At 42.3% G+C, this 141,006-nt stretch overlaps 1 protein-coding gene across 3 annotated transcripts; it reads left to right on the top strand.

Moving 5' to 3' along the window:
* Positions 1-36,512: 36,512 nt before the first annotated feature.
* SH3TC2 (SH3 domain and tetratricopeptide repeats 2) lies at positions 36,513-104,053 on the top strand. 3 transcript variants are annotated; one of them, XM_037801659.1, is made up of 17 exons: positions 36,513-36,768; positions 51,586-51,621; positions 55,667-55,794; positions 59,034-59,139; positions 60,788-60,931; positions 62,011-62,212; positions 62,945-63,018; positions 65,140-65,335; positions 72,756-72,889; positions 75,575-75,616; positions 75,742-77,439; positions 77,547-77,727; positions 93,889-94,039; positions 96,210-96,332; positions 97,563-97,713; positions 99,466-99,662; positions 101,272-104,053. In XM_037801659.1, the coding sequence occupies exons 1-17, from the start codon at positions 36,717-36,719 to the stop codon at positions 101,461-101,463; spliced, it is 3,807 nt and encodes a 1,268-aa protein (XP_037657587.1). In that variant the 5' UTR covers positions 36,513-36,716; the 3' UTR covers positions 101,464-104,053. The 3 variants fall into 3 exon arrangements, with proteins under 3 accessions (XP_037657587.1, XP_037657586.1, XP_037657588.1); XM_037801658.1 differs by having other exon boundaries at positions 51,586-51,684; XM_037801660.1 differs by lacking the exon at positions 101,272-104,053 and having other exon boundaries at positions 51,586-51,684; positions 98,464-99,609.
* Positions 104,054-141,006: the final 36,953 nt, after the last annotated feature.

Below are 141,006 nucleotides of genomic sequence, written 5' to 3'. Positions count from 1 at the left end.
GTGGCCATGGCCACACTCCTCACAGGCTGTCCTCACCATACTGTAACAAAGTACCTCTAATGGGCAGTTTACAGCAGAAATTTATCTTCTCACAGTTCTGGAGGCTTGAGTTCTGAAATCAAGGTGTTGGCCAGGGCCTTTGCTCCTTCCCAAGACCCTAGGGGAGAATCCTTCCTGGCCTCTTCATAGCTCCTGGCAGCCCCAGGTGTCCCCTGGCTTGTGACAGCATCATTCCAATCCCTGCCTCTGCTCTCAAATGTCCTTCTTCTTTCTGTGCTTCTCTCTGTGTAAATCTCCCTTTCCCTTCTCTTATAAAGACACCAGTCGTATTAGATTTAGGGCCCACCCTAATCCAGTGTGACCTCATCGTAACTAATTACGTCTGTAAAGACCCAATTTCCAAAGATCACATTCTGAGGTTCTGGATGGATGTGAATTGGGGAGGGGGCATTAATCACCCGAATGCACTATAATTCTCTTCTCAATGAAGAGCTCTCATCTTCCCTGACTTGCTGTCACTGACTGGGGTCTAGCTCTCCTCCCTACGTTCTGCCCCACTCCTCACTATTGGTGGCTGACACAGCTCTAGGCCCCCAGTTTTCTTTCCAGAGCCTTCCTCTCATTCCCATCCAGTTCCATCCTCTCCTTCCCTCCACCACATCAGCCTTCCTCTCTCCTCCCCACTCCTGTGCTGCCCCTGTTCATTCATGAATGAGCTCTCAGCCATCCTCATCCTTCTAGCCTACGAGGTGTGGGAATGGTGAGAAAGTGGTCATGATCTGTTGGTTTCTGCTTGCTATTCCAATACTATTAGATTATCTCACCAAGAGTGAGTACCTTTATTTTTATTTTTTGAAAAATAATATGGTTAACAACACAAGACAGATCTGTAATATGTGAGAGATGTTGGCAGACATTTATTTGAACAACTAAAGGATTTCTTCATTTTTTAGTTCATTCATTTGTTCATTTATTTAACAACTTCTAATTGAATGCCTACTCTGTGCTAGGTACTGAGCCTGTAGAAACATGGGGGAGACAACAAATAAATAAACAAACACGTAGACTTAGGATGACAAACTGTAAAGTAAGTGAACAAGTGGCTGCAGTAGGCACTAAAAGGGGTGCTTCTTTCTGAAGAGATGGCTTTTGAGCTGAGGCTGAAGAAGAAGGAGGCAGAAGGAGAAGAGAGGGTGCAGAGCTAAAAGGACTAAGGAGAGAGGCACAGGCCCAGTGGGGGCAGGAGAGGATGCCAATGACAGGGCTATGTCCTCAGGATTAATGGGCCTGGGATTGAAGTGGCTCTACTGGCTGGGAGATCAAGATGTTGGTTGCAGTTCTGCTGTGGCAGGTTGCAAAGTGTTTAAGTCTGAGGCATTGGCATAACATGATTACAGTCTTGACTCTACTGTTTACTGCTGTGTGATCTTAGGAAGTGACTTAACCTCTCTGAGCCATAGGCTCCTCATGTGTATAATAGGGTTAATAACAATACTTATTTCATGGTGAGGCTCAATAGTGATATGGGCTTAAAGGGCTTAGTGTTATATCAGGCATCTAGTGAGTGCTCAATATGATAGCTATTTGGCCTTGGAACATCCATTACCCTGTTAGGTGATTTTCTCTAGGCCCAAGTTTCCACATTTGTAAATGGAGGATTGGACTAGATGATTTCTGAGGTTCCTTTTATTCTAATATTCTTGGTTCTGACCATTGTCCCCCCAGGTGTACTACTGGTTTGTGCTGAGATCCAGGCCTTGAGCCAAGAGTGAACTTCCCACCAGGAGATGGTGCTTTGCGGGGACTCACTAACTAACAGGGGTCTGCTCCTCTCTTCCTCCCTGGAGGAGCTCCTTAAACCTTTTTGGAATTGACAGGGCTCAGACCTGTTTTTCTGGCTGAAACAGCTTTGTTATGGGGCCATGCTTTTCCTCTGGTTCCTCATATTGTTTTCTGGAGAAATATTAAAAAGAATAAAAAAATCAAAGTGGTTCCTGAGGTCTTCAGGAAGCTTCTGCAGCAGGGAACAAAGGGACTGGCTTTGAGATCACAGCATTGGGGGCTACAGAATGGCTGTGGGGAGCTTGAAGCAGACCGTCCCCTCCAGGGTTCTGCTAGAGCCTCGTGCTCATATCCAAACACTGGTTGGAGGGCCTTTCCTGGCCTGGGAAGGAGCTGGGGTGGAGCCAGCTCTGGAGAGGACTTTGGGAGAGCTGAATACTGACCTCAGCTCTGTCCGTCCCTTGGCCATCTCTCCCTGGGCTCAGTTCCTCAGTGGTACAATCTACCCGAAAGTGTGTCAGTGAGCATACTGTCCTATTCCACCATTTCACAGATTAAGAGGTTGAGCCTTACTCATTAGTCACCAATAATTTCTCCTCTCCCTGCAATTCTCCTGCCTATAGCGTCTTCCTCATCTATGCTTTGCTGGAATGAAGCTGGTTGTTTCCTTAAGTCCCATATTCCCTCAAGGACATCCTCTGATCTCCTCTAGCATGGATTGCCCAAGTTGGTCCTTTGGGGTGCCTGCTTCTTATCTTATGCCCCCTTGACCTCTTGCTCCCTGCGCAGGGAGATATGCTGGCCTTCCAGTGAGTTTGCACACCATGGGAACTTTGCACTTGCTGTTCCTACACCCAGTTTGCTCTTTTCCTGTTTCCTTGCAAGGTTGGGACCTCATTCTCTAGGTCTCTACTTAAATGCCACCTCCCTAGAGAGGCCTTCCGTGGCCAGTCCAGCTAAAGTAGGCCGGGCAGTATCTTTAATCCATGGAGTAAAATCTCTCAGACAACATGGATTTATCAATCTTTTCTTAGAATTCAGCTAACAAATTAGTTCCCATGTCTTCTTCCCCCGAGTTTGGCTCTCTCTCCTCTGCTTCCCTTGGCCCTTTGTGACCTAAATGCTATCTCTGAATATGGTCTTCCACTAAGTCCTACAGGCTGCTGAAGATGAATGCCTCTCCTAGTTATTCAGGATTACAAATCAGTCCTCAGAGCCACACAGCTGGGAAGTCCAATGCAAGAGAATAGGATTAGGAATCAGGAGACCTGGGGCCCAGGCTTGCCCTCCTTTCCTAGCTATGTGACCTTGGGCAACCAATTAATGTCTTTTCATTTCAACTTACTCAGCTGTAATGAATGACAGTGTTCACTGCATATTATTATAATATTTATTATAATTATCCCCTCTCCTGTGTACATCTCAGAATTGATCCAGGAATGGAATGAGAAACTGTGTGCTTTGTTAAATAAAGTTTATGCAAAGTAGATGGTGATTGCTGTTCCCTCTTCTCATTAGACATTAGTGGATTCAAGCTCAGGCATTTATACAAAATTTGCAGAAGGTGACATCACATCCCCGATATCCAGGAAGGGCATGAAAAAGGGCAAGCAGAAGTCAGGGGCTCCATGCGTTGTAGTCGTTTTCCCAGGAGCACTGTTAAATGTGTCCCACTGCTTGGAGTGACACACTGTGATCTTAGAGGCTGTGATCCAAAGGCCTCCCACAAATGCCCTGTAACTTCTGAAAGGGGATGAAACCTCTATCATGAGAGAATCTTACAAACCTAGCGTCAGAGTTGTAGGATGCTAGAACAGTTTGAGTTCTTAAGAGTTCATCAATGCTAAGTTCCTCCTTCCACAGAGCCCCAAAGGGATTGGGAATTGGATGAAGTCAGGCAGTGAGTTAATGGTGAAGTCAGTCTTGAGTAAGGACAGGTTTTGTGGGTATAGACAGCCCCTGGGTGCTTAGAAATTGCCACAATTGATTCTGCTTCCATTTGCGGATTGCATCTAAGAGTCAAGTCCTCCACCTACCATAGAAGAGCACTCACAGAAGTGTACACAGAGGGAATTTCTTTGTGGTTTTGTTTAATATGTAAAAAGACTTGGAAACAGTGAACTTACTACTAATAGGGAGATAAACTGGCATATCATACTAAGGAATACTACATAGTAATGAACAAAATGATATGGGTGTTCATGTAATAATCCAGGTAGATACTCAAGCCCTTTCATTTAGTGGGGGCAAATACAAGTTGTAGACTGCTCTAATAAAAAAAGATATATGATAGAGAGATATAGATAGAGATTGATAGGTAGGTAGGTAGGTAGATAGACAGATAGAAAGGAAGAAAGATTGAAGCAAAGGTGGCAAAATCTTAACATTTGGGGAGTCTGACTGAAGGGTAAAAGGGAGTTCTTTGTACTAAATTTGCAAGTTTTCTGTAAGTTTGAAATTATTGCAAGATTGTAAATTAAATTTTTAAATAAATATGTGGCTACTATACAATTCTAAATAAAAACAAGAATAAGTTGTAGAGTCATTACATACAGTATGCTGCAGTTCATTAAAACAAGCCCATGAAAATCACACTGTATTTTCTCAGGGCACATGCATATGCATTTTGAGGCACGAGAAGTGGTCTGGGAGGATCTTCACCTGGCTGATAGTAACAGTATTTAGCTCTAAGTGGGGTAGAGGTGGGAGAGCGAGAAGCGGCCAGGATTGGAAGAGTGGGGTCTACCTGGGCATTAGCCTTTAGGACCATGTTTATTTTATTATTTCAGTTTTTAATAAGAAAAATGTATTCATTAGTTCTGTAGAGTTACAAATTAATAATAATCTTCAAAGATTAGCCTCAGCCTCTCTCCAGCCCTTCCTCTCGGTGGGCTGTGCTGATTCATGATGGACTTCGAGTGAGTTACGGTGACTAAAGGGAAGGGAGGGGTCCACTCTCCTTATCAATGCCGTCTGTAATGCCGTCTGGTCGCTCTGCTCCTGGGGGCTTGTTCTGATCACCTTCCATGCACCCTGACAGTGAAGGAGGGACCTCCTACCCTAAATAATAGAAGATGGCCAAGCATGTGACACCTGACAATGGAGAGATGAGATTGACAGCAGTTCATTAGTCATGTGTACTAACAGTCTGGGGGAGGAGGGCACTGGAAGCCAGCAAGGCCACTCAGGGACCCAGGAAGAGAGAGAACCAGCAGGGGAAGTGGGCGTCAGGCTCTGCAGCACGGTGTGATTGGCTTGTTTGAATAATTCCATGGGCTGGCAGGGAAGTGAAACCCATAGGTTTGAGGACTGGGTGGAGTGCAGCTGGTTGGGTTGATAAGGAAACTAGCCAGCTGGGAAGGCTTTCCTGCTGGGTGGGGTGGGAGGGACATATCTCCAGGGAGCAAATATGTCAGGGTTGCACTTGAAATTACAGATTTTATAATACAGGGCTCTTGGTCTTTGGAGCTCTGTCCCCTGCTAGGTCTCAAGGTGAGCACAGTGTGGCCATTGTCCAGTGGCTCCTCCCATAACTGACGTGCTGACTCAGCATAAGCTGAGGAAGGACTTGCACAGCAGAGTCAACACAGAGCCATCAAAACTATGAGCCTGAGGCTCCAGTTCTCATCCAAATTCTGCTTCTACCTTTCAGGGGAGCCCCCATCCCCAGCATCCTGTCCCTGCCCACTGCTCTCACCTCCTTTCCTACCACTCACCCCATTGCTCCATTCAGGCTTCCTTTTTATTCATTCTGCATATCATTCTTGCCTCTGGCTTTTGTAGTTGCTTGTCTCTCCTCCCTGAGCCCTCTTTTATTTGAATTTCACAGGACTGACTCCTTCTCATTGTTCAGGTCTCATTTCCAGTGAACATTGCCTCCTCAGAGAAGCCTCCCAAGACCACCCAATCTCAAGTAGCCCTTCCCTCTTCTGTCCCTCTTAGACCTCATAACACCGCCTGAAGTTATATTGCACCATCTATTTGTGCACTTATTTACTGACTGCGTCATTCATTTGCATGTAAGCACAATGGGCAGGACTGATGCCTGCCCTCTGCAGCTCAAGTACCAAAAATGATGAATGATGTCTGGTGCATAGTATGTCCTCAGCAAATATTACTTGAATAGGTGAGTGTGAACTTCAGAAATCCAGTGAGAAGAATGGACTAGATGACCTCCTCATCTCCATCCAGCCCTGACCATCAAGGATGTTTATCCTTGAGTCAGGCTGGAGTCAGGCTGGATTGGATGGCTCCTCTTCCCAAGTTGGCCTCTCCAAGGCTGAAGGTGTGCAGTCTATATTTAATACCCAGATGCTTTAATTTGCTCATCTGGAAGAAGGTATTGCACTAGATGCATTTTTTTCAGCTCCATGCTTTTACTATGCTATGAAATATAAATGGTTTGCTCAAATTAATATATATGCTTGAACTCACTTTCTTGAATAAGCCCCTAACAACAGTTTGAGTTTTTTTTTCTACTTCCCTCTTTCTCATAAAAATTGAAATGCAGAGTGTATGGCGATATGGTCTCTGGTGCACCATAACGTGGAGCCCCTTATGCAAAATTCACTACTGAATCAAAGGCTGCAGTTTTCTCTCCTCATTTGTTTCTTTGCTCTCCAAACAATTTTCAGCTTTAGCACCTTTATTAATGTCCTTTGGCCTTACAGCAGAATGAAAATGCTGCATATCTAATCGTTGGGGCTGTATTCTGAGTGCGATTAAGTGGGCATGCAGACATGTACAGAATATTTGGTCCAAAATACCTCATTCAGGCTTGTGAGCTGAGGGTGGGAAGGTAAGCTCCTGACATGGTCAGGAGCCAGTTCAGCATGGTCTCGGGGGGAAGTTTCTGATTTCAGTACTGTGACTCTACCTCTCTTTTGAGTGGTAACTGATCAGGTGCCCTCGATTTGAGGGCTGGAGGCCAAAAACCTAATAAAGCCTCCTTTTATCAAGAGTTCGCTGTGTGCCAGGCACTGCACTAAGGGCTTTGCATACATTATCTCATTTAAATTTTCTGGTTTTGCTTTGTTTTTTAATTTTTATTTATTTTCACAGAATATGTTCCTTTATTTTCATCATTAATAATCGATTACAAATAATCAGTGATATATCAATTATCTCACTTAATTTTAATTCTTCCAAGAATCCTAATTTTATCCCCATATTTCAAATGAAGGAACTGAGGCTTAGAGAAGTTAAATTAAATGTCTAAACTCACATAGTGGTAGAGCCAAGATTTGAACTTAGGCTCTTATGCTAGAGTAGGTGGTTTTTTTTCCCACTACCATATACTATTTCCGGAGCACAAATATGGATTTGCCAGGATAAGGTGAAGCCAATAATAGTAATTCCTAATATACAAGTCTCTAATCAAGATTTAAAAAGTAGTATTCAAAATCATATTTTAAAAATAATTATTTTACATTCATTCCTTTGATAAATACACAAGCACCTGCTATCTGCCAGGAGAATGTATATATTTTGTTGCCCAAAATATAGACAGTTCCTGCCCTCATGGTGCTTATAGTCATTTTATGTCTTAGGAAATTAATGTTGAGAGATTTCGAGTAACCTGTCTAATTTCATCCAGCGTGTTAGTGGCAGACCGTCTGTCATTCAAACCCAATCACTGGACTTCTCAGCCACTACACTTTCCTGCTCAGTGGAAACCTCTGTGAACAAGTTCCATTTTGAATGGTTGCCTATAATCTTTTTCTTACCCCTGATCTGTGGAAACACTCAAATAATCATTCAGTAAGTTGCTAAAGATATGGATCAATATGAGTGACTAGAATAGAGCAGGGTTTCTCAGCAGTGGTACTGCTGACATTTTAGGCTGGATAATTCTTTCTCATAGGAGGCCGGTCTATACCCACTAGAAGCTAGTAGCACCCCCTCCTGCCTCCAGTTGTGACAACCAAAAATGTCTCCAGATATTGCCAAATGTCCCCCAGGAGGCAAAATCACCCCTGCTTGAGAACCACTGGGGTCGAGTGAAAAAAATTAAAACAAAACAAAACACAAACAAATCCTCCTCTGCTCCAAGCTAATGATAGTGTTGAATACATGGTATTCACTTCATATTGGAGGTTAGGACCTCAAAATCTCATTTAGTTAACATAATCCTTGGAGTAACTTAGAAGCCTGAGAACCCCAGTTTTCTCTCCAGCTATGGAATGAAAACAGTTTTTTTCAGGCGAGCGTGAGGTTAAGAGATGGGCTTGGTTTAGGGGCCATGTATGAACAATGTGTGTTTGTAAACACTAGAGTTATTCTCAGTGGGGAGAGATGCTCATGCAGTAAAAGGCAGGGAACTAAAGGGGTCAGCAGCTCTGTTGGTGCCATTTCATGCTAACTCAGGGCCTCCATCCATGGAGAGCAATGGCAGTGGGTAAAATAGACCTTTCTACTCAAAGTGTGGTCCATGGACCAGCAGCCCTCAGTAACTTCTGGAAGCTGGTTAGAAAATGCGGAAACTCAGGCCCTGAGTCAGAATCTGTGTTTAATTAAAATTAAGATTCACAGGTAATTTGTTTGCATTTTAAGGTTTGAAAAGTAATAGTCTCTGGTATTCAAATGCACTTTAAGAGTTGACAAGCACTAGTCTATGGTATTTAAATGATTCTCTCTTACTCTCATTTCTGCTGACTGTGCATGTATGGTTGGAAACTTGTCAGTTAGTGGATGATACGTTTGCTTTACTTGTTTCCTTAACCTCTATATGACTGTGGTTCTGTGTAGGTTAAAATATCTTAGAATTTGTTATTAGGCAGATATTGCCAAAAGTGGAGGTGCGATTTGGGAGTAAAGGCTGTGCTGTGTGGTGGATTTTTGTGTGTGTGTGTATGTGTGTGTGTGTTTCAGGTTCATGTCCTCTTCTAAGTTTTAAGTGGTGGAAGTTACCGTATACGAGCCTACTGTATCCCTCTCTATGTGTGGGAAAATCCCTCTCTGCCAATTGCTAGCAATAAGACCTTGGAGAAGTCACCTGACCTCTCTTAGACATGTTCCTCACCTACTTCACAGGTATGATACAAGGGTGTAATGAAACGATGACTGGAGGAGATTTATCAGCAGGGAACTCCTAAACAATTACAGGTTCCTGTGATCACGCCTGTGAGGAATCAGAGGGGTCGCCACAGATCTCTGCAGCTCAAATGCCCTGCACGTGCTGCCTCCTGCTGGTTAAGGCTTTTAACTAACCGATGTTGATCAGACTCATGAAAGGAAACCTGGGCGTTCAGTCTCCTGAATTCCATACACTGTCCCTCATCCCTGTGAAAGAAATCACTGATGCACATTTTTGCCAAAATTTCAGGATAATCAGAATCACTTAGGAAGTACATAATAAAATTTCCAGGGGCTTCACCTCCAGAGATTCTAATTCACTGGGAGGGGCAAGTGCTGGGAATCTGACCAAGTTTGGTAAGTCTGTCCAAGTGAGTCAGAGGTGCAGCGGGGTCTCAGAACCACTGGTCTAGGTCCTGTTTCTCCAAGTGTGGTCTGGGACCATATCCTGAGTCACTGGCTGATGTGAATTGGGGCTACGATAGCAGAAGTACAGTGGGGGAAATGGGAAGGGGCCAGGGCCTCCAAGCTGTGTCTTAGATATGACACGCCAGGACTATTGGGTGCAGTTCTGGGCACGTGGCTGCAGAGGAACTTGGCTGAAGTCTTTAAAAGAGCAAGACCTGAATGGTATGGGGTCTCAAAGCCACAAGGAAGAGGGAAAAATCTGAAGCTGAAAATGTTTGATTTGCTCACGGTCACCCACTAAAATCTATTAGTAAAAACACCTAGAGAAAGAGACAGAGGTACCTGTATGTTCCCTATCATTAAAGGAGATTTGTTAGACACGAAGCCAAATCTCATGATAAAAATCATTGAGCATGTAGCATCAGTTTGTGTTCCTACATAAGGAGCTTTCAAAACTCAAGTCCGTTGAAAATGCTGGCCAGTTGAGGGGCAAGAGGAGAGCAACACAGCTGGGTTGACCTTGGTACCAGGTAACTGAAAGGAAACTTTTTGATTATCTCTGAGGACAAGCAGATCAAATTTTATTTGGCTATATTTCTAAGTGGACTTTCAGTTGGAACTGAGATTTGATTTCTGTTCTGGCTGCCAGATGCACTCTGCTCACCTGGATGTATCTTCCTCTTCTCAGCCCGGCAAATTCTGGACATATGAACAGAGCATAACGCTGTCAGAACAGGGCCAGGGCACAGTCATGCACACAAGGAAAAGAAACCAAACACCTAAAAACAACTCTTTCAATCCTCACAGGTATTCTGTAAGACAGGCCCTTCAGCTATCTCTATTAATAATAATTTTTTTTTTACATAGGAGAAATATGCCTAAGAGAATATAGCTTGAAACAGAGTCAGAATTTGAACTGAGGGCCTCTGACTCCAAATTTAATGATCCAATTTATTATTGAGAGTTAAGAACACATCAAACTAGGGGCAAGATATTTGATACCCTAATGGCCAATACCTTAACTTGTTGATTTTTCTGTGCAGATCAGATGACAAGTCCAAGGGCAAGATGGGGGTCAGTTTGGGAGGGTGTGTCCCTCTGTGTAATCTGTGTTACTTGCTGTAACCTGCTCTTTGCTGCTGTTGTTGTTGTTTAAATTTAATTTTATTGAGATTGTTCACATACCGTAAAATTTTCCAAAGGTCCAAAGCACACAATCAATTGCCTACAGTACCATCATACAGCTGTGCAACCATCACCACAATTAATTTTTATTTTTTTATTTTTTTGGACATTTTCATTACTCCAAAAAAGAAATAAAGACAGAAACAGGAACTCAAATCCTCCCATACCCCTAACCACCTCCCCTCCATTATTGACTCATAGTATTGGTATAGTACATTTGTTATTGTTGATGAAAGAATGTTAAAATACTACTAACTGTAATACAGTTTGCAATAGGTATATTTTTTCCCTATATACCCCTCTATTATTAACTTCTAGTTATAGTGTCATACATTTGTTCTAGTCCATAAAAGAGATTTCTAATACTTGTACAGTTAATCATGGAGATTGTCTACCACAAGATTTACTGTTTTATACATTCCCATCTTTTAACCTCTAACTTTCCTTCTGGTGACATATGTGACTCTAAGCTTCCCCTTTCCACCACATTCACACATCATTCAGCACTGTTAGTTATTCTCACAATAACATGCTACTCTCACCTCTGTCTGTTTCCAAATACTTAAGTTCAACCTAGTTGAACATTCTGCTCATAATAAGCAATTGATCCCCATTCTTTAGCCTCATTCTATATCCTGGTGACTTGTATTTCATGTATATGAGTTTACACATTATAATTAGTTCATATCAGTGAGACCATGCAATATTTGTCCTTATGTGTCTGACTTATTTCACTCAATGTAGTGCCCTCAAGGTTTTTTCATCAACTTGCTTTTTTTTTAAGACAGTTTTGTTCATCCACCGTACTTTCTGTCCTGAGTAAACAATTGATGGTTCCCTGTATAGTCATATATATACGTATTCACCACCATCACTACTATCTATATGAGGACATCTCCATTTCTTCCACAAAGAAGGAGGAAGAGTCAAAGAAGGTAGAGAGACAAAAGAAAAAGAAAGAAAGAAAAAGAAAGAAAGAAAGAAAGAAAGAAAGAAAGAAAGAAAGAAAAAAACCCCCACGATATCTAAAAAGCAACAAAAGGAAAGACAGAATTAACCTACAGTAGAATGAGTCAGACAGCATCACCAATGCCAAGAGTCCCATATCCCTCCCTTATGTCCCCCTTTTATAGGCATTTAGCTTTGGTATATTGCCTTTGTTACATTAAAGGAAGCATAATACAATATCACTATTAACTACAGTCTCTGGTTTGCTTGCTTGTATTTTTTCCCCCAAACCACCCTATTTTTAACACCTTGCAAGGTTGACATTCATTTGTTTTCCCTCATGTAAAAACATATTTGTACATTTTATCACAATTGTTGAGCACTCTAGGTTTCACTGAGTTATACAGTCTCAGTCTTTATCTTTTCTCTTTCCTTCTGGTGTCCCACATGCTCCTAACCTTCCTCTTTCAACCATACTCACAGTCATCTTTGTTCAGTGTGCTTATATTGTTGTGCTACCATCACCCAAAATTGTGTTCCAAACCTCTCACTCATGTCTTTTCCTGCCTGTCTGTAGTGCTCCCTTTAGTATTTCCTGTAGCACAGGTATCTTGTTCACAAACTCTCTCATTGTCTGTTTGTCAGAGAATGTTTTAAACTCTCCCTCATATTTGAAGGACAGTTTTGCCAGATATAGTATTCTTGGTTGGCAGTTTTTCTCTTTCAATATTTTAAATATATCACACCACTCCCTTCTTGCCTCCATGGTTTCTACTGAGAAACCTGCACATAGTCTTAGAAAGCTTCCTTTGTATGTGATGGATTGCTTTTCTCTTGCTGCTTTCAGGGTTCTTTCTTTGTCTTTGACATTTGTTAATCTGATTATCAAGTGCCTTGGCGTAGGTCTATTCAGATCTATTCTGTTTGGGGTACACTGAACTTCTTGGATCTGTAATTTTATGTCTTTCATAAGAGATGGGAAATTTTCATTGATTATTTCCTCTATTATTGCTTCTGCCCCTTTTCCCTTCTGTTCTCCTTCTGGGACACCAATGACATGTACATTATGTGCTTCATGTTGTCATTCAATTCCCTGAGATGTTGCTCATATTTTTCCATTCTTTTCCCTATCTGTTCTTTTGTGTGTAGGATTTCAGGTGTCTTGTTCTCCAGTTCCTGAGTGTTTTCTTCTGCCTCTTGAGATCTGCTGTTGTATGTTTCCATTGTGTTTTTCATCTCTTGTGTTGTGCCTTTCATTTCCACAGATTCTGCCAGTTTTTTTTCAAACTTTCGATTTCTACCTTATGTTCACCCAGTGTTTTCTTTATAGCTGTCATCTCTTTTGGCATATCGTCCCTGAACTCATTGATTTGGTTTTTGATTTGATTTAGCATATTTCTTTGAAAATCTTTAATAGATTGTTTCATTAATGTGAAACAATATCTCAACTGTATCTTGATTGAGGTGTGTTCTAGTTTGCTAATGCTGCTGGAATGCAAAACACTAGAGATGGATTGGCTTTTATAAAAGGGGGTTTATTTGGTTACACAGTTACAGTCTTAAGGCCATAAAGTGTCCAAGGTAACACATCAGCAATCGGGTACCTTCACTGGAAGATGGCCAGTGGCGTCCGGAAAACCTCTGTTAACTGGGAAGGCATGTGGCTGGCGTCTACTCCAAAGTTCTGGTTTCAAAATGGCTTTCTCCCAGGACGTTCCTCTATAGGCAGCAGTTTCCTCAAAAATGTCACTCTTAGTTGCCCTTGGGGTATTTGTCCTCTCTTAGCTCCTCCAGAGCAAGAGTCTGCTTTCAATGGCCATTTTCAAACTCTTATCTGCAGCTCCTGTGCTTTCTTGTGTCCCTCTTGGCTGTAGCTCCTCTTCAAAATGTCACTCACAGCTGCACTGATTTCCTTGTGTTTGTCAGCTCATTTATATGGCTCCACTGACTCAACTTAGACCCACCCTGAATGGGTGGAGCAACATCTCCAAGGAAATTATCCAATCAGAGTCATCACCCACAGCCGGGTGGGGCACATCTCCAAAGAAACACTCAAAGAAATCTAATCAACACTGATAATGTCTGCCCACACAAAATTACATCAAAGATAATGGCATTTGGGGGACACAATACATTCAAACTGGCACAAGGTGCAAGTTTGTTCCTTTGACTAGGCCATATCTTTGTTTTTCCTAGTGTAGATTATGGTTTTCTGTTTTCTATGCATCTTTCCTTGGTTATCTCAATCAGATTTTCCCAGACCAGAACAGGTTCTGATTTCAGAGTAGGGTTAAATTCAGTTTCGAATCTCCCTGTGGGTGTGTGTCTTTGAGATTGACAGACTTCCCAGTGAGGTCTCTAACTGCTGTGCTTTTCCTAACCTGAACAACAGGTGGCACTGATCAACCTGTCACTGCCGACTGGTGTAAGGAGTTGTGGCCCTTTTAGTTTCTGTTTTGGCTGTTTTCCCCCAGGCTCTGGGGTCTGGTTCTGAAGGGATAGCTGGCCTCACCTCCTTAATCTTAGGGAATATACACCCCCTAGGGAGTTAACATCTGCATTTGAATTGTTGTCTCTCTGACTCTGTTATCTCCACCCCTGTCTGTGTCAGAGCGCTATGAACTGAAAATGGCTGAGGCTTTCTCTGCTGAGCCCCTCAGGTTGAGAGAAAGAAAAAGGGACAGAAAGCCCCTTTTAGAGCCACTACATGGCCCCCCAGTTTCAACTCATCAACCAGACGTAACACTTAGTCTTCTGGGTTCCCCCTCCTGGGACAGATGAGTCTTCTGGTCTTTAAGGTCAGTCGTCACTAAAAGCCTCTGTCTGCTTGTTGGGGGTTTGTAGCTTTATCCAATTTGTTAATTAAAACCCCAGTCGGAGCTCGGTTGAGCTATATTTGCTTGCTTAGAGAGTGCTGCTTTCTACCACAGCGAGGTTTTGCAGCCCAGGCTGCCATGGGGGGGCGGGGGGCTCCTGGCATGGTTCTGCAGTTTTTATTTACAGATTTCATGCTGCAATCTCAGGTATTCCTCCCAATCCAGGTTGGTGTATGATGTGTGGACAGTCACGGTTGTCCCCCAGCAGTTATTCCAAATTATTTACTAGTTGTTCCTGATTGTTTATTAGTTGTTCCAGGGGACTAACTAAATTCCACTCTGCTCTATGCTGCCATCTTGCCCCCTCCCTCGGTAACCTGCTCTTGATTAGTCTGCAGCTTCAAGAAGGGAAGAGGCCCCCTCTGCTATTACCTGGGACAACCATTGAAAATGGGGAGGAGGGGTGGTCTCTGTACAGGTGGTATAGGCCAGAACAAGGTATGTGATCAGGGAGAGGACAGTGTAGAGACCATGTGTGGTGGACTGAATTGTGCCCCAGTTTGGACATGTTCTTGATCTTGGTCTGCATTCTGGTGGATGTGGACCCATTGTAAATAAGATCTCTTCAAGATGTTACTTCAGTTAAGGTGTGGCCCAACTGAATCAGGTTGGGCTTTAATCTAGATTACTGGAGTCCTTCATAAGCATAGTGAAAGTCAAAGTGAGAGAGAAGCCACAGGGAGTGACTAGAAGCTAGAAGTCAGCGGAATCTGGAAGAGAAAGGAAAAGACATTGCCATATGCATTGCCTGTGCCAAGGAACCCAAACGATTGCCGACCAGCCGGAAGATATGGGACCTGGGAGGAAGCAAGCCTTCTGTGAAGCCATGAGCCAATAAATTCCTGTTGTCAAGCCAACCCACCATATAGTAATTGTTTTAGTAGCCAGGACACTAAAACCCCATGTCTTCAGGGTGATGACATGGAAGACAGTGCAGCCAGTTTCATGCAATCAGCCCACAGAGTCCCTCCAGGGGGTTGTAACCAGCCATAGGCAGTGTTCTATCTAAGGCGTCAGAAACCATAGGGAGTATGGAATCTTCAGTTACTAGAATATGCCCATTGCAGAAAATATAATATTAAATGATTTCCTTCCCCTGCCTTTCATTCTTGGGACCAGGAATTGGTACTGGCTCATTGTAATGTAAGAGTCTAGGAGATAACCCAGGCATCCCTTCCACAGCACACCTGACACCCCATACAGGTATATGTCCTCCTCCTCCTTCTCTTCTTCCTCCACTTTCTTCTTTTGTTGATTTACGTATTTATGACACAACCATGAATAAATTTTTGTTGTAAAAACTTACAATAACACAGAAGCACTTAAAAAAAAAGTGGTAGTGCTCTTCTCCCCTCATCACCCCACACCTCCCCCTTATCTAGACATGAGAGGGTGGGGATGTTTGCCTGCTTTGTTCACTGCTGGATCCCCCTCCCTGAGCACAGAGCATTCAACACATTTGTGGAACATATAAGTGAGTTCCCTTCAGCGGGCTAGTTGACCCTGATTCTACACTTTCAAAGTCATATATGTAGTTCACCTTTATACATAAAGGGGATTATACTGTGTGACTTATACTGCTTGTTTCTTTTGTTTTTGCTTAATAATACATCTTAGAGAGCTTTCCTTGATTCTATATCTAGAACTGCTGACTAAATGCACCATCATTTTTAAACTCCTCCCATGTGGATGGGTGTGGACATTCCTTGCATTTCTCACGATTTCAAGCAATGCTGCATCTGGTGCCCAGGTGCAAGTGCTTCTCCAGGAAAGACATTGGACTTGCTGGGTGGATGGGCTCCTCCTTCCTATCCCATAGCTGGGAAGGCTGGAAGCCTGGATTTCCCTGAGATAAGGTGAACTGGGGAGAAATTCCTTTCCCTGAGAGTGGTAGGGAGCGTCAGTGCCAGGCTCTAATGGAGTACTTGGCAAACATGCGCACGCGCGCGCACACACACACACACACACACACACACACACAGGATCTTATCCCAGCCTACTCACTAGGGAGCATACTTTTAAAACATGAACTGATCAGAGGTAGGATGTTTTGTGGGAAACATACTGGACTGAGAGTCCTCAGATTTGAGTTCTAATGTACGCTTCACCATAAATACACCAAGAAAATGTAGAATAAGGGACTTAGCCTCCATGGTCTTCAGTTTCCTCATCCTTAAAATGGGTTTGGAGGAGAGCAAAGAGTAGAAGAGTAGACCCATTACTCTTTAAAGACACTCTCAATGCTAACCTCCCAGGATAAGGCTTAGGTTGCTGCCCTTGGCCCCAAATTTGCCATGGGAGCCAGGGAATGGGGAACTGATGTTTTGGACTGTGCAGTCAGCTTTCCTGGGGGAGGTGAGAGCCAGCAGCTTGGTGACCTCTGCCCAGTTCCCAGCTCCCTCCTCTCCTGGAGCTGCTGCTGCTGCCAGTTCCTCAGCTGACCCTCAGCAAGGGCATGCTTCACATCCCTACAGAGGTAAGTTGGGAGAAAACCATCACCCATGGCTTGTTAATCTGCACTTCCTGATGGCTGCCAGGTTGCACCACCACAGACACCTGGTTCAGTGTTTCTGACAGAGCGTCAGGCAGGAAAGCAGAACAGCAGGGACAAAGGCCTGGGGTCACATTGCCTGGGTTCAAATCCCCACTCTACTGTAATCTGTCAGCTGCCAGCCGGGGCAAAGCACTCACACTCTTAGTTTCCTTGCCTGGGGAGAGATAATGTCAGCATATTTCTTATAGACTGTGGGAAGGACTAATTGAGGTTTCTTTTACCATTAAGCAAATAGTGCTCAAGAAGTGTTTTTATTAAAAATGTTCAAAGCAGAGCATAACCCTTAGACCAAGTAGTTGGTCAATAAGTGTTTGGTGAGTAAATGATAAATGCATGAATGAACTGGCAGTCAGGAAGCAGGTTTTAATTCCATTTCTGCCTCTGCATTCCCTTAACTCCAATCCTCTAGCTCTTTCCTCCTCTACTAACCTTCCCTAACATGCCTCCAATGTCCTATCCTACTACTTTCACTAGTGGCTTTTCCTTCATATGGAAGGCTCTTCTCACTTATTTCTGATTAAATATTTCAAGAAACTAGGAAGAATAGAGAGCTCCCTTAACCTAATAAAGGTCAGCTATGGAGAATATATAGCTAACTTCATACTCAGTGTTGCAAGACTGATTTCTTTACCCTTAACATCAAGAACAAGGCAAGGATATCTGCTCTCACTGCCCCTATTCAAAACCATACTGGAGATCCTAGCCAATTCAACAGGAAAAGAACAAGAAATGGCATACAGATTGGAAAGGAAGAAAAAAAATTGCATTTATTCTCAGATGATATGGTTATCTACATAGAAAATCCTAGAGAATCTACCAAAAATACCATTTACAGTAACACCAAAAAACATGGGTAAATGGGATGTCTAACAAAAAATGTGCAAGATTTATATGTCAACATCTAGAAAACATTGATGAGAGAAATAAGATTAGTCCTATATAAATGGAGAGACATATCATGGGATTAAAAGACTCAGTGTTGTCAAAATATCCGTTCTCCCCACATTGATCTGCAGATTCAATGCAATCCCAAATAAAGTTTTGGTGCCTGGGCATGAGCTGGTGTTGGCTGTGTACAGTCCTGACCTCTAGTGTGGTTGACCTCCAGGCTGTCCTCCACACTGGAGTGTTCTTCTCAGACTATAACCTGAATCAGGCTGCTGCCCTCCTTAAAATGCTTCTGAGGCTTTTACTTTGCTTTGAGGGTCAAGTTCTGTCTCCAAGCAGGCAGAAGTGCAGGCCAATCACGACCTGGCTTTGCCTTCTCCCTCCCTTCATCTCCTTAACTCTCCCTCAAAGAAGGCTCCAGGCATGCAGCAGGCTTCTATTTTGGGACAGGTTTGATATAGAAAACTCTGTGACCAAGTGGAAGCCTTTGCTCCAGTATCCCGCCCCCCAGATGAGGCTCCCAGAGACCGCTGAAGTGCCCTGAGAGCCTTTGAGCATTTAAATATGGCTACTCTATTACCTCCGAGTTTTTCACTTCTGCTGAATGTCCTCTGTTAACTTAGGTATTCCCCAAATGTACTGGCTCGCTTTACTGTGGTATTGGTTGCCCTGTTCTGGGTGAATTCACTGATAAAGGCCCATTTTTATACCATGCACCCAGAGGTGAATGCATGGTCCATCAGCCAGCCCAGAGTATAGCAGGATTTGCAATTTTATTTTCTTATGCAATAAGTCTCAGCATAGGCCAAATTGCATTAATGTTTTGATCTACTAATAATTGACATTTGATGCATGATGTCTAAAACACTGAAGCATTTCTTATATGTGTTGTTTTTAGCCAGTTCTCCCACCTGTACTTTTGTCATTGTAAGTTTAAATGTATTTTGAGTTGAGTTTATTTCATTTACTTTTTAATCTTACTTTGATATTTCCTTCAAAAGTTTTGAGATAATGGTTAATTCAGATTCTGTTTTCCAATGCCTCTCTGTCCCTCCTCATCAATGACTTTGATTAGTGCCCAGAAGTCCCTCATTAAGTCCCCTAAACATCTCTCCGTTCTTCTCACTGCACTATCTGCACTACCATAACTTAGTTTGAGCTGCCTTTATCCAGATGTGAAATTGCCATTTTAGCTGGTCCTACTCCTGCCCCTCCAGTCTTTTACCACACTGAAGCCAGATTGAGGTCTACAAAACAGACATATGTTCACAACATCCCATTTCCTAAAACCCTATAAAAGTGTCTATTGCTCATAGAGCCTGCGTATTCCATCACCTTCGTGCATATGGTATCCATTCGATAAATAATCATGAGTGCCACCTATGTCCTAGATATAGTTCCAGGCATTGGAGATATAGCTGTGAGCAAAATACTAAAAATCCCCTGCCATCATGGAACTTACATGATTTCTACGTGTGGCTCCCTGCACCCTATGCTCGTTGGCCTTATATCCCCTTACTCTAGTCATTTTCCTCCTGGCTCAGGGCACCTGCATGTGCTGGTTTTCTTTGGAGTTCTTTCCCTCCCTTCTTTGCCTATGTAACTGTTATCCTTCAGAGATGGAGAAGCACTGCTGTAGGGAAGACTTCCTTGATTTCCCAGGTAGGTGAAACTCCCCTTTTAGGTGCTTTTATAGCAGTATCGTCCTCTCTGCACAGCCTTACTGCACAGCCATTTGTGTGACTATTTGATTCATCTCTAAGTCCCCAGTGAATTGTAGGTTCTGTGAGGGCAGGGGCTCTGTTTTCATTCAAGATGTCTGTGCCTAGCACAGAGTAGGCACTTATTCAATATTATTTAAAGGAGTGAATTTATGACTTCATGCAAGATTTTATTAAATTTTGGCCTGTAATGGGATGAAAGCTGAGATGAAGAACTTGCTCAAAAGTAGTATCCATAGAAGCATTATGTAATGAATTAGTGATCTTTAAATCAGTCATCAATCTGTCTTACCTCATTGGCAGTCAGCCATATTTTCTCCATCTCATTTGCAAGATCTCATGGGAGGCTTTTCTAAAGTTTAACTCACAATGTCAACTGCATTCCCTTGTTCTACTGCCTATCCAAAAAGGAAATGAGGTTACTCTTATATATTTTGTGATCCTTGTTGCCTGACCCTATTTGGTCCTCCGCTTCTCTCACCTGTAAAATACCTGGGCTACATCTGGAATTCCCAGAGTCCTTCTGACCAACCAAGACTTCGGGAGCCCGTGGCTGAGGGCTGGCATGTTGATCAGTGAGCAGCTGGGTCATTGAAGCTGCTGGGCTGGAGGGGAGACGCTGTGCCCACAGCTCCAGCTTCATCCAGAAACCCAAGGCTGCGTGGGGGTCGCTTTGCATGCGAGGGCAGGCGAGTCAGTCATGGAGGATGGTGGGAGCAGGAACAGCAGCCTTGATTCCTGGGATGCTCTCTGCCCTCCACCCCGCCCCGGCCACCCCCACAAGAAGCAAACTGTGTATCTCAATCCTAGAATGCGAGGAATGTGCCGCAGCCTGATAGGCACGAAGCGATCGCAGAAAGGCAGAGAGCAGCGCTGCTCCCCAGTCAGGCTCCTGAAGTTGCAAGAACTTGGGGCTGTGGGCTGGGCCGCCTCTCCCCTCCTCCCTGGGCCTCCCGCTGCAGCCCGGATATCAAAGGCTGCGTTGCGCCTGCAGCCGGGCTTGGTCCCTCGTGTGCCCGGAGGAAGCAGAGATGAGACACGCACCCTTGAGAGGCCGTCCCCTCCCAGCGCTCTTCTGGCTGATGTTTCTTGGTCTCTCAGCCCCAGCAGGATGGTGCACACATAAGTGGCTGCTTCTGCATCCTGGGAGCAGAGTGTGTCCTGGGGCCCAGATGAGCTTTACTGATCTTTTCAAAGACACAGTGATTTGGTTTCATTGATGTTGTCTGTTATTTCTTCAGTTACTATTTGATTTCTGCTCTTATCTTTATTATTTTCTTTCTTTCTTCTCCTTATTTTGGATTGTGGAAGCTTAGATTGTTGATTTGAGACATATCGTCTTTTCTAATACAAGCATTTACTATATGAAGTTCTCTTTCAATACTCCTTTTCCTGCCATCACCCAAATTTTGATATGTTGTGTTTGATTTCACTGTGTTCAAACTATTTTATAGTTTCCCTTGTGATTTCTTCCTTGTCTCCTTAAGAGTGTTGCCTATATTTGGGGATTTTCCATATATATATTTCTGTTTTTGATTTCTAGGTTAATTCCTTTGTGGTCAGAGAAACTACTTTGCTTATTTCAATCCTTGTAAATTTTTTTTTTTTTTTTTTTTTTGTCCCAGAATGTGTTCTATATTGGAAAATGTTCCATATGTACTCTGCTGTTTTTTAGTGGAGTGTTAAATAAATGTCAGTTAGGACAGATTGGTTAAAAGTGTTGTTCAAGTCTCTATATTCTTATGGTTATTTTTTTCTTGACTGCATGGCCTATTAATTACTGAGAGAGAAGTGTTGAAATGTCCAACTAAAGAGTGGATTTTTCCAGCTCTCCTTTCAGTTCTATAACTTTTTGCTTCATGCATTTTAAGCTGTTTTGTTACAAGCATACACTTTTAAGATCGTTATGTTGTTTTGGTGAATTAACCCCTTTGATATTATGTAAATCCTTATTTATCCCTGGCAATATATCTTGTTCTGAAGTTTAGTTTAACTAATAGCGATATAGCCATTCCAGCTTTCTTTTGATTAGTATATGCATGGTATTTTCTCCCCTATCATTTTATTTATTATTATGATAAAATACACCTAACATAAAAATTACCAGTTTTATGTACAATTCAGTGGCATTAAGTACATTCACAATGTTGTATAACCAATACCACTACTGAGTTCCAGAACTTTTTCATCACCCTGAAAGGAAAACCCTGGACCCATTAAGCAGTCACTCCCTATTCTCTCCTCTCTCCAGCCCATGGAAACCGCTAATCTGCTTTCTGTCTCTTAAGAATTTGCCTAGTTTAGACATTTTATATAAATGGAATCATACAACATGTGTGGCCTTTTGTGTCTGGCTTATTTCACTAAGCATAATGTCTTCAAGATTAATCTATGTTATAACATGGATCAGTACTTTATTCCTTTCCATTGCTGAATAACATTACATTGTATGGATGTATCATATTTTGTTTAGTCATTCATCCATTGATGAAATGGTTGTTTCCACCTTTTGACTACTATGAATAGAGCTACTATGAACATTGTGTACAAGTTTTTGTTTGAATACTTGTTTGCAATTGTAGTGGGACTATACCTAGGAGTGGAATTGCTGGGTCATGTAGTAATTTTGTGTTTAGCTTCATAAAGATCCTCCAAACTGTTTTCCATAGCAGCTGCACCATTTTTCATTCCCACCAGCAACATTTGAGGGTTTCAACTTCTCCACATCATTGCCAACACTTGTTATTTTCCTTTCAATTATGAAAATCCTGGTGGGTGTGGAGTGTTATTTCACTGTGGTTTTAATTTGCATTTCCCTAACAACTAATGGTGTTGACCATCTTTTCATGTGTTTATTGACCATTTGTGTATCTTGTTTAGAGGAAGTCTATTCAAGTCCGTTGCTTGTTTTTAAAATTGGATTGTTTGTTTATTTGTTGTTGACTTGTGTTTTTCATGTATTCTAGATACTATACTCTGTCCAGCTGTATCATTTGCAAATATTTTCTCTTATTCCATGGGTAGTCTTTTCACTCTGTTAATAGTGTCCTTTGGAGCACAAAATTTTTTTATTTTGATGAAGTCCAATTTATCTATTTTTTCTTCATTGCTTGTGCTTTTGGTGCAAAGTCTAAGAAACCATTGTCTAACACAAGGTCCTGAAGATATTTCTCTATGGTTTCTTCTAGGAATTTTATAGTTTTGGTTCTTATATTTAGGTCTTTGATTCATTTTGAGTTACTTTTTTGTTTATTGTTTAAGAGACTTAAAGTCACTTGATAGTCTTGTCAAAAATCAACTGGCCATAGATGAGATGGTATATAATTGATTTTTGCATGTTCATCTTGTATTCTGCTGAACACATTTTAAAAGTTTTAATAGTTTTTAGTGGTTGCCCTAGGATTTTCTATATATGAGATCATGCATTCTGCAAATAGAGTTTTAATTCTTTTGTTCCAATAGGGGTACTTTTAATTTCATTTTTGCTTGGGTTGCCTATAAATCTTCGTACTTCACACATCACCTGGGGGGTGAAAAGGCAGTCCCTATACTCAGATGCTCTCTCTCCCGCTGCTGTCCTCTCTCAATCTAGGCTGTAGCCACTGGCCTTGAAGGCGAGTCGACTAATAAGGCGCAGATGAGAGCAGGAGGAGGAGGAGGCGGGAAGGACACGGACGTCATGGTCCTCTTCTTCCTCGGACCCTAACCCCGGGGAGAAGCGGGGCTAGCAGCGCCCGCGCCCTCCGCAGACCAAGCCTCTCGGGTTTACAAAGCGGGTGGAGACCGCGGGGAGAAGGGCCACCGGCTCCTGCATCCTGGTCCTCGTCTAGGGTCTCGAATTCCCAGGCGAGCAGAGCAAAATAGGAGAGCTCGACATCCATGATGTCGGCTGGTAGTTTGGCGGGGGAAGGAGGGAGCCCTGGAGGAAGGTGTTGGGGAGGGGGCGCGCCCGCTCGGGGCTGCCGCCTGCTGGACGCGCTGGCGCGTCTCTGAGGTGCTGCCCCTCCTGGGCTTCTCTCTGGGCACTGGGGGTGCAGGGGGGATGCACGGAGCCAACCAGGGCTGCTTGAGAGCCTGTTCTTCCCCCATCGGCACTGGGGTCCGATGGAAAATAAGGTCATAATTGGGAGCGATTGCGAAGAGAGGACTGGTTTTGCAGGAAGACAGTTTCCATGCCAGCTCTGCTGCTAACAAGATTGTCCAGTAATGAACAGGTCACTGCGGTCTCTTCCTTCTTCATTGGTCTTCTTCAACGGTAGAGAGTGGCGGCTGGACCAGTGGATAAGACATTAGAGGTTTCTCAAGCCTGCTATCTTATGTCCCTGCATTCCCCATCACATTACCCTCTCCCCACCTTTATTTACCCCATGGCTGACTTAATTTGTTGCTATTTTTTATCCTCTCTTTCCTCTACAATGAAACAATACGTTTTGTCTGCTGGGTGTGCTACTGCACTCCTTTCCCCCTCCTAGTGTCTGGCACATAGTTGGTGCTTAATAAATATTTGTTGAGTGAATGCCCCAGGTCATCTTTAGGATTTCTTCCACTCTCCATTCTCCAGGCTTCTATAGATGTAGACTGCATCATTCTTCTCCAAAAGCAGTAACTAGAGAAATTTGATTGTGCCATGCCCAAGAGCCCAGGCTCTGGGTTCTGCCTGCCTGGTTCTGAATCCTGGCTCCATCACTTGTTAGCTGTGTGATGTGACTAATTTACTCAGCCTCCAAGAGCCTCAGATTCTTCATCTGTAGTATGGGGATGACAGTATCTACCTCATGGATTGTTGTGTGTGTTAAATGAGTAAATCTAATAAAAATTTCTTGGTGTAGTGCATCTGTATGAAGCCCTCAATGTACATCAATTATTATCATTGTTTACTTACCCCTGCCCTGTGTGACAAGCTCATCAGCTCTCTCTCTACTCTTGGAAATTGTGTTCAAACATTAGCTTACTATTTTGTAGAATGAATACTTATGAAGCTGACATAAGACCATTTCAGAAGAACTGAACAGGTTCCTTGACCTTTTGCTTGCTTTTCTAAACATTGTGAATAATACATATTTCTTTCTAAATTATTCTTGAGTATACAAATGTCAATGGTATGAAACACTGCTGTACTGGAAGAATTAATTTATTACTTTAGTAATGTACCTGAGCTAAATGACTGAAGCTTTAGGGGGTACATAGAAACCAACATAATTTGTATGACATTTTGAAGTGAATTAAATATTTTTGAACATGTTTCTTCGACAGCCAGTGTTATATTTTTCAGATCAACACAAAACACGATGATTACTCTAAACTCAGTATTTTCAAATTCACATACTTAAAGTCATGCAAGCTGCAACTTCCCTGTCAAGATTACTGGCTGCCAAATTTATACCTGTTTCTTCAGCTGTACCTTTTGATATTTAGAATTTTTAAATTTCTGTAAAGTGATTTTGTAAAATGTAATGTGTTCAGTGCCTTTGTGAAGCAGTATATAATTATGTAATTTCTATGTATAAACTGAATGCTTGGGCTTTCAATACACTATTCATATAAAGCAATAAATATTAATGTAAAAAAATAGAAAGGACACAGTTCATGTCTTTCTCAGCATTTCTCTGCCTGGGAATAGTGTGTGGTGAGCTCTGTTGCCATGGGGATCTCGGGCTTGGTCCTTCCTCTAGGTCAAGTAGAATGATGCTAACTAAGGCTGTCCTGGGCCCCTGACATTCACTTTCTGAGAAGTACTCAGGAAGATGGACCACATGGGGCCCCAGGTGAAGGAGCACAGACTCTGGTTGCTTCCCTTCTCCATGAGAATGGGATAAGCCCCTAACACCGTCTCTTTACTTCACAGGGTTACAAGGACCTGAATGAAAGTTCCTCCCAAGCAGTATTAATTAGTATAGAAGCTTGACATGGTCTGGTGCCCTTTCCTTTATTCCAGGCTGCGGATTCATTTCCCTCTCTTTGACCAAACATTTCCCCCAGTTGTGTGATAATTTAATGAAACATGTCCCAGTGCTTCCAAGCACCTCACAATCAACAAAATATTTCCAGGCTTATGATCTAACTTTCTCCTCACAGCAACTCTGCAAGTCAACAGGGCAGGGATTACATCTCCATTTTACAGATGACAGCTCCTGCCTTGGACAAGCTCCTCTCAACGGGCCCCACACTGAGGTAGCAGCAGCCAGAGGATATAATGTGGGTCCCTCATCTCTCTTTGCCTAGGATTTTTTCACCTCATTCATCTGGATGCTGATGAATTCAGCCCTTAAGAGACGCTCAGAGCACTCCATTCCACCTTAGTGCACTCTAAAGACGCAAGTAACTTCTATCAGGGAAACCAGTTTCTTTTCCCTGCATAATTATAAGGTCATGACGAAAGGGCCCAAAGGAGCAAAATGCTACACCCATGGGGATGTCCACAGCAACCGGTGGCCACCGGGGAGATGTGAGAGGAAGCATGGGGTGGGATTCTCTGCGGGGCCCGGTCATGACAGTCATCAGGGGAAGAGAATCTTGGCCCAATTCCTCTCAAGAGAATGGGGTTGAGAACCAGGGAGCAGAGGATCCTTTTGTTTAGAAGTTTGTTTTGAACTTTGTTTAAGATTCCAGGAAGGAAGATAAACAACTCCCATCTGGAAATAGGAAAATATTCCTGGACATTGGGAAATCATGTGGTAAAACTATTGGGACATGATCTTTCTGCCTTTATCGAGGGGAAGGAGGAAGGCTTTCTGGGCCAGCCTCACCAGTGGCCGTCGCTTCATCCCTCACCGGCTGCCTGGGCTACCACACTAAGATGCTCTTCTCCACAGAAAGCACACATCTCTCTGTTTTCCAATACTCAACACCAACTCCAATGAAGCAGGTCAAGTCAGAGTTGCCTCCTTCACAATGCAAGATAATTCCAGTGCCAAGAGTGGAGCAGTGAGCAAATTTTTTTTGTGTGTGTGAGACAGAGAGGATCCTATTTATTCCTAAATAGGCTCATATATGTGTGTGTTTCTGTGTCTGAATAGTCAGTGTGTGCATATATATAATATGTATATATATAATATATACACAGAGATACACTTTATCTCTGAATTTTCCCTCTGCACCCTCCACCTTTGCTGTTCTCCCACCTCCTGACTCCTCCCGCCTCTGCTGTCTTTTGACATTCTTATGTTGACCAGGTGTCATGATCCACCCCTGTTCTCCCAGCCCTTTGCACCCCACTTGGCTTCCCCATCCAGCCTGACTCTGAGGTCACCCATTTCAGTGACTCTCTCACCCCACACCCCCAGATTCTCTCACCCCACTGTCTTCCTGTGACACCTGCTTTGCCAGCTCCCAGCCAGCATGGTGTCAGTTGCATTAAAAAGTTGCCTCCACCAAGGGGGTGTAAGAGCTACAGGCAGTGCACGATGTGGGGCACCAAGAAACTGTGGGGAGTTGTGGAACCTTCAGTTCCGGGAATATGACTACTGCAGAAAATGTTTTAGATTTTGCTTCTTCTTCCTTCCAAGATCCTGTGGACACTATGTTTGGCATTGGGGAAATGGATTGGCATTCTGTGATGCTCGGTACAGGGGACCATCCCTCAAGTCAGGTCAACTCTGTAACAGCCCAGGGGATAACCCAGGCCTCCCTTCTATGAGCACCCCTGACACCCCACATTTACATATGCACTTCTCCTCCTCCTCTTCCTTCACCTTCTTCTTATCTTTGTTTATACATTTTTATCTTGGTAACGACACTACCATGAAACATTCTGGTTAAAACACTTCGGATAGCACAGAAGTTCATAAAATAATAAGAGATAGTCCTCCCCACCCCCACTCCATCCCCTCACTGCCACCCTACAAGAGGACAGAGATATTTGCCTGCTTTGTTCGCTGCTGGATCCCCCTCTCCGAATGCAGAGTTGGCACATAGAGGACACTAAGTGCACATTTGTGGAATGAATAAATGAATTGCCCTCAGCAGTTTGGTGTGATCTTTTTTCTACACACACACACACATACACGCACAGGATCCTATCCCAGCCTACTCACTAGGGAGCATACTTCTAAAACATGACCTGATCAGAGGTAGGATGTTTTGTGGGAAACACACTGGACTGAGAGTCCTGAGATTTGAGTTCTAATATAGGCTTCACCATAAATACACCAAGAAAATGTAGAACAAAAGACTTAGCCTTCATGGTCTTCAGTTCCTTATCCTTAAAATGGGTTTGGTGGAGAACAAAGAGTAGAAGAGTAGACCCATTACTCTTTAAAGACATTCTCAATGCTAACCTCCCAGGATAAGGCTTAGGTTGCTGCCCTTGGCCCCAAATTTGCCATGGGAGCCAGGGAATGGGGAACTGATGTTTTGGACTGTGCAGTCAGCTTTCCTGGGGGAGGTGAGAGCCAGCAGCTTGGTGACCCCTGCCCAGTTCCCAGCCTCCCTCCTCTCCTGGAGCTGCTGCTGCTGCCAGTTCCTCAGCTGACCCTCAGCAAGGGCATGCTTCACATCCCTACAGAGGTAAGTTGGGAGAAAACCATCACCCATGGCTTGTTAATCTGCACTTCCTGATGGCTGCCAGGTTGCACCACCACAGACACCTGGTTCAGTGTTTCTGACAGAGTGTCAGGCAGGAAAGCAGAACAGCAGAGACAAAGGCCTGGGGTCACATTGCCTGGGTTCAGATCCCACTCTACTCTAATCTGTCAGCTGCCAGCTGGGGCAAAGCACTCACACTCTTAGTTTTCCTGTCCGTAAATAGGTAGGTGAGTATTCAACGGGGACTCTTCACATTAGCATGTAACAAGAGCGCAGTAAGCATGTCCACTGTAATGTGCGTGTGAACTGGGAGTCAAGACACTTATGTTCTGGTCCCCTTTCTGCTGCTGACTCCCGCCAGTATTAGTTTTACAGTTCATTCAAACTGAACAATGAAAAATTTTTCCAAAAACTTGTCCGTAGTACCAATCCTAGCACTTTTGTTAATGGCTTTTCTTGAATCTGGGATCCTCTTCCCACATATATCAGCTCATCAGAGTTTCATCTTTCAAGTCTCAATCACATGCCCCTTCCTCCATGAAGACTTCTTTGTTTTTCTCATTGGGAAGTGCTAACTTCCTCCTCATACTTCAATATACCTCCATATACTGATGGTTCCAAGTTTATACTCCCAGTATAAGCTTTTCCCCTGTAGTTCAGGTTTGTGTGTTATACTTCCTATTCGACATCTTCAGTTAGGTATTAAATTGACTTCTCAAACTCAACATGTTCACCTACTATCCACTCAGCTAAGCCTGCTCCTCCTGCAGTCCTTCTCTGGTCTTGGCAACCCCACCCTTCTAGGTGCTCAGGCCACAAAATGTAGAGTCTCCTGCATGTGTCTTTTTCTCTCATGCTCCACTTCTCATCCATCAGGCAAATCTGCTGTCTCTAGCTTCACACTACAGCCAGACTCCATCCACTGCTCCCTACCTCCACTGCTATGTCCTGAGCCAAGCCACAGTATTCTCTTGCTTGTATTACTGAGATAGCCCTCTACTGGTCTCCCTGCTTCAGCCCTGTCCTACCCCACTTAGTCTATTCTCAACATAGCTGTCTTAGTTGCTGTGATAAATACCACACAATGGGTAGCTCGAACAATGGGAATTCATTGTCTGGTGGTTTCAGAAGTCTAAATCAAGTGCAATGGCTTGCTAACAATCCTTGGGGTTCCTTGGCTTTCTCATCACGTGGAAAATCCTCTCCTTGCTCTTCTGGGTTCCTAATGACTTCCAGCTTCTGGCTTCTAACTGTGGCTTTTCAGTCCAGACCTCTGCTTCCATGGTTCTGCTCTTAAAGTCATTCTTCCTTCGATTTGTTCTTTCCCTAAACTTTTCAGTCCAGGCTGGCAGTGCTTCTATTCATACAGAACTCTAAAAATCCTTACTGGCATTTCCCATAGTTGAAGGGGGTCCAGACCATCATATGAAAGGATTTTGCACGGATCCTTCATGGATAACTGAATTTCCAATCCTGACTGACTCTGAGACGGCCGACAGATCCATGTTCAGCCAATTCTCTTTAGCAAAGGGTTGTTCAGTCATACCCTTGCAAAGAACCGTTCTCTGGAAATTCACCTCCTGGGAGCTCAGGTAGGTTGCTGATAGAGCCATTTCTGGTCCTGGTCTCAGTGCATGTTATCTGCTTCAGCTGAGAATTTTCCAAATCATCAACTGCTGGTTTCTTTGTGCTTAACAGTGTAATTCTCAGTTTATCTCTTCCCTCTCATTTCACTATAAGCTTCAAGAAGAAACCAGGATGCACCTTCTACACTTAGCTTGGAAATCCCCTCAGCTAAATATTCAACTTCATCACTTTCAAATTCTGCTTTCTATCTGATATCAGAACTGTATTTCATCAAATTCTCTGCTACTTTATAACATGGATAATTTTTCCTCCAGCTTCCAGTAACATTTTTTTTTTTTTTGCTTTTTTTTTATTAAATTCAGTTTTATTGAAATACATTCACACACCATACAATCATCCATGATATACAATCCACTGTCCACAGTATGATAACATAGTTATGCGTTCATCACCACAATCTATCTCTGAACATTTTCCTTACATCAGAAAGAACCAGAGCAAGAATAAAAAATAAAAGTGAAAAAAAACACCCAAATCATCCCCCCATCCCACCCCATTTGTCCTTTAGTTTTTTTTTTTTTTTTTTAATCATCATTTTATTGAGATATATTCACATACCACACAGTCATACAAAACAAATTGTACTTTCGATTGTTTACAGTACCATTACATAGTTATACATTCATCACCTAAATCAATCCCTGACACCTTCATTAGCACACACACAAAAATAACAAGAATAATAATTAGAGTGAAAAAGAGCAATTGAAGTAAAAAAGAACACTGGGTACCTTTGTCTGTTTGTTTGCTTCCCCTACTTTTCTACACATCCATCCATAAACTAGACAAAGTGGAGTTTGGTCCTTATGGCATTCCCAATCCCACTGTCACCCCTCATAAGCTACATTTTTATACAACTGTCTTCGAGATTCATGGGTTCTGGGTTGTAGTTTAATAGTTTCAGGTATCCACCACCAGCTACCCCAATTCTTTAGAACCTAAAAAAGGTTGTCTAAAGTGTGCGTAAGAGTGCCCACCAGAGTGATCTCTCGGCTCGGTTTGGAATCTCTCTGCCACTGAAGCTTATTTCATTTCCTTTCACATCCCCCTTTTGGTCAAGAAGATGTTCTCCATCCCACGATGCCGGGTCTACATTCCTCCCCGGGAGTCATATTCCATGTTGCCAGGGAGATTCACTTCCCTGGGTGTCTGATCCCACGTAGGGGGGAGGGCAGTGATTTCACCTTTCAAGTTGGCTTAGCCAGAGAGAGAGGGCCACATATGAGCAACAAAGAGGCATTCAGGAGGAGACTCTTAGGCACAAATACAGGGAGGCCTAGCCTCTCCTTTGCAGCAACCGTCTTCCCAAGGGTAAAACTTATGGTAGAGGGCTCAACCCATCAAACCACCAGTCCCCTATGTCTGTGGTCATGTTAGCAACCATGGAGGTGGGGTAGGCGAATACCCCTGCATTCTCCACAGGCTCCTCAAGGGGGCACTACATCTTTTTTTTTTTTTCCTTGTTTGTCTTTTTTCTTTTTTTTTTTTTTTTTTTAACTTTCCCTTCTTTTTTAAATCAACTGTATGAAAAAAAGTTAAAAAGAAAACAAACATGCAATAAAAGAACATTTCAAAGAGACCATAACAAGGGAGTAAGAAAAAGACAACTAACCTAAGATAACTGCTTAACTTCCAACATGTTCCTACTTTACCCCAAGAAAGTTACATAATATAGCAACATTTCAGTGAACTTGTTCCTACTACATCCATCAGAAATTAACAGACCATAGTCATTTCTGGGCATCCCCAGAACGTTAAATAGCTTATCTGTTCTTCTTGGATTATTGTTCCCCCTTCCTTAATTGCTCTCTACTGCTAGTTCCCCTACATTCTACATTATAAACCATTTGTTTTACATTTTTCAAAGTTCACATTAGTGGTAGCATATAATATTTCTCTTTTTGTGCCTGGCTTATTTCGCTCAGCATTATGTCTTCAAGGTTCATCCATGTTGTCATATGTTTCACCAGATCGTTCCTTCTTACTGCCGCGTAGTATTCCATTCCCAGTAACATTTTAATTCTTCTAAGTCTTCACTGGAAGTACCTTTTATTTCCATATTTCTACCAACAGTCTCTTCACAATCTAGGATTTTTCCACCAAGTACCTTAAATTCTTCTAGCTTCTATCCATTACCCAATTCCAAATCCAGTTCTACATTTTTAGGTGTTTGTAATAGCAGCACCCCACTCCTGGTACCAAAAAGTTGTCTTATTTTGCCTGCCTGCTATGACAAATACCACACAGTGGATTGGCTTAAACAGTGAGAATTTATTGTCTCATAGTTTCAGAGGCCAGAAGTCCAAATCAGGGTGTGTTGGCAAGACCATGCTTTCTCCTGGGGTTAGTAGTGGTCTGGTGCTGGCTTGCCAGCATCCTTGGGTTCCTTGGCTTTCCAATCACATGATAATATCCTCTCCTCTCTCTTCTGTGTTTCCTTTGACTTCCAGCTCATAGCTCCTTCCTGTGACTTTCTTTTTAGAAGGTTTCCAGTAATCTGGTTTAAGACCTACCCTGGTTCAGTTTGCCACACCTTCACTATAAATAACACCTTCCTAAAGTTCTATTTACAATGGAGTCACACCCACAGGAATGTGGATCAAAATTAAGAACATGTGTAAATTGCATTGCATAATTCAATCTGCCACCACAACAGCCAGAGTGATTCTTTCAAAATATAAGTCATATCATATTGCTCTTCTGCTAAGCACCCTCCAGTGGCTGCTATTTCACTAAAAGTGAGAGTCAATGTCCTTAAATTGGCCTCTACATTCTCAGACCTCCATTACCTTCCTGACTTTATCTACTACTCTCCCTTTAACGGATGATCTTCATTTATGTTTTGAAATTCACTGTCCACCCTTTTCTCTCCTGCTCAGTGCCCTAGGATGTGCTGGCCTCTAAGGACTTCCTCAAAAAGTCTTCCTTATGCTTTGGCTTCCAGTTGTATTCAGTCAATGGGAGGCACTGGTAGGGATGGGAAGATGGAAAGTGAGAGGATGGAATATTTTTTCTTCTTTCCCCTTTCCATTCATAGACTCAGCTAGACCTTGGCTGTGTTCCTCTATCAAAAAATGTGGCTCCTGTCCAACAGCCTTTGCCTACAGCCAATTCTTGATGGACTCCAATAAGAGGATTAAGACCCACCACACCTTAACTGAAGTAACCTTAAAAAAAAAGGTCCTACTTACAGTAGGTTTTCACCCACTTGAATGGATTAGCTTTAAGAACATGGTTTCTGGGGTACATATAGTTTCAAACCACCACACCCTCCTTGCTAGTTCATCACAACTCTGCCCACACTTTTGTAAATAGTCCCTTCATTAAACACTTCAATTCCTCCTTTGAGGGTGCCCTCTGCTTCTTTTCCATCCCTGTCTAATCGACTCCTCCTGGCTCACTCTGCTCAAGCAACACTCTCCCCAGTCTTCCTCTAGCATGCTAGGCACACTCCTGCCCCCAGGGCCTTTGCACTGGCTCTTTCCTTTTCCCAACATGCTCTTCCTTTGGATGTCTCTGGATCTCTCCCTCATGTCCTTTCAGTCTTTACTCAGTTGTCACCTTCTCAGTGACAACATCTCTCTCTCCAGTCTTTAAAATGTTGCAGCTCCTTCTCCTGGCAGTCCCATTCTTCTTCTTTTCTTCCATAAGATTTTCCACTATCTATCACATTACATAATTTACTTATTTATTATGTTTCTTGTCTTTCCCTTCTCACTGGAATGTAAGCTACATGAGGGAGATGTTTTTGTCTGTTTTTTTCACTACTGTATCCTCGCAACTTAGAGCAATGCCTAGATGTAGTACGTGCTCAATAAATACTTATTCACTGATAGTGTGATTGAATAAATAACATATTGTTCTTATCTCTCAATTTCCCTTGGAATTGTAGTACTCAAGTACGTATCTTATTACCCCAACTAGATTGTAAAATTTCCAATAAACAAAATTCAATTTTTATACTTGAGCTTGCAAATTGGTAGGCCTTGGCCTGGATTTGGTCTGCTGGTACATTTTTTTCTTTCTTTGCCCTGAAATACTGGCCACTCCATGCTTTGAAACATTTTTTTGAATTAGCTTTTGCACATTTAAAAGTTGGGAAACTTCACCTGAAAATCAGGATTTCTAGTTTCCATGACAAATCCGAAGGTTTGATCACACAAGGCCTGTATTGTACTGTGTTCCCCATTGGCTGGAGTCTTGTAGGGGCTTCTCCTTGCACTAGACAGTGGCTTTCTGTGCACTGCAGTTATACCTCTCCTTGTTATTGCCCCAGCCATGAAGACTCAGATGTCCTTGAAATCTAGCCAGCTTCACTCATTCGTATTACCTGTCCAGCTCTTGTAGACTTAGGAACAACCAAATATTAAGAGAAAAAAAAAATAATATGATGATGATGGTTTGAGATGTGGGTGGGATTCCCACTTTTTCTTTTATGATACATTATTGAAACTTCTCCAATCAAGTTTTTATCTACACTGCTCCCTCAAGATGTCCAGTTCTGTACACTCTTACTTATTAGCAATCTTTGACACAGTTGATTACCTCTTGTTCCTGAAATTCTTCCTTCACTTGAATTCTGTGCCACCAGAATTCTCCTCCTTTCACTGGCCACTCCTTCTCAATCTCTTTTGATGTTTTTTCCTCTTCTTTTCTTCCTATAAAAATTTGGTGTGCTCTCAGGGTTCAGTCCTGATACATCCTCTATACTCTCCATGACTCACTCCATAGCATATCTCATTCAGTCTATGACTTTGAATACCTTCCTCACACTGACAATTCCCAGATATTTATCTCCAGTTTGTAAGCTCTCCCAAGCTCTCCCAAACTCCAGACTCCTGTACCTTTCTCGGCATGGATGTGTTAAAGGACTCTTAAACTTAGCATATGCAAAGTCAAGCTCCTGGTTTTAAAACACAAAGCTTCTCCTTTCTCAGTGTTCAACATTTAAATCAATAGCTAATACATTATTCCAGTTTTTCAGGTCAAAGAACTTAGAATCATCCTTGATTCAACTTTTTTCTTTTGTATATTCAAACCATCAATTTGTCCTGGTCAAAGAACTTAGAATCATCCTTGATTCAACTTTTTTTCTTTTGTATATTCAAACCATCAATTTGTCCTCATTGCTCTTGTTTCAAAATATGTCCAGGGCCTAAGTCCTTCTTACCAACTCCACCGATTCAAGTCATCATCATCTCTCTTCTGGATATTACAATTGACTCATACCTGGAAATCCAGCTACAGCTGGACTCGATTATGTCACTCCTTATTTTGTTTCTTCTATTGTCTGCTATCTCACTTAGAGTAAAAGCTGAAGTCTTTACATTAGTCTTCAAGGTCTTACACAATCTGGCCTTCTGCTGCTTTCTTTGACCTCGTCTCTATACTCTCCCGGCTCATTAGGCTCCAGCCATACATGCTCTTCCTTTAAAACACCAAGCAAGTTTCAGCCTCAGGGTCTTTGCACTTCCTGCTCTCTCTCTGCCTGAAAAGCTCTTCATTCTGCATATATTCATTTGAGCTACCCACATGCAGAACAGCACCAGTTTATTGCATCTCAAGAGAAGCTGTATCCAGCACTCCTCCCCTGGACCTTCCATAAGTGGTCACCTAGTCCCAGAGGTTTTGGTGTTAAATCGCCTAACCCTTCCTTATCGGATGTCCTAGTAGTGGTGGAAAGAGCCTGTCTATGAGAAAGGCAACACTCATGTGTGGTGGAATCGAGTAGACCTGAATCTCAAGTCCTGAATCTGACATTTATAAACAGTGTGGACAAGTTACATGACCCTGTTCATCAGTTTCCTCACTTATAAAATAGGAATAATACACCTACATCATAGAGCTTTTATGAGGTTTAAATAAATGAATAAATAATGGATGCCTGACCCATAGTAAACATTCTGTTACTACAACTCAAGAGCAGCCAGCATTCAAACTGCAGCCAGAATTCAGAAATGTGGTTCACATCCCCGTCACCAGGGTCAAAGTGGTGTGTGCAGTGGACTCTCGTGACCACTCCACTGACACTGACCCCTGGGCCATGTGCCACACTGTCACTCCAGTGTCCTGCAGAACACAAACCCTCCCTAAAATGCTTGTGAGTTGACTGCAAGTTCAGTGTCCAGGCAGCCTGCAACACAAGCCTGTCACCACCTTGCCTTCTCTGCCCTCATGCCCTCCCCCTCCTTATGCTTCAACCATCCAAGGAAGCATTAAGTAATTAACTAGGATCCTTGAGCTTGGTTGTTAGATCAGTCATGCCTCCGTCTACCCTCATCGGCATTCAGCCATATTTTCTCCATCTCCCATGCAAGATCTCATGGAGATTTTCTGAACTTCAGCTACACTGTGTCAACTGCATTCGCCTGCTTCACTGTCTATCCAAGTCAGAAAAGAGCTTAGTCTGGGGTGACCATGTTTTGGGCATACTTTTTGCCTGACCCTATTTGGTCCTCCAGCCTCTCTCACCTGTAAAATACCTGGGCTACATCTGGAATTCCCGGAGTCCTTCTGACCAACCAAGACTTTGGGAGCCCGTGGCTGAGGGCTGGCATGTTGATCAGTGAGCAGCTGGGTCATTGAAGCTGCTGGGCTGGAGGGGAGACGCTGTGCTCACAGCTCCAGCTTCATCCAGAAACCCAAGGCTGCGTGGGGGTCGCTTTGCATGCGAGGGCAGGCAAGTCAGTCATGGAGGATGGAGGGGGCAAGAACAGCAGCCTTGATTCCTGGGATGCTCTCTGCCCTCCACCCCACCCCGGCCACCCCCACAAGAAGCAAACTGTGTATCTCAATCCTAGAATGCGAGGAATGTGCCGCAGCCTGATAGGCATGAAGCGATCGCAGAAAGGCAGAGAGCAGTGCTGCTCCCCAGTCAGGCTCCTGAAGTTGCAAGGACTTGGGGCTGTGGGCTGGGTCGCCCCTCCCCTCCTCCCTGGGCCTCCCGCTGCAGCCCGGATATCAAAGGCTGCATTGTGCTTGCAGCCGGGCTTGGTCCCTCGTGTGCCTGGAGGAGGCGGGAGGAGGGACACCGTTGGGAGGCCGTCCCCTCCCAGTGCTCTTCTGGCTGGCGTTCCCGGGGGGCCTCAGCCCGGGGAGGATGGTGCACACATGGGAGGCTGCTTCTGTATCCCTGGGGAGCGGAGTCTGTCCTGGGGCCCAGGTGAGTTTCCTGGGGAGCCCTGGCCTGTGGCTTGGCCCAGGTGGTTTGCCCTGTGAAGGCTCAGGGGCTTGCTGGGTTGGGGAAGTTGCTCTTCTAAACACAGAGAGTTGGTATGGGTTTCTGGCTGCCTTTCCGCTCTCCCCAGTTAGGTATTTTTCACAATGGCTTTGAAAACAGGGAGTGAAACCTGGGAAACATCTTTTCCTGAAGAAGGAGGCTTTGCGCTGGCTGTGCTGAGGGTGCAGCTCTTGGCCGCCACTCCCAGGCTGTGACTAAGCCCTTCCTTCCTTTCTCCCCAGGATTCCCTGGGACAGGAAGAAAGTGCAGGCAGAGAGTTCCTCTGTGGCCATGGGGTCACAGTTGGCCTCTGTCACTTGACCCTGTTTTCATCAGGGTGCTGTTATTGTAGTAAAACAAGCGGTTTCCTGGCTCCTACCTGCTCTACTGAGATTTGTTTTTTTTTTTTTTTTTATATTTTATGAGATTTGTTTTGTGTGTGTGACACAAGTTGAGGCCCTGGGAGATGTTACTCTAAGAAGTTGTCAAGTCACCTGAGACTTGATACAGGGTGACCAGCCGTCCTGGTGTGCCTGGGGCTGAGGGGTTTCCTGGGATGCAGGGTGAGGAGTGGCCCAGTGTTGGGCTATGGGGGAAGAGGACATGGAAAATGGGGGAGAGGTTGGGTGGGAGAAAGAGGAGCTTGATTCCAAGCAATCAGCCTAGCCTTACTGGGACTCCAGGTCTCCCTGGAGCTCAGCCATGGTTCCTGAGAGGGGGAACCCAGGAACACACCAAGCCAAGAGGTTTCTACTTCCAGACAGCTAACTGTCCCCTCTAGTTTTGTGTCCTGGGCTTGACAGCCTAGAGGGCACTCAAGGTCCTTAGAGCAGACCTGAAGCAGCCTGTCCTGCTTCTGCTTGTAGTCCCAGCCTAGGCTCTCTGGCACCCATAGCAAGGAGTGGCTCTCCAAGACAGCCCCTCCAGGGCCTCCAAACTACAAGCAAACAAATCCAATAATTCCCTTGGCACCAAAGGCATGACCTTTGGCCATGAAATATTTTGGTTCTGTATTTCTGGGATTTATAAAACTTTCACACTCTTCCCCCTTCCCTTACTCCAAAATCCTGGGTCATTTGCCTCATACTGGCAGACATAACGTGGGATAATGGGAAACATACAGGGCCATTGGTCTGGAAGGCAGGGATCTGTGTTTTAGATCTCACTCAGTCTGCCTCTGGTTAGGCATGGACGACAGAGGGTGGCATTTGAGGCCCAAGTGTCTGGTTTGCCCTTGGTTCTTTTACTTGCTGTGAGTAATTTACTTAGCCTCTCTGTGCTTCCGTTTCCTCATCGGTATGATTTCATGATACAATTACTGCTGCCTCCTAGGATTGTTGTGGGGAGTAGGCCTATGTGTGAAACACTTAAAACAGCCTGGTACACAGTTATGCACAACAAATATTAGCCATTGTTATTACTTTTCTATGACCCCAGCATATCACGTTCTCCCCCTGGGTCTGCATTTGCTCTTCTATAAAAGGAGGGGGATGCAAATTCTGCCCTGGGGAGGTGTCTTAGGGAGCTCTGTCCTTGCTCCCCAACCCTCAGCTTCAGCCAGAGCAGCTCTGCTTCTGCTTGACATCCTGTCCCTTAGCCAAAGAGTCATGTAAAATGGAGATCTGCAGTGCAAAATAAGTGAATGGACTAACAATGAAGAAAGCATCCTCAAAGTTCATATGACACTATCATTCAACTACTCTATTCTTACACCTATTTTTTTTTTTCACCATCAATAACTGATTAGAATCCTGAGTTCACATTTTTGACAGACACAGCCTGTTATTTATCTTTATTGAGGCTTCTCATGCCTTTCCCCATTACTGTTCTCCATACTTGTCAGAGCCTTTCCTTACAGAGGTTGATACAGGTACTGTAGGTCTGAGGCCAGTTGACTGAAGCATCCCATTCTAGGTTCTCCTTTTTAGTCTAGAGAATTGGAACAAAAGATGAGACACATCCTGTAGCAACTTAATCGTTGTGTGAACTTGGGTAGTCTCTTACCTTCTATGACACTGTTTTCCTGGCCACAACATGGGTCTATCTCCCACATGGGGCTGTTGTGAGCATTACACAATACATCTCATGGATTTAGCAGAGTCTGGCTTCTGGGAACCCCTCAGTAATTGTGAGCTGTTTTATTGTCAGCTAATATTGACCAACCTCTTCCCTTCATTCTAATTCCTGAATCCGTTGGAGTAGGAGTCTGTGCTCATGTTTCTTTGACTGCTTCTGCTATTGTGTCTGTTTCAGTGGGAGTGAACCATGAGGACCAAACAGCAAGTCCTCTGGGGTAAGGGAGGAAGGAAAGAGAATGCTCCTGATAGCACTGAACACTGGACAGCTGCCCAACTGGCTGGCCGTGGCGTGACACGATAATAGACACTGGCTCTGATTACACCAGAATGCACGCTGCTTTCACACCAAATGGACTCTGCTTACTGCATCTGTTCCCCCATTATGTTGCTTGTTTGCTCACATAAATCTCCCAATGGCACATGGTGAAAGGGTGGTTTTTTGGCCATTTGCCATCATCTTTGACTTCTTGGGCCCTTTGAGATTCTTGCCATTGTTTAATAAACTACAGTTGCTCACTTAGGGTCACAGAGCAGGCCATGTCAAAGTTCATTGGTCTAAAAGCTTCCAGCACGTCTTTCTCTTATCTTCAATACTTTCCCAAAAAATCTGGCAGATTTACACCCTTGAATAGGGGATGTGGGAGAGATGCATTAACCTACATTGATCACTGGTATTTGTAACTTTCCTTTCAACATTTTTGCTAAATATAAATCATCAGAGTAATGAAAGGGATCGAGTGTGAATGGTGACAGCAGTAAATGATGCTTAAAAAACTACTGAGGCATTTCAAACATCCAGATAATAGGGAATATTAGAATAATAAACCCACCATCTGGTTTTATTAAATTTCCACCTTATTCTATATTTGCTTCAGAACTTTTTACGACTTTCTCTTTCTTTTCTCACAAACAAAACATTACAGGTACAATTAGGGCCCCTTGGATAGCTCTTCCCAATGTCATTCCCTTCTCTCCCTTCCCAGAGTTACCCTCTTTCACTGATTCGGTGGCTTTGTGCCTGTACCACTTATTCCTGTATCCATAACCATTGAAAAGAATTGTTTTGCAGATTTTTAAACTTAAACAAAATGATGGCATGTTGTAATATCATATGCAGCTTGCTTTTTTTTTCCTTGAAATTATGATCTGAGATATATCCATGTAGACAGTAATAGCTGTCGATTTAATTTGATATTTGTTCCAACAAGGAGAATGTGGATTTACATAATGAAAACTGCTGGTGGTATGCTTGTCATGCCAAAGAAGCAAAAAAGTATGTGGGTAGAGGAAAAAAAAGCCTGCAGGGGTATTATTTGTTTTCTTCTAAAAGTTGGGGGCGGTGAGGGGCAAGTAGGAGCAAGTAGAGATCAGCAAAGGAGAAATAGCAGCAAGTTCTCTTTTCTAGAAAGTTTGTGTGTAAGATGTTTCCCTAATAAGAGAACTTAGAGTACCAAGGTCAGGTTAATACAGTGGTTACAGTAAGGTCTGTGTCCAGTGACCTGGAGTGTTTCCGACTCTGGCGCAAACTTGCTGTGGAAACTTGGAAAAATCGCTACACTTCTCTGGGCCTTAGTTTCTCAACAGTAAAATTAAAGGTAGAAATAAATGATCTCCTAAATCCCTTCCAAAATTCATTCTATATGTGTATTGATTCTTCCCTGTCTTATCCCTCATACTCATTATGTTGAGATGCCTTCTCTTTTATTGCATTAAAATGCAGTGTTAGTCACGCTATCCTCTCACTTCCCATGGCCACGATCACAGTCCACCTTCTCACACTTGCAACCCTGGAATGCCAGAATAGCCTCCCAGCAGGACTTCCTACCTCTCATCCTTTGCTCTTGTCCTTCCTGTGACACCTCAAGTAGAATTTCCACTTTTTTATGCTGTTTCCATGCTTAAGAATGTTGTATGATTCCCAGTGCTTGCTGTATCCATTCTAAACTCTTCCTGCCTTACAATTGTTTCATTATCCCAGCGCTAGTTTGACATGGCTTATCAACTTTACCCACATGATCACCCACCTCTCCAGGGTATACAAGCTGGCCCCTTTACCATCTCACATGCATACAAAGCTCATTCTTGCCTATTTTTTTGATCTCTTTACCAGTGATCTGCTCCCCGCTGCCCCAACCATATAAAAGCCTGTTAACGAAATAAAAAGTAAGCCACGGATTGGGAGATAGTGTTTGCAAAACACATATCTGATAAATGTATCCAGAATGTACAAAAACTAGTGTTATAACTCAATAACGAGAAGACAAATAGCCCAATAAAAAATGGGTGAAGTATTTGTACGGGTATATCCACACAAAAAATATATGGATGGCAAATAAACACATGAAATAAAATGCTCAACATCCTTAGTCATAAGAAAAATACCAATTGAAACCCCAGTGAGCTACCACTACACACCTACTAGAATGGTTAAAATTGAATACTGATAATATCGAATGTTGGCAAGGACGTGGATCAACAGGGCTGACATACATTGGTGGTGGGAATGCAAAATCATACAGCAACTTTGGCAAACAGTATGTCTCAATGAATTGCATGTAACTTTTTCTGACAAATAATAATAATACAAATGAAACTGGTTTATGCCAAAAGGTAATTTATTGATTCATAAATGAAAGTCCAGTGGTAGTTTGCTTCAGGTGTGTCTGGATCAACACATTCAAATGATGCTGTCTGGAAGCTACCTAGCCTAATCTCTTTATCTTCTGGGATAGCCTCAACCTGAGGTAGGTTTTCTGTCTATGGTGGGCCCCACAGCTTCAGGTTGTCATGGTCACAGCTTCAAGTGTACTGGAAAGGAAACATCTCTTTCCTCTCAGTACTTTTGAGGGCCTGGGGCTAATTCTAGACTTTGGTCATGTGACCATGGGACAGCATAACCTGACTGGATGAAACTTGATTCATGTATCTACTTTTGGAGTTAGGGATGGAGTAAGGAACCACATAGACTGGAAGAGGTGGCTTCCCTAAGGAAAATCCAGCCAACGGAATGGATGCTATGAAAGAAAAGATTGACTTACGGTATTTAACATTGATTAATCCCTTAATATTTGCCACCAAGTGTGCTGACTAGTTACCTGCATATTCTCTTAAGCATCACAATAATCCATTTTTTTAGTGGATTGTATACTTTTAAAAAATTTTTAGCCTTTTTTTAATATTCTGGATTCGAGTCATTTGATGATTATACATATTGCCAATTTTTTTTCTATACTGTGGTTTGCCTACCACTCTCTAATTGTGTCTTTTGAAAAACAGACATTTCTAATTTAATGGATTCCAATTTAACTATTATTTCTTTTATGGGCAGAGCTTTTTCTATCTTGTTTAGGAAATCTTTGGCTACCAGAAATTTTTGGCTATGCCAAATGAGCATATGAATCACCTGGGGATATTGATAAATGCAGATTCTCTCAGTAGTTGAAGCCTTAGGTTCTGCATTTACAGCATGCCCCCAGGTGATGCAATGCTGCTGGTCCCAGGACACGTTGTGAGTGGCAACCTGCTTCCCCATTCTAATGTTGCAGGACAGAATCTGAAAACTGATAGACCATAGTCCATATCAAGCCCACAGACAATTTTTTTTGGGGGGTGGGGTGGGGGGGGGGGGAGCAGGGCAGAGGCCCTACACAGTGATTTTTTTTTTTTTTTTAAGTTTTAATTGCTTCACATCATTTAGAAATTTGGAACTTTTACATAAAATCCAGATGCCTAATTTGCTTTTTAAACCTGGAAGATCTGTAGTCCAGGGCCCTCATCCTCACAAGGCAAAAGTCAGCTGCAGTCAACTGGTTGCTACCCCTCTACAGGGCACTAGTTCTCCAGCCACCATGAACCCCCACCCTCCTGCTCACTCATTTACATCTGGTCCCCCAGAATTTGAGAGTGTGTACCTGTTGCAGGACTCCATGACAAGAAGCCTGCCCTGAGCGGGAGGGCCTGTGAGGTGAAGCTGACCTTGCAGAAGGGAAGTCCAGGATGGTGAAGTGGCTTAGGGGAGAGGGTGCACATCTTTTAAAGTATGTGTGAGGTTTAGAGCAGAAAATAGCAGAGTTTCTTAAAATGTGATTTGTGGGCTATCTGCATTGAAATCACTTTTTAAAAAAGATGTCAGTACAATAAAACTTATAGAAAAATATAGCAGAATATCTGCATATGCTCATTAAAGTTTGAAAAGCACCAATCTAGACAAAAGTTTCTCAACACTGGCTCAAATTAGAACCATTAACGAAGCTTCTAAAAAAATACCAATGTTGGCTGCATTCTGGACCACATAAGCTGAATCTCTGAGGATGAGGCCCAGGCAGGGGTATTTCCAGAAAGCTCCATGGGTGATTCAAATGGGTAGTCAAGGTTGAGAAGCACTAACTTTGATCAATTCTTCATTACATGGATGGGAAAAATGAGATCTCGAAAGGGGAAAGAGCTAGGAAGATTGCAGAATAGGGAGGGGGCTGCAGGGCTTGCTCCTTTCCCCAAAATGGTGAGTAGACAGGCAGAAACAGTCTGAATCAACTGATCTGGGGCTCTGGAGACCAGGAGAGTACTGAGCAGCATTCAGGGAAGTGTGGGATGAAGAGATGGAGAAACCACAGTGAGTAACTCTGGCTGTGGTACCAGGTGCCCACTCCCAACCCTGGAAGCCAGCAGTTTTGGGTGATTCAATCCCTGCCTGGTGAGTTGCTGTGGACTGGGAGGGCCAGTCCACCACCCCAAGAATGAGGAAGACATGGCCCAGTACAGCTATTGGCTGGCTAATTTAGACTGCTGGATTCCGCTACTCTAGTGCATCCCGTCCAGGCATTGCCATGCCAATGTTTCAACCATAGAGGCAGAGCTGGCAAAGGGCTAATAATACCCTGCTTTCCTAGGGCTGAGGGGAATAGGTTGTTGAAGAGCACCATCTGTTGGGCAGGCCAGGAAAGCACAGCATTGGGAAGCTGAAGGAAAACAAAAAAGGCTTTTTGGAGTCTTTCCTGACTCTCTCTCCAAGACCCTTTGGATCTTGTCTGCAGCCTCTGTGAAGGTACCTGGCTCTGTTTTGGCTGGGAAATATTGATGAAGCAGCTGTCAAGGAAGAGCCTTAACACAAACCCAATCAACAACAAAATCCTAGATGAGAGAGAGAAACCGACCTTCAGAATAAACCCATCAAAATAATCAGGTGCCCAGATATCAGCAAAAAATTACAAGTCATAGTAAGAAATAGGAAGATATGGACTAGTTAAAGGAACAAATTAAATAGTTGGAGAAGATACAGCATTTGAAAAAACTAATTAAAGATGTTCAGACAGACCGCCTAAGTTAATTCAAGGACATAAAGGAAAATATGGCTAAAGAGATAAATGATATTAAGAAGACTTTGGGTGAGCATAAATAAGAATTTGAAAGCATGCAAAGAAAAAATGACAGGTCTTATGGGAATGAAAGTCACAATAGATGAGACTAAAAATACACTAAATACTAAAAATACACAACAGCAGATTTGAACAGGCAGAAGAAAGGATCTGCAAGCTAGAAGATAGGCTATCCAAAATTAAACAGACAAAAGAACAGATAGAGAAAAGAATGGAAAAAATTGTGCAATGTCTCAGGGAATTGAAAGGCAGCACAAAGCACACACAAATATACATCATGGGTGTCACAGAAGGAGAAGAAAAGAGAAAAGGGGCAAAAAGAATAATGAGGGAATAATGGCCCCAAATTTCCCAACTCTTATGAAAGACATAAATATCCATGTCCAAGGAGCATAATGTATTCCAAATAGAATAAATCTGAATAAACATACTCCAAGACACAAGTGAATCAGAATGTCAAATGTGAAAGATAAAGAGAGAATTCTGAAAGCAGCAAGAGAAAAGTGATTCAGTACATTCAAGGGATGCTCAATAACAAGTTTTGATTTCTCATCAGAAACCATGGAGGTGAGAAGGCAGTGGTTTGATGTATTTAAGTTGCTGAAAGAAAAAAATTACCAGTCGAGAATTCTTTATCCAGCAAAACTGACCTTCAAAAATGAGGGAGAGTTTAAAACACTCACAGATAAACAGAAGCTGAAAGAGTTCATTAACAAGAGACCTGCCCTACAAGAAATACTAAAGGGAGTTCTGCAGGCTGAAAAGAAAAGACAAGAGAGAGAGACTTTGAGGAGAGTGTAGAAATGAATATTATTAGTAAGGTTAACTAACAGGATAAAAAGAGACAAAAATAAATTATGAAAAATAAAAGCCAAAGGATAAAATGGTTGAGGTAAGTTCTACAGTAATAACATTGAATGTTAGTGGATTAAATTCCCCAGTCAAAAAGACACAAATTGGCAGAATGGATTAAAAAAAAATATGATCCATCTATATGCTGTCTACAAGAGACTCATTTTAGACACAGTGATACATATAGGTTGAAAGTGAGAGGTTTACAAAAGATATTCCACACAAACAGTAACCAAAAAAAAAGCTGGGGTAGCTATACTAATATTGGACAAAATAGGCTTTAAAAGCACAAAGAAGCTTTAAAAGAATCAAAGAAGGACATTATATATTAATAAAAGGGACAATTCACCAAGAAGAAATAACAGTCATAAATACTTATGTACCTAACTAAGGTACCCGAAAGTATGAGGGAAACACTGGCAAAACTGAAGGAAAGAATAGATGTCTTTTTAATAATAGTTGGAGACTTCACTATACCACTCTCATCAATAGATAGAACTTCTAAATCAAGAATTGGTAAGGAAACAGAGAACCTAAATAATATGATAAATGAACTAGACCTAACAGATACATATATATAGAACATTGCACCCCAAAACAGCAGGATATACATTCTTCTCAAATGCTCATGGAACATTCTCCAGGATAGACCACATGGTGTGTCACAAAACAGGTCTTAATAAACTTAAAAAGATGGAAATTATGCAAAGCACTTTCTCTGATCACAATGGAATTGAAGCTGGAAAACAATAAAAGGTGGAGAACTGGAAAATTCACAAATATATGGAGGTTAAAAAACACACTTTTAGACAATCAGTGGTCAAAGAAGAAATTGCAAGAGAAATTAGTAATTATCTTGAGATGACTGAAAATGAGAACACAACACATCAAAACTTATGGGATGCAGTGGAAACAGTGCTGCAAGGGAATGTTATAGCCCTTAATGCCTGCAATTAAGATGGAAGAAAGAGTTAAAATTAAAGACTTAACTGAACACCTAGAGGAACTATAAAAAGAACAGCAAACTAATCCCAAGGCAAGCAGAAGGAAAGAAATAACAAAGATTAGAGCAGAAGTAAATAATAAAAAAAAAGCAATACAGATAATCAACCAAAAGTTGATTTTTTGAGAAGATCAATAAAATTGACAAATCCTTAGCTAGACAGACAAACAACAAAAGAGATAAATGTAAGTAAATAAAATCAGAAATGAGAGGGGGTCAATAGCACTGACCCCATAGAAATAAAAAATAATCATAAGAAGATACCGTGAACAATTCTATGCCAACAAACTAGACAACTTAGATGAAATGGACAATTTCCTAGAAACACATGAACAGTCTACACTGAATCTAGAAGAAATAGAAGACCTCAACAAATGAATAACAAGTAAAGAGTTTGAATCAATCATCAAAAGCTTCCCCCAAAAAGAAAGCCCAGGACCAGATGGCTTCACAGCTGAATTCTGTCAATCATTCCAAGAAGAATTAATACCAGTCCTGATTAAACTCTTGCAAAAAATTGAAGAGGAGGGAACACTACCTAGTTTACTCTATGAAGCCAACATCACCCTAACACCAAAGCCAGATAAAGATACTACAAGAAAAAAAAATTACAAACCAATCTCTCTAATGAATATAGATGTAAAAATTCTCAACAAATATTCGCAAATTGAATCTAACAGCACATTAGAAGAATTATACACCATGATCAAGTGGATTTTATTCCAGCTATGCAAGGGTGGTTCAACACAAGAAAATCAATTAATGTGATGTATCACATTAACAAATAAAAGGAGAAAAACCACATGATCATTTTGATCGAAGCAGAAAAGCCATTTGAGAAAATCCAGCATCCTCTCTTGATAAAAACACTCAGAAAAATAGGAATAGAAAGGACAAATATGAATTATGAGAAAGGGCAAATATGAAAAACCTATAGGTAACCTCATACTCAATGGTGAAAGACTGAAAGCTTTCCCTCTAAGGTCTGGAACAAGAGAAAGATTCCCACTGCCACCACTGTTATTTAGCATTATCCTGGAAGTTCTTGCCAGAATAATTAGGCAAGGAAAAGAAATAAATGGCATCCATATTGGAAAGAAAGAAGTAGAAATTTCACTATTTGCAGATGACATGATCCTATATATAGAGAGTCCCCCAAAATCTACAACAAAGCTATTACAGCCAATAAATGAATTTAGCAAAGTGGCCATCTATAAGATCAACACACAAAAATCAGTAGTGTTTCTATTCAATGGTAATGATAACTCTGAGGAAGAAATCAAGAAAAAAGTTCTAATTACAATTGCAATTCAAAGAATCAAATATCCAGGAATAAATTTAGCTAAGGATATAAAGGACTTGTACACAAAAATCTATAAAATATGGCTAAATGAAATTAAAAAAGAGCTAAATAAATGGAAAGGCTTTCCATGCTCATGAATTGGAAGACTAAACATTGTTAAGATGTCAATTCTACCCAAAATGATTTACAGATTCAATGTAAATTTGATTAAAATCCTAATCAAAACTCCCAACAGTCTACTTTGCAGAAATGGAAAAGCCAATATCAAATTTATTTGAAAGGATAAAGGGCCCTGAATAGCCAAAAACATCTTGAAAAAGAATGAAGCTGGAGGACTCACATGTTCTGACTTGAAAGCACATTACAAAGCTACAAAGTCACAACAGCATGGTTCTGGAATAAAGATAGACATATTGATCAATGGAATAGAATTGGGAGTTCAGAAATAAACCCCCACCATTTATGGTCAATTGATTTTTCACAAGGTTGCCAAGTCCACTCAACTGGGACAGAACAGTCTTTTCAACAAATGGTGCTGGGAGAGCTGATATCCATATCCTAAGGAATGAAAGAGGACCCCTATCTTACACAGTATACAAAAATTAACTGTAAATGGATCAAAGTCCAAAATATAAGAACTAGGATCATAAAATCTAGAAGCATCTTCAAAATCTTGTGGTAGGCGGTGTTTTCTTAGACCTCACATACAAAACACAAGCAATGAAAGAAAAAATGGATAAATGGGACCTCCTCAAAATGGAATAATTTTGTGCTTCAAAGGATTTGTCAGGAAGGTGAAAAGGCAGCCTACTCAATGGGAGAAAATATTTGGAAACCACATAACTATAAAGGTTTAATATCCAAAATATATAAAGAAATCCTGTAACTCAATAATAAAAAGACAAACAACCCAATTAAAAAATGGATAAAAGACATGAATAGACACTTTGGCAAAGATGAAATACAAATGGCTAAAAAGTACATGAAAAGAAGCTCAACTTCACTATCTATTAGGGAAATGCAAATCAAAACCATGATGAGATATCATTTCACACCTGTGCCAGTTTGGATATATTATGTCTCCCAAAATGATGTGTTCTTTGATGCAATCTTGAGGGGGCAGATGTATTAGTGTTGATTAGGTTGGAATCCTTTGATTGATGTTTCCATGGAGATGTGACTCAATCAACTGTGGGTGAGACCTTTGATAGGATAATTTCCATCGAGGTGTTATCCCATCCATTCAGGGTGGGTCTTAATTGAATCACTGGAGTCCTATAAGAGTGTTCCCAGACAGGAGGAGGAACTGGAGCTAAGAGAGGACAAAACACCCCAAGAGCAACATTTTGGAGAACACCATTTTGAAACGCAACCTGGGAGCAAGCAGACACCAGCCATGTGCCTTCTGAACTAACAGGTTTTCTGGACACCAATGGCCATCCTCCAGTGAAGGTGCCCTGTTGTTGATGCCTTACCTTGGACACTTTATGGCCTTAAGACTGTAACTTTGGAACCAAATAAACCCCCTTTATAAAAGCCAATCCATTTCTAGTATTTTGCATAATGGCAGCGTTAGCAAACCGGAACAACACCTGCTAGAATGGCCACTATTAAATAAACAGAAAACTACAAGTGCCGGAGAGGATGTGGAGAAATAGGAACATTTACACACTGTTGGTGGGAATGTAAAATGGACAGATGCCATGAAAGACAGTTTGGCAATTCCTCAGCAAGCTAAGTATAGAACTGCCATATGATCTGGCAATCTTGCTACTAGGCATATACTCAGAAGAACTGAAAGCAGGGACGCAAATAGACATTTGCGCACCAATATTCATAACAGCATTATTCATAATTACCAAAAGATGGAAGCAACCCAAGTGTCCATCAATCACAGAATGGATAAACAAAATGAGGTATACACATACAATGGATAAGTATTCAGCTGTAAGAAGGGGTGATGCATGTGACAACATGGATGAACCTTGAGGACACTATGTTCAGTGAAATAAGCCAGACACAAAAGGACAAATATGGTATGATCTCACTAATATGAACTACATATAATAAGCAAACTCATGGAGTTAATATCTAGAATATAGGTTACCAGAAGATAGAATGAGGGTGGAGAATAGAGAACTGATGCCTAATTTGTGCAGAATTTTAAAATAAGGTTGACTGTAAATGTTTGGAAATGGATATAAGTGATGGTATCACATTATTGTGTGTGTAATTAACAGAGCTGTATTGTGTATGTGTTTGTGTTTGAAAAGGGAAGTTTAGGGTTGTGTATACCACTAGAAGGCAAGATAGAGGATGAAATAAGGTATAACACAGTAAACCTTTTTGTGGATGATGAAGGATTATACAAATATAAGAATGTTCTTTCATGATCTAGAACAAATGTTACGTTACTATTACAAGATGTTAATAATAGGGTAGTACATAGGAAAAATGCATGTAATTAGTAATATTTTAATGTTCTTTTTGGAGCTATGAAAATGTTCTAAAATTGATTGTGGTGATAAAAGCACAACTCTGTGATTATACTGAAAGCCATTGATTGTACACTTTGGATGGATTATGTGGTATGTGAATAAAACTGTTTTTTTTTTAAAAAGGTCCGCCCCCCCTCAAAAAAACAAAAACAAAAACAGTGAAAAGGTAAAATGACTAACCCAAGTTCACTTAGCTAATGTAGGGGGACTCTGATTTGTGCTCAGACTCATATATCATGATTTCCCAGCTGGTGCTATTTTGCTGCGTTTACTTTTGGTTCCTGTGGGAAGAGCAACAAAAGATCCTGTCGAACTATACTTCATTACTGCCAGCTTTCCAGCTAAGCTGCTTAGTTTTCAGCCCTGAACACCCAACAAGATTTGCTGGTTGAAGAGTTGTGAGCTGATGGGCCCCTCTTTCTGCCTATTCAAGCTGAGAGCCATGTCTTCCTTATCCTTGTACCTTCACCCAAACAAGTGTTAAAGGTTCCTGCTATAAAAAAATGGAAGGTCCTCAACTCCCAAATCCCACCAGAATAGAGCCAAGAACTCCTGGCAGCAAAGTGAGGATTTAGGTGGCTCAGGCCCCACTCTAACCAGCTGTGGGCACTGCTGCTTCCCTGCTCTCTTGGGTGCATCAAATAGACACACGGGTCCAGAAGGCAAAACCTGGTAGGCCTGCTTAACTCCAATCACCCACAATTTTACAACCAAAGAAACCGGGAGGATTAAATGGGAGACTTACAAGTAGTGGTAGAACCACAATTTCCAACCTTGCCCTCCACCCCCACCAACCCCGCTCCAGGGCCAGGTAATGCTTGTAGCATTCTGACCCTATGGGGCAGCCTTGAGTAGTGTCATGGTTGAGAGAAGGGAGTCCAGCAACCAAAAGGAATGTGTTAAGGACTCATGTGCCCTTGTTAAATTTTGGGGCACCATGAAGGAGGCCTATACTCCATGGCAATACTTGTGAAATTTCCCTCTCTTCTTTTATCCTGACGCATCCTTTCCAGATGCACTCTTTTCTCTCTTTTCAACTTTCTCATCAAAATAACCTCCTCCCCACCCCTAGCCTATGCCCCGATCTGCTTGCTTCTCCTTTTTATTCCAATTCTTCAGCCCCAAAGATAAGAATCTTTTTGGGAAGCTGTGGAGGAGAGAAGTCCCACCCAGGATCCTATTTACTGGGCAGAGGAAAGGATAGTCTAGGGACAATCATACATTTCGGGGGCATCACAACTATACCCCAGGCATCTCTCTAAGGATGGCGTTATCCCTTGCTCCAGCCCTTCTGTTATGAGCCCACTGACCATAAACCATGCTGTCAGATACACATGAACTCTAGGTTCAATGTATATTGAGCACCTACAGGATACTAAGCTGTGGGATCCAGTCTGATCTGTAGATGGCAATCTGTTTTTTAATAAAATGGGAACACCAGGCTACTGTTGGATTGGCATAGCCTATTTGACAGTTCTTTGCCAACAGCTGAACTGAATAATTATAAGGCAATGGTGATAACAAGTAGGATTGCTCCATGCCACCTACCCATGCCCTGGAGAAAAATTGTCACTTGACAGAAACCTGCGGTCCTTCCTTACACTGACTTTGACCTGCTTTCACAAATGATCTTTCATTTTGTCTCCTCCAGGTAAAGAAACTCCTTCCAAGGATCCAGCCACATCAAGTGAGTTTATATCCTCACTGGAATACAGGGAAAAATGTTTCCTGCCACAGAACATGACACCAGGTATTTCAATCCTAAAGATTTCATACCTTCTATGCAGAGAATTCCATATACCTCCTTATCTGTGCCATCTGTAGACACTTCCCATCTCATCCCTTCCAGATGCCACCACTAAATGTATCCTTGCAGGCACAACTATGACTATGACATTTATTTGCTCACAAATCTTCCAAGGTTACTTATTGCCTACAAGATTAATTTAAACCTTTTCAGGCTGACTCTCAAAGCTTCACAATCTGGTATGTATTAGGTGCACTATACACATTTGTTGCATTAATGCAAGTATATCATCTGTTAGATTTTAAGATGCTGGAAGGCAGGGGTAAATTTTGAATAATTACGTTTTCCTTATGGTATCTAAAAGAGTTCCTTGCACAGAGTTGGTGTTCAGAAAATGTTTGATAAATACATGAACAGTTGACTGAATATGTGAAGGTCATATTTATATTTTATATAGTACCTAACATTATTTTATACATAGTATGTTCTCAGTAAACATTTGTCAAATAAATGAGTTAGTGAATGAAGGGTTGAATGTGTGGGAAGAGATTGACTGAACAGAAGGGCATCTGTCTTTACTGTATATGAATCTTTCAGAAACAGATAAGGATTTTTGAAATTAAGGTGAAAGACACATCCCTCATAAGGTGTCCCTCAGGAGAACTCAATGAAGCCCATGAAGAGAGAGAGTCATCAGAGAGGGCCACACCTGAGCTGACCCTACCTGAAACTCTTAGGATAAACCTGTGGAAGACTTGGTTTCTGTGGTCCAGTAAAACAGGGCTCATTTTTGAGGATGAATCATGTGACAAGCATGTTCTAAGTGTCCTCCATGATCTTCTCATCCTCACACGCTCATCTGTCCAAGGTGGCGTCAACCCCCCTGTAAAACAGGGAGGAAACAGAGTCTCAGAGAGGAAGGTGTCTTGCTCTTGGCCACACAGCTAACTCACGGTAGGGAAGGGATTCCAACTCGGTCCTTGCTCCTAACCACGATGTCCCATGGCCTCCCCCAAAATGTACCTCTCTCAGGGATACAAATTATAGATTGTGGAAAAGATTAGCATTATGAATGCTGTTCAGGACATAAACCATGCAAAGAGATACTGTATAAATGTCATATCAAGTTCTTTCTTTTCCCAGTTTCAAATTCTGTCAAACTGCTTGGCTGATGGTGAGAAAATCTTGCCCTTTATGTCTTGTTACTGTGTCAATCTGCTCATTTGTCTGGCCGCTCAGAAAAAAGCTGAATCACCATCTGTTGTTTCATGAACACTTGGAGTCAGCATTTTCCTTAATCGGTGCATGAAGGCCAATGAACAAAGGGTATCTGTAGGTGAAGCCAAACCAACTGGAGGCTGAGCTTGTCCATCTTTTAGCGTTTTTCAGCATGATGCTACTTCCTGGAATGTCTTGGGGTGACAGCCTCTCCTTTGTGCAGGAGAGTCACAGACAGAATTAATCGGATACATGACCATGATCACAGGTCCGTTTTTCAAAAGGATTAAAATACAACAAAATACACTTCACACCAAAATGAGAGAGGACTTGAATCGTTCTCTCTCGGATGAGGAGGAGGGCACTGCAGGGGTGCACAGTGAACCCAGAGGCTCTGTTCTGAGCAACAGTTCCCACTGGTTGAGATTTCAAAAGCAGCTGCTCATTTAAATGCAGGTCTTTTGAATTCCTGAAAGGATTCACTGAAAGGCTATCAGTCAGGAGGGGCTATTCTGAGATAGTTTGGATCAGGCTTTGGAGGGACGGGAGAGCTGGGGTTTGGTGGAAATGAATCACAGAATCAGCGTTCGTGCCCAAGTTAATATAGACGTGGCCAGATGAGGGCAGCTGAGAGCAGGAATTGCTGGAGTACTTAAGGGGCAGGTGATGATGGCTATGGCTAATGCTTAATTTGTTTATTGAAAATTTAATATGTACCAGGCACTGAGCAAAAGTTTTATATGCATAATCTCATTCAGTAAGCCTCTTAAGACTCCTCTGAGGTAGGTACTCTAATCATGAGTTTGCTAATGAGACAAGTGAAGCATAGAGAGGTAATTAATTGTCCATGGTGGCACGATTAGCAAGGGACAGACTCGAGCCTCGAGCCCTGAGCCTGAGTCTGTGTGACTCTCCCGCCCCTGGGCCTCTTCTTTGTTCTGTACCTCCTCCTGGAGATCAGCGTGCAGGGAAGCTACCAGACGGAGATTTGGAGGGGGACTGGTGTTGGTAGAATGCATATGAGTGGGTTGGGTGGGATTAGAACACAGGCCAGGGAGAAAGGAAGGGGGACAAACATCCATCTGAAGTTCACATCAAAGCCAGGCCAGCTGGGCATATCATACAGGAGCTGGCCTGCAGCCACAGCATTTTCAGGACTTCTAGGTTAAAGACAGGCCTTTTAAGGGTGGGAGTCCAGGGCTGCGTTGTGGACCCAGGCCAGCACGAATGGGGCCGTCTCTAATGTGTTCAGGAATTCACAAAGGCGCTGCCAACTTCGGGCCAGAAGAGTGACCTTCGGGATCATCTAACACCTTCCCGCTTTATTGCATTTGATAATTATTAATGGAATTGCTATTTATTGTCTAAAGAAGACACATTGCAAACTGCAATTATATTATGACCCTCCTCAGTGTGGCCTTTCCTGACAACACTCTCCAAGGGCGCACCCCGCCCTCAGGCTGCTCCGGCATTCAGTCTCACTACATTTTTACTTTTGTTTCATGGCATTTTCCTCCAGCTGAATTTATTGTGCTTGTAAAATTGGTTGCTTGCCAAGTAGAACGTAAGCTCCATGAGAACAGGGACCTTGTCTATACTGTTCCCTGCTGTAGCCCCAGCACCTAAAACAGCTTTTGGCTCACAGGGGGCCCTCAATAAGTATTTGTTGTATAAATGTGCATTTTGAAAAAAAAAATTAGAGATAAAACTTTGTTTTACCCTGTTCTAGTTTGCTAATGCTTCCAGAATGCATTACACCAGAAATGGATTGGCTTTTATAAAAAAGGGTTTATTTGGTTACAAGGTTACAGTCTTAAGGCCATAAAGTGTCCATCAGCAAAGGGTACCTTCACTGGAGAAAGGCCATTGGCATCCGGAAAACTTCTGTTAGCTGGAAAGGCACGTAGCTGGTGTCTGCTTGCTCCTAGGTTGTGTTCCAAAATGGCATTCTCCAAAACGTCTGCATCAACTTCCAACGGCCATCTTTAAATGTCTGTCTCAGCTCCAGCTCACTATGAGCTCCTTCTGTCTGAGTTTATACAGTGCCCCAGTAATCTAAACATGGCTTTCGCTGAATGGGCAGGGCCACACCTCCATGGAAATTATCCAGTCAGAGTCATCACCCACAGCTGGGTGGGTCACATCTCCATGGACACTGAATCAATAGGCTCCAACCCAATCCACACTAATACGTCTGCCCCCACAAGAATGCATTAAAGAATACGGCTTTTTCTGGGGGACATAAATATACAAACCGGCACAACCCAATTACCCTGACAAACATTAAGACCTTAAGTAGAAGAAACAGGTTAGAGACAATTTATGTGTGTACATATAATTCATAAAAGTATACAAGACCTATTACATACTATAAGTTTGATGTGTAAATGCATTTCTCAAGATGTGTAAAGCAGCACTCACTCAAAACATTCACAAATTGCATATGTCATAGCTGGTGCTGTGCCAGTCAGTGCCAGGAGGGAGGAATAAATCTTGCACAAAGCCGCAGTAACCAATGCCAGCGAATGCATTGACCCCAGGATTCCAGAGCCTTCCTAGTCTTTAGTTTTTTTTTTTTTCTTTCCTGGTGAGGATGGTTTGGAGGGGGTGCGTCTCAGAGGCTCATTAAGACCACCTCTAACTTTTAATTAATGAGGACACTATTTAGGGTTTAGAGAAACACGTATGGGCAACATTGGGGGCTTGTCTAATTTTCATCTCTTTTATTGCATTTCTAGAATGACCCTCTCCCCCTGTCATCTTTCAGATCTCACGCTCTCCTTCTGTGTGAAGAGCCGCTCCAGGAGGTGTGTAAATGGTCCTCTGCAGGAAGCTGCCAGGAGGAGGCTCTGGGCGCTGGAGAATGAGAACCAGGTGGTGCGGGCACTGTTTAAGGTGGGTCTTGGTGGGGGTGGCGTGAGCTCAGCGGCCTGGGCTCTGTGTCCGTTCTCTGTGCACAGAGGACTGTCCCCAGACCAGAGAAGACCCTCAAGAAGACATCTCACTGACCGACTGAAGGAATGGATATGTAGCCATCCTCTGCTGAGCAAGAATGGGCAGAAACTCAGAAGGGGACGACCTTCGGTAATTGTAGGATCAGAGAAAACTTGGTTTCAAATCTGCCACTACTAGTTGTAGTACCTTTTGGCAAGTTCATTAATCCTCTGTAAAATGGAAATCATTATTGAGCAGACTTTTAAAAAGTACCAATGTTGTCAATCCAAAAATAATTGCAAATCTTAGGATGAAAGGAGGAAAAGGCAATAAAGTGAATAAATCAATTCCTCATCTTTCATAGTGGGTAGAAATCTTAAGTTGTTAAACCAAGGAAGACGCGTATGATCAAATTATTTACTGTTTAGGAGATACTTTCTAGGAGAACTAAATTTAGAAATGGTAAAAAGTTGTTGCAACTAGAGGTAGGGGAAGGAGAAGATTACATAACAAATTAATATGTTCTAGTTATTTTTATAGTCTCTGTATTAATTTGAGAAAAGAGAAAAGCCCTCCATAAGTAATAGCTAAGGGATTTTTTTTTTTTCTTTTCTTATATTCCTTGGACTTTAGGAACTTGGAGGCAATAATTACTAATTGGAACAACAAAATTTCCTGGCCAGCTGGGCAGAGGCTTACTTGGGCGAGCTTGTGGGTGAGGCTAAAGCTGGGGCCCGGAGTCAGCTGGCTCTGTGGTCCATCAGCGCTTGGCAGCTGACCAGCAGGGTGGACCTTGGGCTTGTTACTGAACCTCCTCTCTCTCTTCCTGCCTCCTTGACTGTAAAGCAGGGATGATACCATTTCCCATTAAATCCAAGATAACACTGATTATTAAATGCACCATTTTTATGTTCTTCTAAGAAAGAAAAAAATGCTGCCAATGAAGTGTGATGCCATGCTTCCTTTTATTTCAGAAATGGTTAAGTGTTTTAAAAGTGCATCTTAGACTGGATAAAATACTGTGATAGTACTCTCTTCAATGGTTGTGGTGAGAGTTAAATGAAGTATTGCCCAGAAAGCTCTTGGCAAAGTGCCTGGCCTGTTGTAAATCCTCCATAAATCAATTTTTTTTTTTAACCTACTATTCCTTCCTTATTTTTGAGATCTGTATCCTCCAGGGATCTGGAGTCTTCCTGGGTCTTCCTGGGGCCTTGTGTGGTATCTATTTCCCAAAATTCTTTTCTTCCTAAACTGCTGGCTTCTTCCTTTGGACACCCTTCTATCCTCTTTTCCATCTTCCCCGAGGCTCCCTCAAAGGCACTTTAGAATGAGCTCTATCATTCATAGTCAATGTCAGAGGCTTGGGCAAACAACAGAGAAAGATTTTAGGGGAAAATCCAGGCAGTGAATTGGGCCTGTTTTTTAAAAACAGATTTTTTGTTTGTTTGTTTCTGTATAAAAACGGATTTGCAGGCCTCTTCTTGTTCTCCTCGTGAGTATGTAGATTGGAATAACCATTTTGGAGGTTAGTGTAGGGACCAAAAATGTGCATATCCTTGCACTCTCCAAATACATTTTTCAGCATACTTGTGTTAAAACAATCAAGGTTGTGCACAAAGATTTAGCTATAAGGATGTTTATGACAGTACTGTTTAGGATTTTTTGAAAATTAAAACAACCCAAATGTTAAACCATAGTGAAATGATAAAATAAATTGTGTTAATACAATAATGGCATATGTAACTATTAAAAATAATGTAGACTATTTAATGATGTTGGAAATGGTTCATAAGATACTGTCTAGAGACAAAAAGATTACAGAATGATTTATGTAATATGATTCTATTTATATAAAAATAGTTATATAAAAACTCGTTTATAGAAAAAAGAGTCAGTGTTAATACATGAAGCATTGATCATCTCTAGGAGGAGGGGCAATGGATGATTTTTATTTTTGTGTGCTTGGGTTTTTCTGTTTGCCACCTTTATAAAAATAATCATTCTACATAGATTCACAATCAAGTGGCTTCCAAGGTGCCTTCTGGAAGTCATTCTCCCCCTCCATAATCTTTTTTTCTTTTTAAACACAAATGATAGCATTCTTTATACTATAATTTGCACCCTGGTTTCTTTTATTGCTGAAGTTGTTCCATTTAGCAGGATATATTTGGAGCCTTTATCAGTAAACAAAGAGTTTTCAATCCTTTTTTTTTGGCTGCATAGTATTGAAATATTCCATTGTTTGGATGAACCATAATTCATTTGAACCAGTCTTCTACTGATGGATATTTAGTTGTTCCCAGTTAGGTATTTATTTATTATTATTTTTTGGTGATTTAAAAATCAATGCCATCTGTCCGACAGTTTCTTTTAAAGCTAAACATAGGCTTACCCTATTATCCAGCTGTTGTGCTCATAGGTATTTACCCAAATGAATTGAGAACTATGTCCACACAAAAACTTACACGTGGATAGTTTTAGCAGCTTTATTCATAATTGCCCCAAATTGCAAGCAACAAAGTGTCCTTCAATAGATGAGACAAACCATGGTGCATCCATCAAATAAGAGATAAAAAAGAAATAAAAAGAAATGGGCTATCAAAACACAAAAGATGTGAAGGACCTTAAATGCATATTGCTAAATGAAAGAAGCCAGTCTGAAAAAGCTACATGCTGGATGATTCCAACTATATGACATCCTGGAAAAGGCAAAACTACAGAGGCAGTAAAGAGATCAGCGGTTGCTTGAGGTTGAGGGGTGGGGGTGGGGAAGAATGAATAGGTGGAGCACAGAGGACATTTAGGGCAGTGAAACTATTCTGTATTCTGCTGTAGTGGTGGATACAGGACATTATTGGTCAGTTGAAACGTATAGAACTGTAAACACAAAGAGTGAACCCTAATGTAAACTATGGACTTTAGTTAATAACGATGCATCAACACTGGTTCATCAATTGTAACAAATGTACCTCAGTAAGGCAAGTTTCATGGGGGAAACTGTGATCAGGGGACAAAGGGAATATATGGTAATTTTCTGTATTTTCTGCACAGTTTTTCCTGTAAACCCAAAACTGCTCTTAAAAGAAAGTCGTTTAACCAAAAAACTATGCCACAATCGATAAGCCCAAACAAGGCAATCTGTACATATATGAGCTTATTAACAGGTCATCCCAGGCTGACTCATTGTCCTCTTTATTCAGGACCTCTCTGCAAGGTTGGTGAGTATCCAGTCCCAGAAGGCCCAGTTCCTCGTCAGCTTCAAGACCATGGAGGAAATCTGGAAGTTCAGCACCTACCTGAATTTAGGTGTGCCACGGAGCAGGCTGGTGGAGGAGCAGCTCCTTCCCAGTCCAGCCGATTTGTAGGGCTTGACGTCAAGGCATTGGTCTGGCTCTGGTGGTGAGAAGGAGTAGAACCCTGAAATGGATGGTTAGCTTCAGAAATATCACAAACTGCCTGGAAGTTAATCAAAAGCAAATGTTAACTATTACTCTAAAATGCCATGTGAAGAAGTTGATTTCCTGGTCTTCAGGGAGATCCTTTTTTTATTAGATAATCAATCAACTGGCAAACACTTATTGGTCATGTACCAAATTCAAAGTTCTGAGATAGATGTAAAATTGGCAATTAAAAAACAAATGCCCTAGCTTTGAGTGAGATAAAAATAGGAAGTTCCAGATGCTTTATCCCATGTATTTGGAAGAGAGTCATAGAAGGAGGCAGGGGAATTATCTTCTTATAGCAGCCTTGGGCTATAGGGTTTTCCATAAGGTAAAGAAAGACATTGGGGTACAGCACTAGTACCACTGTGGTAGGAAATGGTTCACTTACCTTCTCCAGGGAGAACAAATTAGGATGCGGAAGTTATGGTTACAAAGCAAAGCTGAGCAACGCCGAGTGAAGCAAGGTGATGTCACTTGATTTGTTGTATGTTTGTATCTCCCAGAGAATGCTGTGGGTCACTGTGGGCTTCCACAGAAAGAGACGGTGTGCAGGAGTGGAGGGCCCAAATGCCTTGTGGAGAGTAGTACCTTCTAGGAGTCTTGATGATTTCTACACATCTCTTCTGTGACTGTTAGAGATCCCTGCTGGTCAAAGTGTGGTCCATGGACCAGTAGCATCAGCATCATGTAGGACTTGTTAGAAAAGTAGACTCCCAGGCCCATCCGAGGCCTATGGAATCAGCATCTGTTTTTGCATTAGATCCCCAGGTAATTTGTGTTGCTCATTAAAGTTTGAGAAGCACAATTATAGAAGCTGCATAAGGCCTCAATCGGTACAACAGACCATCACAGTGGAAACAGATTTTTGTATCTTAAGAGAGGAAGTTGAGAAAGAAGCAAAATTTCAATACAAGTAATTCATGTTTGTATGTGTGTTTAAAATTCACTATATATGTTATTAGAACTGGAAATTTTAAAGTTTTCATACTGTTTTCAACAAGGGAGAACTCAGCATTGGGTAAAGAGGAGGGGCTGAGCGGGGCATTGAAGTAAATCTTGACTCTTTTGTAGGTCAAGGAAGAACTCCCCAGCTGTTGAATCATCAGGGGTACTGAAATTCGTATCTCAGAGTAGCAGAACTACAAGTGGGGACCAGGAACCCCCAAAGTCAACATTGTAAACTTGGAGATTTCTCCCACTGATATGCTAGAAAAAGATGATTTGGCTTTGCTCATTTCATTTTGTATTTATGGAGAACCATAATATGTTAAAAAGGGAAAATATCATTTAAAAATGACTTGTATTTCCCAAGAGATGTTTAACAAAATCCATTCATTCTAGAAATTTTTAGTCCCTCCTCCCTTCATGCTCTTTCAATTCCAGTTAAATTGGTCAGGTTGGGCACCTAAGTCTGGGAGGGAAATTCAGGAAGGAGCTTGCTCACTCTCATCTGTGCTCAGCAAATGCTGGAAATAATCTTTTTCCTCTAATTTTGTGGCCTGACTCCTTAGGTTATGTATCCACTTGTCTGGAGCATCTCCTATTTGACCACAAGTACTGGCTTAACTGCAGATTGGTGGAGGATACAGAGATTCAAGTCTCAGTAGATGATAAACACCTGGAAACGATATACCTGGGACTTCTGGTACAGGAAGGTGAGCATGGAGTGGGTTGGGGATGGGGCTGTAGTCTAGATGTTTATTTTCAGAGTCCATGAAATAACTAAGGTTACAAGGGGAGGCTAGAATCATTCAAACCTGAAAACATTCACAAACTGATCTGTTACAATATTATTCCAAATATCCTTCTCATTTTGCAAATACTACATGAACAGCCACATTGACCAATCTCATGAGTGTCTGTTGTTAGAACCACTTGGGTTCCATTATTATTTTTAAAGATGTCCATGCCACAGCTCCATCCAGACCATTTTAACCTCTGGAGTTGAGGCTCAGGCACTGGTATTTTAAAAAGGTTGCCCAGGTAATTCTAATGTGCTTCCAAGATTGAGAATCACTTTTCTAAACATATGCTGTAAATCGATTGTAAAATAAAATTCTAAATCTTGCAAAACTTGAAAGATTTCATGAAATCGAGTAAAGTGATATTGGGGAACTGCTTCAAACACCCGCCAACCTATTTACAAGTGAGGATCTGATCAAGGTTATAACTGATAGTTAACAACTGAAGTGGACAAGCCTGATGATATAATAGACACATTGAAAGAGCCAGCTTTGCATAGAGCCCTAGAATATTTTTGCAAAAATCATTCTCTTTATGATGGCATTGCATAAATTGTATATGAAGGAGAAAATTTCATGTTGTGATATTATAAAATTTAGTTGGAGAAATTATATTCACCCAAATTAGCATCATTTTTTCTTTGTTGGTGCCAAGATTAAGGGTGAAATTGAAATTATAACTTAAAAATTTTTAAAAAATATAAACATAATTTTCATAAGTTTTTGTTTCATTTTTTTCAAGGTAAAGTCAGAATCAAACTTTTTTTTTCATGCATTACACGGAAATGTTGGTGCCTGCTTTAAATGATTTCCCTCTAAGTGGATTTTTCCTGGTACCAGTTTTCCAGGGATCTGGAGTGCCTCCCCCTGGAGTGCCTGCACTTTATCCCCAGGAAGAAAAATATATGGGCTCCGGATTGAAACCTTACATGTATGATAATCTCTTTTCACCTCCTGCTCCTCTGTGGAAAGGCTTTTCTCGTTCTCTACAGGCCACTTCTTCTGCAGAGCCATGTGCTCTGTGGCTCAGCCAGCTGAGAAAGAAGGGGAGTGTTTGACATTTTGCAAGAATGAGTTAATCTCCGTGAAGATCACTGAAGGAGAGCCCGAGTGGGAGGGTGTGTCTTTGGTGACCGGCCAGCGGGGCCTGGTGCCCGTGTCAGCCCTGGAGCCCCTGCCACTCCCTTTCCACCAGTGAGTAGCCCTGCCTCCTGGGAGGGGCTGCGCGGAACACCTGGCTAGGCTTGCTCTCAGATATGTGCATGCGAGGCACGAGGGAGGGAAAACATCTGGGTAGCTCTTATCTTTTGTTGTTTTAGTAAGGTTTGCACAATTTAATGAAATTGTAGGCAACTCTTAATTTGAAATGGACATTGCACCTAAGAGGAAATATACTGCTTGACCTCCAATGTAGCATTTTCTCAAAATACAGACTGGGACCACCTGCCTCAGAATTACCTGGGGTTTCATTACAAGTTCAAACCTCTAGCTCTCCTCAGACGCATTGAGGCAGACCCTCTCAATCTGCATGTAAAATAAGCTCCCCAAGTGAATTTTTTTTCCGCATTGAAGTTTGAGAATCCCTGCTGTAAGCTATTGTAAACTCAAACATTTAGAGTGAAGAGAAACATTACACCAGGCGGTGGACCTGTGTGTGGCTCTGGTAGAATGTAAAGGGATTGTTTGTTAGCTGTTTAACTGATACACTAATTTCAGTCAGGAAACATCCCAGGCCTGCTTCTCTCCTTTTTGCGGTGTCAGGTACATAGTTATCGTAAGAGTAATAGCAATAATACTTACCACCCTTCTACTATCATCATCATTATCATCATCGTCATCATCACCATCATCATTTAATAGTCTATTCTTCTCATTTTTCTAATGTTTTGAAATCCATGTTTGCAAACCCCATATTTCCATTGGCAGATGGTTCCTAAAGAATTATCCAGGAAGCTGTGGCCTTCCCAGGAAGAGGGCTTGGACAGGCCCCTATCAGATCGGTATGTTGAAAACAGTATTGTTAGGGAGATAATGTTGTCCTGCCTCCTAATTTTACCTGCAGGTTTGGAGTCAATTGGTGTGAACTTCTGTCCCAACTCTGCTACTGACGTGATTTAGAGAAGTCCACATGGGTTTCCTTGTTTGTGAAATGCGGTTGACTGTGCTCTCGGTCCAGGGCTGTCATACAGATGCCTTCAGGGGCAGGCAGAATGCACAGATGAGTGGAGTGGCCTGGATGGAAGATGTTAGGGAATGGCAGGGGAGTAGGGATTTAAAGATATCCAGGGGGTTGGGGTGGGGGGAGAGGAAGCGCTGTGTGGGCCAAATTAAACATTTTGTGAGCCAAACACGGCTCTCAGGCTGTTTGTTGTCAATCTCTGATCAACATGTTTTCTAATTTCCCTTAGAGTTTTGTGAATGTAACCTTGAACTTCGGAAGAGTAAGATTATGTATTAGTATGGGTACACGTACACACACACATCTGTAAGTATGTGTGTATCCACTGAATAATGAACGCCAATATTTTCTGGGCATCTAGAATATGCATTCCTTTCGTCTTCAGTCTTAGAGTCCCCAATCCCATCCCCGGCATAGCACAAAGTGCAATTTTCCAAATTCTAAGCCCGAATGATGCTTTTAACAATAAAGAAATACAGGGACTTACAGCATCCAGCCATTAGATCTAACCAATAATTGACTATAAACTAGATTTTTAGCTTTCCAAGCCAGTGTAGTTAGGAACATGGGCTTTGGAGTCAGCCTGCTCTGGGTTTGAATTCTGGTGACACAACTTAAAACCAGTGTGACTGTGGCCAAGTCACATGCTCTCATTAAGCCACTGCATCCTAATCTTATAAAATGATATAATAAAACCCATTTCAAATGTTGTCATGAGAATGAAACAAAATGGTATCTGTGAATCACTTAGTACAGTCTCTTTCACATTGTAAATGTTTAACATGTGGTGGGTAGCTCCTGCTAACCCACAAAGCATTGGGAATTTCTGACCTTGAAGATGCAAACAAAACAACCATGATGAAAATCATTAGGAAATACAAGTCAGTAGCTTTGCAGAGGAGCTAAGCAAATATGGAAGCTGAGATACATGAAAGTCGATATCTCAACCAGAGAAGGTCTAGGGAAAGAGGAGTTTACCAGCAGTTGGAAGACTTAAATTCTAGACCAGTTCTGTCATACGTAAGGTTCTTAGACAAATCCCATACACTCTCTGTGTCTCTATTTTCTAATCTTTAAAAGGAGATTCTGCTAGTTGCCCTGCCGGCCTTTGGGGCTCTTGGGAAGATCTGAGAAAATGAATACAAATGTACTTTGTAAACTGGACAGTACAATGCTCATAAAGTGTGTCATTATTAGATCCTTGTTAGGCAACTTAACAAACTAAGCAATTGCCATAGTCAGGAGGTGAGTCTCCCCAGCCCTCTGGGTCATTACCTCCCACCAGTGGTAATGAGGCTAACATTTATTGAGTGTTGGCTACATACCCAGCACTGCTCACTATCTCTTTGTCTCTTCCTAATGTTTATTAAGAGACGGGTGTTCTTATTATACCCATTTTACAGCAGGGAAACTGAGAGTCATAGTGGTCAAAAGGACAAAGAAGGAGAGGTAGGGATCCAGTGTGATGGGGCCCACATGCTGGTCTGTGTGTGGATCAGTGCCATCAAGATGAAGTGTTCACATGACAGCAGCAAAATCAAACACCCTAGGACAACGGAGTGACTTTACCATAAGCTAAGATTATTCCATTTTAAGGTACTCTGAGATTACCTTTCCTACATTCCTTAAAATATCTTTCCTTTTTTCTTAACCATTTAATAACATTATAAAACATCCTCATATCCTGCAAGTAAAATTTCTTTGCTTTTATAAAAAAGACTGTGAAAATGGATGAGAGCCCATTAGTTTGAATGTCTTAGTTTAGCAACATGAAAAATCAGTTTCCTGTATCATTCCTGCTAATTTTTTTTTTTTTTGGAAATTTTATTGGTCCTTGAAATTCCAAAGTCTGGGAACCCCTCATCTCATATTACTTTGGAATGTAGCAGAGCACTCAGCTATTAGGCCTTACTTGTCTGCACTGTGTGTTATTTCCCCACAGGCAGAGGAAAGTGTAAGGCCTTGAAGGATTATGAAAGGGAAGAAAAGGATGAATTGAGTTTCCACCAGGGAGAAAGCATCGAGATCATCGGCTTTGTTATACCTGGGCTTCAGTGGTTCCTTGGGAAGTCGATGACCTCAGGAGAAGTGGGCTTTGTGCCCACCAGGAACATAGATCCTGATTCTTATTCTCCAATGTGAGTATGGCAGAGAGGCCCTCTGGGATGTCCTGGAGCTGGGCTGCCTTCCCAGTGGCTCCTTCCTTCTTTGAGCAGATTTGCTGATGAGCTTCACAGCTTACCTGGTAACATGGAGTCAGAGAAGCACATTCTGACAACTGAGGTTGACACAGAAAGTGATAGGAAGGAGAGAGAATGAGTCTGTTCAGTTCATCTCAACAGATGGTCATGGAGATGTTACTCTGTACAAGGAAAGAAGCATGACCCCCAAACAAAGGACCCACTGCTAGGCACTGAGGGGGTGGGTTGGTACTTGTATCCTGCCACTCACCCTATTTCAACGAAGGCTCCCCAATGAGGGAAGTGTGCACACAGGGTCCAAGGAATGACCAGTTTGGTGAATGGAGATTCCCCATTCTGTAGGTCTGTCTGCTAATAGCTTAATTTGTGATGACCTCATCAGCCAGTATGATAAAGTCCATGTTTCAACTCTTTTCTGCCTTGAACCCGGAAAGGCTGATTCTGAGGTGGCAACTCGATCCACCTGACCAATCGGCAGCAGATGGCCAGCCTGCTCCACCCACCCTGCATGGAAGGGGCAGAGCTCCGGAGTGTCACCTGTCTCCATGAGGGATGGGGGGCAGGGTGGGGAGACTTCCACAGGCAGATGGGGAATGGTAGAAAGCCTGGGTCCAGGAAGTACAAGAGGAAAATGGAGTTGGTCCCTACTCTTGAGGTACCATAGCCCTAGGAAATGTGGGCCAAGAATGCCTAAGGCTTTGAACAGTCTGGTTGGAATTCCTTCTCTCCTGAGGAAGAGCCAGTGAGGAGAGTGGACCAATGGGCAGAAGCTTAGTTCATTCATGGGGAGGGTAGAGAGAAAACCATTTTCACTATTTGCTGAGACAGAAATGTGGGGACTAAATAACTAAACAAGGAAGACCACTCACTGTTGCTCCTGGAGAGGTACAGAGTGCTATGGAAATTTACAAGAAGGAAAAGGTTATCAAGAAAGCCTTCATGAAAAAGGTAGTATTTGATTAAGACTTGCATGATGTAAAATATTTCACGGATGTCTGTAGGGAAAGGAAGGCACAGGTAAGAAAGTGAAGGGAACACTCAAGAAATGACTCATGTCAGCTGGGAAGGAGGTTACCAGGAGGACGCTGGTGTTGCAAAGACTTGGCAGGGCCATGATGTAGAAGCCAGGAATGCTTGTGACAGGGGCCTGCCCTTAACTTGAAGGAGAATGGGAAGCCACTGAATGTCTCTGAGTGGGGGTGACAGATGACATCCCTGGAACTTTTCTCCAGGAAGCTAAACCTGGCTCTGGGTGGGGTATGCATTGGCAAGGGAGAACCTGGAGGCAGGAGTCTATTGAGAAAGCTGAGACCTGCTCTAAGGAAGGGGTGGTGGGACTGGAGAAGAGAGGGCACTGCTGAGGTGCACTCAAAGGGATTTAAAGAAACTGGGAGCTTTACAGATATGGATACTTGGGTCCTTTCCCCAGAGATTCTGCCTTAACTGGTCTGCATGGGGCCTGGGTGGTGACAATTATAAAAGCTCTCCAGGTGATGCTCGTGTGCAGGTGGGCGAGGACCACTTCTAAACCACCCTCCTCATTTTACCACAGGGGGAATGAGGACCCGAGGAGTGCAGGGCTGGACTCCAGGCCTTGGGTAGGAACCCCAGATGCCTGGCATTAAATCCAGGGTTCTGTTTCAATGCTACAGTTCTGCAGCTGATGTCCTGGTGAAAGGGAGAGAGAATAAAGAGAATGTAAGATAGGGCTGGTGGGGAAGAACCTTGGAGGGTACCTTCATTACAGGGCAGAGGAAGACAAAGAATGTCACAAAGGAGGTAGAGGAGCAGCCCACAGAGAGGAAGGAGTAAGTCATGGGGGAGGGAGGTGGGGGAGGGTTAACGCTTGGAGGCCTCTGAGAAGGGGCGCAGAGCAGACTGGGGTAGGGCCTTTGGGACTGCCCAGTGGGAGGGCACTGGTCACTGGGGGGCAGCGTTGCTTAGCAGTCACGAGTTCTGGAGCCAGACTGCCTGAAGGGCATTTTAGGGTCTGCGGAATACATTATGTGTCTCCATTAGCTTACCAGATGTGTGACTTTGAGCAAGTTAATTTACCTCGCTATTTCTCAATTTTCTCATCTATAAAATGTGGACGGTATTAGCAATTACCTAACAGGATTGTCATGAGTTTAAATGAGGTAATACCTATAAAGCACTTAGAATGGAGCCCAGCACTGTGTGTATGATGTCAGTGTGTGTTAGCTATTGTTGTTCTTGTTCCTGGTTGTAGTGGTAATCCTTGAGAGGCAGTTTCACGGGATTAAAGGTGTCAGATTTTGTAAATTATATTTGGACTTCTGTACCTCACACCTTGCTCCGAATGGCAATTAAATTAATTTAATCATCGCATTTTAGCTGGCTCATTTGTCGGGGAAGCACTCTCATGCTGCAGAACACCATCCCTGTACCATGGTAGGTGGCATGAGCTTTTCTCCTTAATTCCAGTGTCCTTTGTTGGCCCACACCCAGTCACCTGTGGGACCCAAAATACCAGAGATCACACATTCAGCAGGGAAGGGGAAAGTGAGCCTGGAAACAGGGAGGGGTGGCAGAAGGAGAGAGGAGAGGGGACTGCTCCTTGTATACCCCTCAGAACACTCTGCATTACAGATATCCTTGAACCACAGCAATCTAGGGGTAGATTTTGAGCCCAGAGGAATGACAGTCAAAGAGCCTGGACACAAGCAGCAGCTGGAAGCTGAAGTCTCCGATCATCCCCGTGTGCGCTGATGGTGGTCTGGCCACTGGGTGTCGCTCTTAGTCTACGTTCCCTTGGCATCGGCTTTCTGAAGATGGTCTCAGCATTCCCCGTCTCCATCCTCTCCTGATAGGTCCCTCCCTGTGCTCTGCTGATATGTTGCCCCTAGAAGGTTTTTTCTTTTTCTTTTTAACCAAATCAGCAGTATATTGGGAGTGAAATTTCTCAGAAGACATTTTCTGAACCAGATTTAGCCTCTGACCCATAGGAAAGGGATCCGGCTTGTCCAGGGAAGCAAATACCCAGGCTTCCTTTTTTTTTATGGCACCAATTTCAACACTAGCTACCTAGTTTCACAGCAACAGCACCTAGAAAACCAGTTCTTAAGACTAATGGCAGATTTACTGCCCTAATAGATGTAGCATTTGGGGTTGGCCAGAGTGACTTGAGGGGTTGTTTCAGAGCTTTCAAGGGTGAGAGAACACCATACCCTTGTTTTGTTATGTTAACATTTAAAATATTCAATGTGTTTGTGTTGTGTGCGTGTTTTAAGGAAAAACAGGTTTTAATAAAATTGAGGCCCCCTCTTTACACTTTCGTGTTTATATCCCCCAATCCCCATTCCCTCTTTAGATGTAAACTCTTATCTGAAATTTTTATGCATCTTTCTGGTCCTAATTCTGATACATTTAAAAATAGGTATTTGTTCATAAACAAAAAATACTGTGGTTTTGTATATTAAAAAAATTATATATATATAAATGTTTCTTCTGCAGGTGGCTTTTATCCAACATCGTGAATTTAGAATTTGTGTTGATATAGACACAATTCATTTTAATAAACTGTTATTTAAAGGACATTTATATACTTAAATGGATAAATTAAAAAATAAGCAAGATTAAAAAATGAACACAGTCAAAACCAGAGAACATAATGTAAAAGAAAAGCTAGTATTTCATAGTATTAAAATTAAAATCAAATTTTGTGACATCCCTCTTCTCTTTTTCATATCATTTATCTGTATCTTCTTTATAATTCCATTTCTTTTGGCATCTATTTTTGCTGATTAGAATTTTGCTGTCAGTCTCACAGCCATTTCTTTGCAGGTCATTTTTTAGTCACTTTTTTTTCCCACTAGTTGTTTTTTTTTTAAAGATTTACTCATAATTGATGTTTTGTAATTATACCATGATATATCTGGATGTGACACATTATACTATATATTTATAGAAAATTGTTGTTTATTTCTTCATAAAGTATACCTGTTGATAGTTATTTCAGTAGACACCTATGAGTTGTAAATACTCTTTGTCCTCAGTCCTTGTTTGTCTTAAAACATGCTTAAGTTACATTCTGGACTGATAATTTAGCTAGGTATAGAATAATATCTTTCAAAGTATAGAGGGAAAAAAGAACTATTAATATGAAAGTGCAAATCAGTTTTACTAGGAGTTTGTCTATTTTGTTTTTGTCTTTGCAGCGAACTAATTTTTGCCTTTGTTGACCATCCTTATTTGTTTCTTTGTTTTCTATTTCATTACTTTCAACATTTATATTGATTATTTTCTCCTACTTTGTTTTCATTTCATTAACTTATGTTCTTCTCTTTTATGTTTAATTCTTTCATCTCATAAAATTGAACAGTTAAATAAAATAGATAATTGAATCCATAAAGAAGGATTAGGAGAAAAAGAAAACCTGAAAAGACCTATGACTTCTAAAGGAATGGAAACCATGTTAAAATTATTATATTATTTTATTTTGCTCAGGACTTGGTGTGTTTCTTCAATCTGAAGACTCATGTCTTTCTTCAATTTTGGAAAATTCTCATTCTCCCTTTGAATATTGCCTCTCTCATTCTTTTTAGTCTCTCCTTCGGAATTCCTATTTGAGGTATGTTGGACTTATTCTATCCTCCATCTTGCTTAAACAATTCATTTATATTTTTCATCTTTTAGTTATTCTGGATGATTTCTTCAGAACTATTTTCTGTTTCACTAATTCTCTGGTGCTGTGACTAAATTTGCTGTTTAATCCATCCACATGTACCACTTAATTTCCATGCTTTTCTTTATATTTCTAGAATTTGTATTTTGTTCTTTTTCACATATGCCTGTTTTCTCTCAACAATGTTCCAACCTTTTGTTGTAGCTTTTATTCATTCTTTCTATCTTTTCATCATTTTAACCATGCTTATTATAAATTACCTTTAAAATTTTGCTATTTCTAGTTCTTGTGGTGATAATTGACCTATAAGTGCATCTGCTGTCTCTCTTTCTTGGTAGTTCATTCTTTTGTTTGGTTTGTATTTTTCTTATGTGAACTGATTTTCAACATTTTTAAAGATGGTCTTTCCATGAGTCCTGGATTTAGCATCTCTGCAGGGTACTTTTTGCATTTGCTTCTCCTGGATTCTTAGGGATTCAATGGTCCCAGATCAGTTTTTTAATGTTAAGTTCTCTGATTGTGGGACCTACACAGTGCAGTGTAAATTCAGATTCCACACCTTCCAATGTGCAAGCCTGGGTGTTTGCTTTTTATTCAAGGACTAAGACAGAGGGAAAGGTAGTAAGAAGCTTTCCAATCTGCTCTTTATGGAAGTAGCAGCCCTTCCAGACTTTAGGCTTTATGTAGGAAGGTCAATTCAGGTCCCTTGTTTCCGTAGGCTCAAGGTCACAACCCCTGTCCAAGGTGGGCATTGTAAGGCCAACCCTAGCTTGGAGGACCAGTATCCCAGCTGAGAACCCTCAGGGTCCCTGGACCATGCGCTCCCACTTTGGCTTTGGTGTCTGCTTTTGTTTCTGGCTCCTACGGATTTTCCTTTCTTTCTTTGGAGTATTTATTTAAATCTTTATCTTTGTTACATTTTATCTAGGATTTGTACATGTGTATGAGGGAGAGTGGTCCCATGTGGAGCACCTCAGGCTGATGTGCTGCCACAGGTCCTGCTGCTCTCCTTCCAACTCTGCTTCCATCCTAGGGCAGCCCTAATATAGTCTTCCAGGCTTCTTAGACCCCCTCCATCTACCTGGACCTCAGGACATCAGTGGATCAGCTGTCAATGGGCACAGAGGAGGAAGACCTCAGTTTTGGTCTCAGTTTTACCACTTTCTAGATATGCAGTCCTAAGAGTCACCGAATCTTTCTGAACCTGTTTTTTCATCTATAAACAGGGGGGAAATACCTGCATCATAGGGTTGTTATGACGAGTAAATGAAATAGTGAATTCAGAAATGTTTTGTAAAATTTAAGAGTTCTACAAAAATTTAGAATCATATATTATTTTTTGATTCCTAACTGAGAATTTAGCTGTAGATTTCACTTACAAGTTCTTTTGAGGATAGATGTGCTCAGGCTGCTGGGGAGAATCCAGGGATCAGGCCAAAGGCCCCGGGGTTCAGTACAGTCTGGTGGGAAGAGCCTTGGGCCAGATCTCAGAATACTTGGCTCCAGTGCTTGTTCTGCCACTAATTAATGGTGTGACCTTGAGTAGTTCATTAAAGCTGCTAGTTTTCTGATCACTGGCTTCCAAACTGTGTTTATCTAAGTCCAGGGATAAAGGATAAGGGACAGGAATATAGCATTCTTACCACAGACTCTCCCTCAACTCTGCTTTTAAGTGGAGAAATTCTTCTTTTGTCTTGCCACACCACTTATAAACTGAGGAACGCTGAGAACGGACTTTGTTTTTCTGTGCCTCAGTTTCCTCATCTGTAAAAAGGAGTTAAGCACAGTTACTGCCACATAGGGCAATTGCAAGGATGAAATGAGATAAAAATGTCTAATTCATAATAAGTCCTCAAAAAGTATTAGCTGTCATTAACTCTTCCACACTAGTTTTAGCTTCCACGGTATTTTTTTTTTTTTATAAAAGGGTTCTGATGTAAAAAAAATAAACCCTTTATTTAGAGCTGAAAGGGATCTTAAAAATTATTCAGATATATAATGGACTGAATATTTTCTAAGGCACTTCCGGTTTGCAAATTCTTTAATTCTGTGACATGTGTCTAGTAGACAAATTAGTTTTAACAATTAGTTTATAAGACAGAGTGAGTCTCAAGATCTCTATTGTTTAAAATCATTTTCTTCCAGCCCCTGCCCTCCTTCCACCCTCTTCCCATCTCTTGCGATTCTATTCCTCTCTCAGTGGTACTTAATGCTGTTGTTCTGTCATGGACTCAGATCTCAACAATTGTGAAAGTTTCCTTCTGACCATAGTCGTAGTTTCTTCATTGTTCCTCTAGGTTGTGTGAACCATCCCTAGGTTTTTCCTAAAATAACTGAAGGACAAAGAAATTTATGTTAATGGTCCCTTTCTAGCCTTTACATTTAGGGCAAGCAATTAAAAATGGGTACCACGTTTCTCACAGAATGGATAAGGGTTAAGAGAAGGGGCTTTGTTTCTTTTTGAGAGATGGGGTTCTAATGGGAGGGGTACTCAGCAACAGCACAGCCCACTTCCCCAGGTTTGAGATGGTAAAATAGTTCTTCCCAGTGCAAACACATTATATAAATGCAAGATGCAGAGTCAGATTTCAGCTATGGACAAAATGGGCTGGTGGCTTCTCTATGCCCTTCACTGTTCTAATGTGGAGGGCAGAAGGGGTTATGTCTGGAAACTTGAACTGATCTGTCCCCATGTCTTTTACCACTCTGCAGGAGCAAGAACTCTGCCTTTTTCAGCGATGAGGAAAGATGCTCTCTGCAGGTCCTGGGAAGTGAGACGAAAGCAGAGTCTGTCAGCTTTGTCCACACGCTTGCTCATACTGACATAACATATGTCTACCGGCTTAGTGAGTGTTTGTTCCCAAGACCTGTTTGAAAATCCAGCCTCCCCAGAATTAGGTCTCTAACCAGGAATGGAATACCTATAAATTCTAATCCCATCAATGAACTTGGGGCTATGGCCACTATTCAGTTGAAGACCTAGATCAAATCTGATTAGTACTTTAGGTTGCAGACAATTCTGGGATTAGATGGAACACGTTGCCTGGAAACCATGAGATATAATGAAACCAACTCAGCTATCCTATGGGTGTTGTGCTGTATTGGGCCTCTATCCTAATCACTGAGAAGACAAACTTCCTGGGTTGAAGTGTGTCTAGGTTCCCACTGACAAACGTGGGGCTGTAAAATGTTGTAGCTGGAAAGGCCCTAAGAAATGATTTCTCCCCTCATTTTGCAAATTGGGAAACTGAGGTCCAAGTCAATTAGTGCCTGAGACAGGATAAGAACTGAGTTGTCCTAGCATCTAGTGAGGACAGTCTCCATTTCACCTTACCGCCTCCAGCACAAAATGATGTTGGACTGTTGGGTGTGTTAGCATTTGGCTGGTGAGCTGCTGCATTGCCTAGCACAGTTTTCAGCAATGTCTGAATGAATGAATGAATGAATGAACATTATTGCTTTCCTTTCTTTGGGTAGGACCTACTGTTCTTTATCAGGAAGTTCATTTATCCATTGCAGATGGATTGAGGAAGGGTCATGTTTCTCTTGACCCTTCAGTGATGGTGATGCTGGGTCCATCCCTGTGTGGCCAGATTGAATGGACCACATTTTATGGTTACAGCTGGAGATTCTGCAGAGACCCTCAAGCCGGCCCCAGGGGCACAAGTGGGACTTGGGAACTTTTGCCATCCATAAGGATCATTTATAATGCTCCCAGGCATCATCCCAAGTCCCGGTAGATCTTTCTTGCCACAAGTAGGTCACACTACTCCACCAGGCTGAGCCAGGAAACTGAAGCTGGAGGTGCTCTCTGGTAGGAAGGAGTGGAGGCAAAAAATCAAGGACTACTCAGAGTATGACTTGGGGGACAGGGGATGGTGGCAGACCTGGATTAAAGGTACTTGTTAACTGTTGATCCAATGGTTAGGATAGATCCAGGAGGGGTCCCAGGCAGCAGGAGGTGGGTACATGAAGCCTGTGGCTGCTTATCAAAAGGACAGGAGTGCAACTTTGCTGGCTACAGGCTGCACCTTATGGTTGTGCAGACTAGTTCTGGCACCAAAGCAACCAGCAGAGTATTTTTGGTGAATTCCAGCTCCCCCTGCTAGCCAAGGCCTCTGTAATTCTCCCTCCAGAAGGACACACCTTTTTGTAACTTGAACATCATTTGTGCTCCTGGTGGCCCTGTCTGGGGTCCCATGCTGCCTGGAGAGAAATGACTTCAGTGAGACTGGCATGTGTTCCACGACATTGGTGAGGTTGGGGTGGATGAACAACTGTCCAGAGCTAAACTCTGTAGCTCTTCTGTCTTTGGTTGTGGGACCTTCTCTCCTTTGGGGTCGCAGGTCTTGAGTTTTACAATGACATTCACAGAAGCCCTCCTCAGAGGAGCTTGATTTGGTTCTCAAAGTTCACTGGAGACTTCAGAGTGGGGGTGCAGGCAGCTGCTGCTTCTCTGCTCAGAAGGGGTAGAATCTTCTCTCTAGCAGCCCCTGACCTGGGCCTGGGCTCCCCAGTGGAGTATGAATGTGCCTTTACCCCCATAGCCCCTTGTGACTGCTTTGGCCAAGAGCATTGACTTCTTAGCTGCCAAACCCAGGGTGTCTTTTGGTTCCCATACAGCCTTGTTTCACTTTTGTGACATTAGGTGACTGCATTGTAAGGCCTCCACCTGGACCTCTGTAACTCTGTGGCTCCTTATGCCTTTTCAGCTTGCTGATGTTCCTCAGGCTCATTAACAAATCCCTACCTGGCCTGCTTTGCTTTTCCTTCCACTGGAGGTCACAAATCTGTATTTCCAAGTCTCAACTTTTCTCCTTGGCTACAGACCTATTTCATTCTCTGCCTAGAGCTCTTGCAAGTTCCTCAAACTCAAAATATCTAAAACTGTACTTGAGTGTCCCTTCTCCCCCACTTCATTCCACTCCATTACTTTGGAGAACAAAACTAGGACCCTCAGATGCACCTTTGCTTTCTTTGCTTCACTGTTCACATCTGGTCACTCAACCTGTTGGTTTTAAGAAACAAAGTGTCGGGCACACTGTGCATGCTAAGTTGGGTGGATGAATGAGGAATGCGTGGAGGATGGAAGGAAAAAGGATGTGATACATATGGAAACATGAGGCAATACGATGGATCACAAAGTACACTGGACTCTGCTCTAAACTCACTGAGAGACGTGAGAGAGTCACCACACCTCACTGGCCTCTGGAAGCCATCATCCCCCCAGTACTTGTATCTCTTAATGTAGAGCTTGTGTTTACAGCTTGTCTCCTCTGACTCTGGAATTCATTTCTATCTCAGTCCCCAGCTGTAGAATGAGTGGGTTAAACAAGATGATGTTCAGGTCGCTGCAGCTCTTAAACTGATGATGAAGGGGAGAATTCTGCCCAGTTCCCTAAAGATGACCGATGGTCTCAAACTTACACACAGAATCTCCTAAGGGGCCACTGGTCTGGGGTACACCTGGAGACATATGCATGGTGGCCCATTCTGAGGTAACGCCAAGTTTGTCCTTCATCTTCACTCAGGTGGATTTGAATCCATCCAGAATCTTCCAAAGGAGCTGAATGGTGAGTTGAGATCATGCTGAACTTGACCTCTAATTCTTCAGGACAGACCTCCTGTCCTCTGGCCAAGAATGCACCATCTTATTTTCAAGTGTTTAGAGTTGCTCACCTCTGCCTGTCCCTTACAGCACCCCAGCCCGAAGGCTTCAAGGAGGCCAGGCATGGTGGGACCTGGGAGGAGCATCAGGCCGTGGGCTCCAGACAGTCCACCAGCTCCGAGGGCTCCAGCCTGGAGGAGGAGCTCCTCTCAGCTGCCTCAGACAGCTATCACCTGCCGGAGCCTGATGACCTCGATGACCCAGAACTGTTCATGGACCTAAACACTGGTCAGGAGGATGAGGAGGCTGAGAACTTTGCCACCATATTGGCTTTTCTGGATCATGAGGGTTACACCGACCACTTTAAGAGCCTCTATGATTTCTCCTTCTCTTTTCTCACTTCTTCCTTTTACAGCTTTTCTGAGGAAGATGAGCTTGTGGCCTACCTGGAGGCCTCAAGGAAGTGGGCCAAGCGGAGCCACATGACTTGGGCCCATGTCCGGCTCTGCTTCCTCCTGGGCCGGCTGAGTGTCAGGAAGGTCAAACTCTCTCAGGCCAGGGTGTACTTTGAGGAGGCCATCCACATTCTCAATGGAGCATTTGAGGACCTGCCCTTGGCAGCTTCTCTGTACACCAACTTGGCTGCCATCTACCTGAGGCAGAGGCTGAGGCCCAAAAGCTCCACCCTGCTGGAAAAGGCAGGCACCCTGTTGGCCTGCATGCCTGACCGCGAGTCCAGCACCAAGAACGAGCTAGATGTGGTGGCCTACGTGCTGCGCCAGGGCATTGTGGTGGGCAGTGGCCCCCTGGAGGCCAGAGCCTGCTTTCTGGCCATCCGATTGCTCCTAAGTCTGGGCCGGCATGAGGAGGTCCTGCCCTTTGCCGAGCGACTACAGCTCCTCTCTGGACATGCTCCCGCGTCAGATGCTGTGACCACTATCTTGAGTTTTCTGTACGATAAGAAATATCTCCCACACCTTGTAGTGGCCTCTGTCCAGCAATGTGGTACCCAGAGTGCCCCAGGGATGTCTTTTCCCATTTGGCAGGTCCACCTGGTCCTCCAGAACACTGCCAAGCTCCTTGGCGTTCCCTCCCCAAGCTGGGAGGAAGTTTCCGCCCTGGCCTGTCCAACACTCAGGCAGGCGCTAGCTGCCTGTGAGGAACAGGCAGACTGGAGCACCCAGAGGGTCTTGTGTCTCATCCTGTCCAAAATGTACCTCCAGCATAGGTCTCCTGATGGTGCCATCTACTACCTGAGCCAAGCCTTGGTGCTAGGGCAGCTGCTGAGTGAGCAGGAAGCCTTTGAGTCTTCTCTCTGCCTGGCCTGGGCCTACCTCTTAGCCAGCCAGGCGAAGAAGGCTTTGGACATCCTTGAGCCACTGTTATGCTCCCTGAAGGAGATAGAGAGTATCACCCAAAAGGGAGTAGTCCATAACCTCCTGGGGCTTGCACTTCAAGGTGAAGGCTGGGTGAACAGGGCAGCCAAGAGCTACCTCTGGGCCCTGAACAGAGCTCGTGAGATGGGGGATGTGCGTAACCAGGCGGTGACTATGGCCAATCTCGGTCACCTGACCCTTAGGTCCCGGGCTCAGCAGCCAGCCCGGGACTATCTCCTGCAGGCTGTCCATCTCTATGCCGAACTGCAGGCCAGCAAGGAGACAGACATGGAATTAGTGCAGGTGCTTCTCTGGTTGGCCCAAGTCCAAGTGTGTGGACGCCAGCTGGCCAATGGCCGCCTTTGTTATGAGATGGCGTTGCTGTTTGGCTTAAGGCATCGACACCTAAAGAGTGAGTATGTCTTGGGCTGCTGGGAAGCTTTAGAGAAAAGGGTTAGAAGATGTTTTGCCAATGTCCTATCTCAAGTCATCTCATTCCTCTCCCTGCTTTGTGTTCAGGTCAGCTTGAGGTTACCAAATCCCTCTGCCATTTCTACAGCTCTGTGTCCCCAAACCCTGAGGCATGCATCACTTACCATGAACACTGGCTGGCCCTAGCTCAGCAACTCAGGGACCGGGAGATGGAGGGGAGACTGCTGGAGTCCCTCGGGCAGCTCTATCGAAACCTAAACACGGCCAGGTGAGTCAGGGTGTGGGGACAGTCCTAGAAGCATCTTTTATTCCTTAAGGAGAGGCATTGCTCTGTCCTTTAGGAAGCTGAGCCCAAATGCTCATGGTCTGCACATGGCTTCAAGGTAGAGAGCATGAGCTCTGGAACTGCCATGTAGTGCAAATCCAGGGCCTTGTGTCATTTAGCTGTGTGGCCTCGGTCAAGGTTTTTAGTTTCCTGATGCCTCGGTTTCCTCATCAGTCAAACAAAGATAATAATGGCTTTTATCCTACAGTGTCATTGTGAGGAATGAGTGTTAATGCACATGAAACACTTAGAATAGTACCTGATATGTAGGAAGGGCTCAGTAATGTTAACTGTGCTATGATTACTTGTGTGTTTCTTTTATATCCCATCATCTGACTGTGGCTGACGGTGCATAATTCAGAGAGGCAGTGGTTTTACTGGAGACCGTGGAACCCTCAGGAGGTCTTCTTTATTTGAGGACAACTGGTATTAGGGAAAGGACACGTAAAGTAAATAAATCCACTGAAAGAGAGGCTATACGGTTTTACAGTATAAAAGTTTGGTTGGGACCTTGCCTTAAAAGTGAAACTGAAAATTATGAAACAGCTTTTTTGCACCTTTTAGTTAAGAAATTTTAGGTTATAGTTACAACCATGCACTAAATCTTAGATGAAACAAACAATAAAAACAGTGCTGATTTTTTGGTTTAATCCTGTCGACAAAATTGTATAATAGACAATAAGACCTCTGTTTTGTGATTGAGTTTTCAGCACTTTCTTAAAAAGACTCATTTCTGCAAGAATATACCAAGGCTTAACCATTTTACCCAAGGCCTTTTTTAACTTTGATATTGAAACTATTTTCACATGAAATATCTATCCTGCCATCTCCTGTTGATTTTCTCTTCTTTATTCATTGCTCTAACTGCTTGATCCTTATTTTCAGTGGCAGGGCCTGTAGCTCTGCTCTCTAACAATGCTTTAATTGATTTCATTAGATCCTGCATGGTTTGCAAGATTTTCAATTTCTCTTTGCAACAGATTTGCAAAGTAGCATTGTATTCATAATTATGAATGATCTCTAAAACAGAACAGGGATAATTGCTAGTGTTAAATGAGAAAAATGATTTTCAGGAGGGCCTAATTAAATGACAAATTTTGCTTCCCTAGGCAACACGGAAACCTTAGGTGCCTGGACACCCCGATCACAAGTAATATGAATAGTCAATAATGCAGTGTCTCTCCCTCTCCCTCTCCTTCTCCCCATCTCCCTCTCTCCTTCCCTCATGCCCTCCCTCCCCCTCTTCTCCCTCTCCTCTACTTCTCTCTTTCCTTATCTCACAAAATCGAGTGTCCTCCACACCTCCCACTGTGTCCAGCCTCAGTCCCGGGGAGGGACCGAGGAGCGTGAGGGGACGAAGGCCAGGTCCCAGTTCTGCCCTGTTTCCATTACGGAATCCCCTAGCAGTTTGGATGGTTCTGAAGTAGGTCCAGAGGGCAGACTTAAGTTAACCTTTGAGATGAAACAGTCATTTGTTCACGGTGAAGCCTTGTGGGGCTGGGCTTTGGGAAAATCAGATTTTAAGGTACTGAGAGGGTGGCAAATATGAGTCAGGCTTATTGCCCCCTCTTGCTGCTGTACACACTCAGGCTTGTATTAATCCCAGCTCTCTCTCATCGCCTTTCCCATGCCCATTCTTTGTTCCCCAGCCTTTCCCTGCCAGTTGGCAAAAAACTGCTGAAATCCCAAGGGGGCAGCCAGAGAGAAAGCCCTGGTCACTGTCAGCATGGGTTGCAGAGGACTTATTTAAGACAATGTCAAGGATTGTTGTGCTTTTTAGGGGATGGGGGTGATAGAGAGGAGAAAGGAGTGGGGCTGCAGTTGGTCCACGAGTGACCAAAGAAGTTGGAAGACCCTGAGTTGGAAGAGGTGCAACTAAAACTGGACTAGGATTCAGGGCACTCGATCCTGCCATGAACTAATAACGAGGCCTTAAAAATCACTCGTCCTCTTGGTTATAAAGCTAAATTGAATCATGTGAATGCTAAGGTACCTTCCAGTTCTAAAACATTGGGTCTGGGACTAACCAGCTATGCTATTCTGACACTGGCAACAGCCCTAATATACCAGAATCCCTTGTGCCTTCTAAGAGTCTTGAACTTTGGGGGACATATTCAGAAAGTTGTTGACCTTCTAGGGGCCTTTTAGTTTGGAGACCTTAGCTTTTGGGGTTTTGAAAGGCTCTGTAGTGTGTTTAGAAAGTCTTGGCATAGTGACTGTAAACTCCACGTGGGCCAGCACCATGTCTAGTAGAGAGCTTGACAAGAAGAGACATACAATACATGCTTGTGCAGGGCGGTCAAGAAGTTAGTTAGTTTCTTAGTCCATTAGCTCACAGCCCTCAAGTTGCAACTATATGCTGATTCAACTGCTGCAGATTAAAATGGAGAATGGGGAAGCTCTGCTTGAATGGATCCCAGCTCCCTTGCACAGGGCTGAGATAAGGAAAAAAAAAAAAAAGATGCTTGTAACTTGGGGACAGCCTTTCTGGTCTTTAGTGACCATGACAGTGGTCAGTGTCATCAGTGCAACCTCAGAGGCTCATTCCAGTGGCCCATTTAGAACACTGGCTTAGCATTAGCCACAGAACACAGTGGGTCTTTTACTGATAAGGAACAAAATAATAGATAATAAATTAGAATATCAAGGATTTACTCCAAATGAGGTAGGAGAGTTTTAAAAAATTGGTTGTTTAAAATTATAATACTAGCTTATAGTAAAACAAAATTAAACCAGTTTTGGAGGTTTAAGTTGAAAAATAAAGGTCCTCTCCCAACTCCCCTTTCCCTGAGATTCTTCTGAAGTAACTACTTACTGATGTTTAAAATATCTGCCCAGAAATATTTCATGCATATAAAAGATTTCATTTGAAGCATATTCTCGATATTAAATATGTATTAGATATGTTACATATAATATGCAAATTTTAGTTATATAAATGGGATCATGATAAATGTTCTGTTACATAAAGTGCTATTCTGTTATTTGCTTTTTCTACTTTTTAATTTTGTTAATATGAAATCTTGGTTCAGTATTTTATTACACAATGGGAGCCCCAATTATGTATCAGGCACTCTTCTAGGTGCTGGGGAATTAACATGGTTAAAAAAATATTTTCCAATAGAACCATCCAAAAATGGAGCAGGCTACAATACATGGGAGTGAGTGTGCTGTCAGAATAAGTACTCAAGCAGAGACTGGCTATTCAGGAATCTTACAGATTTTCCTGAACTGAGTTGTGCAACTATTGCCATTATCTAATTCTGGAACATTTTCATCACTCCAAAAGGAGACCCTGTGCCCACTGAGCCGTCACTCCCATCCCCTCTATCCCCAGTCCCTGGCAAAGATAAATCTGATTTCTGTCTCTATAGATTTACCTTTTCTGGATATTTTATATAAATGGAATCATAAAATAAGTGACATTTTGTGTCTGGCTCCTTTTCCTTAGCATAATGTTTTCAAGGTTCATCCATGTTGTAGCATGTATCAGAACTTCACTCCTATTTATGGCTGAATAATATTCTACTGTACGTGTATATGGCAATTTGTTTATCCATTCATCAGTCAATCGACATTTGGGTTGGTTCCAACTTTTGGCCACTACTGTGAATAGTGCTGCCATGAACATTTGTATACAAATATTTGTTTAAATACCTGTTTTCAGTTCTTTTGGGTATATACCTAGGAGTGGAATCACCAAGCTATATGGTAATTCTTAATTTTTGAGGAAGGACTAAACTGTTTTCTACAGAGGCTGTACCACTTTATATTTACACCAGCAACGCATGAAGGTTCCAATTTCTCCACCTCCCTGCCAAAATGAATTTTCCCTGTTTTGGATTTTAGCTATCCTAGTGGGGTATGAAGTGTTATTTCATTGTAGTTCTGATTTGCATTTCTCTAATGACTAATGATGTTGACCATCTTTTCAAATGTTTGTTGGCAATTTGTATACCTTCCTTAGAGAATTATCTATTCAAGTCCTTTGCCCATATTTAAATTGGATTGCTTGTCTTTTTGTTGTTGAGTTGTAAGACTTCTTTATTCTATATACAAGTCCCTTATCATATGTATGATTTGAAAATATTTTATCCCATTCAATAACTTGTCTTTTCACTTTCATGGATAGTGCTCTTTGATGCATACAAGATTTTAATTTTGATGAAGTCCAAATTATCTATTTTTTTTCCTTCGGTTGCCCATACTTTTGTTACCATATGTAGGAATCCATTTCTGTATGCAGCGTCACGAAGATTTACCCCAATGCTTTCTTCAAAGAGTTTTGTAGTTTTAGTTTTTATATTTAGGTCTTTAATTCATTTTGAGGTATGAGGTACAGGTCCAACTTCATTCTTTGGCCTGTGTTTATCTAGTTGTCCCAGCACCATTTGTTGAATAGACTGTTCTTTCCTTATTGAATGATCTTAGTGCACTTGTCAAAATTCAATTGACCATAGATAGATGGGTTTATATCTGGACTCTGAATTCTATTCCATTGATCTATATGTCATAAGGATGTCAGTACCATACTATCTTATTTACTGTAGCTTTGTACTAAGTTTTGAAATTGGGAAGTGTGAGTCCTTCAACTTTGTTTTTCTTTTCAAATATGTATATATATTTTACTATTCTCGGTGTTTTGATTTTCCATGTGAATTTTAGGATCAGCTCTTTAACTTCTGCAAAGAGGCAGCTAGGATTTTGACAGGGGTTTGTTTTAATTCCCTACCTACTAAATAAAAATCATACAATGAATTGGCTAAAACAATGGGAATTTGTTGGCTCATGGTTTTGTGGCTAGGGGAGAAGTCTAAAATCAAGGCATTGGCAAGGCAATGCTTTCTCCCTGACGACTGTGACATTCTGGGGCTGGCTGCTGGTGATTTTTAGTCCTTAGCTTTTCTGCCACACGGCAATGCACATGGCAGCATCTTCTCTTTTCTCTTCCAGGTTCCCTTGACTTGAAGCTTCTGGTTGCTCCCTGTGGCTTCTCCTTCTGTTTCCAATTTCCTTTGCTTATAAGGAAGTCAGCCATATTAGATTAAAGCCTACCCTCGTTCAGTTTGGTCACACTTTAATAACATCTTTAAAGGTCCTATTTCCACATGGTTCACACCCATGGGACCAAGGGTTGGGACCTAAGCATGTCTTTGTGGGCTACATGATTCACTTCTCCACAAGATTGCATGGAATCTGTAGATTGCTTTGGGGAATATTGCCATCTTAACAAGGTTATGTCTTCCAATCCATGAACATGGGAAGTCTCTCCACTTATTTAGGTTTCTTTAATTTCTTTCAATAATGTTTTGAATATTGTGTAGTTTTCAGCGTAGAAGTTTTGCCCTTCTTTTGTCAAATTTATTCCTAAGTATTTTATTCTTTGTGATGCTATTGTAAATGGAATTGTTTTCTTAAATTATGTTCAGATTGTTCATTACTAGTGTATAGTAATACAATCAATTTTTGTATATTGATCTTGTATCCTGAAAGTTTGCTGTACTTTTTATTAGTACTAATAGTTTTTTTTTTTATTTTTTATTTTATTTTTTATCTTTTTTTTTTAATCTTCATTTTATTGAGATATATTCACATACCACGCAGTCATACAAAACAAATTGTACTTTCGATTGTTTACAGTACCATTACATAGTGGTACATTCATCACCCAAATCAATCCCTGACACCTTCATTAGCACACACGCAAAAATAACAAGAATAATAATTAGAGTGAAAAAGAGCAATTGAAGTAAAAAAGAACACTGGGTACCTTTGTCTGTTTGTTTCCTTCCCCTATTTTTCTACTCATCCATCCATAAACTAGACAAAGTGGAGTGTGGTCCTTATGGCTTTCCCAATCCCATTGTCACCCCTCATAAGCTACATTTTTATACAACTGTCTTCGAGATTCATGGGTTCTGGGTTGTAGTTTGATAGTTTCAGGTATCCACCACCAGCTACCCCAATTCTTTAGAACCTAAAAAGGGTTGTCTAAAGTGTGCATAAGAGTGCCCACCAGAGTGACCTCTCGGCTCCTTTTGGAATCTCTCTGCCACTGAAGCTTATTTCATTTCCTTTCACATCCCCCTTTTGGTCAAGAAGATGTTCAGTACTAATAGTTTTTTTAATGGATTCCTCAGGGCTCTCGCTATATAAGATCATGTCATTTGCAAATAGAAATAATTTCAGCTCCTCCTTTCCAATGTGGGTGCCTTTTATTTCATTTTCTTGCCTAATTTCTCTGACTAGAAATTCCAGTATAATTTTGAATAGAACATTCAATGGCAAGAGCAGACATCTTCGTTTTGTTCCTGAATATGTCAGCAAGAACAGACATCCTTGTCTTGTTCCTGGTGTTAGGGAAAAAACTTGCAGCCTTTCACCATTAAGTATGATGTTATCAGTGGTATTTTCATAGATGCTTCTCATCAGTGAGGGGAATTTTACTTATATTCCTGTTTTGTGAATGTTTTAGAATGAAAAGGTGCTGACTTTTGTCAAATGCTTTTTCAGCATTTATTGAATCATCATATAATTTTTATTCATTTATTCTATTAATATGGTGTTTACATTGATTGATTTTCATATGTCGAACCAACCTTGCATTCCGAGGATAAATTCTACTTGGCCATGAGTTATATTCCTTTTTATATGGTGCTGGATTCACTTTGGTATTATTTTGTTTAGGATTTTTACATCTATATTTATATTTATATTTATATTTATATTATTTATATTTATATTTATATTCATATAAATATAAATATTGGTCTGTGATTTTCTTTTTATGTAATGTCCTTGTCTGGTTTTAGTACCAGGGTAATACTGACCTCAGAAAATGCATTAGGAAGAGTAACTTCCTCTTCTATTTTCTGAAACAATTTTTGAAGGACTGATGTTAATTTTTCTTTAAATATTTGGCAGAATTCATTGGTGAAGCCATTGGGCTTGTGCTTTTCTTTTTGGGAAGCATTATGATTAATTGTTTAATCTGCTTACGTGCTATGCATCTATTCATATTTTCTATTCTTGAGTCAGTTTCTGTAGTTTGTGTTTTTTTTTTTTTTTTTTTTTTTTTAGGAATTTGTCCATTTCATCTAAGTTATCTAATTTGTTGGCATGCTGTTCTTTATTGTGTTTCCTTATAACACTTTATTTCTTTAAGGGTGGTAGTAATGTTATTATTTCTGATATTAATAATTTGAGTCATCTTTCTTTTATTCTTGGTAAGTCTAGCTAAAGTTTTGTCAATATTGTCAATCTTTTCAAAGTACCAAATTTTTATTTAATTGATTCTCTTCATTGCTTTTTTTTTTTTTTTTTAGCCTCTCTTTAATTTATTTCTGCTCTAATCTTTATTAATTCTTCCTTCTCTTTGCTTTGGGTTTACTTTACTCCTCTTCATTAGTGCCTTATGGTGGAAAACTATGTTCTTCTGTTTTTATACAGGTGTTTACAGCTGTAAATTTCCATCTAAGCTCTGCATTAGCTTCATCTTATAAATTCTGGTATGTTATGTTTTCATTTTCATTCATCTCAAAGTATTTCTGATTTCCCTTGTGGTTTTTTTCTTTGACTCATTGTTCATATGTATTGCTAATTTCCACGTATTTGTGAGTTTCCCAAATTTCCTTTCATTACATTCCATTGTGTGGGATTCATTCCATTGTGGTGGGAGTACATACTTTGTAAGATTTAATTTCTTTAAAATTTCTTGAGATTTGTTTTGAGGCCTAACATATGGTCTATTCTGGAGAAAGTTCCATGTGCAGTTGAGAAGAATGTATTCTTCCATTGTTAGGTGGAGTGTTCTGTAGATTTATTTTAGGTCTAATTATTGTATAGTGTTGTTAAAGACTTCTATTTTCTTATGGATCTTCTGTCTAGTTGTTGTATACATTATTGAAAGTTGGATATTGAAGAATCCAACTATTATTGTTCAATTGTCAATTTCTCCCTTCAATTCTGTTACCCTTTGCTTTTTGTTTTTTTGTGGCTATCTTGTTAGATGCGTATATATTTATAATTTATATGTTTTCCTGATGTATTGACCCTTTTATCATTACAAAATAACCTTTTTTTGTCTCATAACATTTTTGGACTTTCCACCTCCTGGTATTAGTATAGCTATGCTAGTTCTCTTTTGGTTGTTGTTTGCCTGGTATATCTTTTTTCCATTCTTCTGCTTTCAACAAATTTATGTATTTGAATCTAAAGCATGTCTCTTGTAGACAGCATATAGTTGTATCATGTTTTTTAAATCCATTCTGTCAATGCATGCCTTTGACTGGAATATTTAATAGATTTATATTTAATGTAATTACTGATAAGCTTTACCTGTTTTGTGGCTAGTTTTTTATATCTCTTGAATTTTTTGTTCTTCATTTCCTCCATTACTGTCTTCTTTTGTGTTAAATAGGAATCTATTAATGAATATTTTAATCCCCTTCTTGCTTTTTTTACTCTATTTTTTGTCCTTTTCTTAGTGGTTCTTCTGGAGAGTACAATTAACCACCTTAATTTATAATAATCTGATTCAGATTATTACTAAATTAATTTCAATTGTGTACAAAAACTTTGTTCCCATTTATCTCCTTTTTCTTCCCTTCTTCTTTGGGCTATTATTGTCATACAAATTGCTTCTTTATAATTATAACCACCAACAGTTTTATAATTACTGCTTTTGCTGTTTTTTTTTTTTTTTTAATAAATCAGGCAAAGAAAAGAGTTGCAAAAATACACTTTTATTATCTTTTATATTAACCTATGTAGTTACCTTTACTGATGCTTTTTATGTCTTTGTATGGATTTGTGTTATTGTTTATTTTCATTTAATTTCATTCTGAAGGATTCTCTTTAGTATTCTTATAGAGCAGGTCTGCTAGTGATGAATTCTCTCAGTTTTTGTTTATCTGAGTATATTTTAATTTCTCCTTCACATTCAAAGCATAATATTGCTGGATAAAAAATTCTTGGTTGACAGTATTTTTCTTTCAGCACTTTAAATATATCATCTCCTTGCTTTCTGGCCTCCATGTTTTCTTATAAAAATTAACTCTTAATCTTATTGAGAATACCTAGGACAAGACACGTTGCTTGTCTCTTGCTGCTTTCTAGATTCATTGTATTTGCTTTCAACAGTGTGATTATGATGTTTCTAGGTGTGGATCTCTTTGAGTTTATACACTTAAAATTTGTCAAGCTTCTTAGATGTGTACATAATGTTTTGCATCAGATTTGGGGAGTTTTTGCCATTATTTCTTAAATATTCTGTCTGCCACTTACTCTCTTTCCTCTCCTTCTGAGACTCCCATTATGCGTATGCTGGAACGCTTGATAGTGTCCCACAGGTCTCTGAGGTTCTCTTCATTTTTCTTCATTCTTTTCTCACCTGTGTTAAAGTACCTGTTTCTTCTGCCAGCTCAAATCTGCTGCTGAGCCCCTGTAGTGAATTTTTCATTTCAGTTATTGTACATTATAACTCCAGAATTTCTATTTGGTTCTTCTCTTTTTTTAAAAAAAAACAATTTCTGTATTTTTATTGATATTCTCTATTTGCTGAAATGTCATTCTCATCCTTTCTTTTAGTTCTGTAGACATAGTTACTTTAATTCTTTGAACATGTTTATAATGGCTGATTTAAAGTTTCCATCTAATACGTCTGGGCTTCATTAGGGACAGTTCCTATTTTTTTTTTTTTTCCTAAGTATGGGGCAAACATTACTGGCTTTTTATTTTTTTTATTTTTTATTTTTTGCATATCTCATGATTTTTAGTAGAAAATTGAACATTTAAAATAATATAATGTATCAACTCTGAAAATCTATTTCTTCCCTCCCCCATTGTTTATTTTTGTTGCTGTTTGTTGTTGTTGCTGCTGCTTCTCTTTGTTTGTTTAGAAACTTTCTTGAAGTAATTCTGTAAAGTCTGTATTCTTTGTCATTTGTGACCTCTAAAGCCTCTGCTCAGTTAACTTATCAGTCAGCTGATGTTTGGACAGAGATTTACTTAAATGCCTTGCAACAATAAGTCTCCCACCATTTGCAGAGGTGGTCTATGTGTGTTGGGGTATGTTTTCAATGCTTCGGCAGGCAGTTTACAACTCTGCCTTAACCTTCACTTCCTGTTTTTGCAGAACCTTAATGTTAGTAGGAAAAGTGAGATTAAGGCTCTTCAAGGTCTTTCCTGGGCATGTGCTCAACTCTGCACATGTGTGTAGTTTTCTAGATTCCCAGGAAAATGTTGGAGCTTTTCAAAACCCTGCACAAATTTGTTACTGTTTGGATTTTCCCTCTATATTTTTTTGGTCAGCTTCCTGTTTGCCCCAACTGTTACTAAAGCCTCAGGCAGTGATGTTAAAAAAATGGTGCTGATGTTTATTCAACAAATGCCCTGGACAGGGGGGAAAGTTGTTCTGCACTATGGGAGCTTTGAGTCAGTCAAATAAAGACAAACCCTTAAAGTGGAGGCTTCTGGGAACTGCCAGGCAGCTCAAATAGTGACAGTTTTGGGGGGATGGGGCTTTTGGGGAACTCCAAACCTATTATGTCTCCTCTGGTGGCTGCTAAGCTGCTGGTTTTCATGGCTACATGATTGTGAGGCTGTTGGTTTTCAAGGCTACTACAGAGATGTGGAGAGGGGGATGGGGATAGGGAAAGTTAAAATGCCAGAAAGTTTACTGTTCTTACTGAGATTCAGCCATTTTTCTTGAATATATTTTCCTTGGACTTTTGCAAACATTTGGTTAGTTTTTAGAGTTCTGTAAAAGTGGATTCTGACAATTTTTTGCCAATGTTCTCATTGCTTTTATGGAGGAGTAGATTTTCAGAGATCCTTACTCTGTCATTCCAGAAGTTTATCGAGGATCTGGATCTTTTAATCCTAATATTCTGTGATTCTAGGATCTGTTGCTCCTATTTGTGTTGTTGGAAGGAAAATAACATCAACTTCTCCTGCTTTACCACCACCATGAGTGATACTGAAAGGATGATTGGGAAATACCTTAGGTGTCAAAGGCAAACATGAGTTCATTATTCCCTTACAGAATGCCCAGTTCATCAGAGAGAACATGTTGTTGTAATGCTTATTTAGCATGTATAAGTCACTTACTCCTACAGAGCACTTGAAATAAAAAAAAAAAAGAACAAAGAGCAGCTCATAAACACAGATAAATGTGTATTTCAATGCACCTGGGAGTGGTTACTGTAATTTAGCTCTAAGCTTCCTGGTAGCTAAGGTAAAAAGGGGAGCTCTTATGAAATTCTCACTGTCTGATAAAAGAACATAACAAATGTTTCTGTTGGAACAAATTTTTTTTTCTGGCACAGATTTTTAAGAGGAATTTAATTAAGTGAGTCTTGACAATTTCTTCAACAAAAGACAGATTTCTTCAACAATAAATAAACTCTCCTTAGGGGATTTCCATTCTCCCATAATTGAAAGCCATAGCCAGAAAAAGCAGGAAGCTTCCATCGAAGAAACTGTAGGCATCTGCAGGGACAGGTTTGGAGGGAAAAGAGAGAACACTTCCAGCTAAGGTGGAGACGATCTGTCAGGAAGAATTCATGAAGGTGGCAGCATTTGAGAAAGGCTTTGGAGGATAAGTAAGATTTTGAAAGTGGAGAAGGGTAAAGGAATAGCATTTTAGGAAGAGCAAATAGCAGTAGCAATGGAAGACATTTGTAAGACATTTTTAGATTTAACAGAGTTTGAGGATCAGCTAGAACTGGGACGTGAGGTAGAGAGAGAACTCGAGCCTGCTTCCAGGAGGTAATGAGGGGGTTGGGAGGGGGACAATGGACCTCTAGTTCTGCACAATGAGTATCCATAGAGAACACGTTGTCCATACGGGTAACAGAGAGCATCCATTGGTCATGCACTGTGTAATTGCTTTGCATGCCTTTAACTCAAGTCTCAGGATAACCATATGAAGTAAGAAGAGTTAAAACTGACAGCCAAAGAAGCCAAATAACTTGCAGGAGGCCTGTTCCAGTTTGCCAAAGCTGCCATTATGCAAAATACCAGAAATGGATTGGTTTTTATGAAGGGGATTTATTAGGTTACAAATTTACAATTATAAGGTCTTAGAAGTGTCCATACTAAGGCATCAACAAGAGGACACCTTCACTGAAGTATGGCCGATGACATCCGGAACACCTCTTGTCAGCTGGGAAGGCATGTGGCCGGCATCTACTGGTCCTTTTCCTCCTTGGTTGCATTTCAAAATGGCTTTCTCCAAAATGTCTCTGGGCTTCTGTCTCTCTTAGCTTCTCTCAACTCTCTGCTTGGTTCTCCTGGGGCATTTCTTTCTGAGCATCTGGGGGTCCTCTCTTAGCTTCTCTGGGGCAAACTCTGGGCTTCGTCTCTTAGCTTAACATCTCCAAATACCCTTCTGTCTGCATCTTCCAGCATTTCCAAGCATCTGTGTCAGCTCTTAGCTTCTCCTGGGTACAAACTCTGGATTACATATCTTAGCTTCTCTCCAAATGTCTCTCTCAGCTTCTCTAACTCCTTCTCTCCATGAGCTCTCTTAAGTACTCCAGTAAACTAATGCATGCTTTCACACTTCCATGGAAATAATTTAATCAAAGGTCTCACCCACAGTTGGCTGGGTCACATCTCCATGGAAACATTCAGTTAAAAGGTCCCACACCATAAGATTGGATTAAAAGACCATGGCTCTTTTGGGGTCCATAACAGCTTCCAACAGGCACAAGGCCACACAGCAGGGATCGATACTCATACAGGTTGTGTCTAGAGCACAGGTCAGCAAACATTTTCTGTAAAGGGTAAGATAATAAATATTTAAGGCTTTGTGGGCTATACAGTTTCTGTTATAACTACTCCACTCTGCCATTGTAGCATGAAAGCAGCCATAGATAATATGTAAATAAGTGTGTATGGCTGTGTTCCAATAAAACTTTATTTACAAAAGCAGATGGCAGGCTGGATTTGGCTTCTGGGCCACAGTTTGCCAACCCTTGGTCTCGAGTGCATATTCCTAACTATACAGTATATATTCTGCCTGTTCAGCCAGTACTAATCATCCTAGATAGACAATAGATTGGATGGCAATATAGTAAAATCTCATGGAATTGTATGGATGAATATGACTTCATTTTTCATCTGGGTTGACCCCTTCCTGCGATAGAGTCCAAACTTATTACACTAGTAGGTCCTTACTTCACTGGTATTAGCTCAGATTCCCAACACCCCAACTCAAGGTGGTTTTCGTCATCCTATCCTGCCTTTCTATTGATTTAAATTTCTCCTATTTGAAGGATTTTCTGTAGGATTTAGAGGTGGGAGATGGTGCGGTTCGTTGGGCAAGTAGATGCTGAAAACTTTTGGCCCAGCCTTCAGGTCTTTGCCTTGGGATACTTAGAATCTAGTTTGATGAGGGTTTTCAGTCTCTCAGTTGGAGGGGTCCTTGGGGGGGTCTTGTTATCTGCCTTCAGGTGACATAAATCAGAAGGGTGCTTTTCTGTAGAACGGACCCAGGGGAGGCTCATGAGAACTTTGTGGATGTGTTGAATCAATTAAACAAACATTTACTGAGATTCTACTGTGGTCCAGCCAGTGTGCTAACAATCGAACAAAGGAAATACAGTCCGCAAGGTTACAGAGCTTATGGAGTAGTACGGGAAATAGACATTATATAAATAATCACCAACTTATCATATAAATTGTGGTAAGTGCCACACAGGATGTGAATGTTATTTTTAGAAAGAAGGAACACCTTGCATGCAATAGGTCTGCACTAAATAATGACTAATTCTTGCGTGAGGACACAATAGCAGCCTAGAAGGCGTTATTCCTGGCTTTTATTCTTTACCAATTCCTATGGAGTTGAAAAAATAATGCTTAATGTTTGGTTTTCAGTATAACTAATATTACTAATCTCTAACATTTCTGTAATCTTAAACCAGGAAAGAATTGCTTTCACTGACATTTTTTCATTTATCACAAGGTGTTTTAGTTTCCTAGGCTGGCTTAAACAATGGCAGTTTATTTGCTGATGGTTTTGAGGCTAAGAGAACGTCCAAATCAATGCATCATCAAGATGACGCTATCTCCCTGAAGTCTGGTGTTCTGAGACTGGCTGCCACTGATGTTTTGTCCTTTGCTAGTCACATGACAAGGCACATGGAGGCATCTCCTGGTCTCTCTTCTTTTCTGGATTCCGTTGATGTTCAGCTTCTGGCTGCTCCCTCTGTGGCTCTTTCTCTCTTTCTGTCTGAATTTCATTCCGCTTATGAAGGACTCCAGTAATAGCATTAAGACCCATGCTGATTGGGCTGGGCCACACCTTAACTGAAGTAGCCTTATCAAAATGTCCTACTTACAATGGGTTCACACCCACAGGAATGGATTAGATTTAAGAGTATGTTTTTCTGGGGTTCATACAGCTTTAATCCACCACACAAGGCTATGATGTACATCACTACCCTAATTTTGCAGATGAGAAAGATTTGCTCAAGCTTTAAAATAGCTTATGTTCTTAAAAACATCAAGTTTCTTAGAGTTGTAAAAGAAAGCAAAAATTTTCCACACACTGATTTTTGAAATTAAGAGCTTCTTGCTGATATGAGCGTGAGGGTTTTGGAGTCAGATCGTCAGGGTCACATCCTGGTTTAAACTGGTTTATTACCTTGTCTGAGTCATTTACCCTTTCTGAGCCTTAATTTTTCCATTTGTAAAATGAATATAGTAATAGTACTGATATCTTAGGGCTGCTGTGCTGAAATGAGAATGCATGTAAATTACCTAGTCATGCTAAGTGCTTAATAAATAGTAGGTGACAGTTACTGCCATTGTTATTGTAAGACAAAGCAGCGCAGTGCTTAAAATGAAAGCTTTCAAAATGAGTGGTACAAACCTGGGCAGGTTTAAAAATACTGGATTTCTTTATTCGAAAAATAGGTTAAGAGCCCCCATGATTTAGGGTTTCTATGAGGATTAAATGAGAGAATGTATACTGAAAGCGCTTATCTGACACAGTGGCAGTTCTTATTATGACACAGCACACAACAGCTTATTGGAGGCTGGGCTCAGGCCAGTGGGCAGACAGACTCATCTGGGCAGGGATCTGGGAATCCCCAACAGGGTGTGGTAGGAAGTCTGGGCATGCAGGTGTATCAGGGTGACCTGACCCCAGGTGCATGGCTGGTGTCCTGGCAGGAAGGAAGAAGCAGGGCTCAGCCTCAGAGACTGAACTTTGGGGAAAGGAAAAATGAGAAAAAGAAGCAAGGAGATTGGAAAGGAGAGGAGATCTCCAGGCAGGACAGTGTACAAGAACTGGAAATAAGGAGATATTGATGCTGATCCACCAGCCGTGCTCCTTACACGTTTTAATTTGAAGGCTGGTCTAAACCTGTAGCCAGCAGGTGGGGGTGGAGGAACTGGCATGCTTGGTCAATCTGGGCCAAGCAGCGGCTCATCTGGTGGGTGACGATCAGCCATAGACAGTTGTCAAGAAATGGGATGGCGAGTGGTAATAGGAAAGAACCAAGGAAGCTGGAGACCACCTCCCCGTTTTAGACCATAGAGGCACTTGTTTGTTTTTTTTTTTTTTAACTGGAGACCCGAATCAGGTGTAAACCTTGGTGGGAGGCAGTCGCCTTTGGAAAACCCTCCATTTGCAGGGAATCTCAATTGCTTCCACTCAAAAAATATACATTTGGCATCCACTGTGTTTTAGGTGCTTATGAAAAATATGTTATAGAGCAGCAGAAAGATGGGTGGCCCATGGATCAGTAATGATAATGATAATAATAGTAACCAACATTTAAGCATTCATCAAATGCTTACCATGTGCAAGGCAATTTTTAGCTCTCTAGTTTTATCACCTTATTTAATTCTTACAACAGCTCTGGGAGGCAGGTTCAATTATATCCCCATTTTACACATGAGGAAACCTGGGCATTGAAGAGGTTCTGTACTTTCTCAAGGTCACACAGCTGGTTGGGGCAGACCGCGATTCAGATCAGGCATCTTTGTGTCATCCAGACAGGGCTCCCTCACGGAGCCTCGGGTTCCTCTGTGCTGAGGCTTTTGAGGCCCCTCTGCGGCCTCCCTCATCACCAGTCCCTATCTACCCCCCAGGTCCCTCAGGAGATCCCTCACTTGCATCAAGGAGAGCCTGCGCATCTTCATAGACCTGGGGGAGAGAGACAAGGCGGCCGAGGCCTGGCTCAGGGCCGGGCGACTCCACTACCTCCTGAAGGAAGACGAGCTGGTGGAGCTGTACCTGCAGGTAGGCCTCTCACAGGACTCTTGAGGGCTGCAGACTTGGGTCGTGGGGGAGGTCAGCCATCCCCCCAAATTCACCAGCTGGAACCAGAGAGAGGAGAGAGCCACGCCAAGCCCTTGAGGCAGGGTCAACACCCTGGGCTGTTCACTGGACACATGATTGAAACCAGGGCAGCCTAACAGGCTGAGCGACAGCAGCAAAGGGTCAGGCTCTGAGCTGCAGCCTGAGTTTCCCACACGTGTGAGCCTGGAAGGAAGTGAGGGGAGGAGACTCCCTGGCTGCTAAGTTAAGTATATCCATCTTTCCTAAGAGGGACTCACACCCTGATTTCAGGGTTTTGCTAAAATTCAAGGTAGGGTGGGTGGCTAGGGATGTTATGGTTATTGTTCTTGTGATTTTGGGTTGCATATCTTTAATATCTGAAGTGTGGTGAAGTGTAGTGATTAAAGACAGAGCTGGAATCAAATCACAGGGCCATCTCTCATGGGCCCTATGACCTTGGGCTTGCTACATGAGTGTGCTCTGGGCCTCAGCTTCTTCATGTGTGAGCCCCCCCTCATATAGTAAGGATTACTAAGAAAAAAAAAAACAATATGTCACTTACTTAATAACTATGCAGAAAGCATTTACTAAGTTCTTGGGACTTTGTAAATACTTACTAAATTGTATTTCATTATTATAATCTGTTAGTATTATCTGCATAATACTGACATTAAATAATATGAAAATGTGTAAGATGTTTTGTTCCATCAAAAATGTATGTTATCTTTCCTTCCTTCCCCTTTCTTTCCTCCCTTTTAACTCCCTATCCTTCACCCCTCATATTATTATTCAAACTTGCACAAAATCACTCCAACTGAGGCTTAATAAAGGCTGTGTAATATTGATTGAATGCTTACTACGTGCAGAAGACTACTATACACTTCATATGCAGTAGGAGTTTCTATTGCAATTTCCATTTTCCATTTTCCAGATGAGGCTCAGAGAGTCTGAGTAACTTGCCCAGGTTGATACAGCTAGTAAGTGATGGAGCGGAGAATTGTACCCAGGCAGTCTGACTTAAAGCCTTCACTCTCAAATTCCACACTATTCTACCTCAGAATTTTAGACATGGAAGAATTTTCAGAGAGCAGACCATTCAGTCTTCTTTCATGCTCTGGGAGGCTGAGGCCCAGAGAGAGCTGTTCAGATTTATGCATTGCACTGGTAGCAGAGACCTCTGTCTCCAGGATTTCACCTCACTGCCTCTCTTTCTGTATAGCTGCATATTCAGTAATAGCAATTGGAAGGTCTTGCACCAGCAATTAGATGTTCATCAACCAGAACAGGTCCCGGACCCAATCCAACTGTAGGGTGCAAATGAGCCTGATGTTCTGCAGGGTCATTCCCATTGAAGTGGATCATTCTCCTACCTAAGATTATTTGAGGTCCTCTAACTGTGCTGGAAACGCATTGGTACATTCTTCATTACATTTCATTTAGATGAAATATGAAGGAGCTAGCCAGAGATAAAAAGGTCATGGGGGCTAGGTGTATTGGGCTGGAAATCCATCTGGAAAATGTAGGTTGGACCAGATCACTATTTTCTAAACCTCAGTCATTTACATATCAATGTCATGATTTCGCCATATTCATGTACCATCTATACCATTATTTACTTATTTTTCTTTGACTGGACTTCAAATCCACTTAGCTTTTAAAACTTAGCCTTATCTTAAACAGTGCTGTCTGAAATCATGGGTTTGATGTATTATTATTATTCTTTTCTCTTCTAAAACACATTAAATTATATACTTAACTATTAAAATGTAAAATGATTGTTTATGCCCTGCAGAAAATCATCTCTAGTACCAGCAAAAATAATCACCCAACTCATGTACTTGCTGTGAAGATTAATGATTACCCTTATAAAGGACACAGTACAGTTTGGTACATAATAAGTCTTTGATAAATATTGCCTGTGTCATGCTAATTACACCATAGTGGAGAAATGCAAGACTGGAGAATCCCTTAGGCTTCTTTCTGACTGCCTCTGGGAGTGTGAAGGACAATTCAAGATTTGGAGGACTTCAGTAGAGGGTTAAACTAGGCAGTCAGGGTCTTACCACCGAGAGTTGTGTGGGGGGTTGGAAGTCCTTCTTTCTGCCTTTTACATCCATGTCTGTCCCACCAGGCAGGCATCCAGACAGCCTTGAAGTCAGAGGAGCCCTCCCTGGCTCTCAAGCTCTATGAAGAAGCCGGAGATGTCTTCTTCAACGGGACCCGCAGCAGGCATCGTGCGATGGAGTATTACCGCGTACGTCAGGGCTGCGCAGTTTGTGAGCCATGTCTGGCACGAGTGTGAGCCTTGGGCCCCCTTTCCCTCACTTGTGGGGATCTCTTTATCTTCCCTCCTTCGTCTGCTGCCCACATGCTGGCCCTCCTCTTTTGTCTAGTAGGCTCTCAGGAAAGTGTCTGATAAGCTCAGGCATTCTCAGGCTTGATAAATTATCCTTTCTTGGATAATACAACATAATAATTACATTTCTTGGGTACATGGTACTTTACAGTTGTAGCACACTTCCGTGCTTCCTAGAGTGTTTCCCACATACTACTGGTGGCATGAGACATGATTTAAAGTGGTACATGGATGAATACTTTTTTCCCTGTGTTTTTATTAAGCATGAATTAAGATATATTAAAATTTAAAATGTGTATGTAATACTAGCTCAACAAACACATGATTTCACAGATATTATGCATAGGTAAAGCAAAATAAAAGAGAATTAATTTAAGAAATATACTAATTAAATAAATGCCCAGGTATCAAGAAAATATGTCAAAAATCTTAATTATTGTCCATCACTGACTGAAGTCTGTGAAACCTCATTATCTTATTTGATTTTATAATTTCACTAATTTGGATACCCATTCATCTGTTTGTTCATTTGTTTATTCAGTCATCAAATGTTTATCACACACCAAATATGTGCCAGGCACTAAACTAGGGGTGGGGAAACAGCAGAGAACAAGAAACCAGTCCCTGTGCTATCGAGGTGCTCACTTCGTATACATTTTATAGATAAAAAATAAGGCTCAGAGAGATGAGACAACATGCCTAAAATTATACAATAATAAAAATAATAGAAATGATCATTTTTCAAACACTTTCAGACCATATGTGTACTTTGTATTCAAGCACTGTGGGTGTTCTGGGAGCACATGGCTGGAAAGTGAATAACTTCCCATGTAACCTTGGAAAAAGTCACTTCCCCTTTCCTGCTCTCAGTTTCCCTAATTTAGGAGACAGGGGTGGACCTGATAATCACTGTACTTCCATCTCTAAGATGTGAGCAAAGCAACAAAGAGCAAGAACCAGGAGAAACGGTTGAGAAAAGGCCTGCCTGGAAACATGGTCCTCCCTCATTCATTTTAGTCCACTGCCCTCCACCCCCACCCTGCCAGTAGAACATAGGCTCCCAGGGTACGGTATGTATCAATAGTTCCTAGCTAGACCAACTAAGGTTCCTTGGGCCTCTGTTCTCAGGCTGGGGCAGTTCCTTTGGCGAGGAGGTTGAAAGTGGTCAGAACCGAGCTCCGGATTTTCAACAAGCTGACGGAGCTGCAGATGAGCCTCGAAGGCTATGACAAGGCTCTGGAATTTGCCACCCTGGCTGCCAGACTCAGCATGGTTGCAGGTAAGTGGTCCTGATTGCTGGGCATGTTGAATGGGAAGGATAAACACTATTTGAGGGTAGACAACAAATCAATCGTAGTATAAGTTCTGGAATCAGAATGCTTGAGTTCCAATCCCAGGTCCCATTGTCACTTTGAGCAAGCTGTTAAACCTTTGTAAGCCTCAAGATTATCATCAACAACTCAGAATTAATAATAGTACCCTCTGCATGCAGTTATTATGAAGAAGCACAGTGCTTTGATAAGAATTACCTGTATCAGCTAATTACTGTATCACAGCTGATATTCTCTGAGTATAGGGTAAATGACATTTTATCCATGCACATGTGATGCCCCCAATACAAAAGGCCTGTGTCCTGGATATTTAATTAGTTGGTTGATGGTCAAAAGCACATTTTTCCCATGGAATCAAAATGTAAATGAAGGTCAGATTCCCAGGCTAGCTAGTGCATTAACTTAACTCATGACATAGCTGAAATAGCTGGCCTTTTCAACAAAAACCAGTAGCAAACAATGCAAGTCATTAAAAACAGGAAAAAGTAGACTAAAAAAAGATTTTGAAAACCTCCTCTCAAGTGTTGGTGCTTGAGGAAAAGCAGGTTTGATTAGAGGAGGATATAGAGGTAAATGGAGTCTTCTATGACGATCCTAGAAGGACTTCTGGGCATTTCCATGCATCAGATGTGGATGGTGCTGGACTTTGTCGTGTCTAATTGCACTTCAAAGCTTCTCTCTCTTTGCCTTTACTGCAGAAAACCTTATCTGAGACGACTGCCTGCTAATCTCAGGAAAGGCCTTAGGTTGCCCAGGAGGCTCCCTCTGAACATTCTTTTCCCTTCCATGGACAGAAGCTGAAAGCAGACTCTAGACATGCAATTTCCTCATGACTGGATTTTTCCATACCAGAAAGTATTTCTCTCCCTTGGATCTTCTCGTTTAATTTTGACTTTTGGCACTTTGAAGCCTAAAAGTGATGTTTTTAGATTATGTCAAACAGCTACCTTGCAAATATTCCAAAGACAACACTGGAAGCCTTTGTTCCCTGTAAAAGACCATTTTGTATAAAGGAGTCTAGCTAGTTTTAAAACGATAAACCCACCAAAACTCAAAACAACAAGGCATAGACCCACTAGAAATCAATGTTCTAAATAAAGCACAGTCTAAAAGTGAACAGGTGATTTCTCTGCAGCTTATCTGAGACCTCCACTGGTCTCACTCGGGGGTGACTCTGAATGCAGTTAGCCTGTCTGCTACAGAGAGCCACTTTTATGTGGGGAAGGCATTTGTCATGCAGAGTTATTCCATCATAAGGCATTCTTAGTTGCTCAGTCAAGATAGTCTTGTCATCATGTCCCATCACAGGGATTTGGAAATGATTGTTATTTTCCAGAACCCTGAGTTACAGTGACACTTGCAATAAGGAGAAAGTTTTCTTCAGGGAGTCTTCCCAGAAAACCTTGACTAGGAAAAATACCCCAATTAGCGCCCTATGTTTTCATCTGTAGCGTAACACAGGTGTAATTCTTCATTTGTTTGTGAGATTATTTAAGGAATGTCTGTGTCCTGTGAGACAATAACCTTCATGAGGGTTGGGACTTCTTCTGCTTTGTTTCTTGTCATATAACTAGCTCCAAGCACAGCTCCTGACACTTAGCAGACCTTCAGAAAATTCTACAGAATGAATGAGTGCATGAATGGTGCAAAGTGTTGGCTACAGAATCTCTTTCTCTGTCTCTCTGCCTTCCCAATCCTAGGAGATCAGAGGCAGGAGCTGGTGGCCTTTCACCGCCTGGCCACAGTGTACTATTCCTTGCACATGTACGAGATGGCTGAGGACTGCTACCTGAAGACATTGTCCCTCTGTCCGCTCTGGCTGCAGAGCCCCAAGGAGGCCCTGTACTATGCCAGGGTGTACTATCGCCTGGGCCGACTCACCTACTACCAGCTAAATGTAAGAGTGAGGCTTCCAAGGTTGTGCAAGGACTACAATCCAATTGCATTCTTTCCTGACCCTTGCAAAGGTGGCCAGAAGCCTTTGGGGTGGGGTAGAGACTGTCCAAAGGACTAAGGTGGGGAGTCTTGCCCCATAAGGTAGATAGTGGTTCCACTGGGGACGTTTGCTCTTTCCATTTAACCCACCTGGGGATCGAGACTTTGCTCCCATCTCTGCTGAGGAGACAGATCATAGTTCTCTTTCTCCTTTCCCTGCTATAATTTCTAGGGCTGTTTATCCATTAGCCACTTCAGGCATATTGCCTAATATCTGTGAGCTCCTCGAGGGCTTATGAAAATATACGATCACCATACAAAAGAACTGCAAGCTCCCAGATTAAAATAGAAATGAATAAATACTTTACTGTATGTCCTCAAAATGTGACAAGCCAACTAGTCAACTGCAACCCATTTCTTATAAGGTTGTATAAAATTATATTTAAGGAGAAAGGTGGATACATTTTAGTATGTTTGTGATAATGAGGTATCCTCAAATGTAAGCAAGCTTAAGTAAGTTAGCCTGGCTTCTCCTCTTGCTGTGCTGGTGTTGGCTCCAGGATTTATTTTTCCAGTCACGTCCAAAACTATGCTAGTGGTCTGCAGTTGTCTGTTACAACTCTGACCCTTGAGCTGTGTGCTTGGGCTTTGGCTTCCCCTTAAGAGAGTTAGTTCCCTGTCCTCTCCACCCCAAACCTTAGTCCCGAGATGCAGGGGCCTCTGAGTCCTGCCTGTGGTGGGCCCCCAGGGGCCCCTACCCTTATTTGCCAGACTGTGTTTCTGGCCTGAATTAATTATTGACTTGTGAGTGTTAATGGATCCTGGATCCTGGCATTTCTCTTTGAGTCTCACCCTAAGAGGCATCTGTTTCTCATCCCTGCCATGTGGGGAGGGATGTGAAGGCACTCCCTTGCCATCTTGCTTCTGTCCCCAGCCCCCAGCAAGTGATTCAGGGGCAAAGTGTGAGTGACACTACGGATTGCAAGGGGAAGCTTTCAACTCAAACAGCCTTAAGCAAAAAAGACAATTTATTGGCTCAAGTAACTGCAAAGTTCAGGTATGGATTTAGTTACAGGTAGATCTGGATCCTGAGACTCAAATGTCATCATGTGTGCCCTCCCCCCCATATCTCTTGGCTCTGTATATTTCCGTTTCTTTTTGTTTCTTGGCTTCATGCCCCTCCAGCTCATGGCAGACTCAAACCCACATCTGAAAGACAAGGGACCCCTTTCCTTGCCAGGTCACCTTGAAAATCCTGGGGAAGGACTGGGATGGGCAGCTTGGGTTATATATGCATCCCTGAACCACTGTCCCTGGGGTGATGCTATCATGATAGGCTGAGCCTGGAGAAGTACCATCCCCATGCCTGGGGATCAGGGGCACTGTGGTGATCAGTACCACAGGGATAAGAGTGGGGTGGGAGAGGAATTACCCCCAACCAGAAGGGGATGGGAAAGTATGTTGGGCAGACAAAAGCTGTCATTTCCAGAGTTCCTAGCATGGCCTCCCCATCCTCTCCTGGAAACGTTTGCTAACGCCGTCTCTTCTTTGCCTCCATGCCATGGGATTAGGATGCCCACGATGCCACTGAATACTTCCTGCTGGCCCTGGCAGCAGCGGTCCTGCTGGGTGATGAGGAGCTGCAGGACGCCATTAGGAGCAGGCTGAACCACATCCGCCGGAGCCCTCTGTGGCACAGCAGCCCCTCCGGGCTCTCCTCGGAGAGGGCGCGGTGGCTGAGTGGCGGGGGCCTGGCCCTCTGAGGACAGCTGTCCCGCCCAACCATCAGGTGACATGACCACAAGTTGCCTTCCTGCCGTAGACTCACAGGCCCTAATCCTGGAGGGTCTGAGCCGTCACCTGGCCCAGTCGCCCCATTTTACAGATGGGGAGAGCAAGGTGCAGAGGGAGAGGGGCTCATTCTGGGTCACCCAGGGAGTTAATGATGGAGCAGAGGTGAGCAGTCCTGGCTCCAGGCTTGGCATCGAGAGCCTTTTGCAGTTGACTGTGTTGCTTCCACAAATATTGCCTCTGAAATTTCTCAGCACGTGATTCTCCTGGAGAAAATGAGAAACCCTGCCCACCCTGCCGGGAAACCTTATGGCCTTCCCCCAAATGAGGAAATAAGGCGCCGCACTGGTGAGAAGGCAAGCAGTTTGGAGTTTGTTTCCTTCACTGACTTTTCTCAGTGAAAGACACCTCCCTTTGCCAGCAGAGAAACCGGTGGTTTCTTCTCTCTTCAGCTAGAACTGGAGGAGGTGCCATTTCCCCTGCTCACGGGGGCTGGCAGGAGGGAATTTGCCTCCCAGGGTTTGAGGTCTGCAGATATTAACTTCCTCCATCCTGCCCCCAAGGCTAAGCTCCCGCACAACTTCCCGGAAACCCCGAGGAAGCTTTCCCTGGGCCAAGGCTTGAAAATAGAGCATTAAGAAAATTATGATATAAATGACATGCAAATATTGTGTATTATTAAATATTTACATTTATACACACATTTTGTCTCCTTTATAATAGGGGCAGATCAGATGGGACTTGAATGATGGGTTAAATACCCAAGTGTCTTAGTGATTTCAGGATAATCTCTCACAAACTGTTTATATTATTAGTTATCTATCACTACATGACAAATCATTGCCCAAATCAGTAGCTTGAAACAACAAAATTTATTATCTCAGAGTTGAGAGAGAAAGAGAGAGAGAGAAAGAGAGCAAGAGGGAGTCCTTTATAGCCTGATCTCAGAAGTGAAATCCCATGTCTTTTGCCAATATTCTATCTCTTAGCAGTGAGCACTAGGTCCAGCGAACCCAAAAGGGGAGGAGATTATCAAGGTGACTACCTGCAGGTCAGGAATCCATGTTTGGACCATTTCAGAAGCTGCTTGCCACAACATCTTAGTTCTTTGATAACGGAATTAGGAATTCTCTAAGGAAATTGCACTCAATGTAGGGTCCACTGATTGGCAGCTTCTGCATCACTGTGAGCATATTTAAAAGGCAAATTCTAGGGCCCCACCTAAGATCTAATGAGGCAAAATCTCTGGAGCCCAGGAACCTGAGCTTTAACATGTTCTCCTGGTGATTCTCATGCACACCAAAATATGAACACGTTGCTCTAGGGCCTTGGTTCTGAGATGATATGCATAAGATCTACCTGGGGATCCTGTTGCAATGAAACATTCTGGTTCCTACCCCTAACCAAATTCTGATTCAGTAGGAACAGAACTCAGGAACATGGTCTGTTCCCATACGTATGTAGGTGGTCTTCAGGCCATACTTTGAGATACGCAGCTCCCAGAATTAGTTTTAAATCACATGCTCTGAAATAGGTGAGTAAAGGAGAATATCTGGCCATGAGGCTTTCTTCCTGATGCCCCATCAGCCTGGGTTTTATTGCCAAACCACTTGATCAGACGGTCGTCATTGGTAGGGTGGGTCAGGGGTGCTGAGTTGAGCCACTATTGCATCTTCCAGTCAGCAAGGCTGTCTACACATCAGTGCATCTTATTTTCTCTCAAGGGCCTGGTTGGTTGTCAAAACACTCCTTCCTCTAGAAAGTATTCTGCCCCAAAAGGAGACGAAATGACCTAGCCCACCACCACTTAAAATAGATGTGGTTTTGCTGCTCCCACAAACCATAAAATCCCTGAGCTGGGAGGGATGTGGTGGATGAGGCCATCCAGTCTAACTGTCCATGCAGTTCTTTCAACAACATTCCTAGGAGATGGTTGGGGGCAAATGCGTTCCAGAATAGTTACACATCTTATATTTGAAGAAGGATCGCTTGGCCCAGTAAGCCATGTCGTGAACCACTCCTTATTTGACATGGTTTACAGACTCTCTCCCTTTTCTCATAACCTGTTTCTCTATTACAGCCAAATTCACATTTGTTTCTGTCCCTCTTAAAGTATTGGCTGGTGGGTAAAGTGTACTGAGGGATGTTAGTGTATTTCTCTTAATACTATTTTATATTGTACTTTGATGTTGAATTGAGGTTTTTCTTTTCCCCAGCAGTCATGTCTTATCGTTGGCTCACGTTGAGCTTATGATCAATTGAAACCTCTACATTTTACACGAACTTCTGTTTGGTCAGATCTTAAATTGCTACAGATATTTATTTCTATAGATTTATATGTAAATAATCTTAAATGTAATCTCTTCATTTTACATTTCTTTGTGGCTTTTGGTTAGAATTTTCTGATCCTGTGTGCTTTGGTTCACCTGTAAATCTGGTAAATTTGTCTGTCACCAGGATGGTTATAAAAATGTTCAGTATATTTCCAAGGACAAGGGTAGATCTTGCATTTTTTAAAAAAAAACACTATATCATTGCAATTACTCCATCCTATGTACAAGTTACTCTGCCAAAGCAGTCATAAAAAGTGTTTGAAAATCCCATTTTTAATATGTGGCTAACTATTCCCGTTGGAATCCTATTGATGCTGTTTTTGTTTCATGAGCTATAGAGTTGCAGCAGTGGTTTCCATATAAGAAGGTTTTATTATGCATAAATATATCATAGCCAAAGATGCATTAGTTACCCTCTTTATCCTAATCCTCCCCTAAAACTTGCATGGCCTGCCTGGCTCCTGGCTACTAATGTAAATAAAGAACAAGGAGGCGATTGCAACATTGTGGAGAACCCTGTGATATGTTTTCTTGCCTTTCAGGAGGACATTACTTCCCTATCCAATGGTGTTATGCTCTGAAATCCAATATTGATTTTATCCTTATTTGCCTTTCCATTATTTTAAGATGTCTTTATATCTTGTGTATGAGTGAGCATGTCTGGTTGTGTTTTGCACATAAAATGTAACTCTTCTGACAGGAGTTTATTTGGGGAAGGCAGTATACCAGTGGGGAGGGTGAACAAATGTGGGGGGCACTCACCAGGAGGGATGGGAACCTGGATTTTGTCATTAAATTGCAGTGTGACCTTGGGCATTTCAGCTCTAGGTACCTCGGGCTTCTGATCAACAAGCTAAGTGAGGTCACCCTGGGTTCCTTTTCAGCACTATTATTTCCATAACTGTATGAGCATGAAGGGAGACAGTATTTGGGAGTCATAATACTTTTATAGCCCAATTTTACTTTCTTCTTTTTACAGATGAGGAAGCCGAGAAACAGAAAAATAATTTTCTCCCGGTCACTCATCTAGTTAGTGGCAGAGGTGGCAGTACCCTTGGCTCACGACCTAAGGACTTAGTTGCACTAATGGCAGGGTTTCTGTCAATCAGGGGCTACCTTCGCAGTTGTCTGTATGTGCGTGTGCATGTCTGTCTGCATGCATGTATAATCATGTGCACCATCTGAATAGTCATTTGCCAAACTTTTTTTTTCTAAATTGATTTACTTCACTTACTCATGTAAGTTCATTTTACAAGGTATAACTGGTCCGAATATAAGAAAAACTGGTATCGCTTTCCCTAAAGAGAATTCCGTAAATAATAACAAATACATGAAAACAACACAGTGCACTAAATTCGAGCTAGATCCTGTTGCCCAATGCAAGTGCCCAGCCTCGATCTGATGTGGCCTTGTTCGAAAACAGAGAGATTAATAAGTGATGGGCAGTGTTGGAGACAGACTATCACCAAAGACTTTCTTTGAGCAATCGGAAATGGAGAAGGCAGTAAAAAGGTCTGACCTCCTCACAAAGAGAGCTGATGATGTTCAGTGCCACATCTGTCATGGATCCCCCATTGTGGGGAAGTGTGACTCAGTTCTGTGAGAAGACAAGAGTAAATGATACAATATGTAGTATAATTCAGGCTGAGAACATATGTGATGGGAGTTAATTACAGGGTATCATGGAGACTCAGAGGAGGGGCCTTAGCCCAGGCATGGAAGTGAGGGCAATAGGGAGGGCTTCCTGGAGGAAGTGACTTCTAAGCTAAGTCCTAAAAGAGAGATCTACTTTATTCTAACTGCAGGTCAGTGCGTGTGGTGTTGCTGGGCAGGGCATGTGTCAAGCAAAGGTCCAGTGGTTAGAGAAAGTGTAAGATTTTCTGAGAACAGCAGCAAGTTCAGCAAGGCTGGAACAGAGTCAGGGTGGTAGGGAGGTGAGGTGAGAGAAGATGTTGGACACGGGAGCTGGAGACAGACCTTGAAGAGGTTTGAGCTTTATCCACAGGAGGAGGGGGCACAGAAGGGTTATAAGCACAAGAGAGAGACACAGTCGGATTTGTGCTTTGAAAAGATGATTCTGGAAGCAGCATGAGAATGGATTGTAAGGCAGCAAGAGGTGGCAGACTGTGGGGACCCTGGCTGTTGCAACAATACATGGAGAGATGGCATGATAGCACGGCCGAGGACAAGGGGACTGATGGAAGTGATGTTCAGAAAACAGGTCCAACAGCCCTTGGATGTGGAGGGCTGAGGGAGAGGGAGGGATTGACAGAAACACTGGGTGCTTTGCTCTTTTTCCAGCTTGCAGTCTGCCTTCCTTTGCTTTTTTTTTTTTTTTTCCTTGTAATAACATTTTTAGTTTGGAATAATTTTAGATTTACAGAAAAGTTGCCAAGAGAGTACAGAGAATTACCACATACCCTCACCTGGTTTCCCCTACTGTTAATTCCTTACATCACCAGGGTGCATTTGTCACAACTAAGAAACCAGTGTCAGTTCGTTATTGCTAACTGAACTCCGGACTTCACTCACTTTCACCAGCTTTTACATGAATGAGCCTTTTTCTGTTCCAGCCTACAGTCCAGGGTACCATGTTGCATTTAGCTGTCATGTCTTTTTAGACTCAGTCTTTCTTTGCTTTTCATGATCCTGACAGTTTTGACCGCTTTTCCTTGTGATGGTTGCTCCAATGGAGTGGTATTGGAGCAAGAGGCAAGGAAGGGAGGAAGAAGACATTCAGGGGTGTTGACAGAATGGAGCTGCTGGCAGGAATGGGCCCTGCCCTTGGCCGGGTGGCAGTTTGGTGGGGGGTGTCTGGTCAGGGCACAGGCTTTGGAGTCAGGAACCCCTGGGGTAGAAACTGCTTCTGCCACTTTCCTGCTGTGGGACCTTCTCTGGTCCCCTGCTATGAATTAATGAACTCCTCTGAGCCCAGAATTATTTCTGAGCACACACAGCACCCAGCATGTAGCGTAAATGCTAGCTGATCTGATAAAGATATGCTTACCTTCGTTAGAAGCCCCATTCAGGACTCAGAACAAAAGAGGTTATTTTTAAAGGGAGTTAATAAAGTGGTTTATGTTTTTAAAAATTCCTACTGTGACCCCACCCATCAGTTTATTTATTTTAAAATTAACATTAAAAACTTTTTTTCATAGTAAGCACCACCTGCCACTTTGCAGTTCAATCCTCGTTTGTTTCTTGAGGGAAGCCTTGAAGTTAGAAGCACAGCCAAGCCTAGGGCAGTGGCTGGGCACCCTGGCCCTGCCTTCAGGACACCCAGGACCTAAAGCTAGTTTTTCTCTTCCTTGGTGATGGGCTGATGGCCTGAGAAAGGCACTTGGTCTCCTTAAACGTCAGGTTTCTCCTCTGCTTGGAGTTTTAATTGAGATAACCCATGCAGCTGTGCTGGGCGTGAGCACTTGTGCTAGCTGTTGTAACATCGTAGAATTCCGTAGGTTCTTCGTAAGCATGTCTAGTTCTGTGGCCCACATCTTAAGTCTAGTGTGTGTTTTAGGGATGCAGTGTTCTCTGGGGCTTGCCTCTTGGGGGTCATCTCATCTTTTCTGGTGCGTGCCTCCTGCTCGTTCAACTGAGTTACTTCAGAACTCAAGGATCGAGGCTGCAAGTCCTGACTCTGAGAACATGCAGTTGGTTTGCATTCCTCTGAGGGGCGTATTCCCCCCAGAGAAGGAGAGAAACAGGTGGTTGCTTAGGGCGTGGGGAGGCTCTGCCCTGCTGTGACGGGGTCGAGTTGGGGACCAAGAATAACACGTGTGGCTGGACTCAATAATGGGCCGGCTCCACGATAGCTGCCTAGGAGAGACCGAGAGGGTGCGGAGGGGAGCAATGTGCTTCCAAAGTTATTTAAAGACGGGCACTCCAACCCACTTCCAGTTGTGCCTTTGACTCATAGTCCAGGTATTGAGTTAGCTCAGGGAGTGAGATCTCTTGAGTGGGCTTCCAGACGGGGCATGGGTGATGAGATGGGTATGGATTAGAAAGTCCCTTGCAAAGCTATGGCTGCATGCTGAGTTGTCCCTCTTTGGGAGAAATCGAGAGTTCCAGTAGGGGGCAGTAATCTCTTTGCCAAATGTATTTACTAGTTCTGGATCAGCCTGGTGCAGTGGTTTTCAAACACTTTTTCCCATGACCACCAGGAGGAAATGCATTTTACATTGTATCCCCATGAACCTATGCACAAACATACACATATACATATTTGCAAAACACCATTTATTTCTTATAACATGCAATGCATGATGATACTTTTCTTTTCTCTCCCTTTCTCATTATTTTTAAATATTTTATTCTATTCAACTTAAAAGGTGCAGCTCCTGACCCACTAACTTGATTTCTTGATTCCCTAATCTGTAGTTTGAAGAGCACTGTCCTGAAGGGAGGTCTCTAAAAGAGAACAGGAGAGCTTTAGCCTTTTTTCTTTCTTAAATATCATTTTATGGACTACTTGATTGAGACCTGAGAATGTGTACACATCAAAATAAAAGTAATGGTGGATGTTGTTGAATGTGTACTACATACTAGTGAGGTCTACAGAGCCTTTGTGAGGTCTATCTCATGTAATCCAACAACATTTTGAGGAAGAAATTTTTACCTCCATTGAGGTTCAGAGAATGGAAGTGGCTTGTCTAAGACCAGAGAGTAAGTGGTTGAGATGAGATTTGAACCCATGTGTCACTGACGCTGATGCTGGAACTGGAATGCTAAACCTTTGCATTATGCTGTGGTCTGTCTCAGCTGATGCATCCCTGGGAGAGACACCATCACTAATGATCATGAATAGAAGCAAGATTAAAACTTGTTTCAGCAGGTTGGAACATTGGGCTGAAATGAACACGGTTTATTTGGGTGGGTCAAAACTAATTACTTAAGGATGGGAGAGCTTGAAAAATACATGGGGGTTATAATTGGCCACAGTCAGATGACTTAGACTAGAAGAAATGATAGAGCGTCTCTCTCAAATGGAAAATGAAAGGAAGAACAGAATGTCATAACAGCAGAGTGGCAATAGGTCAAAAGCAAATGACAAATTAGTCATATTTTGAAGAAGATTTCAGCTGGGGAGTAGGGTGTGTGAGGGGAACGTTCAAGAGACCCTAATAAGGAAGCAGCCAGGTGGGGCCTCGTGGGTCTCAGCCATCACGGCTTCTGTGGCTTGACAGCTGAGGCAGACATGAGAGGATTATCTTCTTTTGCTGTCGTGGGAAAGCTGCTGGGGACATCCTGATCCTCCAAACTTGTCTCATGAAATGAACATCCTGGAAGAAGTCCATGATCATGTAGAAAGGCTTTAATTCTTGTGCATAAATACTGGTAGAAACATTTTTTTTTACCCATCCAGTGTATTCAGGAATACTTAACTATCTACTTTCTTAAATTTTCATTTTTTTGAGGGGGTGGGGGGTTTGCAAATTTTTACCATGCAAAATATCTATGGATCTATGGAGAGGATTTTTGAAAGAGGCGATCTCTACAGTCTTTGATTTTAAACTTTCAGATCTAGAGTGATATCTAAATGTTTTGTATGACTTGCAACTACTTTCCCTTTCTTACATGGGCTAAATATGATGTGTGAAGGTGACTTTCTGTTCTTGAACTTTTTACAAAATTTAGAACTTTTGATATTTTTTCATCTGGGATCTCCTGGATGTCTGCTGCATAGAGGTGCTTGTGGGAATGTCTCTGAGTTCTCTGGGCACTGTACAGACAGCAGTGACATTAGCTGCATGTTTTTCTCTCCAAGGTTGCTGTCAGGGGAGCTGCTATGGGCCAAGCTGAAATAACAGCTGCATGGTAATCCTGGTGACCAAACAGCTACTTACTCATGAAACAAAACAAAACTGACTTTTGTCTGTCCTAGAACATGTAGCTTTGGGACTCCGATGGTTGAAGGGAAGGGTAGCCAAACAGAGATGTCTTAGAGGATTTGCATTTTTTGGTTGTTTTAAAGTTCTAAGGGATCTGACCCTCCTCTAAATTCTGTGGCTTTCCTTTCTTTTCTTTCCAGTTATACCTAGTCTCTCTCTCTCTTTCTCTCTCAAGTCCTTAGATTAGCTTCTTTCTGTTGCAAGTGCTACTAGATCCCTGTACTTCTCCTTCGGAACACTTATCACCATTTGTAATTGTACTTTCTGTAATTGTACCATTTGTAATTGTCTCTGTCTGGCCATTCACTGCTGTACTTTCAGAGCCTAGTCCAGCATCTGACACATGGTAGACTTTTAATAAAGGTTTGTTGAGTGGATGAATAAAAAAATGAATGAATGAAACTTTGGTTTCATGTTGTGACCCTTCTTATCACTTATGAGAGGGAGAAAATATTAAAACTATAATCTTTCCACATATGGCTCATGAGCGATTGGCAATCAGGTGATGGAGCTGCTTGCAAACACAGAAGGTATTTAGTAAAAGTGTAATCAGAATAATAAGCATGGTTTTTTTTATTTGTTTAGGATTAGTTGCTATGGATGTGTTGGTCTCTTTTCCTAATTTTCAAACAGGTAGTAGTTATGACCAGGAGTAGCTACTGACTTCTCCTGAGCACCTGTCCTGTACCAGGCATTGTGCTCAGTAATTCAGCTGTAGTATAAGATTTGATCTTCCAAATGACCCTACAAAGAATGTTTTACTGTCCCCACTTTCCAGGCAAAGAAATCAAGGCTCACAGTAATGAAGATACCTGTAGAGATTCAGAACCGGTTTGGTCTGCCCTAAAAACTAGTGCCTTTAATTGCTATGTAATTTTGATTACATATTTTCTCTGCTTTTGAACTTAGGGTTTTGAAGAGAAATATTTCTCTCGTGAACATTTGATAGCTCCTCTTTGTCTTACCGAGGAGAGGTGACTAGAAAACCCAGGGGCAGGAACCTTGGTTTATACAAGCATTATTATATTAAGCACTACAGGAAACCCCTTCAGTGCTGAAGGTTCTATGGAATTAAGGACCCCAGGGGACAAGTGACACCTTTAGGGTATTTTGGGGCATGAGTGTCAAGTATTGTTTCAGAACCCCAAGGCTCCTTTCTCGGGGAATCACAAGTTGCAGGGGGCAGGATCTAGGACAAAAACCTTGCACCTGACGTTGAGTACCTGTCAGTCTGGTGGAGGAGACAGGATGCATGTGTGAGAAGCACTAGGAAGAAGAGTCTTAAGTAATGGAATAGGTCCCATGATACAGAGGAGGCAGAGAGCCAACCATCCATCCATCCAGCATCCTTCCATCTACCAGTCTATCTACTCACCTACCTGCCTGTCTATCCATCTGTTCACATGCTCATCCATCCAGCATCCTTCCATCCATCCATCTACCCACCCACCTGCCTGTCCATGTGTCCATCTATCCATCCATCCATCCATCCATCCAAGCAACCAACAAACACTCAACACCTTTCATGTGCCAGGCTCACATTCCAGTGAAACAAGGTTATCATGGTCCCTGAACTCATGGATCTTATGATCTCCAGGTGGGCCAGGGTCCTTAATGAACTTCCCCATCATTCTCACCATTACAGCTGAGATTTGAGAAATTATATGCCAGACACTGTGCTAAATGCTAATCTCACATTATATCACTGAATCTTCCACAACAGCTCCCTCCCCTACTGTGAACTAATTGTCCTGTGTAATTGTTCATATAGCATGTGCCAGTTTGAATGTATTATGTCCCCCAAATGCCATTATCTTTGATGTAATCTTGTGTGGGCAGACCTATCAGTGTTAATTAGATTGAAATTCTTTGAGTGTTTCCATGGAGATGTGCCCCACCCAACTGTGGGTGATGACTCTGATTGGATAATTTCCATGGAGGTGTTGGCCCACCCATTGGATGGGTCTGAATTAAATTACTGGTGCACTATATAAGATCAGACAGAAGGAGCGATCTTGGCACAGCCAAGAGGAACACTCTGAAGAAAGCACAGGAGCTGCAGATGGGAGACATTTTGAAGACAGCCGTTGAAAGCAGACTCTTGCTCTGGAGAAGCTAAGAGAGGACAAATACCCCAAGTGCAACTAAGAGTGACATTTTTGAGGAACTGCAGCCTAGAGAGGAATGTCCTGGGAGAAAGCCATTTTGAAACCAGAACTTCGGAGCAGACGCCAGCCACGTGCCTTCCCAGCTAACAGAGGTTTTCCGGACACCACTGGCCATCCTCCAGTGAAGGTACCCGATTGTTGATGTGTCACCTTGGACACTTTATGGCCTTAAGACTGTAACATTGTAACTGAATAAACCCCCTTTTATAAAAGCCAATCCATCTCTGGTGTTTTGCATTCTGGCAGCATTAGCAAACTAGAACATAGCACATATTAGGAAATAAGTTTGGAGAGGTTAAGTAAGGGATTTACCCTTACTCAAAGACTCACAGACAGAAAGTGGTAAAGTCAGGATACCAATTGAGGCCTCATCCATATTCAGAGTATTTCATAGAAGGTAAGCTGGACTTTTGCTACATTTTATGGAACTTCAGCTAGATACGATCTTGTTCACCTGAACATCCTGCCCAGGAAACCTAGGACAATGGTGGTACCGTAAACTGACTCCATTGCTTACCAAATAAGTGAGCTTGGGCAAGTTATTTAAGCTCTTGGTGCCTCGCTTTCATCCTTGGTAAAATGGGAATGATAATAGTGCTTTTATCATGGGGCTGTTGTTCACATTAAATTAGTTAATATCTGTAAAGGGCTAAGTGGTAGTTTGTGCATGTTGTATCAATGGTAGCTATTGCTGCTGCTGCCGCCACTCTTGTATTGACAGATATTTTGGAAGAGTACATTTTGGGGTGAAAAAGATGGTGAATATGTAGAGTAAGCCCTTATGGTTTGAATCCAACTGGACATGGAATCAATTTAATGTCCATGTTGTGCCCTTGACTTCATGTGCCACATGGTCAGAGCTTGCCTGTCTGCACCTAGAACAGTGCCTGACCCATGGTAAGTGCTCCATATTTATTTATTGGATAAATTAACAAATAAATGAATGGGCTGTAGGTATTATTGCCATTTAGGGTAAAAATTATGCATGGAAAAAAATGAAATAAATAAATATGCCCCTTGTAGGGTATGTGTGTGGGCTTTCTGCATAGACTTGGCAGGATGTGTGGCCTCCAGGAAGAAGTTGGGAGTTATTCTCTTTCCAGCCTGGTTCCTACATGAGTTGTCATTCCAGGGCTCCGGGACGTCCTGGGCCAGGCCTTCACAGCATCCTGAAGTTCTCCCCCGGCCAAACCATGTGGCCAATCCCCAGGAAAGAAAATGACCTTTCTTCCTGTCCTTTGACTTCAAACTAGGGTCAAAGGCCTTAGGCTGATATGAAAATAAATAAAGGCCCTGAGCAGACAAAGGCCATTCTGGAGCCAGCCCTCACTGTAAACACTGGCCTTCCTCTCCTCTGGCCCAAGGCTTCCAGGCGCTTCCCTGGGTCCATCATGACCTCACTTGGCCTGGAGCTTTGGCAGTTCCTGGTGGTCTTGTGGAAAGAGACCACACGCTTCTGAGGGAAGTCAGAGGTAAGTGTCCAACAATGGGCTCTCTGAAAAAAGAGTGTGCACATATATGCATACACAAGTTTATTAAAAATTTTGCCTTTATAAAGGGTGGGGAACACCCAATTTACAAATAACAATGAAATATAAGTACTCTACTCTTTATTGTAAATGTCATATAGCAACTGATTCTCAGAGAGCTTTCAAAGATTTATGCAGAACTCTTATATCCATAGCCATCCATGGTTGCAATTGAGTAACAAGTGTGGTTTTGACATGAATACTGATTGATATTTTTGTTAACAACTAAGATGAAAGTGAAACATCAAAGATGTTGGAAAATCACTCATTCCTCAATGATGTGAGAGACATTTTGCTGAATTGGAATAATATTGCTTCACATTTTTGTGCTGGTCACAAGGTAACAGCTACAGGCGACACAATTTTAAGTATAATCTGCATCATTAATATCACTTTGTTAAGTCTAAGACAATCAACAAAACCATAAATCAAGCCCTGATTCATAGCATTTGCCAGTTTCTGCGGTGTAAATACTCCCACCATGACTGATTTCAAGCTACCAATGTGACATCTCTGAACGTGGAGTCAGGAAAGATGCATGGAAGCACACCATAGTACTTCCACCGTACAGATACGATAGGCACAAATAACCACAAGAGCACAAATAATAGTACAATGTAGAAAAATAATTGGGGAGGTATGAGTTTGGAATATTTATCACCTCTATTTTTAATATAGTTTATTTATTTATAAATTTACAGTATTTATATAATTTAATTTTTAATAATGGCTATGTTTAGCAACTAGCTGGCAAAATTTCTGAAAATTTAACAACTGGCTCTCAAGGCCACTGTAAGTGGCTCCAGCCCAGTCGGAGATGAGGGCTGGAGAGTGAGCAGGTACGAGGTCCAGAGGGCTGGTAGATGACCCAGTGTCTTGCACTGGCAAAGAGATAGAGTGAAGTAATTCCTGGGACACACCAAAGAATGGAAGGCAAAGGGGAAAGAGATTACTCCTATTCAGCAAGAAAATGAAATTCTCCAGGAACCCTCCTGCAGGATCAGGAAATTGTTCATTCACCACCTGTAGCACTTACTCCTTGGTCTTTCACTTCTATGTTGAACTTGCAGAGTTAACGCATGCCTAGAAGAGTGCAGTGTCTGCTGGGTGCTTGGCTGTTCAGAAGAACTTTGCAAGGGCAATGATTACTTTAGTTTGCTTCCTTTGTTCATAGCATCATTTGCAAATGATTGCATCCATCATTTATCAAGCACAGGTGTAGGAAGTTTTGACCTCTCTAATTTGGAGCCATCATTTTGATCCCACTGCCTAAACTGGCAGACATTTTGACCTCCCTGATTTGACCCTGAGAATACTTTGACTCTATATTTAAGACTACAAAAATTTAAAGCACCAACATGGTTGAATTTTTGTCAAGGAAGTAGTTTTCTCAACCCTCATTGAATCATTTTACTTCCTAGATTAATGTTCAGTATAGTGCAGTTAAACCATTTCTACTATTTGTTATTTTCCTTTTTATTTTATCAAAATGATTTTTTATAGACCATAATTCATTTGCCTATGAAGTAGATGTTGGCTTAGTTTAATGTTTGTGATTTATCTGTATCAAATTTAATTGTATAAAATTTAGCTTCTGCCATTGTGAATTTTCTATTGTGGCTTTATTTCTACTAAGTCCAATTTTCCTGCTTCTAATTTATTGGATCTAAACTTTGTCAGGAAAATCTGATTCCTTTGTCAATGTTTAGTCATTAACATTTACCTTGTGTAGTCTAGCCATTGTCAGTTTTATTTTGAGCTGATTATTTCAGCCAAAACTGTGGTCAAAATGCCCAACACCCTTAAGCATCTATGGAGGTCAGGAGCAGAGCCAGGTAAAGTCAGACTGAACCAGAACTGCATGAAACCCAGTGAGCTAAATTTTCTTCCACAGCAGACAAATAGATGGCAGAGAACAGTGGTAGTAATCAATAATAAGAACTCCAGAGAAATGCATGGAGCAGAGGTCCATGGTTAAACTCAAAGATATGCAAGAAGCATGACAATATTCTAAACCATGCCACAGCCTCTGGGGTGTGTGTATGTGCGTGTGTGTGTGTGTGTGTGTGTGTGTGTGTGTGTGTATGTGATCTCCACTCCAGCCTCTTGAGCCCAGTGAACCCTCGGGGGTGCCTGTTGGATGGAAAAGTGTGGTGCAGCCAAAGAGCCCTGGGCAGGGAATCAGGAGGTCTGGCTTCTGAACCCAGCATTACCCCTAGCTTGCTGTGTGAAATGGGGCAAGTCTGTTTCCCTCCCTAGAGTGATTTTCAGTTTTACTGCCTGTCAGAAGATAAGTTGGTTCCCAAAAGTTCATAGACCCCTTTGAAAATCTGAAGCAATCTTTGAAATTGTCCTTCAGAATTATGTATACACACCCACATTTTGCCCATGATTTCAGAGGTTCATGGACCCTTAAAGCACTCCCAAGGAAGACAAGTGAAGGAGACCCCACCTTGGTGATCTGTAAGGACTTACATGCTAGAATTTAGGCAGGTAATAGATAGATGATAGATAGATAGATAGATAGATAGATAGATGTAGATATAGATACAGATATAGATATAGATATATAGATATCTCCACACCAGGTAATGCCCAAGAGCTGACATACACAGTGTTTATGAATAACAATTTAGGCATGCAGAAAAGAAGGATCTGGTTTGTGTGGCTGTTTCATTAATATTATTAGTGGTTAAGCACCTAGACCTTGGGGTTATTCTGCCTGGGCTAAAAATCTCAGCTTTCTCATGATGTTGGGCAAGACACAACCTCTCCAAGCCTCGATTTCTGGCATCTGTAATGTGGAAATATTAATAGTACCAACGTCATGTTGTATGGAAACAGCTAAATATTTGATTGTTACCTCTTATTATCTCTTAAAATCCTCAGAGGATTTTATGTCGTACAGAGTGGGAACTGGTATAGCTTTTACTGGAGACCATCCAGTTCAGTGTTTTCATTTGCAAAGAGAGAATCAGAAAAGGTAAGAGACTTACCTGAGGCCACCCAACTCATCGCTTCAGGATTGCTCTCTGACAGTCTCCTTAGACACTGGAAAAATCTGTCCACAAATATGATGTCACTGGCATACCACTTCCCGGTGCAAGAGGAGGGTCATCGCCATGGACCAGGTCACATGGGATTATTTGCTTTATTTGTAGAGTTCTCTGACATCTGCTGTTTCTGCTTGTGCATATGCAGTGATTCAGGGCAGGTTGGACAGCAGTGGGTATGATTTCTAGCAAAGTAATTTGCTAATGCCTCTGATTCCACCTAGACATTAGTCACCGTAATTCCAATGACAAGGCTTTTATGATCCCAGATGACGGGCGGCCTCTCCCAGATCAGGCATTTCAACCCACCCCACTGCAATGTCTGGGGACTGCTTGATGAAACCACTACTAAAAGAGCTAGGGCATCTGGGGGAAGCCCTTTCTAATATAAAACCTTATTGTGTGATTTAAGGCGAAAGCTAAGGCTGCAGGCTGCTCGAGACTCTTCCCAAGACTCTGGGGCACTGAGAAACACAGGATGATCGCACACTTCTGGAGTTAGCTTTGTTGTTGAGGGAACTGTGGAATTTATAACTGGTGGAACCGTTTGTGTTGCTACTTCCTAGTAAAAAAAAAAGAGTCTTCATTTTCCCAGAGTTGAGCAAGAGGTGCCCACTACCCACCTATAAAGTCCTCTGATGCCCTGCAGGTTTCAGCTGCACATTGGTGCTTGTGGAAAGAACACTGGACCCCAGCCCTGTGGGGTCCCGAGTAAATCGTCCAGCTTCTCCAAGCCTTGGTTTTCTTGTCTCTATGGTATAATCATTTTGAGATGTGAATATTAGTAATAATTATATAATATTAATTGAATACTTAATAATTGCAGTGTTATTGTTAACAGCATTTATCAAGGGCTTCCTATGTGCCATGAACTTCACAGGAATGACCTCATTTAATCCTCAGAACAACCGTTTGAGGATGGGTGTGTCCTTATTCCCACGTGGGTGAAGAAACTGAGGCTTAGTGAGGTGAAACAAATTGCCCACAGCTAATGAAGGGCAACCTGGGACTTGAAGCCAGGGTTCTCTGACTCCACTATCCGAGCATGGGAACACCACGCTCGCTGCTGCCATGCTTGCTCTCAGCTCTGTTCATTCTACGCCTGCCTTGCAAGCATCTTATAAGCCCTTATAATATATCCATCCTCACACCAAATGTGGTAGTCTATGTAAAAACTCACGAGAAGAAAAAGTCCTCTTTTACTTTCTTGTTAATTTTTACCTGAGATGGAGTTATTGGGCTTTCACAGTGAATGCCCCTGGCATTTTAAGGGCCATATTGAAGGTTTGGGGGGTTCAGAGGGATTGGGGACCTGAAAGTCCTACAGAAAGTGTCTACAGATATACAACAAGTAAATCTAATTCTGGATTTTGGGAAATCAAGCTTGTTTGAAGACTTGGCTAGGGCTTCAGGGCATGGAATTAGACCTAACTCTGACACTTGTTAGCTTTGGGACCCTGGGACCTTGGGAATATGGGTCTTCCTCATCTGTGAGATGGGATATTTAATATGAATTTTATAGGGTTGCTCTGAAGATCAAAAGAGATACTATGTTTTAAGTATTTAGCCCAGGACCTTGTACATGGCAAATATTCAATAAATAGTAGCTACTATAATTTTTACCCTGTATACTCTATAGTAAATAATGGCAGCCAATATTTACTGAGAACTTGCTCTTTGACAGGCATTGGGTTAAGCACTTTGCATGCATCATCTCATTTCATGCTCACAACCACTTCAAGGTTAGGTACTGTAAACAAACCCATTTGCAGTTGGGAAAGCAGGGCCTGGAGAAGACCAGTGACTTGCCTAAGGTCTTGCAGACTGTGAGTAACAGGGGCAAGATTTGGACTCAGTCTGGCTCCAGAGCCCATGCTTTTCACCACCAAGCTGTACTGATCTCCTTTTGTCCTTGACTTCTTCAGCCTGATTATCTCCAGGTGATCCTGGCCATCCGTTCAAATCCCCTCCTATCAGCCAATCAACAGGACAACATTGTGTGTGTTTGTTGTGGGTTGATAAGCGCCAACCTGTTGTGAGGGGTGTGAATGTGTATAGATGAGGAAACTGAGGCTGAGTCCCCTCATATTTGCATTTCCTAAGAGGAACTGTGGATTATCTTAATGTGAAGATATTTTAAACTACCAATGTTCTAGAGGGGGGGAAGGTCTGCATTTGTGACCAGACACAGGAATAAGGTATAGAAAGAACAAAACAGAGCCACCCACCCCAGAGCATACCTCCTTTAGAGGCTGTCTCAGTTTTCCCAGGATGTTTTGCCTATGAGAGATTGCAGGGGAAAATGGTTTGAGGAAGACACAGATTGAGGGAAAGGAAAGGTTGCTTGGAAGTGACTCATGGAGGAGAAGTAACCCCAATCCCCTGAGACACCCTCCCCTAGCCCCAGGAACCCTCTCTTCTGTGTTATGATTCCCACCCCTTCCCTTGTGCATGTGGATCGATCCACAGAGACTGTTCCTAAATGCCCCCAATTGCTCCATAGTTCTTTCATTCCAGCCCATTCCAGCTGCCTCTGGATTCCAGATTGTTGAACTTCTTGGGTCTCTGTGACTCTCTCCTGGGCCACTGCCCAAGTCCCCTGAATGGGTAATCCCGGCCTTCATACACTAGAAGGGTGCGACAGACTCTTATCAGAGAGGAGAAACTACCAGTGCAGTCTGGAAGATACCAAAATATGCCAACAACTGTACTGTATAAATAAGCAGCCAGAAAATGTTAACACTTTCCAGTTCCCAAAACTCAGACGTGAGTCCTTCCTACAGTGTGATCCCCAAGGGTACCCAGTGCTGCTGGCCAAGCTATGGCTCCTGCCCCCTGATTTAACGACCATGATGTGGATTCTGGATGTGTGCGAATGCAGAGTTGTTCTTCAGCTACGTTTATGCTGCTTGAGAGGTTCAAATCACAACTCAAAATACTTAGTATCTGTGAGACATTAACAAATCACTTTGCCATTCGCAGTCACAGTGTTTTCAACTGCAAAATGAGGATAATAACTTTACCTTAAGGTCATTATAAAATCAATGCTAATGTGTCCAAGCACTTAGCACAGTGGCTTGGAATACAGTTGGAACTTAATACATTTGGTTATTTTTAATACTGGAACTTTATCTGGAAAAAAGACTTTCAAAAGGAAATATATAATGACTGCAAAAGGAACACAGAGAAAATAAATTAAATTACAAAACAACAACCACAGCTAATTCTTCTACAACCTCAAGCCATTGTTTTGTGTATGTTGTGTATGTTTATATGAGTGTGTGATTGGTTGGTGTTTTTACTTCCCTTATGCTTGGGCTTAGCAGAGCACAACTAGACCAGAGAAGTCAGCATCTCAAACCCAAAGAATAGTGACAATTCTTGAACATTAGTATTATGGGTATTATAGTTTTTGTATCGTAAGATGGAGCAAGTGACCTCACCTAAGATTTTTTACGCTCTCTTTGTTGTGAGAGGCATACTGGGAGATAAAGTTTGGATGCAAAAATGTAACTTCCAGGCAATTCCTGTTGTTTATGGGAAAGATTATTTGAAATTAGTATAATTTTGAAAACCACAGAAGCATTATTCCTAGAGCTGTAGAACCTGTGGCCACAGACATGATTTGGAGTCAAATCATTCTACAATTTGTTGAAAACAAACAAAAAATGAAACAACAAAACCTCAACTTCATCATTTCATATCCAGTGCAAACCTAAGTCCAATAGGAAAAAATCCTAACTTCAAAGTTTTAATTTTGAGGTATTTAAATAAAAGCTCTCTATGAGCCTCTGCTAAGAAAGGACAGTCTTGCATATGTGAGTATAAATGACTTGTGAGAGCAGTTTAGGGTTGCAGAAACTTGTAAAGGAATTTGAAGCATCATTCCTGTTATTTATTGCTGCATAAAAAATCATCCCAAAACACTGAGGCTTAAAACAGCAACTTATTAGCTCTCTTGGTTTAGTGGATTGTCTGGGCTCATCTGAGCAGTTCTCCCTTGTGGTCTCTCATACGGCTGCAGTCAGATAGCAGCTGAGACTGGAGTCATCTGATGGCTCAGCCAGGCTGGGTATACCAGATGGCTCACTCACAGGGCTGGCAGTTGATGCTGGCTGGGAGCTAAGTTAGTACTGTTGATTGGACTGTTGAAACATGACTTCTCCATGTGGCTTGGGCTTCTTACAGCATGGTGGCTGGATTTCAAGAGGAAGCATTCCAAGAACTAGCATTCCAAGGCACTGAAGTGGAACCCGTAAGGCTTTGTATGGCTTTGGAGGTCATGTAGTGTCATTCCACCGCATTTTATTGAACACACTGGACCAGGCAAAATTCGGTATGCAAAGGGACTACTCAATGGCATGAATACTGGGAGGTGTGGTTAATTAAAAGCTACACAGCGGGCTTTACAAGATCAGATAGCACTCCCATCCAAATCTGCAGTAGGAGTTTTGAAAATTATTTTCATTTCCACAGAACAAGAGTAAAGATGCTTTGTCTTCTGTTCTTCATAAAATCTAGCTGGTTCCTGTAAACCTTCCACCATGACACTCCTAGCATGCATACATGGGGTTTTTATTACCTAGTGAGGCAGAAAAAAACCCCACAAAACCCACACACAAAACAAAATAACATGACAGCCTTGTCCCTAAGAGGTGCAGGGAGGATGTTGGACAACTCACCCTCCCTGTCCCCACGTGGGCAGGCTCAACCCTCCATCCCTGGCCAGATGCAGGTACAACAGCTTGCTCAGCCATTCCTTGTGGGCATCTGAGAGAGTAGCAGAGGTGGAGATGTGCTCACCGTCAGGCATACTCTACGTAGAAGGATACTCTGGGCCACAGTGTGGAGACTTTTAGATGAGAAAACCCACGATCTAAAGAATTCCCTCCATTTTTGGATGAGGCCTAGAGAGAGGACGTGACTTGGCCAGAGCCATACAACTAATTAAGTGGAGTGGGAGTGATCAGAACTTTGTTCTTCTAAGTCTTAATCTGATTATCCTCACAGAACCACTCTACCTTCCTCATTACAAGGTTTCCCGTTGTTTCTGTAGTGGTGATTGGCATCCGTTTATTTCGTACTTCCACATAACGAGGCTCATAAAAATGTTGTACAATCTGTTTCAGTAGGGAACTCAGTCAAATACATGAGGGTCACATGGAATTTGCCTGGACCATGGATATAGAGACCACACAGGTCTGATCTGGGACTGGGCCGTGAGCTGGAGGCCCTGCCTCATCTTTCCATGAACAAGTCACGAGAGGGGTTCAACCCCTTAATTCTCTAAGTTTATTTATGCATGGAGCAAATAGTTATTGGGCTCTTTCTTTGTGCCTGCCACTGCCCCAGGCTCTAGAAATAGAGCAGTGAACAAAACACACAAAGTCCCTGCCCTTCTGGAGCTTATAATCCAGTGAAAATATTCTTGAACATTCCCAATGGTGGCAGATGGGACCAATCATTGTTCAATTGGTTGGCAAGTGCTTTTTCCTTCAGAGGTGGGTTACAGTGATTTAATTAATTTAAATTAAATTCTGAAGCATTTGTTTCATATGTTCCTTCTAAAAAGTGAGCTGAATAGGTTGATTATGGAATGGATCTAAAATAAAAGAATTTCAAATATGAGAATTAAGCACAATGAACTACCATGAAACAGATTAGTTACTGACTTAATTCTTCATTTTCCAAAAATCATTTCATAAACCATAGCTCCCTGGCATTGAAACAGAGTCTTTGAAAACTGCCTCTCCTTGGAATTCTTGATATGACCTCATATTATTGCATTGTTAAATAATCTCAACCCTTTTGGGTGTAACTGATTTAACAAGTTAACACTTGATGCTGTTTATACAACGTGTCCCAAAGAGAAGCAAGACAGAGCAGGACAGGGAGATTACAGCATGGGAATGGGATTTAGGCTCCTTGCATTTGGTTGAGCAATTCTAGAGCTCTGATTTGGCCTGTGACGCCGACAAACCACCCAAACAGTGGCTTAAAAATTCATCAAAGAAGCCATTTATCATTTAGTCAAAACTGTTGTGAGCATAAATAATTTGATTAAATTTGATTAAAGTACATTTTTCTAAGCATCATTCAATATTTATCGAAGACCTATTTTGTGCCAGGCAATATAAATAATAGAAGCCTCACCCCTGGCAGAGTTGGACTTCTAATGTGGTAGGGAGAGATAGTAAAACAAGCAGGTGAATGTGTTGATTAGTGCTGTGATGAAAGTAAGACAGGGAGCTGTGATAGAGAGTGATTGGGGGTTACTTTAAATTGGGTGGTGATTCTGTTATGGGGGAGACTGGCCTGATGTGACTGTTTAAATGTTGGTTGTGTTTGAAGACGTAATGCTGAGCCAAATAAACCAGGCACAAAGAGAGAAATATTATGTGCTACCACTAATGTGAACATTTGCTGGGGAAGAATGCAGGGATGTTGGGCTTCCCCACCTCGATGGTTGCTGATGTGCTCACAGACATTGGGGACTGGTGTTTTGATGGGCTGAGCTCTCAATCACAGAACTTGCCCTTGGGAAGACTGTTAACTGCAAAGGAGAGGCTAGGTCTGCTTATCATTGTGCCTAAGTGTCTCCCCCTGAATGCCTCTTTGTTGCTCAGATGTAGCCCTCTCTCTCTAGCTAAGCCAACTTGGCAGGTGAAATCACTGCCTTCCCCCCATGTGGGAGCTGACACCCAGGGATGTAAATATGCCTGGCAACATGGAATATGACTCCTGGGGAGGAATCTGGACCTGGCATTGTGGGATGGAGAACATCTTCTTGACCAAAAGGGGGATGTAAAAGGAAATGAAAGACGTTTCAGTGGCTGAGAGATTCTAAAAGCAGCCGAGAGGTCACTCTGGTGGGCACTCTTACGCACAATATAGATAACCCTTTTTAGGTTCTAATGACTTGGAATAGCTAGCAGTGAATACCTGAAACTATCAAATTGCAACCCAGGACCCTTGAATCTTGAAGACGATTGTGTAACAATGTAGCTTATGAGGAGTGACAATGTGATTGGGAAAGCCATGTGGACCACACTCCCCTTTGTCTAGTGTATGCATGGATGAGTAGAAAAATGGGGGCAAAAAAAAAAAAAGGCACCCAGTGTTCTTTTTTACTTTAATTGTTCTTTTTCACTTTAATTTTTATTCTTATTACTTTTGTGTGTGTGGTAATGAAAAGGTTCAAACATTGATTTTGGTGACGGATACACAGCTATATGACGATACTGTGAACAATTGATTGTACACTTTGTATGACTGCATGGAATGTGAATATATCTCAATATAATTGAATTATTAAAAAAACTGTTGGTTGTGTCTGATTACTGTTCAAATCAGACTTTAGAAGAAAGATAGTGGGAGACAGAGCTGGACAGAGGGTTAGGAGTTCTGAATTCTAGAAACAGATTTGCAACTAGCGCCTTTATGTGATCTTGGCCTTTCAGGATTCTGTATCTTTACTAAGACTATCATTGAGAGCTAGGACTTGATGGAGGACCTCTACAGTTCTTTCATTTCTAACCCTTAATCATTGCATGATCTGTGCTATTAGGTTTTAAAAAAGCCTAAGCTGGGTAAGATAACACATAGAAAGCTAAATTTAGTAATGATGCCAGTTCTCTTATTAACACGTAACTTTTAATTTCTTTCTATTCCAGAGCTCTTTCTCATACATTTTTTTTTCTTCATCCTCACAGAAACCCCGTTGAGATGAAGAAACTGGGGTTGAAAGCAGTAAAACAACATACTCAATTTCACATGGGCAATAAACATAGAGTCTATTCAACAGGTCCTTATAAAGAGTGACAGTCGTTTAGGATTGGATTAAAGCAGTCCTAAGCAGAGATGTTGAACCATTAATTTCCTTTCCAACACCGAGGTTCTGCATTGGCGTCTTTTTCAAAAACCCCTCTGGAGCTGGGATTCCGTGAGTTTCATGCCACAAAAATGATCAGGACTGATATCTATAGGTTATTTTGTTCCTACCATGGTCATGAAGTCCCAGGAGCCTTGGTGGAGATATGTCAATGTAGTTAAATCTATGTAAAATGACATTCCACCAATTTAAAAAATGAAGATAGCCATATTGCTGCTGGGAATGCAAAATGGCATAGCCAATTTCAAAAAGACTTTGGCAGTTTCTTACAAAGTTAAACATATGTACGGAATGACCCAGCAATTCCATTCCTAGGCATTTATCCAAGAGAAATGAAAATTTATGTTCAGAAAAACCTGTACACAAATGTTTATAGTGACTTTATTCATAGCTGCCCAAACTGGAACCACTGAAATGTCCTTCAGCTGGTGAAAGGACAAACTGGGTTACATCCATACAATGGAACTATCACTAATCATTAATACAAAGGAACAGACCCCTGATACACACATGAGTTGGGCAAAACACAAATGCATTACGCAAGTGAAAGAAGTCAGACTCAAAAGGCTACATGCTGTACTATTCCATTGATATGACATTTTGGAAAAGTGTAGGCTCATAAATAGGGAGTGGCTGCCAGGTACCGGGAGTGGGGAAAGGGAATGATGATGAAGTACACAAGGGAATCATTTGGGTGATGGAACTGTTCTGTATTTTGATTGTAGTGGTGGTTACACAGCTGAATGCATTTGTCAAAACTCACAGAATCATGTGACTAATAAGGATGTATTTTACTATATGTAAATTATATCTCCATCACGTGGCACCCTAAAAAAAGTAGTTAAGGTATATTTGCATGTGTTTTGATTTTAAAATATTTTTGAGTGAATAATTTTTTTTTTTTTTTTGTCAGAAGAGCATCCCATTCTTATTTAGTGTCTATTTTCTGAAGATGTCAAATGGGGTCAAAACCAATAAAAGTTCTTTCAAAAAGAATGAAGGTCTAAGTTAACCAGATCACTTGCCCAAGTTGGGGAAACCATTAAAATCAGGTTGGAAATAATGAGTCACCTTCCACTATTTTGATCTCTAGGATGAATTCCCTCTTCTCTGTTTTGTAATGTTTTAAAATATACCTCTATAATCCATTATCCTTTTAGCATGATCACTCATTTTAACTATCTACAGGTTGCAAACTGTTTGGAGTTAGAAAAATGAGTGACACACAAAGCACACAAATTTGTCCAGAAAGCAGAATTTTCTTTCAGAGTTTGTTTTACGAGGGCAGGAACTAGGTACAAATTTATGGCACCAAGCACAGGTCTTTGAGGGCAGGGACACCCAGCTAAACCTCTGAATCAATAAGGACATTTACCCTTCTGGAATGTGAGTGCTGACAAAATCCTTTCCATATCCTGACTGGAAAGACAGAGCCTTGGGAAAATATGAAACATTGCCCCTTGTGAAGTGAGGCAGAGGACTGAATCAGGATTTTTGTCTGAGCCAAACGTATGCACCGCTTTACGCATCTTCTTTACTCTCCCTTGGCATACCTTCCTCATGAGTCATGGGTCCCAGGGTTTTGGTCAATACAGTTCTTCAGGCAGCTGCTAGCAGTCAACTGGAGTTGGCACTTGTATGCAGGTTCATTTGGCTTTGAGAAATGTAACGTAAAACCCAAACTGGCTTAAGTAATTTTTTTCTTAAAAACGGAAACTTATTGGTTCACATGGCTTTAAACAGGTTGACAGTGCCTCAAAAATGGTACCATCTCTTGGTTTTCTCTGCTCTTCAATTTTGAGCTCTGTGCAGTTTCAGAATGGTGGCCAGCAGCTCCAGATCTTGCATCTTTCCCCCACCCAGGTTTTACTGTAACAGAAAAGGGAGAACCTTATTCCCAACACTTTGAACAAAAGCCTTGGGCCTGATGACCATTGGGACAAGGAGGTAGAATTCCACTGTTTGGCCATCCTGGGACACTGGAGCTAGAGATGGAGCCCACAGAAAGCACATGGACCTGGGCAGGAGCAAGAGATCCCCCAAATAGGAAGCTCGGATGCTTTTACTGGAAGGGAAATGCTCACATCAGCAAGATGAAATTGACATGTCTTACCTCATTTATGATCTGCTTACGCAGAGTGATTCAGCTCCCTGGTATGCAGAAGTGGAAAGCAGGAGCTCTGCCTTGTTTCTTGGAACATCCAGCTGGGTAAACTGAGTCCAGGGATTGAACATCTGAGAGGATGCTCCCTGCCTTTCCAATGAATTTGTTTCTCAATGCCTCTTGTTCTCTGTCTCCTTTTGAGTCATCTTCTTGCACTCAGGACCTGGTCTGTCCCCCCCATCGCCTTATCCCAGGCTATAGTCGTCTTCATGTTTAAGTACCCCTTTTCAGTAGAGACAAGGTGGGAGATTTTCAAAAGGAACTCTTACAATAAAAGGTAAGTGGAAATTTTAAGAAAAGAAACAAAAGAAGCAGTAAAACAAAAGATAGTACTCAAAATGCTTTAAACAGGACATATTTCATAGAGCACCTGGTTTATTCAAATTAAGTAAAGCCTAGCTGCACGTTAAAATCTAGAATGTCAGAGCGGCAAGATACCTTTAAAATTCCCCTCATTCACTTGTCATTCTACAGACGGGAGCAGACTTCCCCAGAGTCAAGGGCATTTACAATGTCAAAGTCAATGCTAGAGCTCAGCCTAGGAAGCTTACATCTTCTAACTTCTGGTCCAGTTCTGTTTCCAGATGTGATACTACAATTGCTTCAGCCTCTTAAAATGATCTTTCACAGGGTCCACAGCTTATTATTATTTTAAAAAGTAGTTTTTAGCAATCCATATGGAGAAATAATGCATTCATATGGCTCCTAAATAAAAAATTAAACAGGGAATAGGGTGAAAAGCCTCCTTTTCTCCCCTGCCCCCTTTCCGCTCACCAGAGGCAACACTTTTTATTTGTTTCTTGTATGTTCTTCCAGGGATATTATGTGCATACACAGACAAGTCAATCATACTTTCACCTCCTATTTTTTTTAAACACAAGTGGTAGCATACTATACTCTTTGCTTTGCACCTTGCTTTTTTTCACTCAGGTATTTGTCTTGGAAAACTTTCCGTATGAGTATATAAAGAGTATCCTCATTCAGTTTTATAGCTGAAAAAATTTTTCACTGTTTGACTGAAACCATAGTTTATCTATTTGGTCCTCTAGTAATGAAAATTTAGATGGTTTTCAATATTTTGCTATTATAAGCAATGCTGCAATAAATAACTTTTATACATACAGCATTTCATATATTTGTGATTATATATACAGGATAAATTCCACAGAAGTGAAATAGCAAAATCCTGAGGGCATGTGCATTGATCATTTTGATAGATGCTGCAAAACTGCCCTCCGTGATGATCCTATCAATCAATGCGCCTACATACAGTATTTGAGTATGCCTCTTTCTCCATGTCCTCCCTAATAGAGCCTATTATGAATTTTTGTGTCTTTCCATATTTGATATAAATGAAATTGTTTCTCAATGCATTTTTAAAATTCAAACTTTATAGGAATGTAAAACTGATCATTGAATATCCCTTCTTCATTTCTTCCAAATCCTGTTTCTGGGATAACTTCTATTATCACTGTGATGATAATGGGGTCATCAGATATATTTGTGCCTTTTTTCCCCAACTCAAAATACATCAACTGACTTCATTCAGAAGGTACAAATCTGCCTCATTTATTCATTCATTCAACAGGTATTCCTGAATATTTATCACATTATAGGCCCTGGAGATAAAGCAGCAAACAAGGTGGACACATTCCTTGTTTAGTGAGTCCTATACTCTAGTTGGGAAGGCACTTAAAAATAGATAAATAAACAATATAATTTCAGAGAGTTTTAAGTGCTGTGAAGAATAACCCAGGGTGATGTGGTAGGCGGAGAGCCATCTATCCTGCTTCCTTCCCAGACAAGATGATTAGGAGCAAATAAGCTGATGTGTCAACTGAGCAAAATGCTCTTGCAAACTTACTATTAAAAGTGGTAATTTTTTATTTTGTATTTTTGGCCTGAGCTGACCTGTTGCTTTGGTATTATGTAAACAGGACTTTAAGGTCACATTTAAGATTGCTCCAGAGATGCTCAACCAGATACAGAAAAGGCCTTTACAGTTCCCCTGATGGGTCGGTGCTAAAAATGTCAGTCTAGTTCCTGAGGACATGAGCCAGAATACACTTACGAGGAAACCACCTCCTCCTTTTCACCAAGCGATCAATACACAGCGCTTTGTCTACTGTGGGTTTAGAAAATCCCGTATGGATTTGGAATCTAGCCCAGTTTGCACCACATGAATTAGGTAGTGGAAAGAGCACCGATCAAAGCAGGTAAAGGGAGTTCTGTTTCTCATTCTACGTCTTGCTGTCTGTGTGCCTTTGGACAAAGCCTGGTGGGAGACTTGAAGATTTCTGGACAGGAAGCACAAAGCCAGTTTGCTGTGGTTCTCATTCTGATGCTGGCTGTGGGTTATGGTTCTCCTTTCAAAAATTACCCTGGCCCCAGCATGCACTTTAGTTCAGATATATTTCTTGTCTCTTTCAATCTAAATCCCATCTTCTGCTTAGCTTCCATTTATCTTTCTGAAGTTCCGGTCTCTCAACTCCTCCCAGCACCCTGGTCCTGTAACCTGTTCTCAGAACTCTTAAGAACTTCCACCAGTCTGCTTGGGCATCTGCCCACTGCCAGTTACCTGGTTTGAAGTTTCAAGGCTCCATCATCCATGTCCCCAGGACCTGGGGAGTGCCTGTCTCCATCTGATCTTGTTGGACTTCACCATGCTGCTCTCCCTGGCTAACACTGTCTCTGTATTTCCTGGGGCATGGCCTTCTGTCTGTGATAGTGTCCTTCCTTCTACCACCTACAGCTGGTCTGCGTCTCCTCCCCACAATTTAGAGGCATGTCTAGTTTCTACCTTCCCCTTACTCTGGCTCATACCATACCAGCTTACTTAGGCTATTTAAAATCTTCCTTAACAAAAACACATCATTGTTTGCTGAGCCCACGAGGCATCACACAACCCTAGAATTCTTCAAAATTTAGTTCAAAGCTCTGAACTTGGTGATCTGATCTACCCCTTTCTCTTCTCTAGGCAGCCCAGAAAAGTGTTTGCCAAGGTCACACACTGAGTTAGTGGTAGAAGCCTGCCTTTTAGCATGTGTTGTCCCCAAATATAATGTAAGCTCCTTGAGAGAGTAGAGATCTTTGCTCTGTTTCACTCCTCTATCTTCCTGTGTAGTACAACACCTGGCAGCAAGTAGATGCTTGATCAATAATGATGAATGAATGAGTGAGTCTTCTGGACCATGACCTAATAACAGTCAACAAATGTTTATTGAGGACCCGTTATGTGCCAGGCTCCCTGTCCTAGGCTCTGAAAATAGAGCAGAAAATAAGGCTGGTTAATGTGGTTCCTTCTCTTAGGGATCCTAGAAACAAGCAGGGAAGCAAGCCTGAAACAAATTATTATGTGAGATTAATGAGGTATTTGAAATGTGCAAAGCTCTGTGAAGGGGGGATATAAGAAGCACATAAGAGGGCCTATGACCTCATCTGGAGGATCTGAAAGGTTTTCCTGACAACGTGATGGATGAGTCTGAGTTACCAAGGCATAGACTGGAGAGAAGGGAGGAGCTTTGCAGGGAGCTGGAAGCTCAGGTGAGAAGGAGCACAGTTGAGAGAGAGAGCATCATGTGTTTGAAGAAGTGCTTAAGATACCCAGAGAACCTGGGCAGAAAGAATCAAGATGGCAATGAGATGAGGCTGTAGAAAAGGGAAGGGGCCAGAACATGCAGGACCGTGGGGCCTCAGAAAGCACAGGAGTCAGATAGACCAAAACATAGGCTGCCACCGGTTTTTCTAAATAGAGTTTTATTGAAACACCCGTTTGTGTACATATTGTCTGTGGCTGCTTTCTCACTACAATGGCAGAATTGAATGGTTGGGATAGAAACTGTATGACACACAAGACTGAAAGATTTACTGTCTTGCCTTTTGCAGAAAAGCTTGCTGACCCCTGGACTATAAGAACCATGGTGCAAGGGGACAGAAACCTGGTGCGCCTCTGAGCCAACTACTTAGGTGAGGTGGGAGGGGAAGTTCCTGGACCTCCAGCTTTACCACTCCTCCTAATAATTCTCTTGCTTCCTCTGAGGGCTGAGCCCTGTCATCTTGGCTGAGGGAAAGCAGTGACCTCAGCAGCAGGAGCCCTGCCAGGCTCCTCACACCTTCAGAGAGGGCGGAGTCTGCCTGGAGCCAAGGGTTGGGCAGGGATGGGCCAGGTACTGAGTGTCCACCCATCAGCTGTCTTTGCTCTGCTCCCTAAGTGCTGCCCACACTTGGCAGCGTCTGTGCCTCTGCTGAAGCTGTTCTTTCTACCTGGGGCGGCTGCTTTCACTTATCACTGCCTATCAAAATCACCCTTCAAGGTGAAGATTAAATGCCACTTCCTTCAGGGAGCCTGTTCTGATACTACCCCCACCTCCTTATCCAGGAGGAAGCAATTGCTTCCTCTTCCGGCCTCACACAGTCTCTTGTTGCAGCAACAGAAGCAAATTATGGGCTTCTTGAGCTGTGTTAGATTATTCATTCATCCCACAAGTATTTACCAGGGATTGTATACAAGGTCTTAAATTTTATATTCAGATAGAAGAATCAGAAAAAGAGCAACAATCAATAAACAAATAAATAAATGAAAGATTTCCAGGTTGCCGTGGGTTATGAAACAAAGAAAACACATGATAGAGAGTTTTGGGGTGAGGTGTGGGTACAGCAGTTTAGACAGGTCAGTCAGGGATGGCCTTGCCGAAGAGGTGAAATGTGAGCTGAGGTATGAAGGATGAGAAGGAGGCAGCTATGGAAAGAGCCGGAGGAAGGGCATTCCAGGTCAGGGGGAGAGCAGGCGCCAAGACCCTGAGGCAGGAAAAAGCTTGGTGAGTTTCAGAAAAAGGAAAAGAGGCTGGTGTGGAGGGGAGAGTGTTAAGAAGAGGTCAGGAAGGCAGGCTGGGGCCCAGTCAGATAGCGCTTTGCTGACCTTGGTGAGCAGGGTGGGGGTTTGTGTTTATAGGAAAACGCTGGACAGTTTCATACTGGGGAATGATGAGATCTGACTGTTGTCCATCCATTCATTCAATGATGACACATTCCTCCTTTGTGTGAGTCACTGAGCGAGGTGCTGAGAACACAAGGTGGAGTAGAAATGGTCCCTGCCCTCTTGACAGGGATACCTTAGCTGAAGCGCCTTCCCCTAAATGGAGTCATCCCAAGTGTAAGGAATGGAATTCTGCTTTGCCGATTCCGACCCTCAGTCTGTCAGGTTCCTCTAACCCCTCGTTACTGAGAATGTGGTCCATGGCCCCATAGCATCGCCCGGGAACTTTTTGGAGATACAGACACTCAGTCCCCATCCAAGACCACCTGAATGGTAACAAAATCCTTGCTGATTCATATTCGCATTAGAGTTTGAGAAGGTCTAGCTAGAAGTAATCAAGTGATGGAGCAATGGACTCTCATTAACCACGCTGAGAAGACAGTAATGAGTCAGATGGCAGCTCAACAATTTATAGCGAGGGGTTCATCATGCCTTACCTGGGTGCTTCTTAAATCTCTCCAGTGCACACACATCACGTGGGAATCTTGTTAAAATGCAGATTCTGATTCAATAGGTTAGCAGGGGTCCCCAAATCCTGCATTTCTTACAAGCTCCTGGGTGATTTGCATCTGCTGGTCAAAGAAGCAAAGGCTTACATGATACTTGCCCCCATCAGCCTGCCCTGTTGTCATGATAACATTTATTCATATTATATGGATCACGAAATGGAGACTTAAAAAGACTAAATCTGAGCTGCATGCCCTTGGGGAGGCATCTAGCTTCATTTTCCTTATCTGTGAAATGGAGTACTACCACCTGCCTTGGAGAACTGCTTGGGAGAGTAAACAGAATGAAGCATTTCATGTGCTTAGCACAGTGCCCAGAACACAGCAAGGTCTCAACACTTAGGAGCCTTTCCATTATCTAAGACTTGAGTCCAGGCTTTCTGACTCCAAAGCCAGGGCTCTCTCCACCAGGTTAGTAGGCACTAGGGACTGCTCAATGAGAAGATGAGGTCAGGAATTAAAATATTTAGCAATAATTGAATGTGGGTAGATTTGGCTGGTGATGATTTGTACACTTGGAGCTGGTTTCCCCTCAGAATCTCCCCATCCTCAGACCATGCCAAGGACTTGTCTTTGGTCACTTCTCTTTTCCCCTCTAGACTGCAGGCTCGCACCACCTGTCCATCCTGACAAAAATGATGACCTCACACCTGTCCGAGTTCAACTGCAAAGCTCACAGCTCCCTGTCCTATTCCAAGCATGGCTTCCAAAGCAGATGTCCCAGTCCCTGGTTGGCCTCTGGTAGCACATTGGTGGTGACTGGATTTGCAAGTCTCAGTGACCATCTCCATCCAACAAAGAAGCCATCTCCAGGAGCAGGTCTCACCTACCTCTCAGCTTCAGTTTTAGATACTGACATTTCTGAAAGTGCTCCAAATCTTGGGAATACACTCAGCCTGTAGTTGCTTAACAAAAATAATCTGCACAGCATGTAGTAACTTATAAAGCATTTAATTTTATTTCATGGCTTTGAAAAGGACACAGAACAGATATTATCCAATTTTCAAAAGGGAAAATTGAAGAGGTTAAATAATTTGCCTTCTGTCACTCATGCAGTAACTGCCTTCTAACTCTAAGTTCATCTATTCTCCCAATAATTATTGAGCAGCCAGTATGAGCAGGCCCTGTGCTGAGCCCTAGGAATACACTATTGAGAAAGAGTAGATATATTTTTGCTTTCATGGAACTTGCATTCATAATGAGAGCTATGAAAGAGAGGTACATGTAGCTGCCAGAACCTAATAGAGGGGATTTGACATCAAAGGGAATGCTTTCCTGAGATTTGAAGCATGAAAGGCAGGGACCTGATAACGACTTCTGTCTTTGCCCTGAGAGTACTGTCTAGCCACTGAAGGTTTTGAAGAGGAGGTTTTATGGTCAGACATGTAATTGCACAGAAACTCCCTTAGCACTAACCCTATACTGCCTTTTTATCCTTGCCTCATTCTCCTACAGCCCTGGGACATCCTTGAGGATAGAGATCAGGCCTTTAGTACCGTGAGGCCAAAGAGATTAAAATTGAGCTGGGTCACTTGGACAGGATCATGGCCACACATCCTTGGTCAATGTCTGTAGAATGTAGGCAGTGGGGAATTGAAGGCAAAATGCCAACATTCTAAACTGGTGGAATGGTGTATGACTGACATTCCAGCACCTGAGCCTATTCCTGAAAATGGGGCCAGCAAAGAATCTAGGACACTCAGTCCCAGCCGCTCTTGAATGCAATCGAGAGGCCCTCTGCAGTCCCAGGGAAGGGAAGGCAGTGTGGCACAGGCACTGGCATCAGACTGCCTCCGTTCAAGCACACTCGAGGCTAATTGCATCTCCACTCTTTGTCTTGGTTTCTTCTTCTGGTAATTGGAGGAGATGAGATCCCTTCTAAGGATGCTGAAGAAGATGGTGCCTGAGAAGTGCTTACCCCAGTGTCTGGCATGGTACTTAGCAGAGTATGTAGTAGTGACAGTATTATTAAAAGGATGCTGGCATAGAGCCTTGATGGTGTCACCATGTGGAACCCAATTCCCTGACTTGTGTAGGTGGGAGACCCCTTGTGCAATAAGGTTAGCTGCTTCCTTAAGGTTTATTTGATGTGTGACCTTGCCTTAAAGAAAATGAATGAAATCTCCTGAGCTGGGCATCCAAAGATTATCACCATGGGGCCTATACCAACTTTTCCTGCCTCCACTGGATCCCTCCACTCTGCACGTCACAGCCTGCTCACCTTTCCTCTCATACTTCATGCCTCCATATGGGGTCACGTTCACCTGCATAACTGCTCACTAGGTGTTTTGGTTTGCTAAAGCCGACAAAATGCAATATGCCAGAAATGGTTTGGCTTTTACAATGGGGATTTATTAACTTACAAGTTTACAGTTATAGAAGATGCTGTGAAAATGTCCAAATCAAGGCATCAACAGGGCGATACCTGGACTCTGAAGACTGACTACCAGCGAGCTTGGGCTCCTCTGCCAGATAGCAAGGCACATGGCGACTTCTGCGGGTCCTTCTCTCCTGGGTTTCATTGCTTCCAGCCTCTGGCTTCAGTGGCTTCCTCTCTGAACTTCTGTGTGCTTCTCTTTTTTAGCCCCTGTCTCTCTCAGCTTCTGTGGGGCTTTTTATTTTCTGGTGTCTTTATCTTCTTATAAAAGACTTCGGTAAGAGGATTAAGACCCACTCTAGGGCACTTCCCAACTGAAATAACCTAACCAAAAGGTCCCACTCACAATAGGTTTATACCCACAGGAATGGATTAAAAGAACATGATCTTTTCTGGGGTCCATACAGCTTCAAACCATCACACTGGGCAACCTCCTAGAGTCACATCCTCCTCAAGCCTTTCCTGAGTTCCCTGTAGAATATTCATCCATCCATCCATTCATTCATTCATTCATTCATCAAGTATTTATTGTTGGCACATCTAATATGAGCCAAGTCTGTTCTAGGCATTTGTATATTGTGGAGATGAAACTTCAAAGTCCTTGCCCTTGTAGAGATTACATTTTTGTCAGTGGTCACAGACAATATGCAGTATGCAAATAAAGAAGGGAATGTTAAAAGGGTGAAAAAGGCATCCAGGGGATAACAAGGTAGTGATAGAGATTGTTGGGGATGAATGTGGGGAGGTGACAAAAGATAACATGTGGTTTGGGGAAGACCTTTCTGAGGAGGGTGTTGTTCTAGTTTGCTAATGCTGCCAGAATGCAAAACATCAGAAATGGATTGGCTTTTATAAAGGAGGTTTATTTGGTTACACAGTTACAGTCTTAAGGCCATAAAGTGTCCAAGGTAAGGCATCAAGAATCTAGAACCTTCACTGGAGGATGGCCAATGGCATCTGGAAAACCTCTGTTAGCTGGGAAGGCACGTGGCTGGCGTCTGCTCCAAGTTCTGGTTTCAAAATAGCTTTCTCCTAGGACATTCCTCTCTAGGCCACAGCTCCTTTTCAAAATGTCACTGTTAGTTGCTCTTGGGGCATTTGTCCTCTCTTAGCTTCTCTGGAGCAAGAGTCTGCTTTCAACGACCATCTTCAAACTGTCTCTCATCTGTAGCTTCTGTGCGTTCTTCAGTGTCCCTCTTGGCTGTGGCAAGCTTGCTCCTTCTGTCTGAGCTTATATACTGCTCCAGTAATCAAGGCCTATGCAGAGTTATCACCTACAGTTGGGTGGGTCACATCTCCACGGAAACACTCAAAGGATTCCAATCTAATTAGCACTAAAATGTCTGCCCCACAAGACTGCATCAAAGAATATGGCTTTTTCTGGGGGACATAATACATTCAAACTGGCACAGATGTATAAGCCAAGGGCTGACTGATGAGAAGGAGCCAGTCAGGTGAATAGATGGAGAAAGATCATCGAAGGCAGAAGGGGCAGAAGAGCAGCCAGGGACAGAACGAAGGGCCCTGAGACCCAAGCAGAGAGAGGAGGGTAAGAGTGTTGTGCACCCAGCTGGAGAGGCAGGTGGGGGGTGGGGGGTTGGGGGGTGGGAACCAGATCATGCCCATCTTCTCTGTGGCGCCCACAGTGCTGTGATAATGTTAACAGCCTTTCTGTGTTGTACTGCAATTGGATGATCAGGGACTGAACTTTTTCATGCCTGTAGCCCCAGAACAGTGCCTGGTTTATAGTCAAGACTCACGAAATGTTGATTGAATGAAGGCCAATTTGGGACCGGGTTGGCGAGCTCAGGAATGGAGTCTTGGCGATGTAACATGTCTCAGGCATCTTTGCTGAGTCAGCATCCTCTATATGCACTTTCCCAAATAATTCTAGTAGTAACTGGGCCTATGTCCCAGATTACAAAACAGTTCCAGAAGCAGCCCTGCCTCTGGATGAGATGGACACAAATCAGCATCTCTCTGGTTGCAGAGCCTGACAGGAAGTGTTCCAAAAATGAACATGAACAGCTGACCAAGACCTAATAAATTTTAACACAGAAATTGGAACTGAGTGTAAATGAGGAAGGACTGAGTGGTAGCCTCTCCAGGAAATCAAATAAACCAGTGGGACAATGACCATTGACAAAGCGACCCTGGATGAGGGAATCTGATGGCTGAGCGTGATAACTGGAAAACAATCAGACCCAACCAGGATGAGTGAGCAACCAGGAGTGAGGGTCTGAGTCACCATGAATGAAACATCAACCCACAAGCAGCTCTTCCTGCCCACCTAGTGAAAACCGTTTGCTCAAATCCTGTTCTATTTCAGGAAATGCCAACTGCATTATGGGAAGTCCTGCTCTTTCCACATTAGGATGCTTTTGGGTTTTCACACGGTATCAGCCCTGGAGGGCACAGGGTTATTCTATTGCTCAAATAATGTAGATCGGTGCAGCCTAACCTGGGAAGTTCAACAGGCTTCCTTCCCTCAAGGCAGGGAGAAGCTGAGTTTGAGAGTTACCTCCATAAAGCTCCAAAGGAGAGGGGGGAAAGTGGCCAGACTTTATTACCTGTCATGGCCCCCTTTCTCTCCCTCCTGTCCCACGAGAGGGACATTGCAAGGCTTGCCTCACCTTACAGAGAAGCAGCCTGAGCAAGGATGCCAGGAGGTGCCCTCCTTGTAGCCTGATGGCCCCTGTGAGCTCTGACATCCAATTACTTCCTGGGGACTGCTGCCAAAAGATGCTCTCTGAGCTGGTTCTGGGGTGGGAGGGAAATCACCTGAGCCTTTCAGCCAGGGGGAGAGGATTTTCCCTTGTCTATCCCCCAGGCCTGATTTAAAGTGTTACAGGTGACAGATGGTGAGGGTCACCAAATACTGGGTGCACAAACTGAGGACTTTATAGGTGCAAAAAGTCCTTATGGGGCAAGGTTGGGGTTTCCCTCCTCTGAGTTCCCAAGGGTGCTGTTATTTTTGGGAGATTCAGAAGTCTCTACAAGCTTTCTAGCTTTTATTCAGAATCTCAGTGGATATTTCTTTTATAAGACCTATACCATAAGGAAAAGGTGTAGATAGAGAAGACAAGGGATAAATGAAAACTTTTGTCTTTGCTTATGAGAGGGATTTCTACTCCATGTTTGCCAGTTTGAGATGGATTTTGGTTTCTTCCCATTCAAAAATAAAGTGGATCAAAATTAGTTTTCAGTAGTGGTAAAGAAGAAATATAGAATTTATTTAGAAGCAAATTTGGTGATCTGCAGCCCACTATAGCAGGACATACTGGCCTGAGTGGGAACACAGAGGCCTGAACTTTAATTTGCCTCTGCCATTCACTTGCTGTGTGCCCTTGGTCAAGTTGCTGCCTGTGTCTGGGCCCAGCCTCCCCTGGAAAAGGACTTCCTAAATCCCATGACTAGTTATCACAACACTTAAAACCAATTAAATCACATGGTAGAAAGTTGTTTGAATTCTCCTTTAATCCTCCAGATTAAGGAAGGGAAAAAGTCTCAGAATAGTGTCCATATACCTTTAACACCTTTCTAACACCCCTGATCTTACTTTTTAACACAGTGAGAGCAGAAAAGTCTTCCTTTAACTACCAGTATCTATCTAGATGAGAATTTAATCACATTGCTTTGTTTTCATTTCACTTATTTTTATGGTAAATAAAAGACACCAATTTATGGTTGGTAGTGATGTAGGGTTTACTTTTAAAATAAATGTATTTATGTAGATGAGAAAATTTAAAGAAATATACGAAGGTTCTATTAGCTTATGGCAGGAACTCTGAAGTTGGCTTATGAATGGCCGGGCTTTGGAAAACCCCGGTCAGGTGACTTCTCAGTGTCTGTCTGCTGCTCCGAGGGTCTGCGACGACCAATATCCCTGTTTGAGCACAGAGCCCACGGTGCTGGTCTCCCGGCCATCTCAAATGTAAGCTTCGAGTGTGCAGCCATCGTAGGTGACTTTTTGGCCACTGTATCTGCCCTGTCAGTGGGTGGCACATAGTTGGACTTAAATAAACATTGACTTTGAAGGAATGAATGCATGACTCAGGTGGAAAATAGTGGGATTGACACCCTTTTCTGTTTGGGAACAAAAGAGAAGGAAACCTCTGCGTGTCAGACTCTGTGGAGTTGCTTCTGACAGGCTGGGGGGTGGGGGCGGTTGTTCTCACGTGTGCTACCTCGTAGCAGGGGACTCAGGGATGTCCTTGAGCTGTCACTTACTGCTGTGTGACCTTGGCCAGGGACTTAACCTTCCTGGGTTTCAGTTTCCCTGTCTTTAAACCAAAGTGGTGGGATTATACTGTCCATTTGGTCCATTCCAGCCTTAATTTATTGTAATCAACTACACACACACACACACACACACACACACACACACACACACACACACACACACATAAATACTTTCAGCTTTGAATGTTAAACCAAGAGGAGGTTTTGTGATTCCACTGCAATGTACAGAACATATGTAATCCTTTTCATTTTTTTAAAAATAATTTGACATCTTAGATCCTCTCTGGAAAAAAGGAAAGTTTAAAAGAATGAATGAATGAAGATATTTACTTTTTATTTTCAGTTTTCCTTGTTTTGAATCTCATTGGTTCTCTGTTTGGAGTGTTTTTAAAGTGACTGGTTGTTTGGTTCAAATCACGATTTGAAAAAGTTTTGGCGCTGGCTGCAGACGGGGTGTGCTTGCTGGGATGGAGTGTGGGCGTGACTTCAAGTTGCCTTGGCCTGGTGACAGCTTCAACACAGCCAAACAGCTGGGCCTGCGGGGAGCGTCATGGGTGGGAACAATGCCCCGCCCCAGGCCTGCCTGCCCTGGGGCATCTGAGGGCCAGGAGGGCTCTTGAGGTCCAAGGGAAACCTCCGGGTTCCGCACAGCCCTTGCTGACCCTCATCCAGTACTCTTTTTTTTCTTAGCTTTTCTTCTCCTCCCTGGGACCACAGTTGGCTCTGACTCCCCGCAGTAGTTGGGAACTTTTGCCTCTGGAACAGGAGTTGGTGGAGCAGATAGTTTTTTCCCTCGGACTCAGCTCCTGCTTCCGGATGAAGGCTTGTCCCTGGACTGGGGAAGGAGGGAGGCTTCCAGGCCATCTTTCAGACAGGGCCGTTCCTGCTCTCTCCTCCCAACCCCAGTCATTTTGTTTCATTTATTAGCGTTTCCTGAGGGAAAAGGAATATCAAAGGCAAGTCAAATGGAAGCAGAATTCTGTGCAATGTAATGACATTACATAATGACATTTCTAGTTGCTTGAGAAGTATCATTGTTATAAAAAAAGCAAAAAAGAGGAAAGTAGTGTGTACTTCCTAGGGTAGTGAATTGAGATCATGTGGGTGGAGCTTCCAGGTACCACGTCCTGCCCACAGGAGGTGCTCTGGTAATAATAGCAAATATTTTATTTAACTTCTCACAGAGCAACCGACCCCGTTGGTTCTCAGTATCTGCATGTTGAATGAGCCAATTATGGAATCAGCTGCCTTAGAGAGAAGAAGCTGCAAGTGCCCAAACTGAAGATGAATGTTATTGAGTTATGGTGTCAATACTCCCATCCAATAACAAAATGGAAATGAAAAAGAGCTCAGAGGTAAAGCTTCAAATCGGCCACACTAAGCCTCGCTGACGTCCTTCAGGGAAGGATGGCTTTGACTGGCCAGACAACTGTGGATTGACTTTCCAGTGACCCTTCCCTCTCTGAATGATCAATTTTGAAGTTAGAATATGCTTATATTAAGCAAATGTACCTTCAGAACCCAGATTTTTGTAAATCTAACAGGGCAAGGGGCAGGGGAGGCAAAGCTGGTGGGCACCTCCCCTATCAGACACACACTTTTAGAACTTTTGAGGTTTGACATGAGGGTCCCAGGAAACTGCTCCTGAGCTAGCGGAATATTAAAGATGAAATAAGGTCTCAGAGGCTACGTCTTCTGAAAAGATTTTCTTTATGTCATTTCCTGATCTAAGATGCATGGATGAAGCTTAGCTGCCAAAACCCAAAACTTTACTCAGGTTGATGGGATTGAAGGCAGACAGCATTAGGATGCTATATTGGAATAGTGGAGAGAATAAAATCCCCATGAAAGTTCTCTTTTTGAGCCAGGCTTGGTCCCAGATGTTGTTGAACTCTCAGTGGCATGGGCTGTACACGTGACCAGTAAAATCTAAAAGTCTCTGGCCAGTTGGTCTCTGTCTTCATTGAAGTTACCTCAGGAACCATGATTACAGAGGGGACTGGGTCTCAGTTAGAGGTAATTCCTTTGACAGACATGCTGACGAGGGGCTCTGGCTCCAGAGAGAAGCTTGGATTATAAGGGAAGGCACTGATGTTTATGGAGTGCTTATTGTGTGCCAGGCAACGGGTAGGCCCTTTGTGTGGCTGGTCCCCATCCTCTCAGAAGCTTGTGGCAGGCGGGCAGTAGATGCCTGCTATTTATGGTCCTTGGCAGCCATTCCCATTTCCTGCTTTGGGGAAGTTTCTCATTCTCAGTGTTTGTAATTTTGTTGGAATTGTAAATCAAGTGGTCTTCCCCTTTGACTATGGTGGCCGAAGTTGTCTTTACA

Source organism: Choloepus didactylus, chromosome 13, assembly GCF_015220235.1.
Source record: "Choloepus didactylus isolate mChoDid1 chromosome 13, mChoDid1.pri, whole genome shotgun sequence".
Taxonomy (NCBI): domain Eukaryota; kingdom Metazoa; phylum Chordata; class Mammalia; order Pilosa; family Megalonychidae; genus Choloepus; species Choloepus didactylus.
Note: the sequence above shows the minus strand (reverse complement) of the source record. Positions and strands in the feature narration are given on the sequence as shown.

What these genes read in the sequence shown, in the direction of transcription:
- SH3TC2 (XM_037801658.1), top strand. Translation starts at nt 36,717, where the DNA reads ATGGGAGGCTGCTTCTGTATCCCTGGGGAGCGGAGTCTGTCCTGGGGC. An exon ending in GAGTCTGTCCTGGGGCCCAG is followed by an intron (nt 36,769 to 51,585) that starts GTGAGTTTCCTG and finishes TGTCTCCTCCAG; the next exon opens with GTAAAGAAACTCCTTCCAAG. An exon ending in GCCACAGAACATGACACCAG is followed by an intron (nt 51,685 to 55,666) that starts GTATTTCAATCC and finishes GTCATCTTTCAG; the next exon opens with ATCTCACGCTCTCCTTCTGT.